The sequence below is a fragment of the Bidens hawaiensis genome, unplaced genomic scaffold, assembly GCF_021521415.1.
Source record: "Bidens hawaiensis isolate Kalapana, Puna unplaced genomic scaffold, B.hawaiensis_p1.1 tig00018048_1, whole genome shotgun sequence".
NCBI lineage: Eukaryota > Viridiplantae > Streptophyta > Magnoliopsida > Asterales > Asteraceae > Bidens > Bidens hawaiensis.
The window spans coordinates 151,320-272,261 of NW_027492727.1; the positions used below are offsets into that span (position 1 = coordinate 151,320).

The following is a 120,942-nucleotide window of genomic DNA, read 5'->3' on the forward strand; positions in this document are numbered from 1 at the left end:
GGCAACGAGACTCTCCAAATTTAAAAAGTGCAGTAATCAGTTTAGTTTTTTTTTTCGTGTCTTGACCGTTAAAACAAGCATAATAACATATTCTAATAATGTAAAAGATCATAAAAACTAGAACACAGGCCACGCGTACATTACAAAAGCAACTAAAGCAGTAACATATTGCAGTTTACAAAACCACATAACAGTTTGAACCATATTACTCATGGAGAGAGTTCTTGAATAGATGTTAAACTAGGTTCCCAGTCAGACCCGCGCCAAGACTTTGACTTTTTGACCGGCGACACAAGTATTCTCTTCGACTCTACATGTTTCTTAACTATGAATCTTGACCGTTTCTCTTTCGAAACATAACAATCTTTTGACGAACAACCCGACTCATCAGACTCAATCGAGCCCGTTTCTTTGTTATTTTTGGCAGCATGTTTTCTTTTCAACTTCTTTAATGTTGTCAGAGGGACTAAATAGTACTTTCGGCCCGGTAACAATAAATCCGTTACCGATAAAACATTCTCATTAGGATTTTTGAAAACCCCGGGCCGTGCTAAACACATTCCCGGGTAATTCTTGACGATTTGAGCAATGGTAACGGGATTTCGATAAAGATCTTCTTTCCCGCCTGCATGAACAACCCGAACGTAAAACTCTCTTGAGTTTCGGCTACTCCTGGTAGAAAAGGAGTCATCTTTAACCGCTTTACGGGTTCTTGAATCGTTCTTGTCCAAAGATTGGACTCCAAAGAGTGAACTTATACACCCTTTAAGCATTTCAAGAAACTGAGCTCCCATTGCTGACAACTCAATCATTATAAACCAATAAAAACCGTCTTTTTAAGTTTTTGTTTCGGATCTTTCTTCTTGTTTCTAGTGTTCATAGCCGGCCAGTTTGTTAAAACCGAAGTATTGGCAAGTGGTATTCTTCGGGTTAGTTTTTCGGGTCGGGTTCTTCGGGTTTTAGGACCGGGTTCTCGGGTTAGTTTTTCTGGTTTCGGGTTTTTCTGGTCGGGTTTTTTCGGGTTTCAAAGTTTAAAATCCAGACCCGAAACCAAACCCAAATCTCACACAGTTTCTTCGGGTTTCAGGTTCTTGGGTTAGTTTTTCTGGTTCCGGGTTTTTTGGGTCGGGTTTTTTCAGGTTTCACAGTTTAAAATCCAGACTTGAAACCAAACCCAAATCTCACACACTTTCTTTGGGTTTCGGGTTTTAATAACAAAGTAACAAACACATTACTATTTTTGTCTCATTTCTTTCACTAGAATAATAATAAACATCTCCATATTGCTTCAAAGTTCCAGGGTTACAAAGAAAATTAATAAATGCATTAACATACCAGAATAGCAAACAGAAAAAGAGTTCTACATATCACTAGCAGATGGTCCATCATGGATTAGGAGAAAACACAAAATTAGCCTAGACACCGTAACAACACTTCACACGAAACAACCACTTAAGAAACTTGTGTATTAATCACTCATTTATTCTCCTTTTTTTACACATTCGAACCAATGGGGTCTCTCTAATCCGTATAAGATAGCTACGTAGCATGCCAACCGGTTTAGTCAACATTAGTCAACCCACAAAAGGTGTCGGAAAATAAGCACACAAAGATACGTCCCAAAGTGTGTAATCTTCAAAGGTGCGATCAGCTTCGATACCATCATCTCCGGGTCCTGGATCTTGACCTTGACCTCGACCTCCTCCTTTCTCTGCATCGACACAATTGACCGGCATGTAAGTTAAAGAGAACGTAAAAGTCAACATGTTTGACCAAATGTTCAGACCAGTTTCTTTTGGTTATATTATGAATTAAGGGTTCTTGTCATACATACCTGGTGGTTTCAAGAGAAGAATAGTTAGATTGCCTGCGGTGAGAACGCTTGCTAGGAGACCTTGACACTTGTCTAGAAATCAAACATCATCCCATATGATATAATATCATCTATTATGTACACATAAAAAACATTTGGTTTTTTTTTGCTAATGATAAACCTTAATGATGTTGATGACAAGGCGGTGGTGATGATAAAAAATTACCGCTATTATTTAACACACATTATAAATTGAGCTAAAGATGCACACTATATATTGACCTTTATGCCAATTCCATGTTTATTAATACTATTAAACAAACTCCTACAAAACTCTGATAACAAAAGACTAAACAAATCAGTATTGTAAACTATGGGATTAAAAAAATGCATAGGCAAGAAGAGAGCAATAATATATATATGTATATATATACAGCATGAACATGTCTACCTGCATAATTCTGTACTTTACTAAATAGTAAGTTATCGTAAAAAAATAAGTAGAATAGAAACAGCATTGTCAAGCACGAGCAAGCTTTTAAAATAATGGTATATATTTAATGTCCAACTGGAGTTAGAAACGAGCAAGTTTTTAAAATGATGGTATGTGTTTAATGTCCAACCGAGTTATAAATTATTAGTTCGATGAGCAGTTAAATATGCTAATAACATGTTCTAACAGAACGTGATATTAATCGATGACGTGTATACTAAAAAGATAAGAGAGAAAATAGCTAAAACAAGTACCTTCTTGACCTCACAGGAGATGGTGATAAGTCACGTCTTCTAGAACGTACCTTCCTGCAAGATGTGAACTCAGAATGAGTAACTTGTATAAACTAACAGAAGGTAAGAGTTACATATTGGTGTAGTGAATATATTATACCTTCTTGAGTCATCAGAAGAGCTATCACTTGAACCACGAGCATGGCTAACCGATAAGTTGTCCTTGCTGCTTCGTCCCCTCCCACCAGGTGATGGAGAATGGCGCCGCTTGTGTCGGCTCGAGTCACCATCGGGTTTATGCTTTGATCGTTCATTCTTGTCATCTTTTTCTTTATCTCGTTTTCGACTATCTTCTTTGTCACGGGATCTTCTATCCCTTTCCCTGTCTTCTTTGTCACGGGGTCTTCTATCCCTTTCTCTATCTTCTTTGTCACGGGATCGTCTATCCTTTTCTCTCTCTTCTTTATCTTCTTTGTCACGGGATCTTTTATCCTTTTCTCTATCTTCTTTGTCATGGGATCTTCTATCCCTTTCTCTCTCTTCTTTATCATTCTTGACTTCGGTTTTACCGACCCTTTTCTCTGAATTGTGATCCTCTATTTTCTCTTCAGAACCATTTCGATCTTCCTGTTTTGCCCTCTTCGTGTTTCTTTCATCGTGGGTCCTACTATCCTCATCTGCCTTATTACGTTTCTTGTCCTTGTCACTCTTATCGGGCCCATTTCTAGAATCATATTGTAATGAATTCTTAGCCTCAAGACCACTTTCAATGACACTCGGTTTTGACTTTGAAAAGTCAGAGCTATCTGGTTTGACTTTCTCCCCAATAGACTTATCAATATGAGACTCTGTAGCTCCATTTGGGCCCACCTTATGGGAATCATTTTCTTCTAGAAGCTTCTTACCATGCACATCGACATCATCTACTTGTGAACTGCCATTCTCTGACAGGTGGACAGGTGGCTTACTGCTATTGGAAGACGGGACAGATGGGTTTTTAACATCTTTTTCTTCATCATCATCGTCATCGGAGGCATAACTACCAAGTCCTAGAAGATCTCCAGGTGAGCTGGAGGTAGATTTCCAATTAGCATCGTCCACATCAGCTCCTTTGGTATTGGCGGGAATTATGACCTTTGCAGTAGGTTTGGGAGTTATAACTGCTGGAGCATTATCAGCCTTACGCTCGACTACATGACAAATACGTAATTACTTCACAGCTTGCCACAACAATAATAAAACATTAAAAAAGTAACAATAACACTAACCTTCTACGTTAAGATCATCTTCTTCTAGAACCTTCGTAGCAATTTCATCAAAGAGTTCATCTGTCACCTGATCAAAAAATGCAAATCACTCTCTTAATAAGAAAAACCAAAAATAACTATTAAGAAAACAGTTATCTGATTTTGATGCACACAAACTGCTTTAGATTGGATAAGCAAGTATATGCGGGAATGTGAGCAATATTTGGAAAGTATTTCAACAACTAAAGCAACATCCTAATACAAATAATAATTAATATTTATTTTGTTTCACCTTTAAAAGAACTTCAGTTAAGATGCGTTTTATTTCCTGATTAACTGCAACAGTTCTAGCTGCTTTAACATAATCCTACAATAAAACGTAAGTGGGAAATTATAACAAAACACATACAATAATAATAATAAGCTATTAAAAAACAAAATACGCCATGCATATGCGGAATAGAACCTCGTCATCATCCTCTTCTTCTGTTGACCGAGCAGAGTCCCTGTTTTTTCCACCCACCAGATCTCCTTTATGGTCCATAACTTCATCTTCATTAGACTCGGGGTCCTGTCTAGAAACCCCTGGGGCTGAACTACCAATAACTGCTTTCTTTTTTATTATTTCCTCTCTGAGCCAGTTTGGCACCGAAGCCTGAAAAGTCTTTCAGTCTCAGATAGAGTAGAGAACAGCCCAAGAAACAGAAAAAACAACGAAGTGTTTCAATACCAATGGGTCAAAATTGTGAATTTTGTAAAAATAACAGGCTGAAATCTATTTAGTAAAGCAATTCAGACGGTTTTATGCATTTGGATTCATTAGCATAACCTTCAGCTCTGATGACATACTCGACACATTTGACTTTTGCCTTTATTTCCTTTTATATTAATACAAATCCATTTGACCCGTTAGAAATAAAACATAACCCAAAATCCCAAATCACACCATTGGTATATAAACAGGTTGAAACTGCACCTCTATTTAATTACCTTTTTAGGGCGCTCAGGAAACGCGGGTGTCCCATATGTATCACCATGAAATGCATTTGATGTCCCAAGTGGAAATGTTGTGTTAGCAGATGGCATAGTTGGTTGGAAGCTTGATATTCTCCCAAAAGGCGTTGGATGCAAAGAAGCAGGAGAAGAAACACCCAAAGAAGGATCAGTCTGTGAACACAAAAACAAAATTAGGGCTTCTGTACACATACAATTATAGATAACACTAAAAGGCTGTTATGACTACTCAGAATTAAGATAAAAACCTGTTGAATTGTAGTGTGGACTGGAGGCATAGAATAAGGTGTTCCAGGGACACCTGATTGCCCAAACGGACCAGGATCATGACCGTACCTCGACACAAAATCTAAAGGCTGATTGCTAAGATCTGATGCTGACTCGGCTGATGAGTTGTTATATGAATAATGAGGTTGCTCAACGGGAATCGATCTTTCATTAGGAGAAATTGATGGTTGGACTTGGTGTTGTGGAGCTGAAGCATATGCCATATGTGGTGGTTGATAAAAATTCCTGTTCATATCACTTGGCTCTTCTTTACCTGTCATTCAAATGAGAATTCACACACTGGAAGTGTTCACTGTGGTTGTTCTAACTGTGAAGATGCAATCATCTATTTATAATTTATATATTAAACCAAACACTTTCTTTTCTTTTAACAATGTATAATTTAGAATGTAGAAGTCACGATTTCCAGTGATTCAGGTTAGTTCAGTTCCCGGTAATAAACGTGAAAAAAAATGAATCAGAAACTGTTCTTCTTATCCTTTAGTATCTTCCAGCAAAATTTACCTGCAAGACCCATCATTCAAGAATCCTACTTCATATTCATAGACAATCTTCATCGCTCTAAACAAACTCATAAGTATCGTGTTCATAAAAAAATGGGACTATTGGGAAATATATAGTACAAAAACTGGAGAACAACGCTTCTGTAAATTAGAAGGAAAAAAGAGTGATTTCTCGTAAACTACGAATGGCCAATTTCATGATATCAAAAATTAAGATAAGCCAACTTATCCAGCCCCATTCAGATTTTACCATTTTGTAATTCGTTCAATATGGTTCGGTATAAGTAAATAAGATCATATTGGAGAAACAAACAAAATGAACAAATGCCAGATTTGGAGCGTGTAAAGAGATCAGAAGGCAAAAAATACTGATAAGACATTCTTGAAAAAAATCTTCAATTCAATAAAAAATGTCAATGAATATGCCATCTACAATAACAGAATCTCCTTTACATTGAAGGTGATCGATTTACAAGGCCAGTTATTTCCTCATGTCATAGACTCTATCAAATGAATATGCCTTCATTCCAAAACACGACTTGTAAGCCTTAACTGATGCATGGAGGCATCCATAAACAAAAGTATAATGTTTACACCTCATCCTCAGTTTCGCAACAAAAAGTCACTTAAACCACTCTTCATTGCAGCTTATGCTGAAGCAAATTTATATAAATAAGATTTAATATCGGCCGTAAGCCTGCTGTGCATAGTCTTATAAGATAGTTTCAAAACTTGTGGTTTTATAAAACTACACAATAATATCAAGCAATCCTACCAGAAAAAGTAAACAACCATAGATAGATAATAAAAATATAACGAAAGATGATCTACGCAACTGCATATTTTTTCATCTCTCAGATATGACAAAGCAGATATGAGAAACACCCATTTAATATAAAAAAAGAACATCGACTTTTCAAACAACTTTCACAGTCACCTCACTGTTATAATCTCATGTTTATGCTCGTTCTACGCTTCTCCAAAATTTATAGAAGATAGATTGATAATTATGGGCTGACTGAAGCAAAAATGACCACTAACTTTCTACAAATGCTATATGGATCCTTAACACAATGCAAAATAATTGCTGGTAAACCAACCATTTAACAAAGATATATTTGCTAAAAGACCAGCAAGCCTAATAGCCACCCCTATCCTATTTGACATGCTACTTAATGTTAGTTGTATTTAGTTATAATTAGGGTTTTAGCCCATGTAGTTGGTTAAAGCCCATGGGCCTTTTATCGGTTGAAAGTTAGGGTTTGTTTGTGTATAAATAGATGTAGTTGTCTTTGTATTATTCACACATTCAAGTAATAAACATTACTTTCACTACAACCATCTTCTTATTTACATGGTACCAGAGCTACGGCTCTCGATCCAAACCCTAGCCGCGATCTGACCCGAACCCGAGTCTAACCAGGCGTCACCAGCAGCCTTCAGATCTGAAACAAGCTCCTGCCTTGTTGTTCTGTCCTGTCACGAAATCCTTTTTTTTACCGTGAAAGTACTGTTCACCGACGAGCACTGTTCACGCCGGAATCAATGTTCATCGGAATACTGTTCACGCCGGAATCACTGTTCAACGGAGTACTGTTCATTGCCGGGATTATTGTTCATAGCCGGAAGTCACTGTTCACTGCCGGAAGTTACTGTTCGTTTGCCGGAATTTCTGTTCGCTGCCGGGATTTAATGTTCACAACAAGTAACTGTTTACGCCGGAATCTGTTCCTGCCCTCCACCCGCACTTGTTACTGTTCACAGTCAATTTTCAGTTTTGTGTATCACTATGGGCGAAAATAAATACATGTATACATTTACTAAAGAGGAGCATGATCTTATTCAACGGTTTCTTACCTCCCAGTTGCCTCATCCTCAAACTAGCTCGGCACATTCAGGTAAACCTTCTAGCCTTGACTTATCATGGGTGATTGATTCTGGAGCCACACATCACATGACTGGGAATCGGGGTATTTTTTCTAGTCTTCAAAATGTTTCCCATGCACCGGTACGTCTTGCCGATGGATCTTCATGTCCCGTTTTCGGCATAGGATCCATCAGTAACTCGGAAAACCTAAAACTGTCTTCTATCCTATTTGTTCCTAAATTTCCTACCAGTCTTTGTTCAGTGAGTCAGATTACCAAACAAAACAACTGTTCTGTGACCTTTTACCCAGCTCACTGCGTTTTCATGAACTAGGAACAAACCGGGTAATTGGTACTGGTTTTGAATCAGGAGGTCTCTATCGTATATCCCCGTTTTCGCATCTTGTAGCAAACTTATGTGATTCCGCTGTCAGGGAGGCTCACTGTCGGTTTACAGTCATCCCTCTACAGCGGTTTTGAGGCAAATGCGACCAGATTTACCACTTTCGTCTTTTAATTTTCATTGTGAGTCGTGTCAACTTGGTAAACATACCAGGCGTCCCTATCCCCCTAGGGTGCCCAATCGAGTCAGTTCTTGTTTTGAACTGTTGCATTCTGATGTATGGGGTCCTTGCCCTATCAAATCTACGTTTGGGTTTTGAATATTTTATTACCTTTATTGATGACTATTCTCGCACTACTTGGGTTTATTTGTTGAAATCTCGTAGTGAGGTATTTTCCATATTTCGAGAATTTAATGCTTATGTTCAAACACCACCATTAAAACTTTATGATCTGATAATGCTAAAGAATATTTTTCCACCGACTTTTCTTCATAATTAAAAACCAACGGCATTCTTCATGAATCATCGTGTGCTTATACATCTCAACAAAATGGTGTGTCCGAACGCAAAAATCGTCACATATTGGATGTTGCTCGCACAATCATGATCCAATCACGTGTTCCTCATCGTTTTTGGGGAGATGCCGTTCTCACTGCCACATATCTGATTAACCGCATGCCCTCAACCGTTCTTCATGGTAAAACACCGTTTTCTGTACTATTTCCCAACGATGATCCATTTCCTCTCGCACCTAAAGTATTTGGTTGCGTCGCCTATGTTCATGACCATCGTCCGAAAACCATCAAACTTGATCCCCGAGCCATTCGTTGTGTCTTTCTTGGTTACTCACGGGTTCAAAAAGGGTATCGATGCTATAGCCCATCACTTCACCGATACTTTACTAGTGCCGATGTCACTTTTCACGAGTCTCCTTACTTTCCCGAATGTTCCACTACTGTTTCTGACCCGTTTCCCGACGTCGATATACCCACATCTCCCTTCCTCCCCACCATTCCTGTGTCGATTCCCTCTACCGATCCAATCTCTGCTAATGCTGATTCTGACCCACGACAGAACCTCCGCCACTGCTTTTCACATATGCTAGGCGAGGTAAGGGTCAAATATCAGAGACACTTGATTCACATTCAGGCCACAACCCCGAAATACCCTCAGATCCTCCGTCTGCATCCGAACAATCTACACCTCTCACTGATACATCCTTACCCGATCCGACACCTTTACCAGAAGCTACCCCTGATACACCCATTTATGATCCTCCTGGTGCACCACTACCCGATATACCTATTTCTTTTCGCAAAGAACCCTGGAAATGCACTCGTTACCCAATTCAGGACTATGTTGCCTACACCCACCTATCTCCTGAATCTCATGCGTACACCACTACTCTTGATTCCTACCCGATTCCCAAAAATGTGACGAGCGCTCTCGCTCACCCAGGATGGCGAAAGGCTATGGAAGCCGAAATTGGGGCTCTAAAGTCCAATCATATATGGGTTCTTGAAACACTTCCTAAAGGGAAGCGTATTGTTGGTTGCCGTTGGGTGTTTACGGTTAAATTACACCCGGACGGCTCCTTACACGCTTGAAGGCTCGGTTGGTCGCAAAAGGGTATTCTCAGGCATATGGCATTGATTATGATGAAACCTTCTCGCCAGTTGCTAAAATGCCATCTGTCCGTATTTGTATTGCTCTTGCTGCCATTAATCATTGGTCGCTCCACCAGCTTGATGTCAAGAACGCCTTTCTTAATGGTGTTCTTGAGAAGGAGGTATATATGAAGCAGCCACCAGGGTTCGTTGTTGAGGAGGAGGCCTCGAAAGTTTGCAGACTACGTCGTTCTCTATATGGTCTTAAACAGTCTCCCAGGGCATGGTTTGGTCGATTCTCTAGTGTTATGGGACAGTTTGGGATGACTCGGAGTGCTACGATCACTCTGTCTTCTTTAGACACCAGAAAGGAAAGAGGATTATCGTAGTTGTTTATGTGGATGGCATTATAATCACAGGTGATGACGAGGTCGGGATCACCGAACTCAAGCAATTTATTCAGTCTCAGTTTCAGGTCAGCGACTTAGGTCGATTGAGGTATTTCCTTGGCATAGAAGTTTCTCGCTCTCCACAAGGAATACTTCTCTCCCAACGAAAGTATGTCCTTGATATGTTGACTGAATGTGGCTTACTGGGTTGTAAACCTGTTGATACCCCAATGCTTCCTACAAAGAAACTCCTCCCAAAGGAAAGAGATCCAATGAAAGATCCTGAGCGATACAGACGGTTAGTTGGTAAACTTAATTATTTAACCGTCACACGACCGGATATCTCCTTTACTGTTAGTGTTCTGAGCCAATTTATGGCTGCGCCATACACCGGTTACTGGGATGCTGCCATTCGTGTCTTAAGATATCTTAAGACCTCACCTGGTTTGGGTATATTATACTCTGATCAGGGTCATTGTCGTGTATGTGCCTTCACGAAAGAAGATGGTCGGATATCAGGGTTCTCAGATGCAGATTGGGCAGGTTGTCCGATTTCTCGACGATCTACCACCGGATATTGTTTGTTTGTTGGAGGAAATATTGTATCATGGAAGAGTAAGAAGCAACACACGGTTTCCCGGTCGAGTGCCGAATCGGAGTATAGAGCCATGGCAGATGTAACATCAGAGATGACATGGGTACGTCGTCTTCTCATAGAACTCGGGGTTATTTCTAATGACTTGATGCGGTTATACTGTGATAGTCAATCAGCCATTCACATAGCCAAGAATCAAGTATTTCATGAGAGGACAAAACATATTGAGGTCGACTGCCACCTTATCAGAGATCGAGTAGTAGGCACACAAACTGATCCTCCATCCATTCAACCAGTTCATGTGAAGACAAATTTTCAGCTAGCAGACATTCTAACTAAACCGCTCCGGAAAGCTCAGATAGATTTTATTTGTAACAAGTTAGGCATGATTAACATCTATGCTCCAACTTGAGAAGGAGTGTTAGTTGTATTTAGTTATAATTAGGGTTTTGGCCCATGTAGTTGGTTAAAGCCCATGGGCCTTTTATGGGTTGAAAGCTAGGGTTTGTTTATGTATAAATAGATGTAGTTGTCTTTGTATTATTCACACATTCAAGTAATAAACATTACTTTCACTACAACCATCTTCTTCTTTACACTTAACACAATGACTTCGTTAGAATCAGTTACCCATTAAATTTTAAATAGACTCAAGTATTTGACAATATTTATCAGCTTTATATATGAAGATTGGCATAAAAGAATCAGATCCAAAAGCACATCCAAAATTGAGGTCATCAGGTAAAAAGACGCTGCACCTGGTAAACTTAGTGCTATACAAAATGAAACTAACCCACTTACAAAATGAACCTAACATGCTGCAAGATATATACAAAAGACAGTCATCACAGAAGAGCATGAAATAGTGCACACATATCCTTGAAACAAATATGTTGTGTGTTTTATATTTTACAAAGGATAAGATAAGAAGGGGGTGGGTTAATAATATCTCAAATATACTTGAAGTGGTAAATGAAATGGTTCCACATCACCAAGCATACAGCATTGATCCCAGTTAAGGTTCAAAGTTAACCTTCCATATTCCAGAATACGAATCACATTTTATTTAAAAAAACACACAAAATTTGTGGTGAGATTGGATCAATCAGCATTGGTGATATAGGTTGTCCAACAGAAGTATAAGCATCACTCTTTTAGCAACTATAAGGACAGTGGATACTGAACAAACATGGCCATGGTTTTCAGGTTACATGTTATTCCAAGTTTTTTTGATCTATTTGCAACTTAAGGTGAGAACTGAAATGATGCTTTTCACATTAACTAATTTAGCATTTATAGGAAAGGGAGGAGACGTGGAAAAAAAAGAGAGAAAACTGATGAATCAACAAACTTTCAGCAACAGTGTACATTTGGGAAAGAAAAGATAATAACTGAATGCAATTTATACGAAAGCATTTCTTCAAACAAGCTTCGGGAGCTAAATCAAAGGCATCAGTTAACTCATTACCTGCAACAGAAGAATAACTAGAAGGTACCTCCAGCTGGTGAGCTGATACAATTGTAGGTGCAGTTTCTTGATGAGGATATACAGCAACTGGATCCCGCAAATTCCCATCTCGGGCAGGATACGAATAATGTCCATCCGGGGCATATCCAGAACTGAAAGATGACGGCTCTTGCAAATGGTTTGCAGGTGGTCTAGGTGGCAGTGCAAAAGAAGACGGATACTGCTGGTAGCTTGATGGAGGAAGTGGATGTTGCTGATAATCCGAATTCTGTGGATATTGATTCTGGTAATTTGTTTCTTCTGGTGGATTGGCAGGTGCTGACTGTGAATGTTGATGTTGATGTTGGCCATCTGTTACAGCTTTTGAAGCTGCCCATGCTTTAGCCCTAGCAGCCCAATCATCTTCATTTCTGTTATGTGCTGCAATTGGAACATGTTGAAAATTAGCACACATATCTAGCTTGTTAATATGAGAAGCGAACATGTTCAGCAAACTGTTCAACGAGAAGTTCGTTTATCTTACATGATCAAAGAATTCCGTTCAATTAACTAAACGAATAAAGACGAACAGCGGCCATGTTTGTTCAATTGTCTTCGTGAACGTTCAATAGTGTGTTCGTTTATGTTTGTTCATTAAAGGTTTTTACTTTTTAATATTTTTAATGGCTTCTCTAATCTTATCATATAGATTGCTTAAATCTATATGATAAGATTAGAAAAGTCATTAAACCATGTCAAAAATCTTTAATTAATAAACAAACATAAACAGAAGAAAACAAACACATTATCAGACGTTTACAAACACAACTGAACGAGCATAAAGTAACGAAAGAAAACAAGCCCTTTATCGAGCGTTTACCAACACAATTGAACGAACAAAACCTCAGATCATGTTCATTCATTTACTTAAATCAAACGAAATTCCTTGTTCATGTTAGTTTATTTATTAAACGAATGAACATAAACAAACTTCTCGCCTAACATATCTAGCTTGTTAATTAATATCAAGTAACAAAAAATCAAACCTGAATAATCCCAACCTTGAAGACTCAAACTCTGATTACTCCACCCCTATAAAAATATGACAATAATAATAATAATAATAATAATAATAATAATAATAATAATAATAATAATAATAATAATATACTATAAGCAGCAAAACTCTAAGCTCAAAACATATTATATACTGTAAGTCTGTAACAACCTAGGGTTAGGTTAGGGTTTACCTGATTAACATTAGAATAATGAGGTAACGGCGGCGGCATATGAGGTCTATGAGGAACAGAGTAATTGTTCGAGTGATAAGGCATCATCGGCGGCGGCGGCGGACGGTGGTGGTGGTCGGAGTGTGGGGCCCAATGTGACGTAGGAGGTGACGGCGACTGGTACGGAAATTGACCGGTGTGCCAGGTACCTGGAGCTGGTGGTTGTTGAGATTCCGGTGGTGGTGGTGGTGGTGGCGGTGGTGGTCTGGTGTAACGGAAGTCCATTTGACGGTTAAATTAGTAAATTAGGGTTTGTTTGTTTGTTTTGTGTGTTTGTTTGATGGTTTAATTGGTGTGATTTAACGGCGTGTGAGGAATAAGATGGACGGTAACGGTGAACGGAAAGGCTCCGGTGAGAGGTGGTGATTGGAGGATAAAAAGTGTATATAATATAGTTCTGGGAAGGAAGTTGAGATGCACAAATCGGTTTGGGTTGAACCTGGGTTCGGTTTAGCCAACAAAAGTCAAAACGGGTTTATGATCGGTTTCGGTTCGGGTTGAAATCAGTTTCTTGACCAAGTTGTGATCGGTTCGGTTCGGGTTTTGATCGGTTTTTGTTTCGTTTTGGCCGGTTTCGGTTCGGTTTAGAACCGGTTTTGGGGGAGAAAATTACAAACCGGTTCCAGACTTACGGTTTCAATTGGTTCCAAACCGGTTTCTACATAATCGGTTTCAAACCAGTTCGGTTTTCTGGTCGGCTCGATTAATTTGGTTAACCTAATGGCAAAAGGCAACTCCAAGAATAGGGGTGGTCACAAGTCGAGCGAGGATGAGTTCAAGCTCGAACTTGAAATTAAATGAGGCAGCTCAGCTAGGCTCTAGTTGGATTTGAAGTTTAACGAGCCGAGCCATCTTAGGACGAGTTTGGCTCGGTTGCAAAAATGTGTCAACTCAGCTCAGGTGGTTTCAAAACATGTTTTTTTATAGCTGGTTTTATTCGAGCTTTTATCGAGCAAGCCGCAAGCTTCTTGAACAGCCCTACGGGTAGCCCAAATCGATCATTTTTTGTTCCGAGTAAAATCCGTCTCCCCAAGGTCCACTACGGTATAACCCATTTGGGATCTGATGTGAACTTGAGTCCTTGCGGTCTTCAATCAAATCTTCACTTTTCCTCCAATGTTAGTTACTTATCCGTTGGCTTATGCTTTATCAAGTTTCACTTGGTATACAATATGTTAGTTAATCATAAAATTCATAAAGCAATAAACACGAAACCACCCATTGAGAGAGATAAGTGAACAAACTAGAGGGCATTGGTGACTTTGCGCTACCAGTTTGGTTACAACTTAATGAATTAGATTACACTGAATTAATTGAGTTTGAGTGAGCCGGTTAAAAAACGTGAAAACTAGTCAAAAACAATGGGAACCAGTGGAAAATAGCATGTTTACGAAAGTTTTATAAGAACATTCACAATAGGATCATCTCTATCTTTATCTTTACTCTCATTTTTAAATTACAGAGATTTCTTTATCTTGCATCTCTGTCATTATCTTTGTTTTGTTGTTTTGTGAATAGTAATTCTCTAAATATAGAGATTTACTATTCAGAATTCTCTATAATTATTATAAATGTATGGGAAAAATGATAAAATAAACGTTAATAAAATACTCGACTTTGATATGTATATGGGTGTTAACGAATTTCAACTGGTTAATGAACTAAGTTATACTATCCCAAATGTGACATTACAAAAATAATGAGTTTTTTTTTATAAAAATTAATATACGAATATAAAATTAATATATTGTATGGACATTAATAATAAAACAGCATGCTATGGGGCGCCGTAGGGGCCGAAGGCGGGCACCGTTGGGCGCTCAACACCACCAAGGGTGGTGGGACACCGTTTTACCCAGCAACCCAACGCCGAGCGCTTTCCTTACAACCTCTCACACACATGCATGCATATATATATATATATATATGATTGATTTCTTTTGAGAACCACTTTGAGTTTTAAGAACTCGAAAGAACTCAACGTAACAAATTTTTTTTTTCGAATTTTTTTTACACATGTGTAATACGTAAGTGTAAGTGATGTACAAAAAATTACGGTATTTTTTTACACACCGAATCGACTTTTTACACATGTGTAACTAACGTTTAAACTTGTGTAATTATTAAAAATACTTATTCTTTCTCCTGCTTCGTTTTTTAATTGAATTTAATTTCAGTCACATATTTCATATCATTTAATTAAATGTGTGGTTCAAAATTGAGTTCTTAAAGTTCTTAAAACTCACCATGGTTCTCAAAATAACCCTCCCATATATATATATATATATATATATATATATATATATATATATATATATATATGGGCGTCAATGGGCTTTAAACCAAAACGAGGCATTATTGGTTGAGGCTACGATGCCACCGGTACTTACGTGGCGCTGACGTAGCATGGTTGGAGTGGCTTTAATGCCCCCCACCATAGAAGATGGTCTAATAGGTATCTTGCATGTGAGATTAGATGAGTTATTAGTAAAAACTCACCACACCACATATGGCATAGGTAGTACACATGGGTCATACTACTATTCCTTTTCAAGTACATATATACTTTTCGAGCATATAACTTTTTTAAGTTATTTTATATAAAAACCCAAGGTCATACTTACTACTAATGATGCTAAATAGATTTATCATACTTGACACAAAAACAATTGACAATATATGTTAACCATTTCAAACCGTACCAACTACCAAGCCAACAGTACTAGATGCATAAATATTATGTTTTATCACTTTATGCAATTTGCCCAAAAAATATAAACAAAAATAGAAGCAATATATTTCCTAGCCAATTTTGCAGCAATGAAGTCATTTTACAATTTGGTCAAAAAAGACGACATTATAAAATATAGTTACTAGCATTTCATAAAGATGAATCCACAAATCCATGATTCACCGATGAATGACATTAATTTTCGTACGAGTCATGAATCTTGAAAGATTCTCGCTTACCCTTCAATAAATTAAGGGACTCGCACCTGCCATGGTTATAATGATATATTGACCATACAAAACATATTTAATCAGATTATATATGTTGCATGTGTCATCCCACAGCATCAACCTGCCTTCTGGTTAATCGCGCATACAATCCGTCTTTGAGTAGAAGCTCTCTGTGGTTTCCCATCTGAATTCACAGCCATACATGATTTGAGTTTCCGGTTAGTTACTCATAACTGACCAACCCGACCCGTTTTAAACCCATTATACCATATTGAAAGTGTTTTGAAGAGTTTACCTCAATGATCTGGCCACGGTCCATGACGACTATTTTATCTGCAGCTTGTACAGTGGATAGTCTGTGGAAAAGGGTAAATCAGTCTTTTTAACCGTCTTTTTAACCATAAATAACAAAATGGTTTTTTATTTGTATTATTACCTGTGTGCGATTATTATGACAGTCCTCTTAAAGTTATCTCCAGTAGCACGAAGTACACCCTACATGATCAAGGAGCCAAATAGCCGATAAGCAAAAAACGAAGGTTGATGCATAACGTTTTGAACATATATATTAATATATTATATATACCTTGATGTTGTATTCACTCTCTGCATCTAAAGCACTAGTGGCTTCGTCGAGAATCAAAATAGACGGGTTCCGAAGAATCCCACGAGCAATTGCAATTCTTTGTTTCTGTCCTCCGCTAAGTAAGTCGTCATCAACAATTGTATTATAGCCATCAGGTAATGAGATAATAAAGTCATGAGCATATGCTTGTTTGGCTGCCGATTCGATATCCTCTTGAGTTACATCTCGTGTACATCCATATGCTATATTTGATTTCACATCCATCCGAAAAAGCCTAGGTTCCTGTTTTGCATAAGTAGTTAATGAAGGGGTAATATGGTCACAAAGTCAGATCAAAGTTCATTTCTTTTTTATGCTGACCTGTCCAACATATCCAATTCTTTCTCTTAGCCACTTGATATCCAAATCTTTTAGAGGAGTTCCGTCAATCAAAATCTACATGAGCAAAAAAGGACAGAGAATATTTGCGGGTCAACATGCATCGTCCTGGTTTGACCTGTTAACTAACCGGTCTGACCCGTTATTGCTATTGAAAATTCACCATTTCGGAAGAAAGGGTTACCTGGCCACTTGTTGGTTCATATAGACGAAGTAGAAGGTTCACAATTGTGCTTTTCCCACTACCACTAAGACCAACCTAATGAACATTATTAAAATTAATTAATTAATTAATTAATACTTAAAGTGTTATTTTATAAAACAAATTAGGCAGCTAGAATAATAGACTTACTTACAAGTGCAACTACTTCATAAGGGTTCACAGTAAGGGTTATATCTCGTAATACATGTACCTGTTGAAATGTGTATTATTCTTCTTTTTATTTCAAAAGTCAGCATTGTATCAAATGGATTGCTAAAAAACAATACTGAATATATGTTGGAAGAAAATGTATTATTATGTTGATGCTACAGTTTTCGTAATCATATGTATAAAAGAAGGCATTATAAGTTTACCGTTTCCCTTGATGTATAGCTAAACGATACATTCACAAGCTCGATACGACCCTTCAAATTTGGCAACTTTGACCCTGCCACAATTCAACATACGCAATTAATTCAAGTATTAAGTATTGCTTTGATGAATTAAAAACTTTGCTTGCCTTTGGAAGTGAACTGGTGACTAGGTGCAAGATCCATCATTTGGAATACTTTTTCACTTGCACCGACAGATTGCATTAGAGATGATAAATTGTCACCCACAAACCATGTTGAGTAAATCAGCCATTCACTATACAATATGAACTTTGTAAGTTGTTCAGCTGTTATATGACCAGCCATTATAGACGTTCCTCCTACCAGCGCAGCAATAACCTATAAAATTAGACATTCAAATAAAGCATATATCGATGGAAAAAAAATACATATGTGTGTGTGTAGGCTTAGGAAAGAGCAAAACCTGTGTAGAATGGTATAGAGTGTTGAAACTGCAATTCCATATTCCATAAGCAGCACTAGTTCTCAAGCTTATATGAGCTAGTTTGTCCAGCCAATTGTCGTACCTATCCGTGAATAAAATCAGTATGAATCAAATTAAACCTTAAGCGCATTAAATGCATACCTTTCAAGTTCTTTATGCTCTGTTCCATAAACTCGGACTGTTCTCATTAAAGAAAATGTCTCTTGCGCAACCTATAGAAGTAACACACCATTTAGATACTTAAAATAAAAGAGAAAATATATACATGAACACTACTCTTTGTTAACATAAGTCAATCTTGTAGTACTTCGTTTGCAGATGCAGTGTACTCTTGTGTTAACCTGGCTGCTTTCTTCTGGTATCTATACATAATTCATATTTAAAACATCAATGTCTACATTTACTGCACACAATCGATATAGTTTTAAGAAAACTGAAAAATCTTACTGTCCATATCGATACATAATTAATGATAAAGTAGAGCATATGGCCAATGTGCATAAGCCAAGTGGCCAAGACAAGACTAACAAGTAGATCAAAGCCCCAGTCGCCTGAAAGAAAACACTGAAATTAGATTTTCTATTTTGAGATCCTCGAACAAATAGCAACATATAATATGTTTTAGTGCACCTGAAGTAGATTCCTTAATATTAAGTTAAGATCATTCCCAATAACCCGTGACACCTGCTGACAATCTGAGCCTAATCGACTAGTCAAATCGCCAATACTTTCAGAGTCAAAAAAGTTTATATCCTGCAGAAAGATATAGTTATTGAAAAAAGTGTATTCACTGAATACAAAAGTAATCATTAATGAAGATCATATAGTCAAGAAAACATCATATAATTATGTTACACAAACCTGGAGAAGAAGGATGGAATATAACTTTTCCCTCATTCGTTTAACCTGCAGGTTATAAAAATTAAGAAGTGTTAAAATTTCATCTTTTATTCTTATGCAGCATTCAAGCTAAACTCATTCTTTGGTCATGGACATCATCAAACCCTTTTGTTTGACTTGGTGGAAAGTCAAACTTTGCAATGTTTTAAGTATTCTACTATTCTAAGAGATGAATATTTATATGAACTCACAAGAATCATGTTTGCAATGCCAAACCAGCAACCTCTTAGTCCGCTTGAATTTCAAATACACAACTAAATGTCAGAAACTTCTTATAAAATAAAAAAAACTACAATACATATTAATGTTATCTTATAGTCACAGAAGTAAACAAGATACAATGAAACATAGATACACCTCTAAAACCATATATAGCGGTTTAGGGCTTCAACAACAATCAAATGTCCATGTGAAATGCAATTCTTACTTGCACTAATTTTCAATAAAAAGTTGATGTACAAGATAAACCAACTAAAATCTAATAAAAGTTTAACCTGCAAATACCAGAAGTGACACATAGAAAAATTAATAGCTTCACATTTCCACGGAATACTGCTACATTTCCACTTTGGGCTGAAAATATAGATGCTGTCAGGAAATGAGGAATGGAGATCTCTGTAAGCTGTATGATGTAAACAAAATCTAAGTTAGTTTCACTAGAAAAAGCCTAATTTTTCATGCACAAATATGAGTCTGCTAATGGCAATTCATGCTAATTACTAGAACATTCTTTAGAGGCTCTAAATCAGACACAAATTAGCAACTAAAGGGCTTGTTTGCGCAGCATCTGTTCACATTTGAGAAATTCAAAAGTAGATTGATTCAGCCTGAATTAGGGGTGAAAATAAGCTGAGTCACTCGCGAGCCACTATAGATCGAATCGATAAAAAGCTCGAAACAAGCCGAGCTTTTTCAAGCCTCAAATAAAGCTCGTTTAGTTATCAAGCCGTAGCTCGAGCCTTGTATGGGAAGCTTGCTTAGGCTCGTTGAGTCTTTACAAGCCTTGAGCATTTTAAAGTTTAACCTCTGTTGGACTTCTATGTATTAATTTCACACAGTACAACCTAGCTTTAACTTGTTTAAGGTACTGCACGAGCTCAAGCCAAGCTTAGGCTCGTTTAAGATTTTTCTCAAAATATCTAAAACTAATAAAAATGCGTATGATAAACGAGCCGAGCCCCAGCCAAGCTCGAGCTTGAAAAACAGACTTACGAGCATTGCTCCAGTTTTAGAAAAAGAGCTCGAAACAAACCAAGCTCAAGCTCAAGCTCGAGCTCTCATAACTCCATACGAGCCGAGCTCGAGCTTGAAAAACAGACTCACGAGCCGTGCTGCAGCTTTAAAAAAAGATCTCAAAACAAACCAAGCTCAAGCTCGAGCTCTCATTACTCCATACGAGCCGAGCTCAAGCCTAGTCGAGATCAGGCTCGGCTCGTTTACACCCTAACTGCTTAAACTGCTCAAATCCTAATCGCAATTAATAGCTTGTATTCCCCAATTAAGCATAATTCACCCCTAATTCTACCTCATTTCACTAAAACACTAACATACATTAAACCTAAAATACAAAATCAAAAGAATACAGAAAACCACTACCGCGGTTAAAATCAACGCCGAGAACGCCGAAAATATAATCCACCGATCACTCGAAATCAGCTCCCACATCCGAGTAAGCGCGCGCACCAACGTCACCGGCTTCGCATTCTGCAAAACCTCCACGTCATCCAAAAACCTCCACCACTCTCCACCAGGAAGCACCGCCGGAATCAACCTCACAGCTCTCAACAACCTCTCCGGCACTCCTGCCACGTCATCCACAACCTCCGGAACAACATCATCATCATGCTTCCGTACAGTGTATCCATTAACCGAAGCCGAATTCGTCACGTAAACAACTCTCCGGTGGCGGTCAACGGTTCGGTCAACTCTCCGGTTAGTGAATTGAGCCCTAATTTTGGTGAAATTGAATATATTGGAGTGGAATTTGGAGTAAATGAAGCTAGGATGATAATAATGATGATGAGTGTTGAGAATTAACGTCATAGTTTGTTACATTTAACGGAAGTGACGGAGTTAACGGAGAATAACCGTTTTTGACACCGTGAAATGGCGGTTGTGATGACGGAGAGGATGTTATCGTCGGCGAGCGGCTAATAATAATACTCGTATTATTGTGGTGACGTGTGATTGGTTTTGGAATGAGAGGAACGACGACGTTTTAAGAAGGTTAATAGAGTAATAATAATAATAATAATAATGTGGATTTGTGGCGTGTTTGGACGGAATGAAACGGTGGCGTTTGGGGAAAGGAAGTAGTGACGTGAAGTGAATACTAACCACTTAGTTTTTTGTACATTTGGTTAGTTTATATGTAAGTGCAATGATGACCCCTCAAGGTTTGATTATTATTAAAACCAAGGTTTTTAGTTTTCGCTCATAAGTGCGACGGTGCCCGTCAATTTCCCTTTGGTCTGGTTTTATACGATCGGCTTTGGTATGTGATGACGAGTGTTAGATCGATCCAGATATTTGCTTTGGACAAAAGTGTAGAATAGTTATAGTAATAGCATGGACGAATGCACTCATGGTATCTGATATGGAACAAGTGATGAATACGACTATGATTTAGCTATCGATTTCAACGATTAAGTAATCTGTCTGGATACTTGACATGATGGTTCAAGGACTATTATAATAAGACAACCATGTGTGGCATTAGAACAAGATATGAACATTGAACTCATTAAATGCAAATATTAATCATATCACAACTATAAAGACTTACTCACCAGGTTAATATTCATTAATTCCTCATTTATTATTCTCATCATACATTATACCTATTCTCAAGCCAAAAGGTGACTATAGATTGCCATCCCTATCTTGTGGCAAGTCTAGCAACATAGTTCATCTTAGCAAGTTAATGTCTGAATGTTCTCTCATCACTCGACATCATTCTACGCTAATCTATAGATCTCTCAACCACCCATTTCAACATTGTGAAATTGCATACAAAGTCGTCAGTACGGTTTGAAATATTTAAACCCGCTTTGTCACTTGATATTTTTTTGACATTTTCGTAGGTCTAAGCAAGGCATACTCAATGTCACGGGGCTGTTCAAAAAGCTCACGGCTCGAAGCTCAAGCAACAACCTGAACCAAGTTGGCTCAATCTCTTTAACCGAGCCAAAATCAACCCAAGCTCGCCCCCGGTCATGGCTCGGCTCGTTGGCTATATCTTAAGCTTGTTAACTTCAAAATCGAGTTTGAGCCTAGCTGAGCTGCCTCGTTTAACTTCAAACTACACTGGTTCCACTCGTGAACAACCCTACAATAAGTGTTGTAAAAATCGCTAGTCGCAAGTCGGACGATGGGGTGAGAACTAGCGTTTAATCGGGTCAAACTTATATGTATAATTTTCAGTTTATATACACAAACACATTATGTATGTTTTGTATGCAATTTTCATTTTTATATACATACACAAACATATTTTGGTCGGAAACTGGCTGAAATCTCGCCGGAAACCGCTGATTCTAACGAGAACCTCATCAGGAAAAGCCAATTAAGTCCAATAAATCATGATCTTGGCCAGTTAATTGGCCGATTATCCCACAGCTAATCAGCGAAGGGATTAGCGATTAATCGGCGCCTAGTCGGTATTTTGCAAAACTAAAATGGCATCGTACCCTCAAAGTATATAGGTGTAAAGTAAAAGTAGTCCAAAGATAAAGGACCTTAACATACATACTACAAATATCTAAGGTTATAACAGTCATTTACATAAACCGAAAAATATCTTCCCACCAGTCTCTAACAGACTCCACCACCACTTCCAACTCATAACCGTTTTCATCTTCTCCGGCATGGCGGTTATCGGAAACTTAACACTTTTACTCGACGTAACGTCACCTCTCACCACCGTACTCGACCGTAACAAACCACGTCTCTTACCGTCCGATATCTTCATAAACCTATTCAAAAAGGATATCATAACACAACACTCCAATCTCTACACATACGTACCAATCGATAAGGATAATAATATTAATCGGAGTGGTACGCGTGGAATACGGAAGGCGAATTCGAAGTTTAATGAAGTGGATTACGAGAGTTCGAGTGATGAGGAGAATGGAAATGGAAGTGGTTATGGAGAGGAGGATGCGGATGTGGATACGGAGGTGGAGAATGAGCGGAGGAAGAGGTTGGAGTGGGAGAATGAGATGAGGATGAGAGTGAAGGAGATTGAGGATATGAGAGAGTTGGAGAAGAAGGCGGAGGAGTTGCAGAGTCGCGGTGAGGAGGAGGAGGAGGAAGGTGAAGGTAGTGGAGGTGATGGAGATGGAGACGGTGAAGAGACAGAAGAGGAGAAGAGGGAGAGAGTTCGGAGAGAGCTCGAGAAGGTGAGGTTTCTCGGTTATTACTGATATCATTTACTTATTATCGAATTAGGTGTTTAATTTACACTATGCAATAGGAATTAAACTCGATTAGTGTAAGTTTAGCATGTTTTAAGTCGGATTTGGATGTTCGATTGATATGATCTTAGAGTTTGGGTTTACGCTTTACAATAGGAATTGAAACTCGACATATGTAGATTTAGCATGTTTTAACTCGGATTTGGATGTTAAATCATGGAATTTAAGTTGATAACATAAAATTGGTGTGTTCTATTCATGTTGAAGTAAGGCTGATCGTGAATTGCTTGTTTTTGTTCGTTTGTTTAATAAATGAAAAAAAATTGAACAAGGAATTTCGTTCGACTAACTGAAGTCGTTTACGTCCATTTATGTTCGGTAATGTTTGTTTGCTTATTATTGTTCATTAAAGATTTTAATAAGTTTTAATGACTTGTCGAATCTTTATCATGTAGATTAAAGCAAAATTAGGAATTGTAGAACAATAATATATATGAGAATTATGTAATTAAATTATGTGTAAAACAAACATATGAATTTAAGAATTTTAAAAAATAACACCAACACAAACTTGGTAGCAGAACTGAACTGTGGACACTAACTATTTTCCATTAGCCAAATCAAATATTGCATTGTTTGTGTTCGTGAACTGTTCATGAACACATAGGAAATTTTGTTCGGTTAGTTGTTCGTGAACCGTTTACTCATAATGGATGAACATGCACAAAGCCCTGTTTGGTTCGTTTACATCCCGAAAAACTCAAAAGGAACTAAGATGAGGTTTGAAGGATGTGCAAGTGTGTAACAAATGTCTGCTAGAGGATGACCTAACAAGTTTATAATTGCTATTGAGCTTAACTGCAGCATCTTTAAGACTAACAAGCAGAAAGAAGTCTAATTACCTGGCCTAAGTGCCCGTTACGTGCGCACAATTGTTGTTGATAGTATTAGAGAAAGTATATTAGTTAAGGATTTGTTGTTATATCACTAACTGACTCAGGATGATGATTTGATTAGGTTTCCTTTGTAATTGTTCTCGTTATACTCCTATAAGTAGTTGATCAATGATATACATTATAACTCATATTACCTGATGTGATTTTCATTAACTAAATTTAATTCTTTACAAGTTTTATTTACCAAACAAGGATTTACTAGAAAATATGAAAGGAGAATCTTAGTTGTGATCCATGATCCAATTGGATCTTTGAACTTTGTTCCTAATATCTGAATTTAATTGTAGTATGATTCATTGAGAATTTTAGCAGCTGAGTTAAAAAGGTGAACAATTCCTAATGTTATTCAAATATGCAGTATTATTATATATGTCATGGTTAACCACAATGTGTTATTATGTTCCAGTAACACATCAATTCTCATTACATTGGTAGGTTGCTAAGGAACAAGCAGAGAGGAGGAAAATGGCTCAATTGATGTTTGATATGGGCCAACGGGCTTATGGAAAGGGTATGTATGGGCGGTCTATCGAGTACTTGGAAGGCGCACTTACAATCATACCGAGGCCCACTTTGTTTGGTGGCGAGGTTAGTTGGTTTAATTGATGTCAAAACTCTTATACCATCCATTTTGAAGGACACATTTCATGAAAAATAAAACATATATCAGATAAGTCTACGAGTTTCTTTATATTTTTTATCAATAAACCTTTTAAATTACTAATATGCTGACATGCTGACATGGATGCCACGTAGGCTATATATGCTGACATGGATTATTCATACAAAAAGTTGTCTTTCAGTGGTTTTCTGAGATTTCCGCTTAAAGTTTAACCAGTTTGACTGGTCACGGGTCAAAATTCGTGGTAAATTGGACCCTTTTGATTTATTTATTCTAAGTCTGATTTTTTTCCCAATAAATAAATCCTTTAACTTACTAATCTTCAATTTGTAATATCCATGAAACTAGTTACATGCTGATATGGGCGGCACATAGCCACATAGGCTATATTTGCTGACATGGACATAATATGTTAAAAAATTTATTCATACAAAAAGTTTGAAGTCCTGCAGCGGTTTTCTGACATTTGACCTTAAACTCTTAACCGGTTTGACTGATTACGGGACAAAATTTGTAATAAGTCGGACCTTTTTTAATTCATTTGTTGTATGGTATATACAGATACAAATATGGCTTGCTATGGCTTATGAAGCTAATAACCGCCACAAAGATTGCATTGACCTTTACCGGAAGCTAGAAACAAGTCATCCCAGTATCAGTATTAGACGCCAAGCTAAAGACCTTAGATATATCTTACAAGCTCCCAAGCTTAAGATATCACAAGAAGAAATGGTTACAATTCCACTTATCGGTTCCAGCTATGATAGGTGAGTTCATATTAATAATGTTTTGAGAAAGTTGCACACAGTTCGTATTGCAAGTTTGTCATTCATGTGAGGGTAATTTGTGTCTTTAAATTTGGAATCGTAATAAGACACTCTTTCAAACTCTAGAACCTTTAACATCAACTTCATCACCTTCTATCAGTGCAAAATCGAAGGTTCAGTTACTTCAGTACATAATCAAAGGTGATGAAATCGAAGTTAGGAGTTTTGGACTTTGAAAGAGTATTTTGTTACGGTTCCAAATTTTTTGTACGTAATAATAGTTATTACATAATATAAAAATTATACAAATAAAAAGCTCGTCTAGGTTCGCAAGCCAACTCGAGCTTGATATGTGAATTAGGGTTCGTTCTCATTTATTAAACAAGCGTCTATAAAAGCTTGAGCTCATTTAAGCTATCCTCGATTCTAGTTTTTAACCAATAGCTCACAAGCAGCTCGGCTCGTTTACACCCCTGGCTAATAGTGATGCATATTTCACATGTTTAACTGTTTCAAGTATGATAAAAGTTAAGCGTGTATGCTATAATATTTAGATGACAATAATATTATCAATGAATGCAGCTATGCAGGAACATGGAGTGACAAAAACAAGGACAAGGATGATAAAATAAACCGATCGACAACCAATCAAATGCCATCTGGTAGAGACTACCTTGGTGACTTTTTGGTATGGCGGCCGCCAGGTGACCTGGCAAACAACCAGGCCTTCTGGGCGGCGTTAGTACTATGGGTGGCTCTCGTCGGAGCAGCCCTCTTTCTACAATGATGATGAACTCGGTATCATTTGCAGGTATCATTCATGAACTCAAAATTGTTATCTTTTTAAACAAATTTGTATAATATGATCATCATATAATCATAATGTGTATATGAAGTATTCAAATTTGTGATTATTATCGTATTTGTTTTACTTCCGTTAAAAAAACGGCCTGCTTGTGGTTTGCGCATAAACTTGTAATCACATCATAATCATTAGTTAAAATAAAAATCGGTTAGTGATGAAACCAGTTTAAGTTGGTCAACAAAAAGCCAAATCCAGGTTGCATACAAACCGGTTTCTTGACCAGGTTGTGATCTGTTTCATGACCGGTTTTGGTCAGTTAACCACCGTTTTTTGACCGGTTCGGTTCACCAGTTTTAGTGGAGAGAATTGCAATCCAGTTCCGAACCTACGGTTCACTGGTTTTCAATTTGATATAGAGAGCAACATATGCTTAAGAGTTTATGGGATTAAATTTGTAGATAATGATGAACCAAAACCAATGACTATGTCATGGTCTAATGCATCTAAACGATAAAATGCGTACTAAAACAAAAACCGAAACTCGCATGTGAGTAACTCAAGAGTGATTGTTGTTCGTGTCAAGACATATCATTGGTTTGAAGACGAACTTGTAGAAGACGATAGAAAAATATATAATTTCCATCACAACACATGAATATATAACCGAATGGACAATCAAGACGAGGACTTTGGGTACGAATAACACAAACACAAGTAAAATAGGTTCGAAAATAAGCCCCACGTAAGTGAAAAGAGATTCGGGTAAACTCTTTTCAAGATTCTTGACATGGTCATCGTCAACTAACCATGCAATAAAACTTGCGAGTGCAAACGCTAAGAACACAGAGTACCCAAAAAATATATTTGTGGGAAAGAAGCCGGAAAGAAGCAATATACGCCAAGAAGATATCAATAAACTTTAGAATATTGTACATCGTCTCTGCAGAATTCAAATTGAAGCTACATAATATTTAATTGACGCAAATATGACATGACCGATCAATAGAAATACTCCAAAGCTATGGTATTCCATACATCATGCTAGACATTTATTAATTATTATCTTCATGGAATGTGATTCACTTTCAACTTCAAGATGCCTTTGTTATGGAATGGTATAAGTTCCAATTTTAAGATAGTTGAATGAAGTCAATGAACACTATCTTGTTAACAAGTTAATGCATTTATATAGACAAAGACTTCGTTTAATTCCTCTTTTCAGTTGTTAATATTTCTCAGAACATGAAGTTGATGTGTTACAACAATTGTGACGATTAACGCAACTAAACAAATTATTAAAATAAATAAAAAGGGAAGAAAAATTATGTTGATAAATGATATATAAATCTCAAAACTGTTTTAACTATTACTTTTTAGATTTTGCTCTATAATTCGGTTTGTTGTTGCAGTACGCAATAGGCATGTTCAAAACGGTTTGGGACTAGGAACCGGAACCGGTTCCTATATTCAAAACCCTCAATTAAACCGGTTCCAGGCTCGAACCGGTTCTCCCACCCTCGGACCCCTAACCTATCTAACTGGTTCTTACCGGTTCCTAACCCGATTCCTGTACCGTAACCGGTTACAGTGTGAAATTTTTTTTTTTTTTCGTTTTTCGTTTGCGATTTGGATTCTAAACTACGATTCGTATTTGTATAACATGAAAAATAAAAAAAAAACAATTAACATAAAAATAAACAATTAACTGATGAAGAAAAGACAACTACTGAAGATGTTTGGCACTGAAGACAACTACTGAAGGTTGCGACAACTACTGAAGGTTGCCACTGATGACAAGTACTGAAGGTTGCCACTGATGAGGAATACTCATCAGTGGGAACATTCATCAGTTGCAGAGTTTGTTGTCACTGATGCAAAATATGAATCAGTGACACATCAGTTGCAGAGTTTCATCAGTTGGAACATCATCAGTTAAATATGTAACCATTGTACAATGTAAACTTGTTCATTGGATTTGCAATACAAGTGCATTTAGTTTTTTTTTTTTTCGTTTTTCGTTTGCGATTTGGATTCTAAACTACGGTTCGTATTTGTATAGCATGAAAAATAAACAAAACAATTAACATAAAATTCATTTTATTTACTTTAAGAAGTTCAAAAAAAAAGGTTGCATGTTTTAAAATCTTCAAAAACAAACTAACAAAACATTAAACTTATAAATATAAAGTTGTGACATATTATTTCTAGAAAAGCCTTCTTGTTCGTCGTAATTATTGAGCGGCGACTTCTTCCTCGGAATTACTTGTAGAAATGCCTTCTTGTTCGTCGTGCACTCGAACATCAAGTGATGTTTCATCTTCGAGAGTGGTTACGTGTTGAATACGATCGATTGAGTCCAAGTGATCCTTTAAGCAAATGCACATCTCCACCGACTCCGAATTTAGTCTTGTTCTTCTCACCGATATTACCCTGCCACTAAGAGAAAAAGCGGATTTCGAAGCTACCGTAGAAGCTGGACGGTTAGTAAATCAAGGGCCATGGTGGCAAGAATCGGAAACTCGGTTTCCTTTACCTTCCACCAAGCCAAAACATCAAAAGTGCCATATTCCTCTTCGGATAAACCGGTAGAGTAATCATTTACACTATACCTTCCTAGTTCGCTTGAAGGGGTGTTACCCCTTTGTTTTTTAGCCGTTACGTTGCGAACGGTGTTCATAAGGCTAATCATGGGATCTCATACTCTAGTAGCACTTGAACTTGATGAAGACCCCCCCGGCATAGGCATGTGTATGTTTGACCCATATTTATTTAAATAAAAGTCATACATAAATTTAAAATTCAAATTAAAATCATTTTTTGCCTCTGTTGAAAAGTTTGGGTCAACTTCATGCATATCTAAGGCTGAAAAAATTTCGTCTATCACACATTCAACCCCCGTAACATTTAACATTGGGTTTAAAGCGGCGGCGCAAGTAAAAACCGGTGGCAATTCAAGAAAGTATTTTTTTAATTTAAACTTCATTGGTAATATGATGTTTGAAAACATTGGACTTTTATTTTCAAATTCTTTAAGATTGTTAACGATTAAAAATAACTCCGAAAGAACCAAGGGACTTGTCGGATAATACGTTCCCGATAGTTTCGTAGTTGATGTTTTAAAAACTTCAAGAAAAGTCGATAAGTCATTGATAATTTCCCATTTCTCATTTGAAAAGGGGATTGCCAAATCATTCTCGGCAAGACTAGAATGAAACATTTGTAAAGTTTCTCTTTGTTTCAAAGCACTTTAAAACATTATGCAAGTGGAATTCCATCGATGAGGTACATCCCAATTAGCTCCCAAAGCTTTTCTTCCCGTATCTTTACAAAATTTTCTATATTCCATTTGTCTTTTTTTTTACTTTTCTTAAAAACTTCATGTATCATTAGTCTAAAATCGTTTATAACCGATGTAACCTCATCCGAAGCAAGTCCGTCTTGCACGATTAAATTAATGATATGTGCAACACACCTTGAGTGAAAAAATACACCATTGCAAATCGGCGTATATTTTAATTTTAATTTATCAACCGCCGATGTATTATTCGACGCGTTATCAAATGCCATTGAAAATATTTTATTTTCTAGCTTATAAGTTTTTATAACATAATCTAAAATTTCAAACAAATTATCTCCCGTATGTGGATACTCAAAGAGTTCGAAAGCAATGGTGCGTTTCATCATTTCCCACGATGACGGGTCTACCCAATGAGCGGTGACACAAAGATAAGATTCGGGTAGACCATGTGGAGCCGACCAAACATCACTAGTTAAGTTTATTCCCGTATTTATATTTTCAAAATATGCAATTAGTACCTCTTTGGCCTTCTTCCACAATTTTAAACAATAACGTTTAAGAGTATGACGACTTACGTGAGTGTATTGTAGTTGAAGCGTATCTCGAATCATGGCGGTTAAGCGAGGGTTGTCGAAGTGGCTAAACGGCAAAGCTTCTTGAATCACAAACTTCGCCATACGATCTTGAACTCGATCAATTTGGTATGTAAATATTCCGCCTTCACTATCCATTTGCGTTTGTTGCGAATCGACGTTCTTTTTCAACGCCTTGCAATACGGTTTTTCGATGTGTTTCTTCAAATTTGAATTCGAAAGTGGGTTTAAATAAATCCCACAAAACTTGCACCGAGCCTTCAATGAATGGTCACTCAATTCAAACAAATCCCAATTGCACCAAATCTCTTGATTACGATTATGAGGTACAATACGAACGAAACTTGGTTCGGCGTTGGAACCTTGACCAACCGATGATTGTGAGGTAGCCATAACAACAAGAAGAGAAAACAAGAGATTAGAGAACTCAAAACGTTGTAATAGCGTTTTTTTGTATTTTTTTGCGTTCGGGTTTGCGTTTTGAGTGTTGTGATGAACCCATGACACCAAATACCTATTTATACTAGTAGTGGGGTGCTTGGGGGAGCCAAAAAACGGCTATTTTTGACCCCAACGGTCAAAAAACGGCCAAAAAAACGATTTCCAACGGCTAGAACCGGTTAGGAACCGGTTCCGGATGGTTCGGTGCCAGAACCGGTTCCGGTTCGGTTCCGGTTCCTACCCGCCCCCACTCAGAAATGCAAGAACCGGTCACGGATCATCGGGTTGAATCAGATAGGATCCGGTTCCTACAAAAAACGGGTAGGAACCTGTTCGGGTCCACCACCGGTTTCGTTGAACATCTCTAGTACGCAATTCCAAGGTATATAAACGGTGAATCCGAAAGAGGCTGGTCCAACTTAACAGAGATATATGTTCAAAATTCATGTCAATATGTTATCCTTTTCATGGGTCAGGCCTGGCAACCCAGATACCCGGCATAAGACTAATCCGAGTAATAATTCGATTTGATTCCCGTAAACTTTTTTTTTTTTTTGGTGTTTTAGGGGGGGGGAGATTTCGATTTGATTTGTTCTGGCAAAAAGTTGAAACTTCATAGGTTTTTATATAAGATATTGATAAAACATCTTAGCATAAAAAAATTGTATTTAGTCATGGACCAACCCGAGCCAGACCCAACTCGAAAAGACAATTTGACCCACCCAATATGGTTCGGTTCTTGGTTTTGCTTTTCTAGAACATATCGCACACCTCTAGATATGGTTACTGGATGCGGCTGTATATTTAAGACGACGACCATAGGTTGTAAGTGGCTCGCGTATCATAAAAACGAAAAGGATAAAACTTATAGACGAAAAGGATAAAAGTTAACACAGTAATACAATATACAGACTCGCGTATCATAAAAACGCAACATAAAAACAGAAAGAACAAACCTTGATCGTAGTGGCCGCATCATCTACTTGCGTAGATCTTAAAACACCATTCAACTGCTCTCATCTGTTCTCTTGTTGATGAAGTTTAACAACACAAAGATACATTTTAATGTAAAAGGTATGGTTTTTGTATATAAGATAGTTTCTCCAAGCATACGGACAATGTCGATCAACGGGATGACGGAAGAGCGCTCCAGTTGTCGGCGAGAGTGAGAGCACGTTCTCGAGAAGATGGTGAGAGTTGTTGAAGTATAACATTCTTCACATGAACTGCCCCCGTCTCACCACCACGACCCGCCAGTTCCAAGTACACTACAGCTTTCATCATCTGCCCTTCCTGTTAATCAAGTACAACAGTCTCATTATTAGCCTTGTAAAAACACAGTTTCAAAACACAAAACAGTCAGAACTGTAAAACGAGCTGCTAGCAAGCCACTCGAGATTGAATCGATAAAAGCATGAAAAAAGGCGAGCTTTTTCGAGTTCGAGCCGAGTCCAGGCCTTAAATAAAGCTTGTTCAGTTATCGAGCCCAGGCTCGAGCTTTGCATGGGAAGCTCGTTTAGGCCTGTCAAGCCTTAACGAGACTTGTGTATTTTTAAGTTTTACGTCTTTTGGATTTTAATGTATTAGCTTCACACTGCACAGCCGAGCTCGAGCCGAACTTTGGCTTGTTTTAAGGGATTACACAAGCTTGACTCGGGCTTGGGCTCGTTTAAGATTTCTCTCAAAATATATAAAAATAATTAAAAACGTATATAAATCAACTAACAAATAATAAAGATCCAAGCCCAAGCTTAAACGACTCACGAGCCAAGCTCGTGCTTGGCTTGGCTCGTTAACACCCCTACCTAGAACATAAATCAGACAAAAGTCTGTTAAATTTTATGAGTTTTGCGTTTAAAGAATTGTCAAATGTCATTGATATTTTGGTGATAAAAAGTAGGAGAATGTATATAGTACTTTAGAAAGGCAAATGCTGACTTTTTTCCAAAGTAATATAAAATATTGAAGTATTACTTATAGTAGTAATTGCCGAAAATAGGGTGAGTCCATGCTCAAACTGAGCTTTATTATGTCCATGATCAGCAGCAAGCTTCATCCATTTTCTTGATTGTCTATGGTTTTGCATAAAACCCTTGCCTAAAGAGTAACATAATGATACATTATACATAGCACGCACATATCCACCCCCTGCAGCTCGTAAATACCATTTCGCCTGTTAAAAAGATACGAAACTATGTAAGTTCAACATCCTTCTAGAAATTATTAATTATTTAGTTTCACGCCAGGGGAATTAAATTTCTGTACCCACAAAGACATCGACTATAAATAAAGTATTAGTAATTAACAGCTTACCGCTTCTGACAGATTCTGGTCTGTTCTGATACCCCTATGCAAACAAAGGGCAAGCTGGTACTGTCCACGAACATAGCCAGCAACAGAAGCTTGATATAACCATTTAACTGCCTCCTTCACGTTTGGCGGTTCAGCTGTAATTGTTGAAATAAAACATGTCAAAATTTATAAGTCTAATATACCCTTCGATAGAATAAAAAAATATAATTATTTGAAAATAATAGAACAAACACAAAGACTTGTGGTATTGTTGTGCGTGCGTGTGTGATCAATTATATTTTTGTTGGTTACCCACTAGCTCAACTACTATTAAACCAAGTGATAATTATGGGATAGCAGAAATCCAGGTCCATTTATGCACTGTTACTAAAACCCCCGTATTTCTTATGATTTCCCAGACCCTAATCCCTAATACAGAAGAATATAGCAATCAAATCATGAAGGCATGCACAAAGCAGAATACGCACATGAACACTCATATGCTATTATTTGTTGCGTGTGTGATCATTAATCATTACACTTGGTTATCCACAAGCACAACAACTAGAAAACCCAAGTAGTAGCTTCAAGATAGCAAAAATTACAGTGCAGCTAATCTAATTGCATATACATGTGAATTTAAAACCCCTTACTTCTTATGATTGCCAAAAGAGTAATCCATAATACACAAGAATATAACAACCAACTCATGAGCAAAGCCTATTAAGCACCTTAATGTTTGTGTTATTAGTTGTGTGTGTGTGTGTAATAATTTATCTATTTGCATGGTTATCCACAAACAGCCATTAAAAAACCCATATAATACTGATGATATTTCATGAAATTTAATACAACTAACCTAATTGCATACACGGTGGTTCTAATTCACAACCCCCCCACCCCTCAAAAAAAAAGAAAAAAAAAACTGTAACTCCAAACAACCAACTATATAGCAATCAAACCATGAACCAAGGATAATAAAAACCAACTTTCAAAGACATTTAAACCAAATGGAATAGACAGGCAAACAATTTTGCTACGGGTGCAAACTGCTCGCGAGCTACTCGAGATCAGATCGATAAACCTCGAGTTGAGCCTTATTGAGATCGAGCCAAGCTTGAGCCTCAAATAAATCTCGTTTAGTTATTGAGCCCAAGCTCCAGCTTAGTACAGCTCGTTTAGACTTACAGAGCTCAGGCGCTCAGCTCATTTCAAGCTTTTTTACTAAAGCTCGAGGTCGTGAGTCCTATTTTCAAACATGAGCTCAGCTCGTTTATTATTCATTAACTATTTTAAATACATTTATAACTATTTTTTCAATTTTAAGAAACAAACTTTAAATGAGCCAAAGCTCGGCTTGAGATGGTTGTGTGGTGTGAAATTAATAGATAGAAGTCAACTTAAAAATACACAAGCCTCGTTATCATTACCTTGAAGATATGAAATCCCCAAATTGCACTGTCCAGCAGGATCCCCAAGCTCAGCAGCTCTCCTATACAAAGCCACACCTTCCTCTTTCTTTCCCATCTCCCAATACACCAGCCCTGCATCTAGCAGTTTTCAGTATACAGACTCAAAAAACTCGAAACTCAATTTACTAAACAGATTTTCGAATCAAATACAAATATATGAAGTGAAGATGTAAGCACACGCGCACGCACACACACACATACGCGCACATATATATATATATGAAACAGGCTTCTAATGATTCTAATCATATTTCTAATTTGAATCCAAACCTAATCTAATTCGATTTGAATTCGAATCCAGCTTCAAAATATCAAAAAATTCAAATAACTCAATTCAATTCAGCTGAACAAACCACTACCAGCATCCACCATCGCGAGGGTCGATCCACGCGCCGCGCCTTTGAGAAACGAGTCCAACGCCTTGTCCAAACTCACCTTCACTCCACCACGCCCATGCTTAAACCTCTTCCCCCATCTTAAAAACAACATCGCCTCACGCAACGGCCTTAATCCATCTCTCCACGCCTTACACACTAACGACGCCGTTTGCAAATTCGGTAAGCTGAAGTTCGCAGCTATCTTCGTCAGCACGTCGTTCGGTAGAGCCGCGAAGTCTCGGTAGTGAGAGGCGTCCGTACGACGTGACGACGATGACGTCAGCGCGCCGTGGTGGCGGTTGTTCGAACGATGTGAGGATGATGACGTCATCGGTGACGGTGTTTGGAATTGACGGTTACGAGTGGAATTTGAAGGTTTTGGAGATGGAGTTTGGATTGGGAATGGAATGGTGGAGAAGTGAGAGGTTTCCGACCGGTGAGGCCACGTGCGATCGGTGGCCATGGTTGGTGGACGTGGCGGAACCCTAATTTGTGGTGGCGTAAGGCTGGGGTAGCTGGGAGAATGAGTTGACGGTTATAATAATAATAATAATAATAAGTGGGTGAGGAGAGGGACGAAGGTGGGGTTTAAATGTTTGGGAAAATTCTTAAAACGTGTGATATATAGTCGATAATCAGGCGATGAGATGAAAAACTAGTGACTAGTCTGTGGATTAATTGAATCGTATTTTAATGAATAAGTTTTAGTTTTATATATATGCGTACATATTTTTATATGTAATTTTTAGTTTTATACATACACAAACACATTTTAATCACAAATTGGCTTGAATTTCACTGAAAACCAGTGTTTGCAAAAATCTTGACTATGCACTGATTAATCGTTGATTAACCGCTAGTCCTCACTTCACTAATTAATTTTGGGCTAGTCGGTCAATTAATCGGTTAACGGTCAAATCCGGCCAAAATCATCGGTTTCCGGCGAGATTTCGAACAAAATCAGCGCAGTCCGGCGAGATTCCATAAAAACGAGCGGTTTCCCGCGAGATTCCAGTCAATTTCCGGCTAAAATATGTTTGTTTATGTATAAAACTGAAAATTACATATAAATATGTGTGTGTGTGTGTATAAAATTGAAAAACACACATTAAAGTCGGATCCGATTAATCGTTAGTCGATATCCCACCGCCCGGCTAGCGACTGTTAGTCCCTACCCCACTGTCCGACTAGCGACTAGCGATTTTTACAACACTGCTGAAAAACACTGATTTTGGCTGGAATCTCGCAAGAAACCACATATTTTGACTAGAACCGCAACAGGAAAAGCCGATTAAGCCCAATTAATCTTGATTTTGGCCGTATTTGACCAGGACCTATTAGCCTATAGTTAATCAGTGAAGTGGGGACTAACAATTAATCGAAGATTAATCGGCGTCTAGTTAGGATTTTCGCAACACGGCTCACGAATCAAGAGTTCCAAACATGTCTTGTAGTCATCCTCGTTATCTAATTAAATAACGTTAGCTTGCCTCAAACAGGTTGTCACGGAAAAGTTTGGTAAACAAAACAGGTTGTCCTGACGAGTTTGTTGAACAAACAAGTCATTCATGTGAGTTTTGTTGAAAAAACAGGCAGTCCATTTAATTATTGATAACACATGGTGCTCACTTATTGGTCATACAAACAGGCCTGTTGATTCTTCTTGAAAATATGTCGCTAACGACATGCTTGGAAGTGATGTTTTTAATTTTTAATACTCTTGATTTACAGGGACATAAATAGAATCTCGTTACGTAAAAGAGACCTTCCGCGAATTTTCCCTTAATTGTTTAATTTAATATTTTTATTAATCAAAAGAATATATTATACTGTTTTAAGAAAAAGAATATTAGTAAATAGTAATGTCGTTATCATAAGTTTATGCTATATTATTGTCTAGTTAGAATATTAATATTTGACTTTTATTAGCATGACGTAATATTCCTAAACCCTTGATAATGCTTTTACTTTAATAATTATACATTTTTGTTTTATAACGAAACAATCTAAGTCTAATGATATTTTTATAACTTTATATGAGTTTATAAGTTTGAGTCTCATATAAAACAATTTGCTTAAGAATGAATCATGGGTTGTCACCGTGATATGCTCTTTGAGAGAAAAAGAGTGATCCTAAGAGTTCAAGTCTTTGTTATTAAGAAAAAATAGCTTGTTTCATAAACCTTTTCGACATGTGTAAATAGTGTGGTTTTCGGATGGTTTCTAGATGAAGTTATGGGACGTCTATGTCGAATGCGGTGTTCATCTTGTATGTTTGCTATTTCAATGTAAATCTAAATTAGCTAATAGTGTTTTCACCGTTTTCATAATACATAAAAGCAACATGAATCATAAAAGATCGATTTCATATTTAGGGATTATTTTCTTTAACAAGTTTTTTTTGTTCACCCTCAAGAATTCCCTTTTGTTTTCATTTTTAAAAGTTTTTTATATAAATCATTGGCGATTACTGAAATATTTGTAAGTCTCTCAACAACTGTAGGAACATCTTGTATCACGAAGACATTTTAATTCCAAATTGACACGTCACATCACACTAATGGTTTCATACAAACATCTTCATGTGGTAGCATTCATGTACGGAAAGGTAAAATAAAAGTTTATCTGGTGAGAGTTGAAGTTCAATGTTTATTTTAAAGCTTTTACCCTTTTTATGTTCTTTTTGTGGAATTTTCATACTTGGTTCATCTAATTTTCTTCTTTTTAATTATGTTAAAAACATCCAAACGATTTACAATGAAGTGACAGGTAAGCGGGCAACAAGCTACGCCGCAACCCATTTTTGGAATTAGCCTTCACAATACCATATAACACATCATAATATTCAAAGAATGCCATAAAAAGGACAAATTTTGAAGTACTTTGGAAAGCTAATAGCTATTCAACATATAGATATAAAACCAATTAGAGTATATATACACACACAATAAACTAGAGCTTAAAAAGTGAAGTTTTACCTAACCACATATAGTTTATCATATCTAATTTGTAGTTGATGTACTCTGTTTGTAGTTTAATACCTCTTTAGTTTTCTATTTAGTAGATGTTCTCTGGTAGGGCAGATAGTAATACACTAATACATTGTGTGGGACGGAGTAAGGACCCTTATCCGCCTCTACAAATCGTCCGGTGGAAAAAAGTATTTAAGTCTTGATAAAAAATTATATAAGTCATCCGATGACCAGTTTCTTGCTTACGTGTCATTTCTTTCTAATACGTACGGGTGCAAATGAGTCGAGCCGCTCATGATCTACTCGAGATCATATCGATAAAAGGCTCAAGAAAAGCCAAGCCTTTTTAAACCCGAGCCTCAAATAAAGCACATGTGGTTATCAATCCAAAGCTCAAGCCTTGTATGAGAAGATTGTTTAGGCTCATTGAGCTTTAGCGAGCCTGATATATTTTAAAGTTTTAAACTTTTTTTCAACTTCTATGTACTAACTTCACACAACACAACAGAGCTTTAGCCAAGCTTAATTGGCTCGTTTAAGGTCCTGAACACGAGCTCAAGCCGAGCTAAGGCGCGTAAAGATTTTTCTCATAATATATAAAGATGATAAAAATGTTACTAAACAAGCCGAGCCTAAGCTGAGATCGAGCTTGAAAAAACGACTCACAAGGCAAGCTCAAGCTTTATAAAATGAGCTCGAAATAAGCAGAGCTCATGCTCTAGCTCTTGTAAGTCAAAACAAGCCGAGTCTGGTCGAGGTCGAGCTCGGCTCGTCTCCACCCCTGTTAATGAGATAGATTACGACTAAATTACCAAAAATAATTTACCCCATTTCAAAAAGTATATTTAACGAGCCAAGACATCATTGAAACCCACTTTCCGATATAAACACTAGTTTTTAATGAGCCAGGTATCGAGTATACCGGTATAAGTGTATAACTACCAAAATAATATATGCCAAATCTCATAAAACAAACCAAGTATGCCATAAAAAAGGCGATTAATGCGCGATAAAGAAACCAGAACTTGGTTAATTAAGGATGTGAATTAACATGAGTGAGTACACATCAACAGATAATACGAAAAGTTGAAAGTTGAATAACAATAATAACAAGTAGCCGATAACAAGTTCGGGTGAGCTATACACGCATATATATAATATACCGATAAAACACAACTTACATCCTCGAGTACCCTGAATAGCCTTCATATTGATCCATGAATGCATCATTGAATTTCTTGAAACTATCCATAATTGCAGGCATGTCCTCCTCAGCTGGCAAGATAGTTGTCCTCAAATGGAAAACCCTAATTAAAAAAAATATATATATTATTATTATTATCATTATTATTATTATGTTAATAAAAATTACCAGAAAAAAAAAAAGAAAAAAAAACTTTGTTAAAAAAAAAATATATATTATTATTATTACAGCATAGTTTTTTATAATCATATATTAAAAGCAGGCAGATGTTTATGTGACAAAACAACCCGACCCGCCCATTTTGTAACGTGTAGGAATAAAGTCAACGATTAGAAAAGTGACTTACCCTTCCTTTTGACCAAACCCTGAACCGGGGACGGTTGAAATGCCGGTGGCTTCTAGGAGCTTCAGGCAGTAGAAAACATCGGGAACCTTTCCGGCTTGTTTTGCAGCTTCGATTGCTTTTGGAGGTAGTTTAACTTGTGGAAATGAATACATAGCACCTAATTCACAATTTCACATAACCAAAAAAAATTAAAATTTTAAAAAAGACGGATTAAGAAAATTATAGGGGTGAAAACGAGCCGAGTCGGGCCCGAACTCGACTAGGCTCGTTTTGATTTACGAGAGCTAGAGCTCAGCTTGTTTCAAGCTCTTTTTCTAAAGCTTGAGCTCGGCTCCTGAGTCGTTTTTTCAAGCTCAATCTCAGCTCGGTTCGAGCTCAGCTCGTTTCAAGCTCTTTTTCTAAAGCTTGAGCTCGGCTCCTGAGTCGTGTTTTCAAGCTCGATCTCAGCTCGTTTCAAGCTCTTTTTCTAAAGCTTGAGCTCGGCTCCTGAGTCGTTTTTTCAAGCTCGATATCAGCTCGGCTCGGCTTCTTGTTTATTAATTCATCCATATACATTTTTTATTATTTTATATGTTGAGAAAAACCTCAAACGAGCCTAAGCTCGGCTCGAGCTCGTATGCAGTACCTTAAACGAGCCAAAGCTCTATGCAGTGTGAACTTAATACGTAGGAGCCCAAAAGAGTTATTACATAAAGATACCCAAGGCTCAATCTCGGGCTCGATAACTAAAAGAGTTTTATTTGAGGCCCAACTCGTTTCGAGCTCTTTATTGATCCAATCTCGAGTGGCTCGGCTCGTTTGCAACCGTAGAAAGATAAGATGGGTAGTTATTTAAAAAAATGGCTTACCTTCTGTGAAATTACAAACAATATTTTTGCAACTGTTGAATCCATCTGTCATCATGTGAGCTCTCTTCCTTAACGATTCAAGGATGCCCGTGCTGCATTAATTTACCAAAAAAATGACTAAACAACGACAAAATAGATTAATTCTAAACCAAAGTAACACCAATGGGGTATAAAAGTAATTGTTGGAAACTTTAAGACAACTAAATCTCTAACATACTCTTTGATATTGACACTATAATGTTGTATCCAGAGTATTATTTAACTACGAAATAACTAATATACCCTTAAGGATGACAAATAAGTGATTATATAGATCAAAATATAAATGATCAGTTCATACCTCTCTCTAATATACTGGGCATATGAGATATCACCAGGTTGTGGAGGGCTAACCATGCATCCCATCTATTATAAGTTTAAAAATGATTAATTTAGGAATAATATTAAAACTTATCAATTATATTATTAAAGTTCCAACTTACAAATATCTGCCCGGGAACATTGGGACTGAGTGAAATCGATGCAACTTTGTATATCTCATCAACCGACTGTAACATCAGATTAAACATTCAGTAAGATACTCATATTGTCTATATGTCTTATGCTAATCAGTATTTTAAAATTTTGAAAATAAAAGAAAATAAATATTTTAATTAAGAACTAAACCTCCGGAGGGATGTTTGTCATCTCAAAGTAACCACCACGTTGTCCGCATTCACCTAAGAAACCTTTTGACACGGTGTGGAAGGAAACAAGCTGGAGTTCTTTGCTAATTGGTCCGCCCATGTCCAGCAACACCTTTAAAGTGCAACATATATCAAGATTAAAAAAAATCCGAATATCAAAAACTAGCATGAATTAATAATAATTACCTTTCTGGAACTGATAAAAGGGCGTTCATCCTGATAAACGTTTTGCTGATAAACTTCATCTCCAAGCAAGACCAAATTCTCTTGGTAACAAAATCTCAGTATTTCCTTCAGATTATCGATGCTAAGACATTGTCCAGTTGGGTTTCCAGGGTTTATAATAACCATTGCCCTTACCTAATCATGATAAACTAACTATTAATTATAAACTTCAAAAATCAAAAACACATTCTAATCTCTAAAGGCAGATGTAATACGAGGATAAAAGATGTGACCCACAAAATGAAATGATAAGTTGGGTAATATATGAGAACTTACAGTTATTCCTTTAAAGCGCGCTTCTGCAACTGATTGGCGTAGATTGTTGATATCTAGACCCCAATTAGCAGTTTCTTCAAGGAAATATGGTACAAGTGAACCACCAAACAGAGAGATTGCAGCTGAGTATAGTGGATACTGAGGGACTGGAACCAGAATCTAAAAAAAAGGACAAAAGAACAATTTTGAAACATGAAAAATGGAGCTATGTAAAAGCATATATGCAAAGTTAAGCAAATATACCTAATTATGACTCTTTTTAGTTAATGAATATGATATGAAGATAAACAAAATAGAATAGACATGAGAAGACACATTCTCCCGTATTATCTTAACTTTCTACGCAGTATTTACACTTCCTTATGTTTTATGTTTACCTGTTTAGACTTTAGACTTCTAATTGAAAAAAATCAACTACAACCATATGTTTTTTCTTTATTGATAACTCTTTTGAGTTTTTTCTCAAACTCATCAAGTTTAGCTACCTAACGAGTTTCATATAATCCGAACATATTTTTTTAAATTGTGTAGTCAAGAAAGGAGGATATAAGATTTTTATTCATTGTAAATACATTGTAAGTTGTGATTGCTAATAACAATTATGTGGTTATTTACATAAACAAACGTACCCAATAAAATCCCACTCATAGCAAAAGCTACTAGAAAAGGGTTGAGCCGGTGTTCGAACCCAGGCCTCCATGTGGTAATTTACATATTAAAATAATTCTTATTTTTTTAGCAAAAGATAGCATTTTTGGACATGAAACTACATACCCCATCACCTTGACCACGAATAACTGTTTGCAAGATCTGCATCACTCCTTTACTAGCACCATCAGTGAGATATATGAGTTCTGGATCACTGTCACCAATTACAAAAAAGAATGTTAGTTTTGGTGCAAAACACGAATTCATAATTTAAAAAAAAAAACTATAAAAGGTACAAAGTGTTTTTAGATTATATGTTTATGACCTTGGATATCCATCACGCCTGCCAATGAATTCAGCAACTTCTTTCCTTATTCCAGGAAGACCTCGGGAATCACTATAAGCACCTAACGAATCAATAAGACATCGTTTATTAATAATTTTCTAATACAAAAGGTTTTAAGAAACATAAAAATTTAGAAGTTATTAAAAGGTGTGTTTAAAAAATACCTAGACCCCCTGATGTGTAAGAAAGGTACAGTTTTGCTTTTGCAATTGCATCAGCTGGGAATATGAGCCCGACATTTGGATCATCAAGAAGAAATGGAGCCTGGCAAAGAGCAACCACCTGCAACAATGTATATTTTTGATTTATTAGATATATGAAATTTGCGTCAAAAAATATTTTTTTAATTCGTAATATAAGAATCTACCAGAAAATTTTATTAGCACAAACCTGACGAGGGAATGTTAGAGGTTTTTGTCCCAAAGCATGAGGATTGCCCACATTGGTGAAGATAATCTGTAAAGGAATGGTTAAAAACAGTGAGCTATTAAAAACATGGTTTTATCGACATTTCAGGTAGAACATTAAACATTCTAACATTTTTATTATATTTATATATCTTTCTAAAAGTTAAAACACTAAAAATGTCATATTTTCCTGTGTCATAGTAAATGAACATTTTATCATGAATAAACAAATAGGAAAACATTACTGTTGTGGGTCCTCTTGATATTCTCTTTGTTACCAGTAAAAATAGATTATTAGTAACTGTGTTATTTACTGTAGAATGAGTAATATGTGATATTCTTAGTGTTTTAAAGGGTAAAACTAATATTATAATATTTAGAAGAATATACATGAAACTATAAACTTTTAGAAGTTTATAGTTGAAATAGTCCTTATATTACATGATGTGAGGAGAAAGAAGATAATTGCGGGGCCCATTTCACTTAATGTGAGGACTGAATGAGAGTATGAGGCCCACAAAATATAAAAATACAAATTGAAGTAAACATCATCAACAAATTATATAAAGGCCCCTAAAAGTTTAACTGGTATAATAACTTGCTTTATCACATATTAAACAATAACATATACTCCATATACCGCATAAAAGCCCCAAAAGTTGTATTTGGGTTGATTTAAAAGTAAATACCTTCTTCCCATCAGTTGCCTAGTAAATAGTAATTTTTATAGGCAAATTGCTGAGCCAAGAAAATGCTTTGTGTTTGATTTTGTTTTCTTGTTTCTTGCAACTATTATTGTGCAACTAAAGGGCCAACAAATGATTGTCAATAACTAACGCGCAGACAAATACTTAAGCTAAATAAATAAAACTAATAACTAACTAACTAACCTTCTTGCCTTCCTTTTGAAGCTCAGAAGCACAAAGATACAGCTCACCTCTTACAGCATACTGGGCTTTCTTCACATTTTCATTAATCTGATCATAGTCCAATGCCTTGCGCGACATGATTCTTGGTTAAATCACTAGTGATTATAAACCAGTTGTTAGTCTGAAATTGTTTAAAAAATCAGTTGGTGCACGTATGTTAGAAGTTACATATGCACACATATTTCATCATCAACCAATTTATGGCATACCGAATAATACTCGACTGACAAGTGTCCAACACGAATCCAGAAGTATCCACGTTACATAGAAATACATCATAGTTCTCAACTTTGACTTTTAGTATACTTAGATAGATACACCTTGACTTTTCATTCAGTCAGTCAGTCTAATTTTCAACTTTCAATTTCATAAAATAGCAGTGTGTTGTAAAAATCACAATTAGTCACCGATTAATCATTGATTAATCGCTATGCTACCGATATCTGGTCCAAAACAGTCAAAATTGGCCAAAATCAGTAAAATTCATATTAATCCAATCCGATTAATAAGCTTGAAAAATAATATATAAAATTTTGAAAACTTGTGTGTATAACTTTAAACAATTACATATAAATTCCAATCCGATTAATTCCTATTAATTTCCGCTCTACTAGCACCTAGCGAGTTCTACGACACTGCTCGTTTCTAAAAACTACTAAGTGTGACTTCAAAACACGAAGTGTGTTTCACTGTTACAACAAATCGATGATCAATACTCAATTAGCTCAAATTTGATCACAATTTGCCTTAATTCAACCTCTAAACAACACAACAACAGTTTCCTGCACCGATCGTGTCCACGAAGCTAAATCACAGAATCGTTACACTAAACGACAAAATTCACGCATCAGAAACCATATTTAATCAAATTTGAATCAATCAAGCAGTATATACGACGACAACTCATAACAATTACACAATCAGAGTAACACGATCATCAATTTAAGATCAGCAGTACCTAATTGAAGCAATAGATTCACTCCTGAAGTATACACGTTACATAGAAATACATCATAGTTCTCAACTTTGACTTTTAATATACTCAGCTACACACACTTTGACTTCTCAAGTCAACCTAATATTCAACTTACAATTTTAATAACAGAATAACCAAATCAAAGCATAGATTATAAAACAATAACAACATACAAAACTGGCGGAGGTAATTTGCAGCAAGCGTTTGGATCAAATACAAGTTAAATTAACGTGCTAGCTATGTGAATCAAGTAGTGTAATTATATATACAACATAGTGTAATTATAGTGTAGTGTAATTGATTTTGCCGTGTAGTGTAACGGCTCTGTGTTTTTAGCTTCGTGAATACGATCGGTTTACGAACGGCAAGCGTTTGGATCAAATACAAGTTAAATTAACGTGCTAGCTGTGTGAATCAAGTAGTGTGATTATATATACAACATAGTGTAATTAACTAATTATAGTGTAGTGTAACTACACTACGATGTAATTACTTAACACTACTTATATATATAATTACACTACTCGATTCGCACAGCTAGCGCGTTAATTTAATTTGTATTTGATCCAACCGCTTGCCGTTCGTAAACCGATCGTATTCACGAAGCTAAAAACACAGAGTCGTTACACTACACGACAAAATCAACGCATCTGAATTCAATTGAAGCAATATAAGCAACGGCAACTCATAACGATTACATAATCAAAGTGTTACGATCATCAGTTTAAGATCAGCAGTACCTAATTGAAGCAATAAGTTCAGTCCGATTGATGAATTAGCGTTCCGAACTCAAACCCTAGGTGAGCAACTGGAAATGAATGTGTGTGTGTTGCAATGTAATAATAATAGTAGTAATAATAATAATAAGATGAAGTGTGCTGACGTGGGAATATATTATAACATGAAGAGTGTGAGCCACTGAAATAGGAGTGGATGGATTATATGATGGGAAATTGGGTGTTTATTTTGGGATAAATCATAAATGAGTGATAAGATAAATATATATATATAGATAATAGTCATAATAATACTGTGGTGTGAGATGAAAGTATGAAAATATGGTTCATATTGGTTCTCACCATCTTCAATCTTGTTACATTGTCGTTTACTTGAAAGTTTTGTAGCAAAATTGTCATTGTCTAATAATGGGAAGTGGACAAAGATGTGTATACTTTTTAGATGAGAGACAAGATATTATATTATCAAATATAAAAGATAAAAGTGGAGTGGAGTCATGTGTTTATCAAGTTATGAGTGGTTCTTGTTTGGTGATTTTTAATCTTACTAAACTATTTGGATGATGATTAGAATTTTACTTACTAAGAGGCTGTTTGGTTTATAATAATTCAGATATAATTTTAACCATTCAGACGTGTTTTTTGTTTGAAACAAAATAGTCTGAATGAATTAGATGTTTGCATCTGAATGGTTCTATTCAGATGTAAACAAACAACCCCTAAGGGGGTGGCGGCGCAACTTGTTGTCCGCTTACCAGCCTCTCTATTGTAGTTTGATTCTTTTTTTAGTTGAATATAATGACTAAATGATATATAGTAATACTAGGGGGCTCCAATGCTCGGATACGAGTCAACAAGTTGGCTCTTTATGGGGTTCAAGGGGTTAGTGACAAACTCAGAAAAAAAATTCACATGGGTCAGAAGAGGGTCGGTGTCAAAATTTTATAAGGGTCTGTTGGAATTTTAACATAGATATACTTATAAAAAATTCACAAAGGTTGGCCGACAATGATAGGGGAAAATGCTAGACATGGTAACATTGGATGCGATCTTTGGAAGTAAATTTCATTTGATAGTAAACTAAAGATAGTTAATGACATTGAACATTGCTTGTGACTTTGAACTTCATAAGTGAAATTGAAGGTCAGTTGTGACTTAGAACTTTGTTAGTTGTTGGGCTTGCTACTGGATTATAGTTTCTGATACCGAATGTAACTACAGTTGTTACACCAAAGTTGGCGTAACCTTTTATGTAATATTGGGTTTTTTAGACGTGTTAAGACTCAGGGGCGGATCTTTGTGTTGATCGGGGTGTAGCTAGTGTTTTCGCTCAACAATGTAATTTTATTGAAAAATTAAGAATATATATATATATAAGGGTTGAGTCCGACTCACATAAATTATTGTTCAAGACCCTCCGGTCCACCTATATTATGTGTTTAAGATCCGGCTATGAAGACTGTTATAAGAGTGGAACATCAATACATTATGGGCCTTGTGAAAATCATCTATCACATGGGCCTGAAGTATTCTTAGGAATAGGATTGAACATAATTGGTTTGAGTGGAGATATGGGCTCAAACTTATGGGCCGTTATATTATATATTTTTGTAACCCAAAACATTCATGTGTTCATGAGCAACATATAAACTTTGAACGTTTTAACGTCTCTTTCCGTTAACATGTCTTAAAACAAAATGTTTGAACGTTGTAGCATAGGTTTAGTGCTAAAACCTTGTCACAAAAACGGTCACTTGACTCCATTGCCTTTGAGGGGGTTCGCCGGCCCCTTACTAAACATGCTATAAGTCACAATTCATGTCATGTGTTAAATGAGTCATTTTTTTACATATTGGGGGTATGTTTGGCAAGGAGCTTTTAGGAGCTTCTAGCCACAAGCTTTTAGGAAAAAACTCATATTCAATAAAAAGTCTTGTTTGGTAGAGTCTATTTAGAGGAGCTTGAAGCTTTTATATTATGAGAAAAAGCTCCATGTTGAAACGCTCCTGATAGTAGCGTTTATAAAAGTCTACAAACTTTTAGGGATTATAATTACCTAAATAGCCTTCCTGTATATATATTATTCTATCCCATCTTCCTTCACGTCTTTATCAATTATCAGCCCAAACTAACAAAAGTTCTATACGCTCCTTCACGTTTCTTCAAGCAAGCTTAAAGGTATGAAATCTGATCTTCGATTATTATCCATTTTTTATTTCATTGATTACACATTATATATGTTGTCACGATTTGATTGATTATTATTGATGATATGTAACCGTGTGCGACGAATTTGATTTTAATTGATGATTTAGATCTTCAACTGCTTTAGTTTATTATCCTTATTAAACTAAATTATGCAGAATGACAACTAACGATTCACCGTTTAATTATGTAGGAAAACTCGAAAGTTCTAGCAATTCAAAATAATCAACCATCTATACAACTACAAGAAGAGTGGGATCAGTTATTTGGAGATGTTGTTGCTAGTGGGGAAAATTGTGTGGCGCCATCTATGGATCCAACGACATTCAGTGAGGTGCATGTGGAGAACCTTGAAGATGACAATGTTGAATAAGGTGATAATGGAGATGCTTTTCAAGTACACAATGATACACCTTCTAATCTAGAAAACTTGAAAACTCTAGAAAATACTTTCTTCGGTGACTTTTTGAATGAAGTACGTCAACCTGATGCATCAACATCAACTGCCAGTGAGGTTGCAAAAAATTTTGAGAACCCTACTAAAGTAAACACTAAGCCTAAACCAGTTAAGATGAAACGTAAAGGGAGAGACTCATTGGGGGCTTCAATACTTAAAGACCATTTAACTCAAAGTAATATATATCAAGAACGTGCTCTAGAAATATTAGAATTAGATTCTTCCAAACTCAATGAAAGTAGTAAGTTGAGTATTGAAGCTGCTATAGGTGTGCTTAACAAGATGGTAGATGCAGGATTAGTGAGAGAAGATAAGGAGTTGTGGTTCTTTGCAATGGATTTATTTGAAGATCCCGTGAAAAGAGAAATGTTTATAAATGTGCGACATGATCATAGTAGGTTAGCGTGGCTGCAACGAAAGCAAAGGCTCACCGACTAAAGTTTTCTTTGAGGATATGCTACAAAGACATTATTGTCTCTATTTGTTTGAACTTTATTTCTTTTGGATTGATTTATTGTTTTTTACCTTGATGTTTTAGTGGCATGAATATATAGGAAGTTATTTGATATCTTTTCATTTTAATTTTTATTTATTTGAGAATGTTATTTACATCTTTATATATTAAGCTATTTATGTGTTTATATATTAGCTAGTTATGTGTTTATATGTTAAGCTGATATTGAATTTATTACCAGGGTTATTATGAATAATGAAACAAGCAAGAAGAAGCACAAACTGCATTGTTATAAATTTTTGTTGGATTCAACTTATATAAGTGATCTAGTTGCTGCATACTATTATAAGCATATATACAAGGAACCATGCATGACATCATCACAAACGGGGCAGGCTTGGATAATGGAAGTTTTGAATGGAAATCCTATACGATGTGTAAATGCATTCAGAATGCATCCAAACGTGTTTATGAAATTATGTAGAGAGCTTGAATCAAATTATGGATTGCAATCGAGTGATAGAATGTCAACTTGTTAGAAGCTGGGGATATTTCTGTATACATTGGCATTGGGAGTATCTAACATGGATGTTGAGGAGCATTTTCAACGTTTTGGGGAGACTATTAGTAGAGCATTTCATGAAGTTCTAGAGGCAATATCCGGTAGAGATAAAGGTTTTCAAGGTCTAGCACGCGACATTATAAGACCAAAAGATCCAACTTTTGAATTTGTACCACCTCAAATCTTGAACGACAAAAGAATCATGCCGTATTTCAAGGTATTGAATTAATTAATGTCATTCATGCTTGTTTATTTTGTTACTTAACTCATTTCAAATTATATTTAGGATTGTATCGGATGTATTGACGGTACACACATAGGGGCCTGCATCCCAGAGAGTCAACAACTACCTTATATTGGTAGAAAAGGGGTACCAACTTTCAACGTAATGGCAACATGTGATTTCGATATGTGTTTCACATTCGTATAGATCGGATGGGAGGGTTCAGCACATGACACACGTGTTTTCATTAACGCAACCCAGGATAGTAATTTCAACTTCCCACACCCACCTGGAGGTAATATTTAAAATTGTTTAAACATATATATGGAACTGTTCCTTGTTATTTTTAATAAATCCCAACGTCTTTTGTTTTTCAACTCCTTTGTCAGGCAGATATTATTTGGTTGATAAAGGATATCCATGCAGAAAAGGATATCTTGTTCCATATTCCAAGACAAGATTCCATCAATCTCAATTTCAAAGAAAGCCCCCGAATAATATGCAAGAAGCTTTCAACCGTTCACATTCATCTTTACGAAGTTATATTGAGAGGTCATTTGGAATTTTGAAGAAACGATTTAAGATACTTGGTACAATGCCCAAGTATAGTGTTCAAACACAAATTGATGTTATCATGGCTACATTTGCATTGCATAACTATATACATAATTCTCAAGAAGATATAATGTTTACTACAATGGAGCAACATCCAAACTACATACCACGAGATGAACTTCATGATGTTAGTAACCATGACACAGGCACCAATGGTCTATTTGAAGGAGCAATGAATGAGATGAAATTTGTTCGCAACAATATTGCTACTTTGATATGGAATGCACTACAATAACGATATAACAACATTATATTTTATTCTCGACTGTTTGGTATTGACTATGTTTTATTTGATTGAAAATAACCATGTTTTATTTATTTGAGAAACACACACACACACACATATATAATGTATATATCAGTGTGTGTGTGATTACGTTTAGTATTATGTTCTTTAGTTATTTAGTTTATTTCGGTCATTTTATACATTTTATTAAAAGTTTCAGCTACTCTACCAAACACCTAAATATATCTAAAAAGCTACAGCCACCAGCTATCAGCTAACAACTACCAGCTAGTTTTGCTAAACATACCCATTATATTACCGTCATTTTGATATTCCACCTCTACCTAAAATAAAGGAGTTAGTTACACATGTGATATTTGAGCAGAGTAACACTTGGTACCCCCTTAGTTTAGTAACACATACATGGGTTTGGTTGACGTGGGGTGAGGACGAAGGGATAAGATCATATAAGAGACGATGTCGCCATTGGAGATCATATAAGAAATGTTTTCAGTCGCTCCACTACGAACGCCCTAACACTTTTTAATGATGTATACTACACACATTCCTTCTAGCTGTCACGTCATTTTTTTCAACTTCTAAACATACAATTAGTTTTAGAAAACAAGAATATATCCTTATAAATCAAACAACCAACTAGATAAGTGGAAAATATGTGTGTTTCAAAGTTTTTTAATAATTCAGTTAGGATACCGGTGGGTTGTTGGAACGGTTGCAAGTTTTTTGGGATAGAGTATTGGAGTTTGGGTGGTTGTACCTTGTGCATTGGAATGTGTACTTTATTATTGTGTAAAGTAGGATTAGAGTGTTCAGAATACTTTTAAGTAGATATTATATGTTTTAAAAAAGTGAAATTAAAAAGTTGTTAAAAACATTCTTTTTAAGTAAAAGTAGAGATGTGTGCGGTGCGGTTCGGTGTGGTGTTCGGTTAAAGCCAAATCGAAAATAAATAAACATTAAAAAGCTTTTAATACATTTCCTTGATGGTTTTTTTCCGTTATGGACGAATTAAAGAGAAAGTAAAAGCTTTAATACCTTCTCACCCTACCAATTTAAAAAGTTTAATAATTTCTTTTTTTGCTTTATTAATCTCAAGAAGGAGCATCATTAAGTTTTAGTTAACGCTTTTTAAACATGACACAATATCAAGTCAAAAGATGTGTGAACACTCCAATCCTAATCAAAACCCAAAGTACACCTTCCACAGCACAACGTACAACCACCCAAGCGTGACATCAAACAAGGTTGCTAAACATGAGAATTCAAACTGGTTTGGCTTTAACCGAACACCATACCGAACCGCACACATCTCTACTTTTACTTAAAAAGAATGTTTTTAACAACTTTTTAACTTCACTTTTTTAAAACGTGACATAATATCTACTTAAAAGTATTCTGAACACTATAAACCTACTTTATACAATAATAAAGTACACATTCCAATGCACAACGTACAACCACCCAAACTCCAATGCTCTATCCCAAAAATCTTGCAAAAACCGTTCCAACAACCCACCGGTATCCTAACCGAATTATTCGCCACCACCACCAACACCACCACATGGCCACCACTCAACCACCGTACACACTCCCAAACCCTAACAAACTCACACCTACATTTACTCCTTCATCTCTTCTCACTCGCCGATCCATTAACACCAACCGTTACCGTGTCTACTGTCAACACGACAACGGCACGCATCAACAGCAACAGAAGCAGCAGTGGACGGTGGACTGCGTGGCCGGAAGTGATCCGATTCACATTATACTTAAGCCGCCGGTGATGACGACGACAACGGCAACATCTGCTTCGATGAGTTCCGGATTGAAAAGCTCGAAGAAGGTGTGTTTGTTCTACGCGGCGGAAATGGAAGCTCTAGCGAAGCGGATTGCCGCGCAGTCGGATGCGATTGAGCTCAGGAGTATTAATTGGAGGTGAATTGTGATGTTATTTGATGTGATTAGTGTTTAATTTGTGTGAATTTGATGTGAATTGAGTGTGTATGGTGTTTTATATTTGTTCAATTGCCGCGCAGTCGGATGCGATTGAGCTCCGGAGTATTAATTGGAGGTGAATTATGAGCTTATTTGATGTGATTAGTGTTTAACTTGTGTGAATTTTAGGTTTGATTTAGAAGCTATTATGTTTAGGCCTGTATATATTTACGTTTGGTTATATTTGTTCAAGTGGAGGTGAATTATACTCTTATTTGATGTGATTGTTGTTTAATGTGTGTGAATTGAGTGTCTATGGAGTTTTAGGTTTAATTTAGAAGTGATTATGTGCAGGCCTGTGATTATTGTTTAGGTTTGATTTAGGTTCGGAGTGCATATGGAATTTTAGGTTTAATTTAGAAGAGAGCATGAACGATTGTCTCGGTTTGTTCGTTTATATTTGTTCAATCAGAGGTGAATTATACTCCTATACAACACGAATATGTAGTTTTAGGTTTGATTATTTAGAAGTGATTATGTTTAGGCCTGTAAACGAACCAAATGTTAGTTAGATTTGTTTATTATAGGTTTATGTTTGGTTATATTTGTTCAATCGGAGGTGAATTATGCTTTTTATTTGATCTGATTATTGTTTAATGTGTGTGAATTGAGTGTCTACGGAGTTTTAGGTTTAATTTAGAAGTGATTATGTTTAGGCATGTAAATGAACCGAAAGTTGAGTCGAAATTGTGTATGATACGTTTAGGTTTGATTTAGATTTGTTCAGTTGAAGATGAATTATACTCTTATAAAATATGATTATAATTTAGGTTTGGAGTGTATATGGAATTTTAGGTTTAATTTAGAGGTGATTATGTGTAGGCCTGTTAACGAGCAGAACTTTTAGTCAATTTTGTGTATGAGCATGAACGGATGTGTCGGTTCGTTTATGTTCATGTATATTTGTTCAGATGGAGGTGAATTATGCTTTTATTCAATGCGATTGAGTTGAGGAGTATCAGTTGGAGGTGACTTATGGTTTTGTTTTATGTGATTGTTGATTAATGTGTGTGAATTGAGCGTGTGTGGTGTTTTAGGTTTAATTTTAGAAGTGATTATGTTTAGGCATGTAAACGAACCGAACATTTAGTTAAGTTTGTGTATGATACGTTTACGTTTGGTTATATTTGTTTAGTTGGAGGTGAATTATACTGTTCTTTGATGTGATTGTTGTTTAGGTTTGGACTTTGGAGTCTGTATGGAAGTTTGTGTACTATAGTTTACGTTTGTTTATATTTTTTCAATTGGAGCTGAATTATACTGTTATTTGATGTGAGTATCGTTTAGGTTTGATTTAGGTTTGGAGTGTGTATATGGAATTTAAGGTTGGATGTAGAAGTGATTATGTGTAGGCCTGTAAACGAACTGATTAATGTTAAGTCAATTTTGTGTATGAGCATGAATGAATGTCTCGGTTTGTTCGTTTATGTTCAGTCAATTTTGTGTATGGGCATTTGAAATGTTTGATGTGATGGTGATGGTATTATACATTTTAATTTGATAATGTGAATGGTGATGGTATTATACATTTTAATATGCTATTCACATATACTTTTAATTCGTGTTGGTCTATTTTCGTTAATTTATGTTCAATTATGTCCATTTGTGTTTGTGAAGTGTTAGTTTAGAACATAAAGTTAAACAAGTTTGGTTTGTTTAAGTGTCCGCATTCGGCTAAAGTTAAACGAGTCTGGTTTGTTTACAGACCGGATTATGTGACTATTGTGAATTTGTGATTATAATGTATTATTGAACTGAAGTAAATTAAAATAATTGGAATTCCAGGAAATTTGAGGATGGATTTCCAAACTTGTCAATACCTAATGCACATGGAATCAGAGGAGAACATGTAGCTTTCCTTGCATCATTTAGCTCTCCAGGAGTTATCTTTGAGCAACTATCAATCAGTTATGCATTGCCAAAACTCTTTATTTCATCTTTCACTTTAGTCCTCCCGTTCTTCCCTACCGGGACTTCTGAGCGCATGGAAGACGAAGGGGACATTGCAACCGCTTTCACTCTTGCTAGATTCTTGTCCAACATTCCAATATCAAGGGGTGGACCTACTAGTGTGGTAATTTATGATATCCATGCCTTGCAGGTTGGTGCCATATAATATTGTTTCATTATCATTTTAAGCTATTCTTTTTATATTTAACTGTTTGACCAGTAATATTTTGTTAGTTATATAACCATTTGCCATTAATGGATTCCTGCAGGAAAGATTCTACTTTGATGATAATGTATTACCATGTTTCGAGAGTGGGATCCCTTTGCTGAAAAGCAGGCTTCAACAGCTTCCCGACTCTGACAATGTAATGTTACTTTTCATATATAACAATCTATTTTACTGTTTGGTTCGATGCTTGTATATTCTTGACCATATCTATGTTTGAATAAACAAACATAAACGAATTTCCTGCCGAACAGTTCAGGAACAGTTTACCAAACGTTCGGTTCGTTTACAGGCCTAGGTAGGTCCGTACGTGTCCAATTCTCCAGTGTTCGTTTATTTATATTTGCTTCGTGAGAAAATGCAAAAAGAACTATATCAATCAATGAGAAATGCACGATTTTTATAAAGTTGAACTTGATACACTCATGAGCCTAATTTAACATTAATTCCAAGCAACTGCGGTTTAAGATAGTAAAATAGTCAACTATGAATTACTGAGTTTGATATGACATTCTTCCTCGTTCAACTGTGTCTCTGCGTTTTTAAAGTGTAAGCTGCATATTATTTCTTGTTTTATTCTAAAGAGTCTAAGACCCTTTTGTTTTCTTCAACATCATGGAAAAATAGATATCGATTGCTTTTCCGGATGACGGTGCTTGGAAACGGTTTCACAAACAGCTACAGCACTTTCCAGTGGTACGTGATACATTCTTATGTTTTCCTTTACTAATGTTTCGTATATTCTTAAGGCGTTTTTTCTAACACAATAAATGTTCTCAATGAACCATCTGAATGATAGAATATAACCGTTTTAACCTTCTTTTTGGTCTAGTACTGAGTAAATATGATTGTCTGATAAGTATTGTGAATTGATAGAATATATAATCTAATCAAAACTAAATGTTGTATGAAATAGAATAATGTTATTACAACACTATAATAACTCAGAATATATATGTTCTCATATTGAATATTACTAATCAAACCGGTAAAAATGTAGAAGATAGCTAAAAAGGAAACATTTTAAACGAGTCGAAAGTCACCAAATAAGTATTTTAATGCATAAAACCTATTAAATTATTATATGAATTTTGTTTACTTTTATTGAAGTAAAAATTTTTTTTTGTGCAGATAATTTGTGCAAAAGTTAGAGAAGGCGACCAACGAATTGTACGCATAAAAGAGGGAGACCCTAAAGGCCGTCACGTTGTGATAGTTGATGATCTTGTTCAGTCAGGTGGAACTCTGATTGAATGCCAGGTGAGCAAAACAAAATCAAGAACACATTAAAATTAAATATAAAATCTTTAATTTCAATAATAATATTATTATTTGTTTCTTGTAGAAAATGTTGGCAAAACATGGAGCAAAAAAAGTGAGTGCGTATGTGACCCATGGTGTTTTTCCTAAGCGGTCCTGGGAGCGGTTTAAACATGATACAGGAGGTATATATTATTTTCTTTATTTTACACTAGCTACTACACTGGATGGAAAATATCAATACATAAAAATTTTATATCTTTATTACATCTTATAGGTGAAAAAATGTATTGAAAAAAGGTATTGCATATACACACACACACACACACACACACACACACACACTCATGATTTTAATAAAAATAATAAATATATCTAGAAATTAATATATACTTGGATTTCGAAATTTCATTGATTATTTAATGTAATTTGAATTTCATTTACTATTTGATTGAAAGAAAAAGTTACATAATTCAATTTCAAAGTTTATTAAAATAAAAGACAAGACAAGATAAAATAAATGTGTCTTGTTAGTGTAATAAGTAATTTCTTTATAAATAAATCATTATTAAAAAAAGAGGTGTATTTTATAAAAAAAGAGAGGCGGGAAAGAAACAGTGAGAAGGAATATGGAGACGACACGATTATAAAAGATTTAACAAATATATGTTTAAATTCAATAACCATAAACTTTACAGGACAACCGGATAACGGGTTGACGTTCTTTTGGATAACGGACTCGTGTCCTCTGACAGCGAAGGAAGTGAAGAATAAAGCTCCATTTGAAGTCCTGAGTCTTGCTAGTTCCATAGCAGCTACCCTGCAAATATAAGTTCCGAAAGTTTATTTATTTTTTTGATTTTGGATTTATAGAGTGATTTGGCTCCAAAGCAACCTGGATTTTACATTTTTTATTGCTGTTTCGTGTTAATAAAAACATGCTTCTGTGAAACCATTGAGCATAGTGTAGCGTCGCGTATTGTTTCTGCTTGTTTTTCTTACGGTATTACACTCAAACAATCCGAGATCCGAATGTTGTTAGCGATTTTCACAAAGCATAGGCGATGGTTGAAGCCTTAAGGCGAATTAGCGAAGATTAGAAGACAAGTAGACGACGTCTCGACTCTGGTCGATAAAAACATAAATTGATCATCGTTGGTTTTGATTTTTTTATTTAATTTTTATTTAGGTATTTTGTTTAATTAAGGATGTTAACCGGTTGGACTTATTCATCCACTTTTATGAATTGTTTCGTGATTTTTTTATTATCAATGTATGAGGTTATTACATTTATAATGTTTGTTAGTCATTTTTAAAACTTTTTATATTAAAAAAATATATTGCTATAGAAATTTAACTAAATTTTTCATAATCATTGAGACCGAAATCCATTATCATTAAATTAGGGAAACATTAAAGGGTCATATGGATTTTAATCATTGTTTTTTTCTCTAGTGATGCGGATTATAATGTCATAGATTGCCGATATGAAATATGGTAAACCGGTTAAAGTAAAAGGAGGAATACCAACTATTATTTTATGTAACCCATGTGTGCGGACCTCCTACTTACAATTCCTACATAAAGCAATGACAAAAACAAATAATTTAAGTTGATGTAGGTAGAACACCATAAGAACATCATTGAATCAATGGTTGAAGAACAGAAGGATGATGTTGAAGTTCTAAGTCGTCTGTCTGAAGATTTAATCGAAGACGTTTCCGGTTCTCTGAGATCATTACTCCAAAGTCACCGTTTGTTATACACGAAGCTTGGTGGTGAAAATACTAATGGGTCACTTGACGTCACCTTATTGGTTTAAGCCATTTTGTTTTGTTTTAGTTTCAATCCATAACATATGCAATTAAAACTGACCGAACGCCAATTTTGGTTTTGTTTTAGTTCTGTTGTCGTAACGAACGTAATGGAAGCCGATCGAATTCGTGTAGACTCACCGCGTTTTGTTTTAGTTCCAGTCTTGTAACGTACGTACCAAAAATTTACCAGATGTCGATTTTTTTTGTATGGTACCGTAACAAGCAAGATGGAAACCGACCAAATTTGCGTAAACAAATCGCCTCAACGCCCGGGATCAACAACGGCCAGATTTTACCAATGCTTGAGTTTTACAAACTGACGCCACCCCATTGGCCCACCTCCATTTTTATAACTTTTTTGTTTTATTTTTGGATTTAGTTCCAGTACAATAAAACAAGTAACCGAAACCAACCGAATTCGCGTTGACTTACCGCCTCAACGTTTAGTATCGACAATGCTTGAGTTTTACCACCGCCGGGTTTTACCGACTTGCCCAAAACACTAGTTCAGACAATGGATTTGTGCGTTGCAGCTTGAAATAGACGACTTATTTGATGGTTTACGTGCATGGTGCATCTGGTGATTGTGTTGTTTCGGACTATAATAAGAATTGTAAACACGAAGATTGTACTTAATTTGATTATCCTCGGCACCAAAATATTACACGTACCCTGCGTGTAAGGTCGAGGAAAATAATTTTGTTTTTGCAAATTATATGAGAATTAAAAAAAAAGTTGTATCTATGCTTTTACAGTATCCTAACTTTTTAACATGTAGTACAAAAACAAAATTCATTTTGGCAAAAATTAAAGTGTCACACCAGAATACTTACATGTTCATTTGACTTTATGTGAAATCTTTATGTAATTCAAGAGTCGGTTCAATGCGGCCCCGCTGTCGATGGCGTCCCGGGCCCGATCAAGAGCGGTTGATACATCTTCTGCACCTGTACATCCGAGTAAGTGGTCGGCCATCCCAGCGTTTAATACGATCCGGTCATATGCGGGGCCCTTTTCTCCCTGTAGAGCTGCTAAGCCGAGTTCTATGTTCTTTGAAACCTGAAAATTCCAAAAACATTATGCATGATTTTTGAGATGCTATAATCAGCTGTCTGGCATACATGTAACAAACGGTCACGTTTGCCGTTGGGTAACAGGGTTTATTGTCGGTTGTTACGAACCGTGTTCGTTAATCAAATGGTCCAAAGAAAATAGATAGAAACTAGATTAGAATTCATAGATTTTTGGAAGAGACTTTGATTTATCAAATCATAATAATTTCATTCATAATCCCTAACACATAAGAACTAGTGGCTTATATAGCCAAGATACATAACCGACCCACTACTTATTAAACTACCTACATAACCGACCCACTACTTAATATATAGCCAAGATACATAACCGACCCACTACTTAATATATAGCCAAGATACATAACCGACCCACTACTTAATAAACTACCTACATAACCGACCCACTACTTAATATATAGCCAAGATACATAACCGACTCACTACTTAATAAACTAACTAATTTAGTTAACTAAAATGCATAGAATTTGATACACTAGAACCCACGTTTTGTGACATGGGAGTTGTACGAGAGTGGTACATAACATCGGTCAAGTTTGACTAGAGGTGTGCAAAGTCGGTTCGGTTATGGGAGCTTAACCATAACCATAGCCATAAACGAGCTTCGGCTATGGAAGATTGCTTAACCATATGGTTACATGTCGGTTATGGGTCGGTTTCGGTTAACTGTCGGTTATGAGTCGGTTTTAGTTAACTGTCGGTTATGAGTCGGTTTTAGTTAACTGTCGATTATGAGTTGGATTCAGTTAACTGTCAGTTATGGGTTGGATTCAGTTAACTGTCAGTTATGGGTCGGTTATCAATGTATTTTGTTCCCATTTTTTCAATTGAAAATTTTCCGTTATAGTGTCGAAGATCAATTATAAACTTTAAAAGGGTAACACATAAAAAGCAGTTTAAAATAAATCATTTACACTAAAAAAGCAGATAAGTAAATGCTCTAAAATAATACATAAGATTTGTTTTATGTAATAAGAATAAACGTTGGAAAACCTTTTTATGATCTGTTTAAAGTTTAAAAAGCTAGGAAAAAACAAACCCCGATTGACCCATTGATAAGTAAGCGGGTCAAAATTTCCACCAATTGGCTAGTGCTTTGTAAAAAGATCATAACAAAAGCCAAACTAACATACCGATTTATCAGTTCTTGGAGTGTCGGACGGTTCAAAACCGTATTCTTTTGCATCAACTACAAACGAAAAGTTCTCACGAGACACTCCTGTAAATACCATAGAATAGCAAGTAAAAAATTAATACAGTAAAAATATTTTCATCAACATAAGCTGGTGAAGTGGTTCACTGTACTCACCATCAACGTCATAAGCTGGTGAGGTGTTGAGCGAGCGAAAACCAGAACAGTAGTTAACAGGCAGTCCTTTTGATGCATTTACGGATTTTAATTTAATTGTCATTGAAAGTGCTCCTTCTTCGCCCTGCATTTTATAATACCATCAAATTTAATTGAATAAAAAAACGAGGATGGTTGTCGAAAAAACCCTATGGACTTTTATTACTCATTTGACCAGTTAGAGGCAACATAAAACCCGAATTGACCCGTTTATCATTTTACAAATAATGGGCCAAAATTGTCACCTTTAGATAACTACCAAAATGTTCATACCTTAACCACCAAACCAGCATGAACGCCTCTTCGTTTCATGAGCATTAGAAGTGGTTCTTCGTAACCTTCATGGTAGAATCCTGCAACAATTGCTTCTTTACCCGTAGCCTACAATTTATAACACAAATGTTTTTTTACAAAATATTACAGTTTCACGCAAAACCAAATGTTCAGATATCTGTTTTTCTACATGATTTTACAACTTTTAAGAATTAAAGTAAATGCAAGCTTACCCTCACATATTGCTGAACCTTTTCAGATGTTGCTAATGGCGGACGTTTCTTTATATGTTCCCGCATCTCAATCAATGAATATCTGTAAAAACCATATAGATGATGACATCATAATAAAACTTCACATAAATGTGTTAAATTCAATGATTTGACATGCTATATGGTAAACAAAAAGTCTACTTACAATGAGGGGCGAGCTTCCCGTTGACTCACATATGCAAAACCGACTCACATATGCAAAACCAACCGCTTCATCCTGAAAAGAAAATTACTTTAAAGTATTAAAATCATGAAAAATAGAGAAAGAGTGACATTGAAAATAAAATGGACATAAAAATGACCTCAAGAAGCGTTTTAGCCTGTAATGGTGTTATGCTGGTATTTGCTCCCATTAATTTTAGCATCTGCTCCTCAGTTATGCCACCCTGTACAAAGCCAGGTCCGATCATTTGCACAAAGTTGTGAAAAACGGCATATATAGTATTTAAAGGGAAATTGTTGACAATTTCTTGTGGACTTTAGCTGATATAAACTGAAATCTTGAAGGCATACACCATAGTACCATACCAAAATAGTGTAAACATGTATTCTTTAAATTGTAATCTATAATCAAGAAAATTACAATAATTGCCATTCTCGATAATCTTGTTTCTTTAATCCCTTGACTAGAGAAACCGTCTTCTCATTGTGTATAGATTAAATAAAAAGTATACTTGTGTATCTATTAAGTTATTCTTATCAACTTGTTATTTTAACAGATGCCATAACTATAGTAATGGTTAATTTAACATTATATTTGTAATTCAGAAAATACCTTCGGTGGCATCCAATCAACACCATGGAGAAGGCATGCCTCATTGTAACAGGATCTAACAGCAGCAACAAACAGTGTGCTTCTGAAGAATCGTGTGTTTCCATCATAAGGTTCACCATAATGAGTCAATGATCTAACATCAGCTACCGGCAAAGGACCTAATTATACATAAAATCACAAAAATCAAAGATATAAAATATATATATACATTTTCATTTAGAGTTGGCAATTTTACCCATTAACTTACAATCGGTCAATTCAGGTTATGTTTTAAAAAATCAATCGAAAAATATTAGCTTAACATGTATGAACAGCCTATTTTTTAATAATTGAAAAAAAGAGTACATTATTATTAAAATAATATTTTATTTTGTATTTATATTTGAAAGGCAATCAACCTGATCCTGACCGACCAGCACAAAAAAAACTATCCATTTTGACCAGAACCTGTTGACCCAATCCCAGGCGCCCAACCCGCCTTTTTGCCACCTCTACTTCTAATATTCTTTCAGTTACGCACTTTATTAACCAGTACCAAGCTCATCGTCAAATGCAAGGCAATATGCTTTTAGCTCACGGTCTGTTTCCCGGTTCATTCGTTGACCAATCAAAAATGCTGACAACAGTGACTCGCTTACAGTGCCACCTGTACCATGTTCTGGTTTCAAAGGAAGAACATCTTTCAATACACCTTGAACTTCTTCATAACCAAGATGACCACCGGCTAAAACTTCCCTCAAGGCACCCACAAGTCTCATTTCATAACTCCCATTACCAACATATTGTGGGCCGATTGAATTCCCAAGTCTCATTATAGAACCTTCCGGATCAGCTAAAAAGATTATATCTGATGGTAGGGCCCGGATTAAATGTGGCCAGTATGCATCTATTGCACGCCTTTCACCTTCACTCCATTGAGTCGGTTCTGGAAATGCATTTGCACGGATTGTCATAGCTGCAAAAAATGCTCCAAGTTGCGCCTTTGATACCTCTTCTTCATCTTTCAGTTCTCCTTTGGCTGACATTAAATATTATCACAACCGTTATATATTTAAAAAATCAACTGTTTTTTATCATTATTGCAAAAATATTGTTACTTTACAATGAAAACTCAAGTACAATGATTCAGAAAACCAATCACTCGTATAACTAGTGAAAACAAAACAATTAAAAAATGATTTAACGGACACAAAAAAAAAGTGTGCTTCTTTTCAGACTGATCAACATCAAAACTTTTAATCAGTTATGGAGGAATTGTTCTATAAATGTTAGTGACATGACTCATATACAATTGAATTCTGCTAAGTAAAAACCTCGTAAGATATTGTGTATTATTGGTCAACTATTTATAGGATTACAATAAGGATAATTACAAAGAAACCTAATTTAATTCACTAATTGTGACTCTTATATGATAAGGATAATTACAATAAACCTTATCTACAATTCTACATAATAAATCTTAATTGATTTATTTGAGTTAAACTAAGCTAAAAAATTACAGAAATTACAATATACACGTCATCAAAAGTTATATAAATTATTAGCGTGTACTAAATAATTGCAGGAATTACAATATACACTAGGTTTGCTTAGGTTTTATATGCTAATTAACTAAACTCAACGTACAACTAACAGAATATTACAAATTCATTGAACATTTCAACTTTCAGCACCTTTAATATATCATTTAGGTTATATATAGATGCATCATAAATTACTATGATCAATCTAAAGTCAAAAGCTAGATCATTCAATCACAAAAATCAGTTGTGTACTTGTGTTTGAATTGGAACCTGGATATCACCTGGAAACTATTTGCTCTATTTGGGTTAACTAAACTAAAAAATTGCAGCAATTACAATATACACATCATTAAAATTTATAAATTATAAGTGTATACTGATTGACTAGGCTTTCTTAGTTGTTATATGCTAATAATTCACTAACTCAACTTACAACTAATAGAATATTACAATATATTATGAGCATTTCAACTTTCAGCACCTTTAATTTTCAATCATGTCATCATCACATGCATCATAAGATCTGACCAACTATGATCAATCTAAAGTCAATAGCTAGGTCAATCAACCACAAAATCAATTGTCTAAAGCAGTGTTGTAAAACTCAGTCAACTCGGCCGAGTACTCGGTGATTACTCGCTACTCGACACCCTACCGAAGCGATTTTCTCCAACTCGGCCTATAGCACTCGAACTCGGATCTAATCAGCAATTCCTCGGATTAGTCGATGATCAACTCAGAGCTACTTGACGATGACTTGGTTCTAGACGGTCAACTCAGAGCTAGTCGACCAAAAATACTAAAGAACGGTTATATATTTTTGAAATACTTCAATATTTTAACATGTATCCTTTTAACTTATATTGTTATTCACGTATTTTGTTATAAATATTAGTAAACTCATGATATCTGGCATATATATAATTTCCTGAAAACTAATTTCTTTATAATTTACCATGTCCAAGAACTCCCAGCCTAAGCCGAGTACTCACAACTCCACAGTCAACCGACTATGCAGCGCCTAACGACTTATGCAACCACTATAAAGTGAAACCTAGCTATCATCTGGAAACTATTTGCTATAATAAAAAACTATACTACAGTGAATAAATAATCCTTTACCAGATCTCAGTGATTACTTGGATCGAGTCATTGGTCAACTCGGAGCCACTCGAGGATTACTTGGATCTAGTCGATAGGTATTTTGATAAAAATATAGTAAACTTCTGATATTTGACATATAATTATGTATATACTAGCTATCAGCTGGAAACTAATTACCATAATTTAATCTAAATTAAACTAAAAAACCTTCAGTAAGTACAATATACACATCATCAAAATCATCAAATCAATTAAAACAGTCAACAACAACAACAATAATAATGATAATAATAATTTGATATTCACGTATTTTGTTAGAAATATTAGTAAAACTTATGACATTTGACATTTTGACATATATGCATTACGTATAATCGACTCTAAAGCAATAACTAGCTATCAGCCGGAAACTAATTGCTATAATTTAATCTAAACTAAATTAAAAAACTACAGGCACTACAATATACACATCATCAAATCAATTAAAACAGTGAATAATAATAATAAAGTGAAAACTAGCTATCAACTGGAAACTAATTGCTATAATTTAAGGGGGTGTTTGGGATTCCTTATTTTACCTCCTTATAACTTTTCATTAAGTTAATCAGTTACAAAAGTGTAACTTACGGAACTTTTCCTCTCACAATATAAGCAATCCCAAACACCTTATTAGTTAAGTTGGTAAAAAATAAGCAATCCCAAACACCACCTAAGCTCAACTAACCTAAAAACCTACAGTAACTACACTACACACGCCATCAATTCATCACAATCATCATATCAATTAAAACAGTGAATAATAATAAAAATAATAACAACAGCAACAACAATAATAATAATAACCTAGCTATCAGCCGGAAACTACTCGCATTTTTGTGGTGTTTTGACCATTTTGCCCTCAAATGGTGTCGTCTCCACCATTTGAAGAGATCACGAAAAACAAAAAAAGCCTGTCATAGCCCGGCCCGGCCCAATCTGGCCCAACCGGACCGGACCGAATAGTTGCACAGTACAAAGATATAGATTAAAATAGCAATGAACAAGTTTGTATTTATTTCTGTTAAAACAATTTGGAAGAAATATACACTTACAATTAAAACCGACCGCTATTTACATTTTTTAAGGGTCGGTTTTTTGTGATGTTTTGACCATTTTGCCCTCTATACATCAAACTCTCTAGTTTGTTGAAATTATATTAAATACTCGTAAAACATGAAGAAAAGGGCGTCCGAAGAATCTTTAGGGAGATTATTGATGTATAAATAGAAACGAACCAAATCTTCTTTTGAAACAAGATCCGCGTCGATGACTTCATCGTTGCACGTGAGAACCCATAAATCTCGTGACTTTACTCTCTTTATATTGCCCCGACAAAACGGGCATGATGCTGACCTCGAGTTCCTGCAAATTTGGAAACATATTTAAATGATTAACGTGGCGTTGTACTATAAAACTCAATGATTAAGTGGCTAAACGAGCCATTGTGAGCTACTCGACACCAGCTCGCTAAAAACTCAAACTGAGCTGAGCTTAAATGAGCTCGAACCCGGGGTCGAGCTTTTATTGAGGCTCGTTTAAGAATTAAGCCTGAGCCCGAGCTTCAGATATCGAGCTCGATCAAAATCACGATCTTAAACGAGCCTTTTATTTATACAATTTTTATTTAATTCATTTAATACACATTTATTATAAAAAATTTATTATTATAATTAAATTATGAAAAAGATAATTAAATAATATGTATTACATTATATACAAAAAAATATTATTATAAATATATGTAAAAAATAACTGAAAAAAGTATAAATTAAATAATTAATAAATGAGCCGGGCTCGAGCTTTAAAAATAGAGCTCTAAACGAGCCGAGCTCGACGTAAATGAGCTCGGCTCGGCTCGTTTACACCCCTATCAATGATGCATGATGTTATATTACTTATGTATAATAATATTACCAGTCGCGGTAGCAGTTGATGCACATTGCGTGGCAGCAATTGGGCAAGACGATTTTGGTGCAAGGTTCTAAGCAAATCCCACATTCATCTTCTCGTTCCAAATCAATATTCGTGAACTTTTCATCTTTTTCTAGTTTTTTGGGGCCCGATATCTGCATTTCTGTGCTCTCTTCTTTCGGGCCGTTATCGAGCTCCACCAAGTCATAATGTAGCCTTCTAAGAGAAGGTAGTATGATGGCTGCACGTATTTAATTTAAACAAAGTAGTTAGTACAAACACATTTTTTTGGGTCAAATAAAAATATATAAAGATTTGTTGAGTTAATTATGTCCATAAAAAGCAGTATTATTCAAATAAGAATCTAGATTTTTGAATACGATGAAATTGGATGTTGAGTTGACCCGCGAGGCCGCGAACACTTTTTTGGTCAGAACAAATTACAGTTAATTATGAATGAAATAAAATATTATTACAACATCAATCTAAATCTTTAGACTAAGTAGAAAAGGCGGTTTGCTTTATAAACACTTTCTGGCCAACTAGCCTGTTTGACCATGGTCAAACCGTTTTCTATTTGACCCGTAGAGATAGAATTACTAACCATAAAAGTCGTTCACAGTTGCCTTCCGTGCATGTCTAGAAATCTTCGGTCTCCCATCGGTATATACCTATAAAGAACGTCATTTGCTTATTTGACAAATTATTTATGAATATAACTTCTTCAAAAAGATGGTAACTCTTTTGCGTTATAAGACACGCACACATAACTAATAAATTGGGAATCAGTCAAAAACCAACCTTGTAAACAATAACATGGAAAAGATTTAAGTATCTAGGAAGTAGACACGCGCAAGAAGAATCTATCCATTGTAACAAGAACATAATTAGAGGTGTCAATGAATCTTGAACCAATTTCATTTGAAACCGCGCACCATCTTTGGCTCTAGGAATTGCAGCAGCCCTGCAAATTAAAGTACCAGAAAAAATAATCAGAATATTAAATAAAAATGTAGAAAAAGAAAATTTTGACATTGGTTTATGTCATTTTCCTGCATTTCTTGATCCCGCTCTCTATAACCGATTAAACTTCCTTTTTTTTTTGGGTACAAACTTGAATGGTTTGAACGGTTGAGTTATACAACAGTGCAATAAAAGATATATATTTTTCACATAATCACACTTGCCATTTCATTGCAAACTAACATTGTTCTACCATAAAATCAGAAATACAAAAAAAAAGACGTTATATTTTGAAAAGGCGAACAATGATGGAATGAGAAATAGCCATTCAAAAAACTGTCTTATGTATCACATTTACAACAGTAAGTATAATTGTCTATGCGATTCTCGCATATATACAGGGGTAGTTCAATACATAACCAATTTTTGGTTAAACGAGCTACATAAAGCGGGCTCGGGCTCGGTCTTTCTAACTCCCATTATACATATTATCAATGCTTAGCTATGAAAAGTCAAAAGTCAAAATTGAACCAAGAACAACATAGGAGTTCAACAGCTTGGACTCAAAATTTCAAACCTTATTTAATAAAAAACAATAAGCAGTAATTTCAATAGGCCAACAGAAATTCAAAATTTCCACATGAATTTAAAGCAAGTAACCAACATTAGCATCTTGATAAGAACCAAATCCCAAAAAAATCATTTTTTTTTTTTTCTTTTCATTTTCATCATCTTTTTTCTGCAAGATTCTTCTTATTAAAACCCCATGGAAAAAAATCAAAACTTTATGCTAAAAAATCAAAAACCCTAAATTTCAGACCAAAAGATTAAAAAAAAAAACTAAAAATTTAACATAAACCAAACCCTCAAAAATCAACTTATTTGTTTTTCATCATCTATTTTCTGCAAGATTCATCTTCTTATTTAAACCCCATGAAAAAAAAAATCAAAACTTGATGCTAAAAGATTAAAAAAAAACTAATTTCAAACCAGAAGATCAAAAAAAGCTAAAAAATTTAACTTAACCCAAACCCTTTAAAACCAACTTATTCAATTTTCATCTTCTTATTAAAAACCATGAAAAAAAATCAGAACTTGATCAAAAAAGCAAAAAGATTTAACTTGAACCAAACCCACAAAAATTAACTCATTTAGTTTTCATCTTCAAATTAAAACCTATGAAAAAAAATAATAATTATAAGCTAAATTTTTTAACTTAAACCAAACCCACAAAAATTAACTCATGAAATAAAATAAAATCAAATCAAAACTTGATCAAAAAAGCTAATAAATAATTAGCTTAACCAAACCCACAAAAATTAACTCATTTGATCTTCATATTTTAATTAAAACCCATGAAATAAAAAAAAATCAAAACTTGATCAAAAAAGCTTAAAAAAATTAACTTAAACCAAACCCACAAAAATCAACTCATTTAATTTTCATCTTCTAACTAAAACCCATGAAAAAAAATCATAACTTGATTAAAAAAAAACTAAAATTTTGAACTTACAAAGCATTAGCATGTTGTATATCTGCTTCAATAACCTTCAAAGAGTCTTCATAAGAAGACCTTCCAAGTGGGTAATACATCATCATCTCCATCTTTTGCAACAATTAATTTAATTTAATTCGATGAAGAAAATGGTGATAAAAGTGTGGAAGAAAAGGTAGAGAAAGAAGGGTTCTTATCCTTTGCTTTATTTGATATGTTGTTGATGATAAAAGGTATAATAATATTATAAATTATTTGGGGGTCAAATAGAAAATTGAAGACTTGAAAATGAGGTTAGGTGGTGTTTGTTGGGGATTGGGTTTGTTAAAAAGATGCTTAATCTTTAAATGTTTATTATTACTACATTTAGGTTTTATTTATGCAACCAGAGGAAGTTAAAATTTGGGATGAAGATTGAAGTAGAAATGAGTGTTTTCGGTAACTCGGTATCAAATTTTGAGTTTTCAATACTGGTATGGTTTGGTACGGTACTGGTATATTTTGAAGTTTGCACGAAATACCGTGACCGAACCCGAATCGCACATACCGGTGCAAAATATTTTAATTTTTTTTCGAGTTCGGGATTTTGGGTCGGTATTGATACCGTCCCGGGCTCATCCATAGATAATAAGGTTTTAAGTTTGAATAATTTTTAGTCGGGTTATGCCGTGGTGTCTTTAAGGTGCATAGAACAAAAGATTGTGGGCACGGGCTACCGGCGCTGTATGTGATCACTGACGTACGGGGCCTATAGGTAGCCATACCTTTTATTTGTTGATAATTAAAAAAATTAAAACTTATTATATAAATTGAAAATTTATTATTACAAAAAATCCTAAATAGGGTAAAAAAACTAAACTTGTTTACGCTGTCGGAGACACGGATAATGAATTTTAAAAAAAAATAATGTTATTTTTTATGTATTGGTTGTATTTGTAGATGAAAGTAAAACTGCGGATTGAATCGTGTCTAGGTAAACACTAGTTAACTCATAATTGGTGATTTATATAAAAGTTTTCATTTCAAAAATATGAGTTGACATAAAAGTTGGATGTTACAAATTCGACGAAAAAATAAGAACATAAAGTGAGTGAAATCTAATAAATTAAAAATTAAACACACAACAATGAGAGAAATTTAATGAATTTCATTGATTATTAGTTAGTTAAAACCGGTTATTTAATTTAATAACTCTTGGATATTAAAATTTGGATTCTTTAATAATTTAGCACCCAACCAAGTGGTTCATCTTGTATTATAAACCAAATCAAACGGGTTTTAACAAAACAACAAAAATAATACAAGAATCTTGTAAGTTTTTTTTATATTGAAATACATAAAAATAAATAGCATCTAAAAGTCTAAAGAATCGGTTGTGAATGGGTGACCTATTTTTTATTCATTTTTTAATGATTAAAAATAAGAATACAAGTCACCAAATTATCCAAACCATAAATAATGCAATCATATTTGGCATGCACCTTTTTTTAATATAATTACTTTGCTTATAATATATTAGCAATTTTTTTAGTTAATTATTAAAAACTTTTTAGTTAATTATTAGGTTGGTTTGTTAAGTTGTTTATAACTTTATTTAATGCTGGATAAAAAATCCAATTATAACAGAGAGACAAGTAAACAAACAACAATATGCGTCGCCACGTCTTTTTAAATATTTGTTTAAACAACTAACATATTCATAGTTATGACATAAAAACTTGTGCATATAAAACTAGATAACGAGAAACTTTCGAAGGATCGACACTAGAAGGTAGTAAATCACTAAATCCAACTTACATTGGTTTTTTTTATTTATGCATCTTTGGAAATCACATGTTTAATGCAAACTTTATTTTATCTAATCTCATTCGTTAGCCGAGTACATATAGATTTCTGTAAATTTTGCTAGCCTATTAAAGAAAAGCTAGATACTAAGTTGATAAATAAAAAAGACCGAGCAAATTAAGTTGACCATTGAACATATCTTACTATTGCAAGTTGGTACTTTTAACAAAAATAAATGTAAGGTTAGGAACTAAATATATACCAATAAACAATTAAGGAATAAAGAAACAAGCAAGTTGGGTGGGTGGGTAAAATATTATTATTATTATTATTTGTTTATTTTAATTTTTTACCACTCATTTATCATATTCATTTTGACATGTTGATCAGTTTAGTTCAATCCATTGTAAATAGTGTTAATGACTTAATTTGCCATGTCAAATTATAATAATTCCATAACGAAATTGAGATGAAGTACCAAATTGTCTTGTAATCTTTTAGCCAATTATATATAATGGGCATGCACGCTTTCAACATGTAGCGAACTAGTTTTATAAACAATTTGAGAAGTCAACGCGCATAAAGGAGGTCAGAACGCATAAACGTAGGACAAAACCCATAAAGGAAGGTCAAAATGCATAAACAAAGGTCAAAACCCATAAAGGATGTCAATACGCATAAACGAAGGTCAAAACGCATAAACAGGGGTCAAACACATTAATGGATGTCAAAACGCATAAAGGAGGTCAAAACGCATAAACTAAGGTCAAATCTCATAAAGGAGGTCAAAACGCATAAACGGAGGTCAAAAGCATAAACTGAGGTCAAATCTCATAAAGGAGCTCAAAATTGCATAAACTGAGGTCAAATCTCATAAAGGAGGTCAAAACGCATAAACGATGCATTTTATCGCATAAACAGGGGTCAAAACGCATAAACGGAGGTCAAAACGCATAAACGGAGGTCAAAACGCCATACGAATGTCAAAACGCATAAACAGATGTCAAAACGCATAAACAGCATTTTATCGCATAAACGAGGGGTCAAAACACATAAGCGAGGTCAAAACGCATAAACAAACGTTAACATGCATAAACGTATGTCTAAACGCATAAAGAGAGGTCAAAATGCTTACTATTGCAAGTTGATACTTTTAACAAAAATAATTATAAGATTGGGAAATAAATATATACCAACAAACAATTAAGGAATAAAGAAATAAACAAGTTGGGTAAAGTATTATTATTATCTTTTTATTTAATTTTTACCACTCATTTATCATTTTCCTTTTGACATGTTGGTCAATTTAGTTCAATCCATTGCAAATAGTGTTAATGACTTACTATGCCATATCAATTAAAATTACCCCATAACGAAATTGAGATGAAGTACCAAATTGTCTTGTAATCTTTTAACCAACTATATATAATGGGCGTGCACGCTTTCAACATGCAGGCTGTAGCGAGCTAGTTTCAAAAATAGTTTGAGAAGTCTCGGTTCGTTCGCAATATTGTAAATTCTATTTGTGTGCATCGCATGATCAATCTGATTGAACAAATGTCTAATTAGGCCCCTCACTAAACATGACTTACCTCTAGTATAACGGGTTTAGGAGAATTTGACGTGAATCGTTTAGAGTTGTCTGAATTCAATCCTTTAACTATTTTCATAACATGAACGGATTGGACGGTCAAAATTATCTTTTTCATAAAACAAATGTGTGTGTATATATATAAACAATAATATAATACGGAGTAATATAATAGGATAGCTAATTAAATTATAAATAAATTTTTAAAATATTATTATAGAAATAAACAAATATGGGCAGTTGGAATAAATCATTCTTTGGATGGTTCAACGATATAAACTCATGATTTGTGGCATTTTATAGCCCCTCACCTACATTTTAATTATTAACATTAAACAATAATACCATCAACCTCAATGATATTAATATTTAATACCAAACTTCACATAAATACCTTTTATTCCTTCATATTATCATAATAAGTTGAGGTTTCCGTCTACAGGGGTTTTCGAGTCAAACTTGAAACGTCAAATAACCAGGACGATCAAAATTCCTTCGTATATAGTCTATGAAAAAACGTTAGTTAAAAAACCAATATTTAGAAGGTGACAAAATAATTGTAATTTCTTGAATGCTTCAACAAAAGTGAATAATTAAAAATATAAAAAATCATAGATACCTATGTATTAAAGTTTTAATTTAGAAGAATTTAAATAAATGACTACATCAATCGAACATATTCTCCTTAGGAATCTTGAATACTTTTGTCATTATTATTTTTTATGTAGTTTGGAACTAAAGTTTGGTATAAAAATGCAAAAAGTATACCTTAATATTATTAAACAAGTTGGCTCGTCAAGCCACAAGCTGAGTCGAGCCAAAAATTAAGCTCGTTAAAATAAGCAAGCTAAGTCAAGCTTGCTAATTGTCTCTTTCAAATTAAGCATACATTTAAATCTTTATTGTTTATAAGTTATAATTTATAACCCCAAAAATATTTCGTACTTAGTCTTTCAAAACCCAAATTTTTAAACCAAAAAAATAAACATACATTTAAATGTTTATAAGTTATAATTATAACCCCGAAAATCTTTCGTACTTCATCTTTCAAAGCCCAAATATTTTAATATTTGACTAGCCATAAGCCAACCCAGGTTCTTTTACAAGCAAAGCTCGAGATCAAATTTCATCCCCACAAACAAATTCTTTTAACTTTAAGCTCGAGCCTGAGTTAAAGTTAGGCCAACCTGACTCACTCGTTAAAAAAAACTACTTCACAACAATGTTTTCATAACCGGACCGGACACCAAACCGGACGGCCTACCGGTTCACCAATTCAACCGGTCGAACAACTTTGGTCAAAAATTGACAGGTCAGGCTGGAAAAATAATTTTTCGAAAAACAAAAAAAAACCATAAAAAACCGGTTCAACCGGTCCGACCGGCCAAACCGGTTCAGACCGGCAGGTTCACTTGAAACCGAGCAAACTATATTAAACAGGACTGGTCGGTGGACCCGAATCTCGGTCAAACCGGTTCGACCGGGCTCAACAACACAGCTTCACACCCAGCCTACAAGACTTTTACAACCTAAATACTTATACTATTGTGAGTCATGATATATATCATACTAACTTTCAATTTAACAGAAAAAACAAAACTATATTTAACAAAATAAAATATATATTTCTAAGAAAAATAACATCATCTTAACATTTGAAAATTGCAACTCTAGTCCCTAGAGTTTCATCATTGTATATTAATGTCCAAAATCTTCGAAGCAACCGGAGCCTTCGGTATAGTTACATACAACACTCCATCTTTAACCTCTGCTTTAATCTTCTCAAACTGTATATTTTCAGGCAATGCAATCCTAAAACTATACTCCCCATAACTCTCAGCACTCCATTCCACATCATCACTTACTTTCACATTTATATCAGTACCATTATTATTGTTATTATTATTAATATATTTTTTCAATTTTTCTGCTTTTAAAACCAACATTTTTCTTCAACCCATACTTTAACATCTTCTTTGGTCATGCCAGGCATGTCAAACCTCATTTTATAATCTTGTTCACCTTCTTTGATCTCCCATGGTGTTCTTCCTCTACTATAGGTGCTTGTGGGTTCGACTGTGACACGCGATATGGTGTCGGGTCATCCATTATTCTGTCCATTGTGTCCATCATTTGTTGGACTGTTCTTGCTGTTGGGAATCTGTCCCATAACACTGGAATTAATAAGATTGAATGTTGATTAGTATCTTGATCTTATATACAAGAGTTTATTGATTATACACATTCATATCAAAGTTTGTTGATAAAAGGTTGAATATGGAAAAAAAAATGAATCTTGAATGACTTGAAGGCTATATTTGTTTTTTACCTTTTTTTTATTGTCCACATCATATTCAGGAATTATATATATCGATTTTGTTTAATAACTAATAAAACTTGTCTTAATTTTATTAATGTGGAATAAAATGATCCAATTACAACAAAACCAATTACAACAACATAAAAACATGTAATCTCAAATTGAACACTACAATTTGTGGCATAACCAACCATACACACAAAAAGATTGAATCTTAGATTGTTTTCTTTTTATCTTATGTAATAGAATTATGCAAATTCATTTTATTTATTCAAGGGAAAAAAAAACTTTATGGAAATATGGAAATTGAATCTTGAATCAAAACTAGTAAATTAGCAATTGGTGTGACAAATGAAATATTCAAGACAAGATTGTTTTTATATTTTAAAAATGTGAGTCATTCTAAAAATATTCTTAGGCATAATCTTGCACATCAAATGTTTGGTGTTTTGGTCTTATGTGAAGAATCATGCATGCCCATTTCATAAAATTAAGTAAAATAAATCAACTAAAATAAATAAACAAATTAAAAATAAATAAATAGGTACTAAATATTTTTTTTTGGGGTGAATTGAAGCTTACCAATTTAAGATTGGACAACTCTTTTCTTGGTGGGTTGTTTTTGTTGTGGAGTCTTGATGCTTGCTCTTTGTAAATGATCCAAATTTCCATTTTCTGCTTTGATGGCGTTTAAATTATGTTTCTTTTTGTGGGAATTTGGGGCCAACATTGAAGATGAAAGGCTTGATTTGGGAGTAGTGATTCTTTGAGAGAATAATGAGAGAGCCATGCTTTATTTTTATTATTTGCTTTCTAATGCAATCAGTAATCTATCTATGATGAAAATGTGTAGGGGGTGGTTGGTATATATAGATAAGTAGAGGATAATAATGGAAATTTCTAGAAGATATGAGAAATTGGATATGGGGCCCACATGATCCATTTGGATGTATATATTTTTGTTGTTTGTAATCTTTTGGGTATGTCTGGATGGATCTGGAAACAAGAAGATGTTTCAATGTTTCATTAAAGTTTTGGGCTCATAAATGAAAGGATCTGGAGGCCCACTAGCCCAGAATCAAGATTGAATGTTTTGAGTTTTGACTAAGAAGAAAGTCCAATTCGGGTTAGAGGTGCACAAATCAGTTAACCGGTTAATATGTTAACCGGTTTTTTGTGTGTGGGAATTAACTGGTTAGATCGGTTTTTTGGGTAGGGTAGTAACCGGTTTTGACCGGTTAGACCGGACAGGTTAATAACAGGAAAAAACTCGATTTTAATAAAATAATAATAAAAAAATCAGTTAACCAGTTAATAACCAGTTTTGAAATCAATAATATAAACCGGTTACTAACTGACGGTTATGATCAGTTAGTAACCGGTTAGGATTGGTCCGGATCGCCGAGACCTTTCCGTTGACTGGTAATGGGCCTCGTAATTCCACCTATAGACCAAGTTATGTCATTTCTATGTTTGGACCATTTCTTGTCTATCTCGATCAAGATGGTCTATATAAGAATATGTTAACTAATATGTTTTAATTTTAACTAAACTTTTTACTCATTTGATATACTATAGTTGACATAAATTCTATTGGTCATCTTATTTTCCAACATAACCAAAATACAAAATCCTAGAATACTAAGGTCATTTATTTATGTTAATAAGTTAATTTATACATTTTTATGCATCATTACCTTTGTTTGTTTGATTGTTTGCTTATTCCATTTTGATGTTTTGGTGAAAAGAAGAAAAGGGTAGGGTTCGTAATATCCATCACTTATGTTATCTTCAGGGTAGGGTTCGGCTATACCAGCTTCCTTGGTCTTGCGTATGTAGTTCTTAATGTAAGCTTTAAACGACATCTAATATTTACAAGTGGTTTAGAATGTAGAGAGGGATAGAAAGGTTACCAACCTATCTTATCTTTAAAACAAATAATCAAATAATTTTCCTATACTTGGATCGAAGCTTGGGTATTGTTTTATGATACCCAATTCGCTAAGATCGATGGCTCTGATACCAAGCCTGTCACACCCCCTTCCAGGGCCTAGGAGTGCGACCCATAACTTGGTATCGTGTTTGTAAATAAATCAGAGTTGCGTTAGTTTGCGGAAGTCTTATAAAACTATAAGGATCAAAAGTGTAACATTTAAATATATTCAAAAGACGGGATTGTAAATACCCGTTTTAAGTTAACAAAAGGTTATTTGTTTATGTTTACAAAACCACCACATTAAAACATTAAGTTCTCGGGGCAACATTAAAACATTCAACTTTGTACCAATTTCGCTTATCTAATTATCAATATATTTTAAAAAAAATATATATATAGCATATACATCCATAAAATGGCTTGACTTAAAAATCATATTTGTTAAAGTTAAAAACAAAAAAAACAAGGCTGACTATACATCATCAACAACAACAACAACAACAACAGAATCAGAATGTAAATATTTTAACACAAGTAAATTTATTTTAAATACTAAGTTACATGGTTAAACACAATATTTATTTTAATAAAAGAAATACAAATTAATCCAGGATTAATTAAAACCTAATCCTGGATCATTGAACACATCCCATTGGAATCCTGGATTATCAGTCCAATTTTGTGGGAACTCAAATTCTTCAAATGAATGGCTTAAAGATTCAACTTGATTATTATGAGACATCATCATCAATCCAATATCCTCAATTGTCGGAATGTTGTCGTTTAACATGCCGCGTTTCTCTTCTTTGATCGTGTGATTATTAAATGTGTTATTTGAAGAAGTTGATTCAACACTCTCTCGTTTTATAGTTGGGTCGAGATTAAGATGTTGTTCGACTGGATGGTGCGTACGAGGATCTAATCCCATGAACTTCATTTTCTTCTTGATCCGAGTGTTCCAGTGGTTCTTGATCTCGTTATCTAGTCTCCCAGGAAATTGAGCCGCGATTTTCGACCACCTAATATAACGAGAATTGTTATAAGTGGGAATAATTAAACACACGACAAGTGTTTATGGTTTAGTTTGAAATAGTCCAAACGAATCACTGGTTTGGTTTCACGGTCTGTTATTTTAGAAAATTTATAACTGTATACTTAATACCGGTTAGAAAAAACAAACCGAATAATAGGTTTTTGGGTGATGTAACTTTTTATATTTTACTCGTGCCTTTAATTATTTTAAGTTGAAATATACACATGATTGAACTTTGCTTAACAATACAACATAATAAGTTGGTCTTTTAAGTTGTAACTATAGAGCATTATAAATTCTTTATTTTGATGTTACTTTATGACTTATTTAATTATAAAGGGCCCGTAAGCCCAAACCATGAAACCAAATCGAAGTCAAACCGTTAGTAATAGCTTGCCTTTCTTTTTTACTTTTTAACTGTATGGTTTTGGTTTACAATGATAAAAAAAATCTTTACTGGTGATTTGGTTCACGGTTTAACCTAAAAATCAGATTTCAAGAGAGCATATTGTAGCATTACCTATTGCCAAGACGAGCATGGAGTTGGATGATCATATCTTCTTCAGCTTCCGTAAACCCACCTCTTTTAAGATCCGGTCTCAAGTAATTAATCCATCTAAGCCTACAACTCTTTCCGCATCTCATCAACCCTACAACACCACCAAAAAAAAAATCAAAAATCACGCCGCAAATCACTTAAGTTCTTCTAAAACAACACAGACGAAATTCAAACCTGCGAGCTTCGGGACAATCAGCCAACATTGAATGCCATTGTTGAGAATGAAAGTCATGAGTTTATGATCTTCTTCAAGAGTCCATGGTCCTCTTCTTAATCCATTTTTCTCACAACATGGTTTTGTTCCCATCTTTATTTCATCAAGAACTTGAAAAACTATTAATGTGACACAACTACACAAGTGTATGTGTGTGTATATATATATATATACGAGACACATTTAAATGAGGATAGAAACTTGTGTCATTTGCATACTTGTTTCAAAGGGAAGATTCTGCCAACTATCATAACTCATGATTGAGTAAGAAAGCACCAAACTTTATGACTAAAGATTCATTATCTTTTTGATAATGATCAATCATTGTTGTCCTAAAAAGTAATCAACAAAGGGGAAAAAATATATGAGTAACTTACTAGCAAATAACCCACAAAAAGTCTTGTGAACTTAATTAAATCAATGGGTTAATTGGATTAATTAAATACCACTAATCATTACTTAACTTACTTAAAACCCTATAATAATGTGTACAATGTATATTCTATGTATTCCATTAGAAACAAAACTAAAAAAATATGTAAACCTTATCTAATCAATGTATCTAAGGTTTTAAGCAGGGCATTGATGTGTCATGCCATTTGTGAACTTGTCAAAATCGGCTCGCTAAAAGCTTGAGTTGAGCCAAGCTTGACGAGTTTGAGCCTAGGCCAAGCATAAATAAGCTTATTTAACAAACGATCAAGACTCAAGCTTTACTGTTTGAGTAGACTCGTGAGAACAAATGAAGCTGCTATTTATATGACGTTTATTTAATATATTAAATATATACATATAAGAATTATAATATATAATGACAATTATACTAAATAATATATTATATGTTACACATAATATTATATACAAACAAAATTTATGTAAGTTAAGTAATAAATAATAAGCGAGCCTAAGCTTGAATCGAGCTCGTGAAACGAACCATAGTTTGGTTTAAGCTCGTCTGTGCAATGTGAAATCAATATAAAAGAGGTGAAACATAAAAATATACAAGGCTCGGCGAGTCAAAATGTGCTTTCCATACAAGGCTCGAGCTCTGATCGAGCTTTGTTTGAGGCTCGGGCTTGACTCGAGCTCGAAAAGGCTCGGATCATTTCAAGTTTTTTATCAGTATAGTCTTAAGTAGCTTGCGAGCGACTTTGCTCATTTGTACCCCTATATAAATATTCAATTTCACTTGCTTAAAATCTGAATTTCTATTATATTTATTACAATTTTATAAACTTTTCCAAATAAAATATTGGATGCGTTCCATAATTGAAAGACCCCCTTAAATAGTTGTCAAGTTTCATGAATGGGGAGCAACCTTTTTTTAATTATTTTTTTTAGTTTGGTAAACTTTAATCAATTTTTTATAATAATATTCCTTTAGATGAGTCTTTATTTGCAAAAAAACAAGTTATTATTTTAATTAAAACTAATCATTGAAAAATAAAAATGTGTTACAATCAGGCTGCGCATGGTTTGAACCCACTCTAGTTCATTGAATTTTAATATTGTACTTTTTAGCTAGTGGATTTATATTAATTGTTGTTCAAGTAGCACCTCACCATAATCAAAGTACATATTTTTCCAATTTTCCTTTTCAGTTTTCCCCATCTATTCACGGTAATTAACGGAATCAAACATCGAACCGGCCGTCGTTAGTCGGGCATTGGGTGAGGATAACCGATTAATCAAAATTAATAAGGTCGAACTTTAATGGATGATTTTTAGTTTTATATACACACACATTTTTATATGTAATTTTTAGTTTTATACATACACAAACACATTATGCCCGGAAATTGGTTGAAATCTCGTTGGAAACCGCTGATTTTTGCTGGAATCTTATCGGAAACCACTAAACAACATCAACAAGGCAACAAAAAAAATGACGGTGCGCGTGCCTTAAAACGGGCCCGCTAAACTTATAAAAAATGAGCAACACAGTAGGATATTGATGGGACCTGTAAGTTTTCTAGTAATTGGTCCGCTAAACGTATAAAAAAATATGCAACATCAGTAGGATATTGATGGGACCTGTAAGTTTTCTAGTAACGGGTCCGATAAACGTATAAAAAAAATGACGGTGCGCGTGCCTCAAAATCTTTTGGGGCCTAAAAGTTTACCACTTTTACCAGCAATAAAGAAAAAAGAATAAACTACTAGTCTCGTATACATTCGCTTGTACGAAAGAAATAATGATATGACGTTCAACGGCGACACAACAAACATTATGTACTATTAACAATAAACCGCAAGCATTGGTCTAAATAACACAAATTTAAAGCAACAATATTCAGAAAAATTTCAGGTTTAAAACCTGTTTTTTTATATTTTGTTAATAACCTGGTACACTGAATCCATGTATCCTTTCTCCTTCATATTCAGCTTTTAACCCTGTCAAGTATCAACGAGTGGCGGTTAAAAAAACATGTTTTTGACCGTTTACTTGTGAAGAGTAAACTACACTTTTCGTTCTTTATGTATATTGAAAGTTTTACTTTTCGTCCTTAAACTAAAGAAATTACAACTTACAAGTAACTTCCTTTATGTTTGAGTTTTGTAACATATATTGTCCTTTTTGAGTAGGGGTGTAAACGAGCCGAGCCCGAGCTCGCCTAGGCTCAGGCTTGTCTGGTTTTGACTTGCGAGAGCTCGAGCTTGGGTCGTGAGGTGTCTTTTCTAGCTTGGGCTCGGCTTGGTTATTATTTAATAATAATAATAATAATAAATAAACAATAAATTGATTATTATTATTATTATTATTATTATTATTACTACTACTGTTAGTCAAATAATATCACCGATATTATTGACATTTATTATTGGCATTATTGTGTAAATCTTATCTCGTGGTCCTCAAAACGCCAACCATCTCTCGGTCTAGCGCCGAAGCGGAATACCGAGGTGTTGCCAACACCGTAGCCAAACTTAGCTGGATACGTAACCTTCTGCTCGAACTTCATATTCCAGTTAGACATGCATCGATTATTTATTGTGACAATATCTCTGCAGTTTATCTAGCCGACAATCCAGTGCAACATCAACGAACAAAACACATTGAACTTGATATACACTTTGTTCGAGAAAAAGTTCGTCTTGGCGCCGTTAAAGTCCTTCATGTTCCAGCTGACTATCAATATGCAGACATCTTCACCAAGGGGTTACCTAAGCATTTATTTCAACGATTTCGATCCAGTTTATGCCTCCGCTCACCTACGGCTCAAACTGCGGGGTACTGTTAGTCAAATAATATCACCGATATTATTGACATTTATTATTGGCATTATTGTGTAAATCTTTTGTAATCACCTTGTAATTAGGCTTGATTTGTTTACCATAGATAGTCCGTAATTATCTCCTTTCATTGTACTATGTATAGGCCTTTGGCTTCTTGTGTAATTCAAGGGATCATACAGTTTTACAACTACTACTATTATTGATATATTTTGAGAAAAACCTTAAACAAGCCTAAGCTCGACTGCGCAGTGTAAACTTAATATATAGAAGTCCAAAAGAGGTAAAACTTAAAACTATGAAAAACTCGTTAAGGCCCGACCAGCCTAAACGGGCTTCCCATACGACCATACAAAGCTCTAGTTCGGGCTCGGGATCGATAACTAAGCGAGCTTTATTTGAGGCTCGGGCTCGAAAAAGCTAGGCTCATTTCGAGATTTCTATCAATCCGAGCTCGAGTAGCTCGCAAGCGACTCGGCTTGTTTGCACCCCTATTTTCGACTAACGGGCATTAAATTTTTTTTTGATAAGTCCAGTCATGTGCAAAGACTTAACGAACAAACTTAATGCACGTTAGTCTATAGGACAAAATCCCTTACAAAAACGTAAACATAAAGGATGTTTCCTGTAATTTCTTTGGTTTAAGGACGAAGCGAAATTTTTCTCTACTTGTAAAAGTAGTTTTTGAGTCAAACGGGTCGAGGTTAACGCATAGTCGCGTACAGCATACTTTATAGTACATATTATTTATATAAAAGAAGTGTTTAATGAAAAAAACACAAATGTTTTAACCAGAAGGCAGAAACTCACTTGGGTTTGTCACTCGTTTCCTCAGACTCGGCTTCAGTCTTTATATCAGTCAACTTGCCGAATGACTCTTTGGCATCACCGAAGAAATCCACCACTTTATCAAGAACTGTTTTCAGCTCGTCTTTTTGTGGGAGCTTAAAAAATATAAGAATTCGACATCTCAGATCGATTAAACAGGCGGAAACTTAGCTTAATACAAATGTTTGTTAAAAAAATAATAATAATGTAACATATATCATAATTATAAGTACCTCAATTACATCATTGCTTGCAAGTGCTGCTCTTATGTTGGTACCTTCCTGCATAATGAACATGAGAATTAAGATGACAATTTGGTAAACTAACTTAAATACATAGTGGAAGATATTAGCAGGTTAATGCGTAAGTTTAGGGGCGTGCGTGAAACCGAAAAAAAGAAAAAACAAACCGAAACAAAAACTGATGGTTTGGTTCTGTGTCTCTGTAAAAAACGAACTCACGGATTTGGTTTTGCATGTAATAAAAATCGAAAAAACCAAACCAAACCGAACCTAAACGAATGTATAGATTTTGATTTTTTTTATTTTTTATTTTAAGTAATTATATGAATTTAATAAATATGTAACTCAAATATTTTAGCCAAATTTTATAATAATCAGCTAGTTTTTAAATACCAAAAAGATTTAAGCCCATATTCATTAGTTTTGGGTAAATATTATTTTTTCGGCCCAAAGTTTTCAAGCTCAAATTACAAAACCGAAAAAACCTAAACCTAACCGAAACCCATACTGAAAATCGAAAAACCGAAACCGAACAGTTTTAAAAACTCAAAAACTGAAGTTTCGGTGTTTGGTTCGGTTTTAGTCAAGGGCGGCTATGAGGTAGGTCGACCACGCGGCCCGACACTTTGATAGGCCCGAATTTTTTATTTTTAAATATTATATATACTTTTTTTGAAAAAAACTATGTATTCTTAATGTTTAAACCCAATTACTTCACTAATTTAACGCCCAATTTTATTTTTGTTTTGCCTTCAACCCAAAAATTTTCACGATTCTTGGAGACAGCCTTTTAGTCCAAAACGACTCAAAACCGAACTGTGCACACCCCTAGGTATGTTACAGTTTTAGTTCTATCTTTATATGTGCTTAAGAATAACATACCACTATTTTGTAACCATATCGGAATTCTGTAGCTGACCGCAACACACGATGCTGTCGAATTGCTGTCTTTTGAACTTCCTTCTCGTCCTATTCGAATTACACACATAAAAATGTAAAAAAAAATAAAAAAGATCCTTTATATATTGATATCAAGAGATTTTTTTTACATTTTATTCAACTACTGTAACATGTCAAGTGCCATTAAATTGTATGGATGAAGTTTGTGACATCAAATGATATAACGATAGTTCATCACATCCGACAAAAACTATAGTGTTCGTTACATTTTTTATGTAATAAACCTTCCATAAACTTGCATGATTTTTGTTATGATACTAGGGGAGTGCATGAAACCGAAAAAACCGAACCGAAACTAAACTAAAATAAAACCGATGGTGTGGTTATAGGTCTTGTAGAAACCAAACTTACGGTTTGGTTTTTGCTTTGCATGTAATAAAAACCGAAAAAACCGAACCTATATAAATTTTCATTTGTTAATATTTTAAGTAATTTATAAGTATTTAATAAATACGTAACTCGAATTTTTTTAGCTCAAGCGTGTAATAATCAATCAGTTAACAATTAACAAAATGATCTATTCCCGAATTCATTATTTTGGGCCCAAAAATTTCAAACTGAAAAAACCGAAACCGAACCAAACTGAAACTGAATTGTTTTAAAAAATTCAAAAACCGAAGAGTTCAACGGGTCGTGCACAGTAACTTATTGACGACAAAGAACTGTAACTTTGTTTTTAGTAGGATCGAGTTTGCCATTCAAAAGGGGGTGGCGGCGCAGCTTGTTGCTCGCTTATCCACCTCTCTATTGTAATTGGATCCTTTTATTTAAATAAAAAATAAAAAAATCTCTATATTTTTTTCAGTAAAAAAAAAATATAACCAAAGTTTCAGTTTTAGGTCCGGTTTTAGCCCAAAACGAAGCGTCTATCAAATCATGTTGAAGAAACTTAACTTATAAATATAAAACTTACTTTATAAATCACTCCTGCAAGATTTCTAGCTAGAGTGTCTTTGTATATATATTTCCCAAGAAAATTATCTTTAGCTGAAATCAGGATCTTTGCTGTTGTGCCACCTGCTACAATACTTACAGGGTACCATAGATAAACCTGCATAACAAGTACAATGTTTTATAACATTATATAATGTAAAAGTATCATGAAGCATATTGTTTGCATGTGAAATTTAAGTTTGTTACACAAAATCAAGACAAAATATTACATACAAACAGGCAGCACATGGATTTTAGCAGCAAAACCTACAAGAATTCGAAAGGGAATAGCGGCGCAGCTTGTTGCTCGCTTACCCATTATCCAGATGTAGCTCGGTTTGTGTTTATAAGTCAAAGTTATAAAACTAAATTCTTTTAAAACGATTAGTAACTTTTTGTGTGTTGTAACTTTATGTAGAAGCACACTATAAAATTAAGTGTTTTTTCTATTTTAATTTGAAATAAATAAAATAATTTTCGAAACGTGCATAAATACAGGTCCGGTTTCATGGCTATCAAATTGTAGGGGTGCAACTGTACAAACAAGCCAAGCCGCTCGAAACAAGTCAAGCCTGAGCCCTGAGGCTCGTTTAGTTATCTGAAAGATTTAACACTTTTCGACTTCTATGTGTTAATTTCACACTACACAGCCGAGCTCCAGCCAAAGTTTGGCTCATTTAAGGTCCTCTGCACACGAGGTCGAGCCTAGGCTCATTAAGGTTTTTCTCGAAGTATATAAAGATAATTAAAGAATAAAGATGCACATAAATTCATTAACAAATAATAAACGTGCCGGACCCGAGCTAGAAAAGGCAACTCACGAGCCATGCTCAAGCTTTAGAAAAAGAGCTCGAAACGAGCCAAGCTCGTTTGCACCCCTACAAAACTGAAACAGGATCGATACAAAGCTCGAAATGAGCTGAGCTTTTTGAGCCCGAGCTCGAGCCTTGTGTGTTTTTTAAATTTGACCTTTTTTAATTTGACCACTTTTGGACGACTACTTATTATTTTCACACTGCACATCCAAACTTTGGCTCGAGCCGAGTTTAGGCTCGTTTAAGATTTACCTAAAAAATATATATAAATAATTAAATGCGCATATAATATACTTAATAAATAATAAAAGACCCGATCTCCGTTAAGTATAACTAGAGCTTGGGCTCGACTCCTTTACACCCCTACGTCTAGAGTTGTAATAATCGAGCGTAGGCAGGATTTATCGCTAGGCTCCCCTAGGCCGATGAATCTTTGCTAATTGGTCCTATTATTGTTAGTCTTACCTAGTTGGCTCAAATCGGGCCAAAGCAATCATTTTTTAAAAAAGAATTTTATTTTTGGAAGGCAATGGGACCTTGGTTTTAACCCGTTAACTCCAGTTATGGGTATGAGTCTCACCAAACCAGATAGCTTTTAAACGGGTTATAACATCACATTATATTAAAAATTAATCTCATCAAATATTTGATATGAAAATCCTGTAAAATAAGGATATACTAAAAATTAATATCTGTTTTTTAAAGATATTATATATAATTAAGAAACAATTTTATAGTAAAAAAAAGCAAGTCACGGGTCTCACCAAACCAAAATAACATCTCATTTATTTGTGAAACTCTTTATTATCAAAGCTTGAGTATATTATTAACTTCCTTACAATAAATAAAATTAAAATCATAAAAAGTATATAAATATTAGAAACTAATAATGTAAAACATCATCGTAACACGGGAGATAAAAGCTAGTAAATCACAAATAACAATTGAGCCAAGCTTGAGCCCTGGTAAGTAAAAACGAGCCTGGTCGAGCTTGGGCCGGGCTCGGTTACACAATTATTTAATTAAAGCAAGTTAACAAGAGAGTATAATAATAATAAATAAATAAATACTAACATTAGCCATACGGATAAAAATAACGAATCTAGGATTCCCATCATCTTCAATCTTTGGCAAAGCCGGCATAGGCCGTTGAAACTGGCGGTTTTGCATGCCGCGTTTGCCTTTAGCTTCAACCGCCACTAAAAGTCTCTTGGTCGGTTGTTGTTTGCGATGAATTTGCGACGAAGAAAACAACGAGTGTCTGATTGAATTGGAATCATCAGTTGGTTTAAGAGTTTTGGAAGACAGTGTTTGAAGGAGTGTGTGTGAGTTCAAAGACATACAAACCTCCATTGTTGTTGGTGTGTTAAGCTAAAGCTAAAGCTAAAGCTAAGCTATCAGAACTTGAACTATGTGAAGGACATCTTATCCAATATGTTTTTTTGATAAATGAATGTTGTACACGTGGAACCATCAAGTGCTCACCCTATTTTTTTCTTTTCTTTTTCTTTTATGTTAAAAGAATCTTTCAAATGGGTTACTGGCTAAATTCATCATGTCTGGATCGTGTTTTGATCTGGGGAAAAACATTCACCTAAGGGCAATGTATGTGAACAGTCATCTAAAACACGACAGTGCGGTGATATAAAACTTTTTTAGTTATAGAATCTAACTAGGGGTGAGCAGAAAACCGAATTAACCGAACCGAAACAGAATAACCGAAAAAACAGAACTGAAGCATTAGCTGATGGTTAATTTTTTAGTTTCTGAGAAATCGATTTTTGGGTTTAGGTTCGATTATCCATTAAAAAAAACGAACCGAACCGATGAATCGAGCCTATGTTTTCTACGTGATTTTTTTAAATGTTATGACCGGAAACAAAAGACCAAAAGAATCTACCATTGACGGTGATGAAGATTATGTAGATGATGAAGATTGGATCTAAACTTTGATAATGAATAAGATAATGAATGAATATTTGAGCCAAACTTTTAGTTTTTTTTGATTAAAAATTTTGTTGAATTCTAAACTCTATTACTCAAACAACTTTGTATTTGTTTGGTTCCACATAACTTTGCTTATTTTTGTATTTTGAATTCAATATATATGAGGTACTCTATTTTTTGAATTCTTTTTTTTTTGTAATGTCTACTCACAATTAAAAAACCGAAAATAACCGAAAACCGATCGGTTGGTATTCAAAAATAATCGATAGCTTCGGTTTGGGTTTCATCCAATAACTGAACCGAACTGTGCTCACCCCTAAACATAACTAATGAAGTCACCTACTCGCGGAGTCTTTCAACATCACCTTGGTATGGTTGAAGCTAAATCCTGGTGGTAGAAATCGAACATGGGTTACATTAAACACTTGCTAACCTAAATAAATATTATTGGAATTTCTATGATAGTAATAATTTATAACCAGTGATTTCCCTGAATTTATTCGTTTTGCGACGGTAAGTTTAAATGAATTTGGTCGGTATCGGTTGTTTGTTACATCAGTAAAATTGGGCATTGTTGGTAAAACCCAAGCCTTATTGGTAAAACCCAAGTGTTATGTCAGCGTGTCAACACAAATTCGATAAGTATCAGTTACATTCATTACAGTATAAACAACATTTAAAAAAAAGCATAATACATGTATCTTGCCTAAAAAAATAACAAAACCGATGGAACTTTGCAGCATCAAATTTGGAAATTATTTATGTAATAACTAATAATTATAATTTCAGATAATTCACGTATAATTTACTATTTTATTTAAATTATTAGACGGCAGTAACTAACTGTAGAGCCTATGCATCTACTATTAGGCATCTCCATAGCTAGATCGATTTTTGGCTTGTTTAGAATAGACAACATGATAAGGACACGTGTCTTCATCGGGTTGTGTCAACTAATACTGAAAGAGATGTCGAATATGCTTATGTGGCCATTTTTTTTTGTTGGGTGTCTATTTTACTGAGACATTAGAGATGGCACTTTGACAACAATATAAATATAAAAGTTAGATTTTATTTGGTTACTTTGTTAGGAAAAATTACGATTTATCGTTCGAATAATTAAAATTTAATTTGCATTTTTATGAACATATATATAATTTCATGTAGCTATATCGAATATTTGTTTTCTCTCATGTACTAACAGTTTACATACAAAAAACGGATTTGTTCAATTTTAACCAAGCCAATTATTGCTCATACTTGAAAATGTATTTTGACGGTTCAATTCAAGTCATGATATGATATGAAGTATGTCTATACTATAGATAATATTTTTGACACAATTAAATATATGACTCGTATTCAAATTCACTTTGTTCAACTAGTGAACTCAAAATCATACACCACATCAAATCTGTACGAACAACACCCTATAAAAAACCTATTTATTAAAGTGGCAATAGTTAAAAAATGCGAACACCACCATGCATTTTAATAATCCATAGGAACATGAATATCAAAATGTCAAATTGAATGGCTCGATAATCCCTCTACCATGAAAAAGTCAAGATTTGCATTTATTTTGTACTAAAATTGTTATCCTATGTAACATATATTTTATAATCATAAATTCATAATGGTTATTATCAATTCAATTGAGAATAATAATAATAATAATAAATACTTGTTTGACTTCATATTATATATACCTAAAATATATTTTAAACCAACATATGTATTATTAACCTTATTTATTATTTATATATCTAGGAGCCCTCATAAAAAAAACTTAAGTTTTACCCGTTAAAAACGTAATTCAGATAGTCAGACCTTGCTTAAAATTCAGTCTAAATTGAAATTTATCTAAGAACAAACATAAACTTGATTAGACTCACGGATCTAGACGAACTTGCTACCTATGTAATCGTAATATCATGTATATGATACAATACAAAAAATAATGTATACAGTATTGATAAATTATTATACATAATATGCATCATAAAAATCACCCTTAAAATTAATCGTAAACAAGTCAAGCTCGAGCCCATTAAATAATTCACAAGCCAAGTTTACATACAAGACTGAAAATTAATTAACCTTAAACCTGAATTATTTTAAGTTAAACAAGCCAAACATAATCGAGCTTAAAAATCGGCACGACTCGTTTAAATCACTCCCCCCCCCCCCCCCCAAAAAAAAAAAAATAATAATAATAATAATAATAATAATAATAATAAAATGATCAAATCAAAAGACTGATTGAACATAGCAAAAAAGCCGAAAACTTGCTCAAAATACATTTCTTTAGCTAGTTAATCATCACACTAAATTTAACACATTGTCACCCTAAACACAAACACCAACAGAAATATACAAAAACTATGTTTAGCTTTTCTAACTGGAATTACAAAAGCTTGAATCTTTACCCAATTTCTGCCCGAACCCGACTCCTAATTCACAAGAACTGCTTCATTACCTGAAGCTTTATCTGCAGCCATTTCTTCTAACCGTTTCCAGGTGGATTCACGTCTCGCGTTGACTTTTTCTTCCTTCGCTTCCTCTTCTTGAAAGTTGAGTAAACACTCATTGAACAAATCCGGGTCAAGGTCAAAGAAGATTTTCCGAACGTTTAAAGTCAAACTATGCACTGCGGGATTCCAATGGTGCCTCCCGTTTCTTTCGAGTGCTGGAAAGATTAATGGTAATATTACTTTGCGGTTTTGCCTGATCAAACTCTCAATGTGATTGTTGTTCCAAAAGAAAAGAGCTCTTTCTGCCACCTAAAAAAAAAGTATTCACTTATTTCAGTCATTCGAACACGCATTTGACCAAGAATACTTATGTGGTCATGAGGAAATATCAAATCTACCCTTCAAGATAAAAAAGTTTTAATTTTTTTCAAGAATTACCCTCAATGGTAAATTTTGGAAAATGAGCATCTTCTTATCATCGTAAATCTATAAATCTATAAATTTTAACACCAGAAACTACACAACTCGATAAAAAGACTTGATTTAAAAAAATCTTGAATCGAGTCACATTCGAACACACATTTGACCAAGAATACTTATGTGGTCATGAGGAAATCTTGAAATGAGTCATTCGGACACGCATTTGACCAAGAGTATTTATGTGGTCATGAGGAAATATCAAATCTACCTTCAATATAATAAAGTTTTGAATTTTATTTTTTTTCAAGAATTACCCTCAATGGTAGCATCTTCTTATCATTATAAATCTATAATCTTTAACACGGGAAACAACACAAGTCGATAAAAAGCATTGATTTAAGAAATCTTGAATTGGGAAATTAGAATAGGCATTTGCTTAAAAATAAAAAATTTATATGTGATTATAAAAAGTACCAAATTTACCCTTCAACCGGACAATGTCAACAAGTGAACTTCTATCATTTTTCAAGAACTACCGTCAAGTCGTCAATGGTTTATTTGTGGTAAATGAGGACTTATTACCATCATTCAAGAAATCTTAAAGTCACTTCAAACAAAAGGATTTGCAGAAGTTAGAATATACCAAATATACCCTTCAACACAACAACACTAATAAAGCTTCAAGTTTTTTATCAGGGTATATGAGAATCTCACCACCAATCACTAATCTATAGGCCTGTAAACGAACCGAACGTTCGGTGAACTGTTCATGAACTATTCGACGGGAAGCTCGTTTACTTAATAAACGAACGAACATGAACACATGTTTCGTTCATTCATTTATGTACGTTTATTAATGTTCATTTGTGTCCATATATGTTCGTTCATGTTTGTTTGTGTTCATTTATGTTTATATATCTTTGTTCAGTTATGTTCTTTTATTTTCGTCAACTGTTTGTTTAATGAACATTAACGAACACGAGCATGTTCATTTTTTAAATAAACGGACACTAACACAAAATATGTGTTCGATTAAGTGTTCATGTCCGTGTTCATTTTAAGCTAAATGAACGAACATGAACATGCCCTTGTTCGTATTCGTTCGGTTCGTTTACAGGCCTACTAATCTATAATATTCAACACCAGAATGAACAAATGTAAAAAAGATAGGGAGCCCGGATATTGTCTAAAGGGTATATCAGCTTTAGCAAGAAAACGAAAACCAATTATTGAGCTACGTGTAAAATTACCAAAATATCCCTTCCTCTAAACAACTAACCATATAATTCCTCAAGTAACAAAAAATGATTTTAAAAATACCTGAAAATGCAAACTGTTCAAGCAACGGGCGATTTGTTTAAACAAAGGCACCATACACCGATGAAACTCCGGTTGTTGCGTTGTTTCAAGAACCTCTTCCAACTCACCTAAAAACATAATCTCTTTCGAACTATTCGTCACCGGCCAATACTTTAACAAACCCCTAATCACCATATAAGCCAATTTGCAATCTTTTTCAACAAACTGCGTAATGCAATACGATAACTGCTGATGATACATCGCTAAACATTTCGGTTTATGCAACGGGATCAACACCCTAGCAAGAAACAGCTTGTGTTCTTCCTTCAAAGGCAAAGCGAACCCGTTAACGATACTTCCTAAAATCTCCAAAAGCTCAGCAATCCGTTATGTTTCTCGGTCTCTAAAACAAATCTGTAAAATATATTGTTCATAGACTTCCTGATAAACGGCCGATGTACCATAAATTTACCATACACCCTATGAAGAATCGTCTTTAAATACTCGCGTTCTCGAGGATCTTCAGAATCAAACAAGTCTAATAACTTGAGAACAAAGTAATGATCAATGAACTTTTTTGCAACTTTTGCGTCGGCTTCAGGCGATGCAATAAACCTAAGTAGAAGCTCGTAAACTATTTGCAAATGCGGCCACGATGGATCCATTGATGGTTCTTCGTCTTCTACATCATAAGATTCCAAGACTTTGCAGTCACGCGGTTGCGGCGTGAGCTCTCGAAACAAATTTGCAGACACCATTTTCACAAACTCTTGCATAACAGATTCCGTGAACTTAACATTACTAGACGCCACAAAATCGACTAATTCTAATAAAGTTTGCCGCTTTATCTCTTTTTCTTTTAGGTGTTTCGTCGGGTCGTTAAAATCAAAGATTACAGAGCACATAACTACTTTCTTGATGAACAAATTCTGTTTTTCAGCGGTGGGAACATCTCGAAAACTCGGTAAAGATTCATAAGAAACACTTACAGGTCCGCCATTACGAAAATGTGTTTCGTTCGGATTGAATCTGGTGTTCAACGGCGCCGAAATATCCGAATTCACAAGCTTTCTTGAATTCCCACTTGCTAAATCACTTCTTTTTGAACTCGAAGAAATGAAATTCGGGTTTTGGGTACCTAAAGATTCTTGATTCTTGGATGATTTTGACTGTTTCCTGGAAACCTTACTGAGAATTTGCTTGATCATGTTAAAAGATTGAAACTTTACAAGAAATCCAATCAAGAAACACTTAAAGATTGAAACTTTACAAGAAATCAATCAAGAAACACTTAAAGATTGAAACTTTACAAGAATCCAATCAAGAAACACTCAAAACCCTAAAATCCCAATTTAAATTCTAACTCAAATCATAAAAAAAACTATTCCAAGATTATTAATTTTATAAATAAGGAAAACTCTTTTTCAAGAAACACTCAAAACCCTAAAATCCCAATTCTAATTCCAACCCAAATCATAAAAATTATAAATATTATAAATAAAACAAAATTCTTGTCAAATAATATTACAACACACACCAAACACACAAAAACAAATCTGAACTGTACATCAAACACCCATTAATCTGAATCAAACCCAAACAAACACCCCCCAAAACCATCAATGTACTTTTTTTCAAAATCTCCCACATCAGCTTATTATTATTATTTCTTGAATTTTTTTTTTTTTTGAAAGATTCAGGCTTTTGATATTGACACCAAAAACCCACTTGGAAATTAACAATCTTGGGACTTGAAAGTGGAGATAAAGGGCAAAAATCTACCAAAATAAACTGTTAAAAAGTAGAATTTTATTATTATTATTATTTAATATCTTGTGTGAGATGGACAGATGGATAAAAAGTAAACTCACCACACCACAAGAATCCTTCTTTACTTTTGTTCACACTTTATTTTAGGAATAACTGAAAAGATAAAAAGGAATCAAGTTTATGTGTGGAAAGATTGGAAACTAGGTTATGAAGAAGAACATAGGTTGAAGAAAATATAGAGAATTTGATATTTATTTAAATTTATTTTGTTTTATTATTTTTGTAGTGTATTTGTTTTATTAATTCCAACTATCGAGATTTAATCGATGTTAGTTTCAACTAACGAATTGACTGCTGGAGTCTTATAGTTTAATGTATTTATTTCCAACGACTCACTAACAGAATATTAACACCGTTAGCTGCAGGTTGAAGAAAATATGAAAATATAAGGAATTTGTTATTTATTTAATTTTATTTTGTTTTATTATTTTTATGGTGTATTTGGTTTATTAATCTCTGGCTCTCAGCTATTATCTTTTAGTCGATGTCGGTCTCAACTAATTAATTGGTTGCTTACGGTCTCATTTTTTAATGCATTTCTTCTCAACAGTTAGCGACTAACAGATACCTAACACCGTTAGTTGCATATCGCCAGAAACTCACATTTTTTTTCTGGAAAACTCGGCATTTTTGTCTTAAACATCTTTGTAACATTGGATCAGACATTTATGAACATTTTCCAAGTAAAAGCCTCAATTATTGTGGTCGTGAAACCCCAAAAACATCGTCGAATCGGTTGGTGGTGGTCAAGTGGTGATGATTGGTTGATGGTGAGTCAGTCGGTGGTCAGATTGAGTTTTCAGGGAAAAAACATGACGTTTCTGGTCAAAAACGTTTTTCTGACGACATGCAAGTAACAAACTAGGATTTGGTTAGTCACTGACCTTTGGGAATAAATTCGTTACAAGACGGAACCGACACAGTCAATTCGTTAGAAAGAACCTTTCAGCGTCACAAAAAATGATATTTGGGGATTAATAAAACCAATGAACATATTATTATTATTGTTTATTTATTTGTTTATTTTTTTGGGTGGGGGGAGGGGGGTTGGATGAAAATATCTGGAAACCTACCTAACAAGAAAGACCAGGCCACCCCCATATTTTATGTAATGTTGTACTAATGTATGTGTTTTTCTATGTCTGCTTTGGCCTTTTCCTTAGTGGTTGTTTCTTGACTCTCTTTTTGGTAATTTTGGGATTTGATGATAATAGTTTTCTATTGCTTGGTTGAAGGTTAATGATGTATTGATGTGTGTTACATAATTATTAATTATTATAGTTTATAGTTTGTATAGTAATTTATTTCCTTGATGCTGAATTTAATAAATATAGATGGTAAAAGTTGTTACTGATTTTTTTTGTATAATATATAATTATTAAAGATATATTACAATTTCAGTTCGAAAAACATAGTTCTAAAATCACTTACGGTATTACTGTAAGAATATGTGTAATGGTTTAATTAAAAAGTGAAAACAAACGTCACTATCATATAACTTTTGGCTTTTCAATAAATTTTCACTAAAATTCACAATGATTTAACTGAAAACACAGTTATTCTTTATATTATAAAAATGTGTGTTGGGTAGTTTTATTAGTTAGAAAAGTTGTGGACCCACGTCCAAGCCCCTTGCGCCTATTACCCCCTTGATGCCTAAGGGGCACAAGCCCTCGGCGAGTTGGTGCCTATGGTGAATGGTTTCATGGGTTAAGTTAAGGCCAGGTCTAAAAACATTGGTTATAAAAAAAACAAATGTGAATAGTGTCTTTTCAAATCAGTTTAATTACACCATTCCAAAGACATGTACATGTCCCTTTTGTATATAAATGGTGACAAAACTTAAATAGATACAAATCATTAAAGTCAAAAAGCTAATGATGTAGCGGTAGGGAAAAAAATATGATGTTTAAAATGATTCTGGTTTAATTAATGTTCCCACTATTTAATTTTGGCGATACATGGTAATGATAGAAGACTAGGTAAATAGTGGGTGATTGCTAGTTCAATCTTTGAATTGAGCAAGTTTTACCCAGGGTCAGCCCGTGGATTAGCAAAATCAGGCAACAGCTTTAGACTCATACTAAATTAAGGCTTTCGAATGCAACAACAACAAAAAAAACCATTATATATTGATAAAAAACATTATATATTGATATATATTATAATGGACAAAGAGAACTCAAAGTTATTTATTGTCTTTGTGGTAAGCTTGGTTGTTGCTACTTTGTAGGTCCCAAGTTCAAAACTCCTCAGTTTTTTATTTTATTTTTATTTTCATTTTTTCCCAATGGTCATGAAGGGATCACAAAATCTCATTTCGATTTAGGCCTCCAAACTCGTTGAGTCAGCCCTGGTTTTACCTCACCGCATTGTCTTACATTCGGTCAAGTGTTCACGGACGTTGTCCTTTTCCCCGGTTCGGAGACGAGTGTATCCCGACGTGGTTAATTTTGTCAGTAGTGCATTTGAAAGATTCGCTGAACATCAAATATATATATATATAAACTGCAATTTTGCAAATCATTTTTGAATGTTTTAAAGTGTGATTAGATATAGAATAAAAAAAATATATGTTCTGTGATAAATTAAAAAAAGTTCCAATCAAAATGAAAATGTTTTACTAATACGGATACAATTAAGATGACCCACAACACAAATAATTGGCAAATCTTCATGCAAAAAACGTACCAGGAAAATATTAGTGGAAAGCACCATCATGACCAACAACAAATGTACAAACAATCAAAATGAAAATGTTTTACAAACCGACTTTTACATAATCGGTTTCAAACCGAGCTTGTAGAGGTGTCAGGTGTACAAATCGGTTTTAAACTAAAAAGCGATTCTGGTTTAGTCAACAAAAGTTAAAACTGGTTTATGAAACCAGTTCCAAACCTACGGTTTCAATCAATATTCAATACCAAATCGATTTAGTTAACCAGTTTATTTGCTTAACGTATACTAAATTTAAAAACTTTATTATTATTATTATTATACCATACCCGAAATTGTTGTCAAAACCAACGGTGAGAACCAAAAATAGTCACCACTCACCGGTAAAAACTTACCATACAACCTATTATTATTATTATTATTATTATTATTATTATTATTATTATTACCGCTACTACTACTATTATTATTATTATTTACCGGCACCAACCGGTAAAACACAATGACAAACGGTCAAGAGTAAAACCAGATAAACACAAACACAACCAGCCACGTGTCAGTTTCCACCTCATACACTGAATACTTAATACTCGTTTTTAACCCTTCATCTCCTTCTCTCATAAACATAACATAACAACACACACTCTCTCTCTTTCTCTCTCTAAAAACCACTTTCTCTCTCTAGAAATTAACCCCAATTCGACTCTAATTACCCTCCGATTCGCTCAATTGCACCTGCATTAGCCTCCAATTGATCATCAGTATCGTCAATTCCGTTTAATTCTGTTCAATTCCATTCAATTTCGTTCAATTCCGACGTGTTTTTGTGGTTTAATCAGGTTATTATTCGATTGTTATTATGGGTTTGATTTGAGAGTTGTTATCGAATTGTGAAATTAGGGTTTCGTTTGGAATTTGAGAATTAGGGTTTTTTTTTGTGGGTATTATTATTATCATGGCGATGGTATTTGTTGATTTGTTGATTCGTTGATTTGTTGATTTGTGTAGTGTTTTGATTATAATCTGTGTATTATAAATCGTAGTATAAGAAATTGTGAAATTGTGAAATTTTTGGCGGGATTTTTTTATTATTTTGCCCCCAAAAATTAGGGTTTTTTTTTGTTTTGGTTTTTTATATTTTGGGTTTTTTTATACTTAGGGTTTACAGAAGACGTGATCTTCAAGAAAAGCAAAAAAAAGTACAAAAGAAAAAAAAATACGAAAAAAATTTAAAAATTTAGGGTTTGTTATGTCATTTTCTTGGTCTAGGGTTTCGTTGAATTGAATTTGGTCCGGTTTCGCTGATTTCGGTTTCGGGTTTGTTAAGTTTGGGTTCGGTTTCGTTGAGTTTGGTTTCGGTTTCGGTGTAGTTTGGTGTTGTGTTAATAAAGAGTTGTGTTGAAGGCGGAATAGGAGGTGAACGGGTAAACGGGCGACAAGCTGCGCGCTTTTAACGTTTCGTATCGGGAAAGATATTTTTCCAGGGTTTGTTTTGTCATTTTCTTGGTATAGGGTTTCGTTGAATTCGGTTTTGGTTTCGGTTGTGTTAAGAAAGAGTAGTGTTTACGTTGGAATAGAAGTCGAACGGGTAAACGGGCATTTATAGTTTCGTATCGGGAAATATATATTTTTCTGGGGTTATAGAGAATGGCATTGAATTTCTCTCCGCGTCCGATATTTCCGACTCATACGTCGGAAGATAATATTGTTTCGCCGCTGAGAATAGTGAACGGGGAGAAAGTGGGTCACGAGTTTGATAAAAGCGGTTCACCGGAGTCTGTTTCGAAAGATATTATTGATCTGTTGCCATCGGATCCGTTTGGGATGGATATCGATATTAGTGATATTAGTACTACGTTCACCGCCATTACCGGATGGCTAGGTGATTTAGAGCTTGAGTATAGAGATTACATGAGAAACACATATGTGAATCATAAAGAAGATTACGGGTTGTTTGCGGATTTTAGTTTGTTTTTAAACAGTGCGATGAAGTTCCAGTCGATACAGACTGATTTCATGTTCCATGAATATGATTGTAACCGTGTAAATGATGTTGTCGCCACGTGTCGTGACGTAGGAGAACCGCACGATGCGTTTGTTCTAGCGCTTAGTTATTTGGGAACGAAAGATCTTCTTGCGGTGGAGCGTGTTTGTAAATCTTTGTGTGTTACGGTCCATAATGATTCGCTGTTATGGCGGAATCTTTACATTGATCAGCCATTGAATGAGCGGATTACTGATGATGTTCTTGTCGAGTTAACGAACCGTGCTGAGGGTAATCTTCAATGTCTGAGCCTCATTAAATGCCCGAAGATTACGGATGATGGTTTAAGGCGCGTTTTGGAAACGAATCCGAAAATAACCAAGGTAAAATACTTGTTTCAAATATTTTGATGAGTAAACTGCGGTTTCGTCTCTGTGTTTTGTCCAAAATAAATAGTTTCAAATTTGCGGTTTTCGCCCCTGTGGTTTCATTTCACTTGCAATTAAACCCAAATTTATTAACCCCGTTAAGTCTGGGTTTAACGACCTAACTTAACGGGGTTAATGAATTTGGGTTTAATTTCAAGTGAAATGAAACCACAGGGACGAACATCGCAAATTTGAAACTATTGGACTAAAACCGCGTATTTGGACAAACCACGGGGACGAAAACCGCAAACCGAGCAGTTCACTCTATTTTGATTTATATTCTTATCATATATGGTAATAATAATATCTTGTGTTTTTAATGTAGTTATTCATTCCCGGATGCACGCGACTGAGTATCGAGGGTATCTTGAATAATCTGAAGGCGTTTAACGCGAATACCGAAACTGCGGGCATAAAGCAAATAAAAACAGGTGGATTTTATGGGATAACATTAGATCATTATAAAGTGTTGAGTAATTTGTTGGGAATTCAGAAAACTAGTCATGTTCCGAATTATTATCACCGGGCAAACTCGTGTCATCCGTGTGACGATGAGCGCGCTTTAGACGTTGAAATCTGCCCGAGATGTGAGAATTTGAGGCTCGTTTACGACTGTCCGGCTGGCGGTTGTCATCCGAAAGAGCAGTGTAGGGCTTGCATAATATGCATTCCTAGGTGTGCGGAATGCGGGCGGTGTGTGCATAATAGTGAGTATGAGGAGACGTTTTCGTTGGAGTATCTTTGTTCGGAATGTTTGAAACAGTTGCCGGTGTGTGAAGAGTCGCGTGGGTAGGTTGGTGGGGCCCACGTTTGATTGAAAGACGAGAAAGGCTGCGTCGGCCGGTTGGTCGGTTTGTTATTGTTATGCTAACGAGTCCCCTATCGGTTTGTCGGTCGGTCGAATATGAAAAAAAGACGAAAAAGAAAAGTAACGAAAATATGTTTTAAAAAGAGAGGGGGTCGGGATTGCACGCTTGCATGCACGTCGTTAGATTTGTGGGGTCAGTCATGGTTAAAGCATGCGTGTCGTTAGGTTTGCGGGTCAGTGATGACATGGTTAACGTTGGTGTTCGGGGTCGGGTTGGTACTTGTTTACATGAAGAGATGGTCAATGTGGAAGTGGTTCGGGTTCATGATGGTTTGACGTTGTTGATGACTAAAGCGACAAGTGATGATGAGCGCTTGGTTGTGGCTCATTAGGTTTATGCGTGTCCGGGTCTGGTACGAGACTGGCCCGGTTCACTGTGTTTTGTTTTGATGGTACTTGTTTACAAATTGTCTTTTATTTTTTTTACCAAAATGTTTGTTTTGTTTTGTTATGTGACTGTAAAGACTTGTATTTTGTTATGCATTTTGCTTATTGTTGGTACTATTAATTAGTGATTTGAAAGTATATAAGCTAAAGCCATGTAGTGTACAATAGTTAAATATATTGGGTTCAGGTTTCTTACATCACAGTAAAGGTGTAAAAAAACCGGTTTGGACCCGTCAACCTGGTTTATAACCCGACCCACTTCAACAAAAAAGTAGGTTTGAGTCGACCCAGTTTGGACTCAAGCCTAAACCGCGAGTTCGTAGTCTCCTTCCCACAAACTGGTTTAGACCCGATATGATTTGAAAACAATGCTTTAAAGCCGGTTTTTCTTCCCCAAAACTGGTTTGGACTCGACATGATTTGAAAGCACGCTTTAAAACCGTTTTTTTTCTAAAACGGTTTCAGTCTAATGTAATAAAACGGTTTCAGTCTAATGTAAAGCCCTTCGCACCACAATGTCTATTGTGTCTGCTTGATGATAAGTGAAGGCAAAATAGGGGTGTACACTCTTGACTCTTGCATCTAAACTAAAGGTGGAAATGAGTCGAGGCGCTCGTGAGCTGCTCAAGATCGGATCGTGAAAAAGCTCGATTGAGCCGAGCTTAAACGATCTCGAGCTCGAGCTTAAAAGTAAGCTTGTTTTACTAAACGAGCCCGAATCCGAGCTTTCCTTATCAAGCTTGAGCCGGCTCGCGAGCCTTATTGAGTCGGTCATTAATATAACTTATATAATATACACACACACATAATGTTATGAAAAAATAACTAAATAACATATATTATGTTACATAAAAACTTATAATTGAAAAAAAAAATAATCATAAATATAAAAAAATTAATTATTTAATAGTGAACGAGCGAACCCAAGTTGTGCTCGAGCTTGAAAAACTATGAAACAAGTCGAGCCGGAGTCTGGTCGAGCTTCGGCTCGACTCGGCTCGTTTGCACCCCTAATCTAAACGATTCCCAACCCAAATCATTTCGATCCATGCTGGTTTTGACCAAACATTGACTAACCCAGACAAGTTCATAACCCGAACCGATTGGGGGTATCACCGATTTGAACATGTCTACTTCAAAATTGATTTGATAGACAAAAAAAAAAGAGGACATGCAAATAATGCAAGACAAGTTATATATATTTTTTATATTGTGGTACACAAGTACAAATTTGGAGACATCATCAAGGCTTAGTTGACCATGGTGGCTTTCATGTGATCACTTGAGTACATTATGTGTGACAAGTGCATCATTTCACGTGACATGTACAATGTTATGTTGTTCTTAGAATGGCAAAATGGGCAAGCCAACTAATATTCTTTAGGTTTTATATTCTTGTTTCTAACCGTGTTAACATTTGATCGAGTGATGTTCCTTTCGATCGAGTTTAAGAGTCGGTAAAACATGAACACGAGAATGTATAACTTCTATGCTGGGTTTGTCTTTGAAATTTTAAATGCCCAAAACGAGTATAGAAAATGGATCATGTATAAACATTTTTTGGGCCCAATTCCACTTGTTATTGGGCCTTTTTTCCGGGTTTTTTACTCAATTTAACGTAAACAGAAAAACCTCCTTATTTCTGGTTAATTTGGCCCAACTAAACATAAACAAAATAAAATATGCCCTTTTTTCATTTTTTTTTTGGCTCAATTTCACTTGTTAATGTTTTAAAGAAAACCGGTGTATGTGCGTGTATAGATTTTATTTTTTAATTTTGTGACTCGAACCGAAACCAAGTCTTAAGACCTAAATGGTCACTGAGCCCAGATTTTGGTCTGGGCCGGCCCCACTCCTAGTTTTTTATAAACCAAGAAGAATACAACTCAAAAAACTTGTTGGCAATGTTAAACCATAACTTGGTTTATTTAGGCTAATATAGACTCGTTAGACTCTAATACGTATTGCTAAATGGTAATATATAACCAATATGTAATTATTCAATACCACTTAACTTGTGGGTCGAGTAAATAAATTAGTATGACTAAATCGACTTGTATTACTCTAGCTTACCAACTTGTATACTTAATCAACTTTGACCAATTTGCCAACTTTGGTCTTTTTATATTGACCAATTTGTGGATACGGTCCAGAATTACAAACAGTCGAATCATTGCACACATTTGTTGTAGAAGCCTCAAATGAATCTTAGTGTGTAGGAATAATGTGAGTGGTTGATTATGAGAAGTTTCTTTAGAGATGTTTGAGAGAGATGATCGGTATATAAAAGTGAATAGCTTCGTTTTTTACATGTCCTTTACATTATACAAATCCCTCTATATAAAGGGTTCAAAAGGAATCTCTCCTTCCAGACCGTTGCCTGGGGACACATCCTATTATCCAGCGGTTTTTTACATTCCTCTTTGACTTAAACATACTTCTCTATTTTATCCGCCAGACGATTCCTTTTTGCCTCAGACGTGCGTCATCTTGACCTGATACTTCCAGGCTCCAAAAGGGACCCTTCATTTGTTGACTTGTCCTTTTGTCTTGGAGGGGCCTTGGGCTTTAAGGACTGGGCTTGCTTTCTTGGGCTTCACTTGGGCTGGATCATATATAATCTCTTCATTTGCCCTTAAAGACATGTTTTTCGACCTTTTCTTCCTCATTATCTCATCGGTTCATGGTCACACGATCTTTTATATTAATGTTTGATGAATCAGTATTATTTGACGGACACATAAACAAGACATGATAAAACAAGTGTTTTATTACAGTTCAAATGAATCTAAGCCTTTTACTTCTTTTCTTCCAAGTATGACAGTAACATTCTAAAGTGTTTTGTTCTATAACAATTTAAAAGGTTTAATTTTAATACATTTGAAGACTCTCAATTGGTGACTGATTCTTAGTTAAGTATTTTATCTTAACCTATTAGTCCTTTTAAACTTAAAAATAACCCAAAAAACAACATATGTGAGTTATCAACATTCCAGTATATCTCATTCATACGGTAAGGTGTGGAAAGAATGCGACGATGACAAACATTTTCTCTATCTCAAAAGATAACAACTCCAATATTTTCTCTCTCTTTACATATGACTAAAGACTTTATTTTGAAGTGAATTTGTGGTACTTCGAACAACACTTATTTATAAGCAAAGTTAAATACTCAACTTATTACAACATATCATTTCACAACAAGAGTAACAGGGGCCGTTTTCAAGATTTCGAGTGTCCAAAATGAGTACAGAAAACGAATCTTAGATAAACTTTCTTCGGCTCAATTTCACTTGTTATCATACCTTTTTTTTAGTTTTTTCAACTCAACTAAACATAAACAGATTAAACAAATTTTTTTGGCCCAAATTCATTTTTTAATGCTTTATAAAACTAGTGCGTGCATATAACCTTTTTTGTTATTTTGTGTCCGGAACTGAAACCATGCACTAAACGGTCGCAAGCCTGGACATGGATCTTGGCCGGCCTTGAATTGAGTAATTTAAACTTGTCAAGAATAACGTAACCATTATAAAAAATACCAATCTTAAATAACATATTTCACTATGAAATTAAGTAATATACAGAGAAAACTAAATCCTAATGCTGAAGAAAGCATAGAATATAGTCACAATAAATATAGTGGTCGCATGTGTACAGATATTAAAGCAAGATGTGCAAGTTTCCAAAGCAGATTTAGCGTTAGTTTTTATAATATTAAATAATGTTCACAAACACAAAGCATCAAGGATCCGTGGCGCAATGGTAGCGCGTCTGACTCCAGATCAGAAGGTTGCGTGTTCGATTCACGTCGGGTTCAAATCCCTTGAACGATCCTCAGTTTTTTGTTTATTTATAATATTTTTGTTATAACTTTTATTTCATACCTTACAATATAAAGAAAATACAGACTGTTTGAATATTTCATATTTACTAAACTTGCTTTGTGATTTCACCATTTGTGTTTTTGTGGTTAGAATTACTAATTCTGAATTAGCAAAGCCATTAAACGAACCAAAAGTTCATGAATTGTTTGACGGTAAGTTTATTCATTTTCGTTTATTTAATAAACGGACAGACATGAATAAAGTTTTTTGTTCATTTAATTAAAGGAACGAACATGATCACACGTTATGTCCGTGCATTTATGTTCGTGAACGTTGGTTTATGTTTGTTTATTTGCATTCGATTATATTTGTTCACTTATGTTTGTATCAATATAAACATGAAATGAAGTGTTTAAATTATATGTAGTGTCGTGATCACGGATTTTTTTTAATGAATGAGCATGAACAAAAAAAATGTTTGATTATATGTTCGTGTTCGTATTCGGTTAAAGTTAAATGAACGAACATGAACATGTCCGTGTTCGTTCAGTTCGTTTCCATGCCTAACTCTCAATCCAAGTTAATGGTACCACACTACCACCATATATTATTTAACAGTATATCTTAACGAGTAATCCCCGATTCATTTACATGCCTAACCATTAATTACTCAACAAGTATCCCATAGTAATTTTAGCCTAGGCCGAGTACTCGCTGAGTCGTTCCTGAGTATTTCTCAACTAAGACCGAGTAGTCACAACTCCCAAACTAGACCGAGTTGACAGCGTCCGACGACCTATACAACCATGCCTGCAACATATATGTTTCACATTATTTTCTATGCTCATGTCAAAAAAGTTACATCATAAATATAACACCTAGAAATCAAAACATGTCTTTATTAAGACTTCCTCATGTAAAGGTAGTATTGTTTTGGCCTTTTAAGAATAAACCTAGCCATAGACTTATTTGTCTTTCAGAGTATTGGAAAGGTCATGAGAAGTGGTTTATTGGAACCTATGTGTCCCAACTCCATGTGCATTATGGTCCATGTAACTTCTCACTCACTAGACATGATGTTTTGTTAGGTTTATTGGATTTTTATAATCTCTGTTAAATGGTATTGGTCGATAATAATCCTTGTTTATTTTATCGTCATTAATGGTCTCAAATTTAAAATATTGGTCCCAAATGACCCCGTTAAAAAAGATTTAACGACGTTATACTTTTCTCCGAATTTCAAACTAATTTTTAGAGCTTTTGATCGATAGAGTATACGAATCGATTGATGTAAATTTCATTCGAAACGGTGCTTCAAAACGACGAAACAATGCTTCAATTCGGGTGCACCGTTTCGAATGAAGTTTTACATCAATCGACTCGTATCCTCCTACCGATCAAAATCCCTAAAACATTAGTTTGAAATTTGGAAAAAAGTATAACGACATTAAGTCTTTTTTAACGGGGGACTATTGGGGCCCAACTTTTTATATTTGGGACCGCCGGTGACGATAAAATGAATAAGGTTTTTTATCTGTCAAAATAATTCAATAGAGATTATTAAAATCTAATAAACCTTTCATAAGATACATGTAGGGTTGTTTCATAGATTTTAGTTGTCTTGTGTGACCCTTATCAGTAGTGTAATCTCGTTTAAAACATTTTCTCTACCCAAATTTTAACCGTATCATGATTAAGTCCATCCCAATTTCTTAAACCAAATATATCAGCCTTGGAAATGACCACTTATAAAGTAAATTAGACAAAATGTTTGGTTTTGTAATTCTTAAATACATCAATTTGTCAATTATGTTTATTATACAATCAATGATATAAACTAACTCATAACCATTACCCTTATCAGTTAAAAACTTAAAATCAAGGGTAACTTTTCATTATATTATCCAAAGTTTCAAGTTTCACATTAATGATATATTTAGGAAACTTGATTACTATTATATGAAATTTTCTAGTAAGGCGCTAGAAGCCGCCAACACACCACTTGAAAAAAAAACACGACCTTGGCAACAACAGTCAAGTCCAACCACCCATATATAAACAAAAACAATAAACAATAGTTACGCTAAGAATCTGCACCAATCCTTTCACGATAACTTGTTTTTAGACCTCGTCTTGAAAGCAAAAACAAAAACAATAAACAATATATATTATAAATATGTTACTTTATATGTTAGCAGATTTAACCTTTTTAAAAAAATTATGAATTATGCATTCAAACAAAACATAAAACACCTCCCGTAACAACCAAGTACCAAATAGGAAAAGTACATTAAACCAACATTCAACAAATTCAATCCGTCTCTTCGATTTTCAAAACATTACTCTCGAGTGAAATAATCATTAATTGATGGCATGATCTGAGAGGTACGGCCTCGAACAAACTTTCTTAGTCTATGTTCTGCGTAGTTTTCACCCTCGGCATGGTTCTCCAAAATCCCTGCGGCTCTATTTTCTTTTGTAACCCTAAAACCCGGAACATAAAATTTAGTATAAGATTGTTACTAGATCCTTTTTGTCTGAACAATATATTAGATTCGTAGTTAAAAGATTTACCTCACGTCAGGATTGGTGGATATGTTACGTACAAGTTGTGTAGCCATCAGTCCAATAACTCCAACAATCGGTACCATTAAAGGGTAGACCTACACAAGAAATACACTTTGTATAATAAATTTATGCATATATGATATAACCGCTTGGAAATTAAAAAAAATAAAATAATACACAATCTTTTGAAACCGAATCAATAGCCGAACCGACAAGGCGACAATTCATACGATTCAACAGGTCGACCAACCAATGAAAGAAGCGAGTGTGGTTATTCACTAGTTTCTATGGTTTAAAACCATATGTCCATAAATTTCTATGGTAAGATTATCTAAACCGTCTAACCTTTAAGACAATGCACAACAAAAAAATAAACAATAACGATAAAGTTACCTCGGGTTTTACCCATCTCCGCCAAGACATTTTTAATGACAAAATACAAGATTTCTTGCTAGAGGTAAAACAATGCAAATTTGAAGATCGAGTAAACAAAGCTCGTATCCTTGTATTTATAATAATTTTAGCCATCATTAAAAGTGCACAAAAGTTGAATTGTTTTGGTAAGTCATAAATGTACATCAATCTAAATTCATGGAATTCAATTCATATACGAATTCTATTTTCTACCTTTGAAACTAATGGAAAACTTCTAGACACGTCTAGAGAAAAATTGATGAAAACAATATACACCTAATTGCTAGTTGTGTTGTTTTTTATTTTATAAACTAAAATATAAAATAATATATATTGTTTCAAAGAAAACCCATATTATATATATATATATATAGGATCAGGATCATGAGATAACTTTTTTTAAATTGAGAACTATAAGAACTATTTTGGATCACAAAAAACCCAAAAATAAAAAAATCATAAAATAATAAAAAACACAAAAATCAAAAAAGTAAAAAAAACCAAAATTCTTATTTTATCATCCCGGTTTCATAAAAAAAACTTGGTTTAGCTAAATTATATACACATATGTATAATATATACATATATGTACATTTACATGTTTTTTTGTACACACGTGTATAATTTAAGATAAATGATACTGTACATATGTGTATATTACGTAACTAAAGATTAAATAAAATTATACATATGTGTATAATACGACATTTTTTTTATTTTTTTTAATAAAACCGGAATGAAATATAAGAATTTTGGTTTTTTACTTTTTTTAAATTTTTATTATTTTTTTGTTTTATGATTTTTTTTAAATATTTTTTTAAAGGTGTTTTTAGTGGTCCAAAGTGGTTCTCAAAGTTCTCAATTTGCAAAGGGTTCTCTTAGGATCCTTACCTATATATATATATATATATATATATATATATATATATATAAGGTTAGTATCATTTGAGAACTCCAAAAAAGTTAAGAATTTCTAAGAACTCATAAGAACTAAACATTTTTTTAATTTTTTTCATATATTAACATTGTTTGAGACTAGTTTTACCATATTTTATATATAAATTTTTGATTACAAATATAAATCACAAGTTTACATATGTGTAAAATTTATGTAATAACAAATTTACATATATGCAAAAAAAAATTTAGATATGCGTAAAAACTAATTTTCATAATTGTAATCGTAAATATAAATATAAATAGTGATAAAACTACACCCAAATAACACTAACATACAAAAAAATTTATAAAACATGTTAGTTTTCAAGAGTTCCTTCAAGTTCTTAAATAATTTAAGGGTTCTGTAATGATACTCATCATATATATATATATATATAGGATTAGTATCATTACAAAACTCTTAAATTATTTAAGAACTTGAAAGTACTCTTAATAACTAGCACTTTTTATAAAAAAAAATTGTATGCTCATGTTATTTGAGTGTAGTTTTATCACTTTATATATCTATATCTAGGATTACAATTATAAAAATTAGTTTTTACACATATTAAAATGTTTTAATATATATATGTATATATATAATATAAATAAATGTAAATATAAATAAATGTAAACATTGTGAGATGGACTCATTACGGGTCAATAATTCCGACCTCTTAAAAATGTATATTACGATTATTTCGAAATGTCAATGGATATACACATAACATGTTACGTACGTGTTGGGAAATAAATTCAAGTAACTTGTCTATAGATCCATGTTCATTTGTATTTGTTCACAAGTCATTATATTTTTAATATGTTTTTATTCAAAGATATTTTGCATTATGTGCACTAAACATACTTTTCTAAAGCTTACAATAAAAAAACATTTGTACGCTAGAAGTAACACGCCCTACAGAGTTATTTTAACTAAATGATAACCATATAAAAGACCCGTAATCGTTTTGTTTCAAATCTCGTTTAAATTATAAAATCATAACCGGATAACCGGTTATTTTTTCGTGTTCTTTGTAATATAAGGCAAAATAATTTTAAAAGTTTGATATAGAAATATTTATAAAATGAAATTATTAGCTTTTTGATGATGTCAAGTTTCACGCCGGTTTATAGGAATATGTCCAACTACTAGTATTCTCGTCCACAACTCCAATCCTGCCTTTTGATATTATGTGAGCATTTGACTTCTCATTTTTCTTTTTATTTGACTTTCATATACAAATTAAGAATATTGACTTAAAAAAAATCCTACCGCCCTACTTGTGACGCGTGCATATAATGTATATAAACGTGAACCTCCGAGTGAGTAAAAGTGAAATTGCACTAATTTTGAGGTTATTTTACTAATCTCGTGAAAATAACGTTAAAAGTGACGGAAGGTTAATCAGACATCATGTGGTGGCGTTAATAGCCGGAAGACAAAGGTACATGCACAATCGGCCGGTGTCCCGATGGTGAAGTGTTATGTGTCTTATGTCTAAGGCTTGATGCAAAACTACTATCGAGCCGGAGGTCTCACCGAAAACAACCTCTCTATTCCTACGGGGTAGAGGTAAAACTGTCTACATATTACCCTACCAAAATTTTGCTATTGGTGGGATATACTTAGTACAATGAGTACAATGATAATGACTTTAAAAAATCCTAGCTTAGACTTATTGGTAAATATCAGTTTTAACTTCACTATTGGCTAGTGATGGTCTCAACTAAAGTTATACTTTTTACCAACAGTCCGCGACTAACGGGGTTAACCATCTGTTAGTCTATGCTTACGTAGCACGCCTAGTTATCAATATACATCTATGTGGCAATAATCATCATATTCGTTTTTAAAAAATTGGTTGCAGGTAACAGTCCCAATTAAATGTGTATTTTTTTCCAACGGTCTGTTAGGTGTGTCACGTAAGCAACAGACTAACGGAGTTAACCATCCGTTAGTAGCAGAACGTTCGTCACCAGCCAGGTGTGAAGTTAGGACTGTTATTTGCCAACACGGTATAGTTGGAGTTATTTAAAAACCAATTTTCCAAAAAATTATTCAACCCTTGTTATTGATAATTCCCATAGTTGAGAATTTTGGTTTTAGTTTTTTTCCCTCTTTCTCGAACGATAGCTTTCATTAAACTGACAAGCTAGCAAAACGTTAGGATGGAAGCTCAAAAGAAGGATATGCTACACCGGATTATCATCATCTCGTGTTGAAGTATATGGAAAGTGATGAATGAAATTTTTTATGAAGGTAAAGAAGGGAAGGCTAAAGAGGTTATAGGTGAAATTAAGTCGTTAGGTTTTCTTTGGTATAAATATAGATTGAAAATAAAAACGTTATAGTGGTCTAAATGGTGTAATTTAAGTTTCATATAGTCATGTGTTCTTGAGGGGCCTGTCCGGATTGTAGAGGCCATCTGTGTTGTGAATTTAATTGGTTGTTTATAAAATTTACACTTAAAAAAATAAAAAAATGACTTAAGAGTTCACACATACAAACAACGTTTATTAAACTTTACAATATGTATGATGATTAGGTTCCTCTTTTTAACTTTATTAAACTTTACAATGACTATGAAAGTTTAACTTATTAGCCCACTAATCTTTCTAAATTAGATCACCTTTCATAATCCTATCACAACATAAAGTTTTGAAGAGCATGCGCCACAAATTATTTGAGTTATTTATTCATTATAAAACTATTATAACTAAATAAATAAATAAAAGTAAACTTCATTTATTGGCTAATTTTGTTAATTTAAATGCATTATTGAGTAAATAAAGTCAAATGTCATGGTCCCTCTTTTCTTTTCCACAAATATACGTATGCCTCTATTTTCTTTTCCACAATATTGACAATAATATCAAAAAAATAATAATTCTATAAATTCCTTTGAAAAAATTAAAAAATTGTCTTTTTTATATTTTATGTCCCCGTAAATCAAGAGTTTTAATGTTTCCTCCAAGTACGCTGTCAGCACATGCTTATAAGACAAGACAACGTGTTTGTAGAACTAATAAGCATGCGGCATGTGCTATAAATAACTTAAGGAACGACCTATTTGTTCAACAAAACTCATCGGGGCAACCTATTTCTTTAACAAAGTCGTCGGCACAACTTGTTTTGTTCAACAACGTAAAATATTGGGTTTTGCAATTCAAAAGGGGGTTGCGGCGTTACTTGTTGCCCGTTTGCCTTCTATTTCGATATAATTACTACTTTCCAGTTTATTACAAAAAGAAGAATTTCCAAAAATATGTTTACAAACTCGTCCGCAGGACTTGTTTGTTCACTAAAGTCGTCTGAGATGACCTGTTTGGGGGCCAACAAACGTTATTTGATTGGAGGACTACGTGTTTAAAAGAGACATTTATAAAACTCTTGATTTGCAAGATAACGTATATTTTGAGAATTTTCTCATCCCTTTTATATTGTAAACAAAGGTAAACTTTATGGTGGATGACCAAAAAGAAAAATAAATAAATAAATAAAGAAAAATATCAATTATGATCCACTTTATAGTCTATACTTTATACTATTATTCTTGTATGATTAGGCTGAGGGGCGTGGGGCTTCAGCGGGGGCGCGAGAGCCCCTCCGCTCGCGTCCCCAGGCGCGAGCACCACACCACCGAGGCGTGAGAGGGGCGCGAGAGGGGCGCGAGCGCGGAAAACTAGGCGGGCGCAAGGTGGGTCGCGGGAGAAAGGTGGCGTAAAGGAGCATTGGGAGACGTGACATAGCCGTTGGATCATTTACATGATAATAAAAGTAAAATATATGAAAGAATCATATATGAGGGATATGTAATATGTACCTCAACAAGCTCCGGGCTGCCGTAGTCTTGAATTATTCCGGCGAGCTGAGCACTATCACATAGATACGGCAGGTTCCCAAAATACAGCTTTGTATTTACCGAGCTACTGTCGGTCGGAGACTGATCTCCTCCGTCACCGGAGACTTGTTCTTCTTCTTCCGTCACGGCCACCGTCTCCTCCTCCTCCGTCGCCGACACCGCCGCCTCTTCTTGAGCCACAGACGCCGACACCCTCATCGCCGGCCACTTGCCGGACATGGGTATCGGTTCGATTCTTACACGAGATTGAGGTAATGATGTTGAGATTTGCAGCATGGGTGTTGTGGATTTTAATTAGAGGTGCACAAATCGGTTTTTTTGAAAAAACCGGTTCGGTTATTAACCGGACCGGTTTTTTTTATCCAGAAAAAAACCGGTTCGGTTAATAACCGGACCGGTTATTAACCGGTTTTTATTGCTGAAAACTCAAACCGGCCAAACCGGTTTGGACCGGTTTAAAAACCGGTTAGAACCGGTTATTAAACCGGTTTTTTATAACCGGTTTTTAATAACCGGTCTAACCGGCTAACCGGTTTTTTTTTTTTTTTTTTTTTTTTTTTTTTTTTTTTTTTTTTTTTTTTTTCTTTAGGGTTTAGGGTTTAGGGTTTCGTTGTTAGCATTCTTTGCTTGGAAGATTAAAAACACATAACTTTCATTTATAGCTTTTACATTAAAAATACAAACATTAAATCGTTATCGCATATTCGTAACTCAAAAATACAAACATTAAAGAATGCTTAGACACGATTACATTAACAAGTTGATGTTTGTTACTCATTTTCTTCGCTACCCGATCCCGAGCTATTCCTTAGGTAATCGTCGTACGCGGCTTCTTCATCGGTCATTGGTTGAATGTGTCCTTGATTGACCTCGTCTTCATACAAGGCCGCCTCATAGTCCATTTCCCCCTCGAGTGAGCGTTGATGTTGTGCCCTGTCTAAAGAGTCCAAGTAATCCTTGTAGCAAATCGACATCTCTACAGCTGCTGGAGTGAGTCGAGTCCTCCTAATCGATATAACCCTGCCAGAAACAGAAAAAGCAGACTCCGAAGCTACCGTGGAAGCTTGGACCGTTAGTAAATCTTTGGCCATGGCGGCGAGGATCGGAAACTCATCCTCCTTACCTCTCCACCAAGCCAGCAAATCAAGACTTCTAAATTCATCCGGAGTCATGTGTTTCACAAAGTTGGTACCACCATACCTTCCAAGTTCACTGCTTGGGGTGTTTACCCTTTGACGTTTACCGGCGTCTTCCCAAATCATGTAGTACATCCCCATTTCAAGGTCGGTTTGGGATTGGGATTGGGCAACAGCTCTTAACGAGTCATGAATTTGGGAAGACGACCCGTGTTTTGTAAGGTAAACATCATACATGTTTGCCAATGTGGTGTTGAAATCATTCTTTAAAGTTTGGCTATAATAGGGGTTTTGATCGTCGTTTAACCCTAGCTCATCACAAATTTTTTCTATTAAAGCTTCAACACCACCAACATTGATGCAAGGGTTTAACGCAGCCGCACAGGTCAAAACAGCGGGTAGTTGTTGAAAATATTTTATAAATTTTTCTTTCATTTTTGCACCCATATCAAAATAAGGTGCACCCCTACAATGAATTTCAGTCAACTTTGTGCACATGACAGCAATTTTTGGTAAAGCAATGGGGCTTGTTGGATAGTAAACCCCGGATAAACTAGTTGTGCAAGATTTAAAAATTTGAAGAACCTCCGTAACGATCTCAATCAATAACCAGTTTCTAGGATCGTACGGTGCACATTTACCCCTACTTGACATTATTTGATGAAACGCAACTAGTGATTCTTTTTGTTGGATGGCTTTCTCAAACATATCACAAGTCGAGTTCCATCTTGTTGGACAATCCCAATTGGGCCCCAACCATTGACAATTAGCTTCATCACAAAATTTTTTGTATCTTGAAAATGTTTTATTGTTGCTAAAAACATCTCGTAACATTCTTTTAAAATTGTTTCTTTGCGTTTCGATCACGTTTAACCCATCTTGCACGGCCAAGTTGATAATATGTGCAATGCATCGGCTATGAAAAAACGCTCCATCACAAATAGGTTTATACTTTAATTTTAAATGGCCAACCGCGGCCGTATTGTTGGACGCGTTATCAAACGATATTGAAAAGATTTTATCTTCAATCTTGTATTGTCGAATGACTTTATCCAAGAGTTTAAAAATATTTCTACCCGTGTGCGGGTAATCAAACAATTGAAACGCAACGGTTCGTTTCATCATTTGCCACGACCGGGGGTCAACCCAATGAGCCGTCACACAAATGTATGAGTCGGGCGAACCATTAGGTACCGACCACACATCCGTTGTTAAGTTCACACCAGTTTGTAAGTTTGAAAAGTATGAAATTAGGTCGGATTTAGCGTTTTTCCATGCTTTAAGCATATCTCTTCTAAGGGTCGAACGACTTACGTGTTGGTAGCGTGGTTGAACATACTTTTGCATCATCTCCGTGAATTGAGGGTTGTCGAAGTGGTTGAAAGGAAGTGATTGTTGAATCACAAAGTTGCCAAACTGTTGACGTACCGCTTCAAGGTCGTACGTAAACACCGTTCCTTGATTCGTCATCTCCGGCTGCGAACTACTTCCGGATTCGTCCTTCAAGACCTTGCAAGAGGGCCTTTCTACATGAGCTCTTAAACTGGAGTTTGCTTCTTTGTTATAAAACTTCAAACAATGTTTGCATCTAGCTTTTTGGGTTCCGTTAGACATTTCGCATAGGTCGAAATGTTGCCAAATATCTTGGTTTCGTTTCGTGGGGATGACCCGAACGACGGTTTCTCCCGTGTTCGAGGCACCCATGTTGACCGATGAAGCAGCACTTTGGGAGGCCATGATAATCGACTACGAATTAAGAGTGGTATACTCGAGTATGAAATAAACGACTACGAAAGAAGAGCGTTTGGAGTTATAATCGCGTATGAAATAAACGTTTAGAGCTTTTGGAGTTGTATAATCAAGTGTGATCTAACCAATACCCAACCTAAACTATATATAGATGTTTGTGGGGGTAAAAAAACCAAAAAAACGGCTAAAAAAACGGGCAAAAAAAAAAAAAACGGCTATAAAGCCGTTTGGTAACGTTCGAAAACCGGTTTAACCGGTTAACCGGTTATTAAAAAACCGGTTAACCGGTTTTTTTATAACGGCTATAAACCGGTTATTTTAAAAACCGGTTAACCGGTTTTTTAATAACCGGTTATTAAAAAAAACCGGTTTTTTTTATAACCGGTTATAAAACCGGTTTTGGCTCCAAAAAGTATAACCGATACGTAAACCGGTTACGTAAACCGGTCAAACCGGTTTTTAAAAAAACCGGTTTTTAAAAAACCGGTTTTCCGGTTAACCGCCCAAACCGGTTCCGTAACCGGTTTTTTTGAACACCTCTAATTTTAATGTAAGAAACATGGGATCGGAAGGCCATGGTATTGATTTTAAGGAGAACGGAGAGCTGATGGCGGCGGTGGCGGTTGTAGCAGCCATGGTGTCTGTCTGTCTGATCCGGTGGTTTGCTTAGCATTGGGAGACGTGAATATATTTATAAAAATATAAAAAAAAAATCCGCTGGAGCCCCTGCTCGCGCCCCTCCACACCAGGGCCAGGGGCTCCAGCGGGGGCTCCAACACCCATCTTATCCAGTTTCTCTCTCTGCCACATGTCACAATATTATTGGCTGGAGCCCCCACTCGCGCCCCCGTTAGAGCCCCCCACACCCGTCAGCCTTACAAGTTCTTGGGGACCTATTGAAAATACCGAACATATACACGTGTAAACTCAAATTTAGTTCAACAATGATTACATATATTTTATAACTTTATATTTCATGTGTCTTTAGACATTTATTAATTATTAATGAAATAAAGTTTTAATTGATTATAAATAATAATAACTTGATTAAAAAAAATTATAGTTAAATTAAATTTGAGAACAAATATGGTATTTCCATAAATTTTGTTTGACGTATTTAATTGAGAAAATTTGTTAAATAAATTTGTTATTCTCAAAATATCTTTGTTTTTTCAATAAATGAGTCCATATAATATATAAAATATAGAAATGCATAATATATTCAGACGCCAGAGCCTTATATTCAGACATCGTTTGACCCTTATATAAGATGTACAAGACATTACTAGTTGTATATTTGTCCGATTGTGTCGAAAGACGTTGATAAAAACCTACACGAATCATATACGCATGTATACAAGTGAAGTTAAAGAATTATACGAGACATCAAGGCCTATATGACTCGCATACAATTTATATACATTGTGAATATGTGTGAGGCACACAATTTATATACAAGTTGTATAAGCATATACAAGTTTAGGTGTGCAAACGAGACGAGCTAATTGTTAGTCACTCGAGAAGGGCTCATTAAAAAACTCAATCGAGCCGAGCTTAATCAAGCTCGAGCCTAAAAGAAAGCTCATTTAAAAAACGAGCCCGACTTTACTTTTCGAGCTCGAGCCGGCTCGCGAGCCTAAATAAGCTTGCCATTCATGTAACTTTTTTAAACATATAATTGTATAAAAAGTAATTGATAAATAATAAACGAGCCGAACTCAAGTTTTTAAAAATAGAGCTCGAAACGAACCGAACATCAGCTAATTTGCTCCCTGTAACAAGTTATCTATAATCACATAAGATCTCAATATAATATAAAAATAATATTATTATTGATGAAAAGTATTACAACGGCTTCATTTCAAAACTTACAATATTTCTTTTTCCAAAAATAATCCTCCATTGGTCCATTTCTTTCTCTCCAAGACAATAATAATAAAAAAAAACCGCTTACGTCAGCCAGCGTCTTGGTTTACTCCGCCAGCCGTACCTATAAATACCACCAACACCAACCCACCATTTTCTCACACTCGTTAAAACCTAATAATCAATCACTCTCTCTTTTTACTCTCTACTCATTCGCCATGGGTATAAACAAATAATATATATATATATATAATACAACTTTTATCATATATATATAATTGATGTATTGATTTTAACTTTATGTATGTTTGATTTTATTTTGCAGCAACTGATAAGAAGATTAAGATCGGAATCAACGGTACGGTTTCCGTTATTCTGTTACTGGATCCGTTAGATCTGACTGATATGTTTATGTTTTAGGATTAACTATATTCCGTTAATTCCGTTAATTTTCAGCTGTGTTTAAGTTATCATGTTACTGAATTCGTTAGATCTGACTGATATGTGTATGGTTTAGGATTAACTATATTCCGTTAATTCCGTTAGTTTTAATCTGTTTTTATGTTATATGTTACTGAATTCGTTAGATCTGACTGATATGTTTTAAGATATGGCATATTTTCGTTAATTCGTGTTATGTACTCGCGTTTTTGTTACTGAATAGTTAGATCTGACTGATAAGTTTTAGAATTATGTAGAATTGGTTAGTTTTGAACTGATTTTGAGTTTGTGAGCTTGTGTTGCGTTTATATCTACTGATTTAGCGGTTAATTTGTAATAGCGCAATCTGTTTTTGGCTTCGTGTTTACTGATTCGTTAGATCTGACTGATATGCTTTAGGATTCATAAGAATCGGTTAATTTTGATATATTTTTGATTTTGTGAGCTTGTTGCATTTTTAGCAGTTAATTTGTAACAGTTTGATCTGTTTTGAGTTCGTGCTGCGTTTCGTTTACTGATTTACCGGTTAAATAATATCAGTTTGATCTGTTTTTGAATTTTTGTTGTATTTTTGCTTTCTAATTCGTTAGATCTGGCTGATATGGTTCAAAATTAAGAAGAATCGAGTAGTTTTGATCTGTTTTTGAGTATTGTCTACTGATTTACTTGTAAAATTGTAACAGTTTGAAATCTTTCTGAGTTCGTGTTGCGTTATTGTTTACTGATTTAGTGTTTTAAAATTGTAATTCTTTGTTCTGTTTCTGAGTGCGTGTTTATTGATTTGGTATATTTGTATGTTATATTGCAGGATTTGGAAGAATTGGTCGTCTTGTTGCTAGAGTTGCTCTTCAGAGAGATGACATCGAGCTTGTTGCTGTTAACGATCCGTTTATCTCCACTGATTACATGGTACTGTTTGTATAGTGTTATATCTGTAGTGTTTATTTAATTTATTGCCATTCTGAATACTGTGTGTGATGTTAAGATGCTAGTGTTTATATAGCTGACTAGTTGTAGATCTGATTACTGGTATAATATGAAGTTATTTGTAAATCGTTAGTGAGTACTGTTAACGGTCCTTTTATCTGCACTGATTATTTTGTTCTGTCTGTGAATTTATGTTGCTAGGGTTTATGTAGGCTTATATCTGTAGTTAATGTATAATCTATTGATATGCTGATTGCTGTGTGTGATGTTTTGATGCTAGGGTCTATGTAGTTTGTAGATCTGTATTTGCTAAATAAATTATTGCTATACCGATTCCTGTGTGTTATGTTATGGTGCTAATGTTTTCGTAGGCATAGATCTGTAGCTACCCTATAATTTATTGCTGTACTGGTCACTGTGTGTTTTGTTATAATATCAGGGTTTATATTGTTGACTAGTTAGTATTTACTATTGAAATTATGAATGATTGCTGAGCTCATTACTGGTAGACTCTGATCGGTGGATTATACAATGTTATTTGAAAATCATAAGTGACTATTTTTTACGATTAGTTTATCTCAATTGACTACATTCACTGTGTGTGTTGTTATGTAGGCTTAGATCTGTAGTTTATCTCAATTGACTACATTCACTGTGTGTTGTTAATGATTGCTATACTGCTTACCAGACGAATCTGGTTGGTAAATTATATGTTATTTTTGGTAACTTGTAAATGATTACTGTTAACTATTACTTATGATTTGCTGTGTTTGATGTCAACTATCAGTTAGCTCTGTAGTTGTTTGATTACTGATTTATATATAAACCTGATTGGTGAATTATTCAATGCTATTGGTACATTGTAAATGATTACCGTTAACGATCCATTTTTCTTTTCTGTCTACCTGGTTCTTTGTGATTTTATATTGTTATGGCTTATGATGCATGGATTTGTATGTTTTTGGATCTATGTTATATATTTAAATGATTTCTATACTCTGTTAGAATCTGACTGGTGAGTGATCCATGTTCTAATCGACCACTTAATCTCTATTTGTATATTATGAGATCTGTCTTCGGGTTTATCAGTGTGCTGTTATTTACAAGTTTATTTTCTTGCAGACATACATGTTCAAGTATGACACTGTTCACGGCCAATGGAAACATCATGAACTCAAGGTTAAGGACGAGAAGACTCTTCTTTTCGGTGAGAAGCCCGTCAGTGTTTTTGGCTTCAGGTAATTCGTTTGACGACAATAAGAATTATCTGCTAAAATATTCTTTTCCTTATAAGTTAAAAGTGTTCTTATTCTTATTTCTTTTGTATTATTAGGAACCCAGAAGAGATCCCATGGGGTGCTGCTGGAGCCGACTTTGTGGTCGAGTCCACTGGTGTCTTCACCGACAAGGACAAAGCCGCTGCTCACTTGAAGGTCTGATTGAGTTTCACCTCACTAATTACAATATTATTAGCTGAATGTTCTGTTATGTTTGCTTATTTTGCATACGGTTTTATATGTTCAGGGTGGTGCCAAAAAGGTTGTTATCTCTGCTCCTAGTGGCAATGCTCCCATGTTTGTTGTTGGTGTCAACGAGCACGAGTACACTCCCGATCTTGACATTGTTTCAAACGCCAGCTGCACAACCAACTGCCTTGCTCCTTTGGCTAAGGTATTATTATTATTATTATTATTATCAATCCAACTTTCTCTATATGTATTGTCAACTAACATTTTTGTATCATTTTCAGGTGATTAACGACAGGTTTGGCATTGTTGAGGGTCTTATGACAACTGTTCACGCCATGACTGGTAATGTCGCCTTTAACTTGGTTGATAAAACCAGTCATTTTATTAATATATTATAAGTTAAATCGTAAACGGTCGTGTAATATTGTTAAAATGTTTCAGCTACCCAAAAGACTGTTGATGGCCCGTCGATGAAGGATTGGAGAGGTGGAAGAGCTGCGTCTTTCAACATCATTCCCAGCAGCACTGGAGCCGCCAAGGTAATTATTAAACTAACATTAAAAATATTATCGTGTTCATTATATTATTTAGCTCGTTTAACCTTTTATTCCTGTTATATGTAGGCTGTTGGCAAAGTGTTGCCTGCCCTTAATGGCAAGTTAACCGGTATGGCTTTCCGTGTGCCAACTGTTGATGTGTCGGTTGTTGACTTGACTGTGAGACTCGAGAAGAAGGCTACTTATGAGCAGGTCAAGGCTGCCATCAAGTAAGTTTTGAACAACTTATTATTATTATTGTTATTAGTTTGATACCATGAATTTTACTAATGTTTCTTTACGATACAGGGAGGAATCAGAAGGCAAACTTAAGGGTATTTTGGGATTCGTCGAGGAAGACGTTGTGTCAACCGACTTTGTTGGTGACAGCAGGTCAAGCATCTTCGATGCCAAGGCCGGAATTGCTTTGAACGATAACTTCTTGAAACTCGTGTCGTGGTATGACAACGAATGGGGTTACAGGTACTTTCTTTCGGCTTACTCTGATTATGTATTGTTTTCTGATTTAACATACATCGTTCGTTACGAGTCGGTATATTGACTTTATTTTAAACTTGTTTTTTTTCCAGCTCCCGTGTGATTGACTTGATTGTCCACATTGCGTCCGTGCAAGCATAAACGTTGGATAGGTGAATGGTGACACGGCTATGTGTTGGTTTTTCTTGAGTTTGAATAAAAGAATCTTATTATGAGATTGATGCAGTGCTACATATTTTGATACATGTAGGCTCGTTTTTTGGTTGTTTCTGGTTTCATTTTACGAGCATTTTGCTTTCTTTGTTTAGTTAAAAACCTTTCCCAATTGTACTCAGCTTCACAACATTTATGATATGATATAGCCTGGTTGGATTTCATTTGATTGTTAACTTTAAACTTATCTTGCATAAATGTTCATGGCAAAATGGGCGCAACGGCTTTTAGTCAATGCCGGTCACTTTATTACTGCATAATCTTGAAGTGTATACATGGAGACGCGTGGTGAAGACGAGTTTCTTTCACATAGGTCGGGCAAATTGTTGTCGATTCAGAACTTATTACGCCTCTTCTTTGTCTCTTTTAAGTTAACAACCACACACCGCCTCCAAAGTCAATGATAGATCGAGCTCAAATTGAAGACCGCAACTGTGAGTAACGAAGGGTGAGCTACTCTAAAGTGTATCGAGGTCTTGCTAGATGGTTTAGCCGAGAGCCAAAGAGATTCCAACAATGGTGAAACCAAAGGCGAGCTTGAATGACTGACTTGGCAGCCTCTATGAACTTCATCATTAAACACAACGCGCCTTGTCAATAAATTTTAATCTTCGTCGAAGATACAAAAACTACACCATTATGCTAAGCAGTTCTTCGAGCACCTTATAGACGGACTAGACACAAAACTAGAGACCACACCCTCATAAATCATTCGTGGACTTAAACTAGATATTTCAGAGGACTTCACCTTAGCCTTCTTCACTTCCAACTTGACACCCAGGTATTTGAATACCCTATTTCTGGGTATTGAAAATCCCTATTTTCGGATATAGATTGAGCTTTTTTAAGGGGCCACACGTTTTTGAGGTATTTTTCGAGTATTTTTCAGGTAATTTTGGATATGGATCAGGTATTTTTAAAAACCCGGTTTCAAGTATTGAAAAAGCCTGGTTTCGGGTATTATCGCCTTACCGGGTACAAATGCCCGGTTCCAGGTACGGGTTTTGTACTGAAATCCATACACCATCTGTACCCTACGATTCAACGAGTTGGGGGTGAGCAGAAAACCGAAAAAACCGAACCGAAACTGGATTAACCGAAAAACAAACCGTAAAAACCGAACCTAAGCATTAACCGAAGGTTTTTTTTGTTTTTTTAAAAAACCGAAATTTCGCGGTTCGGTTACCATTTCTAAAATACCGAAAAAAACCGAACCGACATATTAACTTAAACTAGTCAGTTGCCCGCGCGATGCAGCGGTGTATGTGCAAACGTAACCGTTGTTAGCA

General features: G+C 34.8%; 12 protein-coding genes, 1 non-coding gene and 3 pseudogenes across 16 annotated transcripts; 5 read left to right on the plus strand and 11 right to left on the minus strand.

Moving 5' to 3' along the window:
- Window positions 1–1,419: 1,419 nt before the first annotated feature.
- On the minus strand, window positions 1,420–13,353 carry LOC143555343 (uncharacterized). The gene is made up of 12 exons (XM_077044907.1): window positions 13,090–13,353; window positions 12,886–12,931; window positions 11,861–12,280; window positions 5,049–5,341; window positions 4,777–4,953; window positions 4,253–4,441; window positions 4,079–4,153; window positions 3,808–3,874; window positions 2,700–3,729; window positions 2,561–2,614; window positions 1,835–1,906; window positions 1,420–1,711 (listed from the first exon to the last, which is right to left on the minus strand). Exons 1-12 carry the CDS (start codon window positions 13,351–13,353, stop codon window positions 1,663–1,665), a joined length of 2,736 nt encoding a protein of 911 aa, XP_076901022.1. The 3' UTR covers window positions 1,420–1,662.
- Window positions 13,354–15,938: 2,585 nt separating this feature from the next.
- LOC143555348 (ABC transporter B family member 26, chloroplastic-like) lies at window positions 15,939–21,106 on the minus strand. The gene is made up of 18 exons (XM_077044912.1): window positions 20,589–21,106; window positions 19,487–19,614; window positions 19,184–19,226; window positions 18,954–18,998; window positions 18,723–18,845; window positions 18,540–18,643; window positions 18,400–18,454; window positions 18,234–18,304; window positions 18,072–18,174; window positions 17,776–17,986; window positions 17,630–17,703; window positions 17,410–17,466; window positions 17,238–17,312; window positions 17,036–17,110; window positions 16,676–16,957; window positions 16,526–16,584; window positions 16,385–16,445; window positions 15,939–16,273 (listed from the first exon to the last, which is right to left on the minus strand). Exons 1-18 carry the CDS (start codon window positions 21,033–21,035, stop codon window positions 16,193–16,195), a joined length of 2,094 nt encoding a protein of 697 aa, XP_076901027.1. The 5' UTR covers window positions 21,036–21,106; the 3' UTR covers window positions 15,939–16,192.
- Window positions 21,107–22,849: 1,743 nt separating this feature from the next.
- Window positions 22,850–26,675, plus strand: LOC143555349 (uncharacterized). Its single transcript, XM_077044913.1, has 4 exons — window positions 22,850–23,395; window positions 24,802–24,954; window positions 25,550–25,755; window positions 26,338–26,675. The coding sequence occupies exons 1-4, from the start codon at window positions 22,859–22,861 to the stop codon at window positions 26,540–26,542; spliced, it is 1,101 nt and encodes a 366-aa protein (XP_076901028.1). The 5' UTR covers window positions 22,850–22,858; the 3' UTR covers window positions 26,543–26,675.
- A 5,165-nt stretch (window positions 26,676–31,840) lies between these two features.
- LOC143555350 (F-box protein At1g70590-like) lies at window positions 31,841–35,565 on the minus strand. Its single transcript, XM_077044914.1, has 5 exons — window positions 35,016–35,565; window positions 34,615–34,728; window positions 33,206–33,339; window positions 32,883–33,065; window positions 31,841–32,185 (listed from the first exon to the last, which is right to left on the minus strand). The coding sequence occupies exons 1-5, from the start codon at window positions 35,494–35,496 to the stop codon at window positions 32,018–32,020; spliced, it is 1,080 nt and encodes a 359-aa protein (XP_076901029.1). The 5' UTR covers window positions 35,497–35,565; the 3' UTR covers window positions 31,841–32,017.
- Window positions 35,566–39,017: 3,452 nt separating this feature from the next.
- LOC143555351 (glutamate--glyoxylate aminotransferase 2-like) lies at window positions 39,018–44,903 on the minus strand. 2 transcript variants are annotated; one of them, XM_077044917.1, is made up of 14 exons: window positions 44,879–44,903; window positions 43,882–44,015; window positions 42,975–43,040; window positions 42,749–42,866; window positions 42,564–42,645; window positions 42,365–42,452; window positions 41,591–41,749; window positions 41,276–41,449; window positions 41,070–41,201; window positions 40,886–40,951; window positions 40,744–40,808; window positions 40,404–40,495; window positions 39,556–39,712; window positions 39,018–39,312 (listed from the first exon to the last, which is right to left on the minus strand). In XM_077044917.1, exons 2-14 carry the CDS (start codon window positions 43,996–43,998, stop codon window positions 39,183–39,185), a joined length of 1,446 nt encoding a protein of 481 aa, XP_076901032.1. In that variant the 5' UTR covers window positions 43,999–44,015; window positions 44,879–44,903; the 3' UTR covers window positions 39,018–39,182. The 2 variants fall into 2 exon arrangements, with proteins under 2 accessions (XP_076901032.1, XP_076901031.1); XM_077044916.1 differs by lacking the exon at window positions 44,879–44,903 and having other exon boundaries at window positions 43,882–44,035.
- Window positions 44,904–51,767: 6,864 nt separating this feature from the next.
- On the plus strand, window positions 51,768–56,940 carry LOC143555352 (ribose-phosphate pyrophosphokinase 4-like). Its single transcript, XM_077044918.1, has 7 exons — window positions 51,768–52,331; window positions 54,177–54,492; window positions 54,611–54,706; window positions 55,195–55,263; window positions 55,699–55,827; window positions 55,913–56,012; window positions 56,526–56,940. The coding sequence occupies exons 1-7, from the start codon at window positions 51,868–51,870 to the stop codon at window positions 56,657–56,659; spliced, it is 1,308 nt and encodes a 435-aa protein (XP_076901033.1). The 5' UTR covers window positions 51,768–51,867; the 3' UTR covers window positions 56,660–56,940.
- Window positions 56,941–58,378: 1,438 nt separating this feature from the next.
- LOC143555353 (uncharacterized) lies at window positions 58,379–62,707 on the minus strand (annotated as a pseudogene). The gene is made up of 9 exons (XR_013139184.1): window positions 61,942–62,707; window positions 61,407–61,564; window positions 60,933–61,017; window positions 60,777–60,828; window positions 60,593–60,674; window positions 60,360–60,467; window positions 60,048–60,171; window positions 59,872–59,957; window positions 58,379–58,703 (listed from the first exon to the last, which is right to left on the minus strand). The product of XR_013139184.1 is annotated as an uncharacterized LOC143555353 (transcript).
- A 2,237-nt stretch (window positions 62,708–64,944) lies between these two features.
- LOC143555329 (E3 ubiquitin-protein ligase AIRP2-like) lies at window positions 64,945–68,681 on the minus strand. Its single transcript, XM_077044897.1, has 5 exons — window positions 68,463–68,681; window positions 66,788–66,950; window positions 66,591–66,657; window positions 65,990–66,227; window positions 64,945–65,437 (listed from the first exon to the last, which is right to left on the minus strand). Exons 1-5 carry the CDS (start codon window positions 68,552–68,554, stop codon window positions 65,227–65,229), a joined length of 771 nt encoding a protein of 256 aa, XP_076901012.1. The 5' UTR covers window positions 68,555–68,681; the 3' UTR covers window positions 64,945–65,226.
- Window positions 68,682–73,467: 4,786 nt separating this feature from the next.
- Window positions 73,468–75,289, minus strand: LOC143555331 (small heat shock protein, chloroplastic-like; annotated as a pseudogene).
- Window positions 75,290–76,646: 1,357 nt separating this feature from the next.
- On the minus strand, window positions 76,647–78,005 carry LOC143555332 (myb-related protein 315-like). The gene is made up of 3 exons (XM_077044898.1): window positions 77,843–78,005; window positions 77,630–77,759; window positions 76,647–77,095 (listed from the first exon to the last, which is right to left on the minus strand). The coding sequence occupies exons 1-3, from the start codon at window positions 77,973–77,975 to the stop codon at window positions 76,690–76,692; spliced, it is 669 nt and encodes a 222-aa protein (XP_076901013.1). The 5' UTR covers window positions 77,976–78,005; the 3' UTR covers window positions 76,647–76,689.
- A 2,019-nt stretch (window positions 78,006–80,024) lies between these two features.
- On the minus strand, window positions 80,025–86,262 carry LOC143555333 (protein HHL1, chloroplastic-like). The gene is made up of 6 exons (XM_077044899.1): window positions 85,969–86,262; window positions 84,060–84,197; window positions 83,069–83,155; window positions 82,178–82,225; window positions 81,927–82,060; window positions 80,025–80,276 (listed from the first exon to the last, which is right to left on the minus strand). Exons 1-6 carry the CDS (start codon window positions 86,245–86,247, stop codon window positions 80,264–80,266), a joined length of 699 nt encoding a protein of 232 aa, XP_076901014.1. The 5' UTR covers window positions 86,248–86,262; the 3' UTR covers window positions 80,025–80,263.
- A 2,808-nt stretch (window positions 86,263–89,070) lies between these two features.
- LOC143555354 (serine/threonine protein phosphatase 2A 57 kDa regulatory subunit B' theta isoform-like) lies at window positions 89,071–93,008 on the minus strand (annotated as a pseudogene). Its single transcript, XR_013139185.1, has 2 exons — window positions 91,056–93,008; window positions 89,071–89,624 (listed from the first exon to the last, which is right to left on the minus strand). The product of XR_013139185.1 is annotated as a serine/threonine protein phosphatase 2A 57 kDa regulatory subunit B' theta isoform-like (transcript).
- Window positions 93,009–96,768: 3,760 nt separating this feature from the next.
- LOC143555334 (F-box protein SKIP14-like) lies at window positions 96,769–98,950 on the plus strand. The gene is made up of 2 exons (XM_077044901.1): window positions 96,769–97,907; window positions 98,278–98,950. Exons 1-2 carry the CDS (start codon window positions 97,188–97,190, stop codon window positions 98,743–98,745), a joined length of 1,188 nt encoding a protein of 395 aa, XP_076901016.1. The 5' UTR covers window positions 96,769–97,187; the 3' UTR covers window positions 98,746–98,950.
- Window positions 98,951–102,955: 4,005 nt separating this feature from the next.
- On the plus strand, window positions 102,956–103,027 carry TRNAW-CCA (transfer RNA tryptophan (anticodon CCA)). Its single transcript has one exon. It is a non-coding gene; the product is annotated as a tRNA-Trp (tRNA).
- Window positions 103,028–105,292: 2,265 nt separating this feature from the next.
- Window positions 105,293–106,100, minus strand: LOC143555335 (uncharacterized). The gene is made up of 3 exons (XM_077044902.1): window positions 105,996–106,100; window positions 105,609–105,697; window positions 105,293–105,518 (listed from the first exon to the last, which is right to left on the minus strand). The coding sequence occupies exons 1-3, from the start codon at window positions 106,023–106,025 to the stop codon at window positions 105,374–105,376; spliced, it is 264 nt and encodes an 87-aa protein (XP_076901017.1). The 5' UTR covers window positions 106,026–106,100; the 3' UTR covers window positions 105,293–105,373.
- A 9,642-nt stretch (window positions 106,101–115,742) lies between these two features.
- Window positions 115,743–119,627, plus strand: LOC143555355 (glyceraldehyde-3-phosphate dehydrogenase, cytosolic-like). Its single transcript, XM_077044919.1, has 11 exons — window positions 115,743–115,791; window positions 115,895–115,927; window positions 116,819–116,919; window positions 118,060–118,175; window positions 118,271–118,370; window positions 118,462–118,608; window positions 118,688–118,748; window positions 118,848–118,945; window positions 119,030–119,172; window positions 119,252–119,425; window positions 119,533–119,627. The coding sequence occupies exons 1-11, from the start codon at window positions 115,788–115,790 to the stop codon at window positions 119,579–119,581; spliced, it is 1,026 nt and encodes a 341-aa protein (XP_076901034.1). The 5' UTR covers window positions 115,743–115,787; the 3' UTR covers window positions 119,582–119,627.
- Window positions 119,628–120,942: the final 1,315 nt, after the last annotated feature.

What these genes read in the sequence shown, in the direction of transcription:
- LOC143555352 (XM_077044918.1), top strand. Translation starts at nt 51,868, where the DNA reads ATGCTCTATCCCAAAAATCTTGCAAAAACCGTTCCAACAACCCACCGG. An exon ending in CTCAGGAGTATTAATTGGAG is followed by an intron (nt 52,332 to 54,176) that starts GTGAATTGTGAT and finishes TTGGAATTCCAG; the next exon opens with GAAATTTGAGGATGGATTTC. An exon ending in ATGATATCCATGCCTTGCAG is followed by an intron (nt 54,493 to 54,610) that starts GTTGGTGCCATA and finishes GGATTCCTGCAG; the next exon opens with GAAAGATTCTACTTTGATGA.
- LOC143555329 (XM_077044897.1), bottom strand. Translation starts at nt 68,554, where the DNA reads ATGGAGATGATGATGTATTACCCACTTGGAAGGTCTTCTTATGAAGAC. An exon ending in TCCATGTTATTGTTTACAAG is followed by an intron (nt 66,658 to 66,787) that starts GTTGGTTTTTGA and finishes CGTTCTTTATAG; the next exon opens with GTATATACCGATGGGAGACC. An exon ending in AACTGTGAACGACTTTTATG is followed by an intron (nt 66,228 to 66,590) that starts GTTAGTAATTCT and finishes AAATACGTGCAG; the next exon opens with CCATCATACTACCTTCTCTT.
- LOC143555343 (XM_077044907.1), bottom strand. Translation starts at nt 13,353, where the DNA reads ATGGACTTCCGTTACACCAGACCACCACCGCCACCACCACCACCACCA. An exon ending in TCAAGGTTGGGATTATTCAG is followed by an intron (nt 12,281 to 12,885) that starts GTTTGATTTTTT and finishes TTCCAATTGCAG; the next exon opens with CACATAACAGAAATGAAGAT. An exon ending in TAACTGAAGTTCTTTTAAAG is followed by an intron (nt 3,875 to 4,078) that starts GTGAAACAAAAT and finishes TTTTTTGATCAG; the next exon opens with GTGACAGATGAACTCTTTGA.
- LOC143555349 (XM_077044913.1), top strand. Translation starts at nt 22,859, where the DNA reads ATGGCGGTTATCGGAAACTTAACACTTTTACTCGACGTAACGTCACCT. An exon ending in CCACTTTGTTTGGTGGCGAG is followed by an intron (nt 24,955 to 25,549) that starts GTTAGTTGGTTT and finishes TGGTATATACAG; the next exon opens with ATACAAATATGGCTTGCTAT. An exon ending in ATCGGTTCCAGCTATGATAG is followed by an intron (nt 25,756 to 26,337) that starts GTGAGTTCATAT and finishes CAATGAATGCAG; the next exon opens with CTATGCAGGAACATGGAGTG.
- LOC143555335 (XM_077044902.1), bottom strand. Translation starts at nt 106,025, where the DNA reads ATGTCTTGGCGGAGATGGGTAAAACCCGAG. An exon ending in GGAGATGGGTAAAACCCGAG is followed by an intron (nt 105,698 to 105,995) that starts GTAACTTTATCG and finishes TTTCTTGTGTAG; the next exon opens with GTCTACCCTTTAATGGTACC. An exon ending in TCCACCAATCCTGACGTGAG is followed by an intron (nt 105,519 to 105,608) that starts GTAAATCTTTTA and finishes TCCGGGTTTTAG; the next exon opens with GGTTACAAAAGAAAATAGAG.
- LOC143555355 (XM_077044919.1), top strand. An exon ending in GTCAGTGTTTTTGGCTTCAG is followed by an intron (nt 118,176 to 118,270) that starts GTAATTCGTTTG and finishes TTGTATTATTAG; the next exon opens with GAACCCAGAAGAGATCCCAT. An exon ending in AACTGTTCACGCCATGACTG is followed by an intron (nt 118,749 to 118,847) that starts GTAATGTCGCCT and finishes AAAATGTTTCAG; the next exon opens with CTACCCAAAAGACTGTTGAT.
- LOC143555348 (XM_077044912.1), bottom strand. Translation starts at nt 21,035, where the DNA reads ATGACGTTAATTCTCAACACTCATCATCATTATTATCATCCTAGCTTC. An exon ending in CGGCGTTGATTTTAACCGCG is followed by an intron (nt 19,615 to 20,588) that starts GTAGTGGTTTTC and finishes TACATCATACAG; the next exon opens with CTTACAGAGATCTCCATTCC. An exon ending in GAGCATAAAGAACTTGAAAG is followed by an intron (nt 18,175 to 18,233) that starts GTATGCATTTAA and finishes ATTCACGGATAG; the next exon opens with GTACGACAATTGGCTGGACA.
- LOC143555334 (XM_077044901.1), top strand. Translation starts at nt 97,188, where the DNA reads ATGGCATTGAATTTCTCTCCGCGTCCGATATTTCCGACTCATACGTCG. An exon ending in CGAATCCGAAAATAACCAAG is followed by an intron (nt 97,908 to 98,277) that starts GTAAAATACTTG and finishes TTTTTAATGTAG; the next exon opens with TTATTCATTCCCGGATGCAC.
- LOC143555350 (XM_077044914.1), bottom strand. Translation starts at nt 35,496, where the DNA reads ATGGCCACCGATCGCACGTGGCCTCACCGGTCGGAAACCTCTCACTTC. An exon ending in ACCAGAATCTGTCAGAAGCG is followed by an intron (nt 33,066 to 33,205) that starts GTAAGCTGTTAA and finishes TCTTTTTAACAG; the next exon opens with GCGAAATGGTATTTACGAGC. An exon ending in ATGGACTCACCCTATTTTCG is followed by an intron (nt 32,186 to 32,882) that starts GCAATTACTACT and finishes CTTGATTAACAG; the next exon opens with GAAGGGCAGATGATGAAAGC.
- LOC143555333 (XM_077044899.1), bottom strand. Translation starts at nt 86,247, where the DNA reads ATGGAGGTTTGTATGTCTTTGAACTCACACACACTCCTTCAAACACTG. An exon ending in GATATGGTTACAAAATAGTG is followed by an intron (nt 82,226 to 83,068) that starts GTATGTTATTCT and finishes TTCATTATGCAG; the next exon opens with GAAGGTACCAACATAAGAGC. An exon ending in CAAGCAATGATGTAATTGAG is followed by an intron (nt 82,061 to 82,177) that starts GTACTTATAATT and finishes ATATTTTTTAAG; the next exon opens with CTCCCACAAAAAGACGAGCT.
- LOC143555332 (XM_077044898.1), bottom strand. Translation starts at nt 77,975, where the DNA reads ATGGGAACAAAACCATGTTGTGAGAAAAATGGATTAAGAAGAGGACCA. An exon ending in GATTGTCCCGAAGCTCGCAG is followed by an intron (nt 77,760 to 77,842) that starts GTTTGAATTTCG and finishes GTGGTGTTGTAG; the next exon opens with GGTTGATGAGATGCGGAAAG. An exon ending in CATGCTCGTCTTGGCAATAG is followed by an intron (nt 77,096 to 77,629) that starts GTAATGCTACAA and finishes TCGTTATATTAG; the next exon opens with GTGGTCGAAAATCGCGGCTC.
- LOC143555351 (XM_077044917.1), bottom strand. Translation starts at nt 43,998, where the DNA reads ATGTCGCGCAAGGCATTGGACTATGATCAGATTAATGAAAATGTGAAG. An exon ending in GCCCAGTATATTAGAGAGAG is followed by an intron (nt 40,496 to 40,743) that starts GTATGAACTGAT and finishes AAATTAATGCAG; the next exon opens with CACGGGCATCCTTGAATCGT. An exon ending in GGGTTTGGTCAAAAGGAAGG is followed by an intron (nt 39,313 to 39,555) that starts GTAAGTCACTTT and finishes TTTTTTAATTAG; the next exon opens with GGTTTTCCATTTGAGGACAA.